We start from the raw sequence: 144,179 nt of genomic DNA, 5'->3' as shown, positions 1-144,179 counted from the left end.
GCCTTATCAATCGAAGCTCCTGCTCACTATTTCCAATCGGTTGTCAAAGCTGGTCAGACAGTATTAAGCTACTCTTTTCTAGCAGTGTTCCGATTGGGTGCCGAAAAGGCTCGTTCATACCGCCAAGAGAAAGGGTACTCATTAACAGTGTGTTCAATGGGGCTGGTTGGTTCATCTTTGGAATAAAAACAGGAACAGCTCAACATAGTACGAGCGAGTAAACAGGACCGAGCGCTGTACTGTTCACTCGCTCGTCCTGTATTGCGCTGTTCCTGTTTTTATTCTAAAGAGTACTCATGTTTATACATCGTTTGCACGCGTGTCACTTCCGGCGGCTTTCATAACGGCGTCCCCAATTACTGAGTGCCATAATATTCGGCAGTGACGTGAAGCCGTACGGACCACTGCGTTTGCATCGCATATAGTTCCATGCGCAGTAAGACTCAATGTATTGCTGCTGAGCAAAAATCAACGCTGTTAAGAGGCGCAACAACAAGAAAGCGGACGTAGGTATGTAGAGTATGCATTAAGTAATAACTCGAGAGTGTGAAAGAGCGCAGATTATCTCCAAAAAGCTCCAATGACCCTGGCTTCCCCGTATCAATAGGAAGAACTTTTGCAACGTCCGTGTCTGCGCTCGCAACTTCATCACACGTTAGGAAAAAGCAGATAGCGGAATATGCAAAAATATGCGTTACAACAGACGATATCGGCAAGCCATACCGTCGATTACGTCACATGCCCGAAGTCCTAGACTAATGTTTAAGTACACCGCTCACTTTTCCGCTCCTCTTACTGGCTCTACTAAAGCGAAGCTGTTTATGGCTAGGTTCTGGTGGATCTCGTCTCCGTGGGTCTAGGCCAACAATATTTCATAGTTGAGACCATCGAGAAGATAGTGCAATGCCGGGCCGACCCGCATCGGAGGTGAAGAAGGCTTTAAGCATTCTACATACGCAGGCCGATCCCGAATATAGTGAAATACCGGGCCGCCCACGGCGGAGCTGTAGTTCGCCATTAAGGGGCCCACATAAACAGCTTCGCTGGTCATCCTTCTACACAGAGTGGAAGGGCACTGAATTTTGTAGCTAAGTTACCTGTGTAACGCGACCGTGTGCATGAACAGGAAAGAAATCACATCTTCCAAAGTTGTGTTGGTTTGATGGCTTCATTGCGTGGCTTTATGTTGCTGCGTACAACGGCTGTGGCATTTAAGCGTACAATTATTTGTGCGAACTTGCAATATGAACAAAATGTCTTTTGCCTCAGATTTGTGTTTTTGGTGCATAGACGGCGTATCAATTAAGCGCTCTAGAGACTGGGTAGGTGCAAGGTTACACCACGTTTCATTTCTCTGTTCTAGAGCTCAGGAGGACAAAAAGTCATCTGCCAGCTGCATGAGTATTGGCGATTATTGCTCATTTTAGCTATATATATATATATATATATATATATATATATATATATATATATATATATATATATATATATATGTGTGTGTGTGTGTGTGTGTGTGTGTGTGTGTGTGTGTGTGTGTGTGTGTGTGTGTGTGTGCGTGCGTGCGTGCGTGCGTGCGTGTGCTTCCAATCTCAAAAAGACAAAATATATTCCATTTTTGCACAGTTGCTCATTCCCGCGTGTGGTGCACGTGGCCTCAGAGATTGGAGAGGAGGCCCGCGTGTTGCATGTCCTGTGATGTGTGCCCCTGTGGGGGATTGCTCGTCTTCGTTCGTCGAAACGTATACTATTTTTAAACACAAGGATCAGTATGCGAGTTCCGTAGTCAAAGCTGCTCACACCGAATGCAAATGTGCTGACTGCGTTGGGAATGCGATTACAATATCAACGAAGATAATGGCGTGCCTTCAATGTTTGCTATAGGAAAGGAGCTCACGGATAAGTGAGCATTTATTTATGGATCTGGTTTGCTGTTATGTGCTCATTCGTAATATCTTGCTTTCTATGCATAAAACTCAGTTGTGAGCCAGCTGTTGTCCCGTGGACTTCTTTGGGTTTGGATATTGTCCGTTCGCGCTGCCTCCTAGCCAGTGCTGTCCGCAACCCAAGGAAAGCTTTGCGCTCCCTCACACAGATATTGTCACATAAATAACTATTTATGATTGTGAAACTGCAAATGACCAATGAAAAATCGAATATTTATACACCCGGTATAGCCTAAAGTAAGACACAGAAGGAAGTGAAAAGCACAAGAAACTTCCACTTCGGTTTGTGTACAAGTTGCAGCAATGTCGCTTATCTTAAGCTGCAATCCGGAAAAAAATAAGGGAAGTACCGCGAGGAGGGCGAATCATTAAAGCGATATCAAGGTTTAGCGTTACGGGGAAGCTGTTGAAACGTCGGTTAAACAACACGTGGGGGCGACATGGTGACGTGACGTGCTTGACGTCATGGCGGTGCACCTCGATAATGAATGAGATGAGACGGAAGGAAAAAATTCACCGGCAATTACTATAATTCCTACTTCCAAATGTGAACGCAGCTCTGTACGTGATTTCATTTCGCGATATATTGGCTGACGCGGACAATCTGTCACAGCAGCCTCCGCAGACAGACCTCCGCTCATGCAGTGTATCGGTGGAGTCATCGGTGAACAGACGACAGCGCGCTACCCTGGCGCCATAATGTAACGGCCGTGTCCGGAGAGCCCGTCTTGCGCGGCACCCCGCTTATTTTTTCACGCACTTGCCATACCTTCCTCATCCGCTTTCCTCCTCGCGCGGTCTCCGACATCGCCGTCTTTCATCCCCCGCTGGGCTCCGTGTTCGCTGTTTCATCCTTGGCTGTGCTTGTTCACTAGGTCACGCCGAGGGACGCCGACGCTAACAGCAGGCGTCCGTTACATTGTGGCGCATGACGAACTGGCGAATGCGGCGCATCAGATGAGTGCTTGATTCCGAGATCGTGGGTTTCGGTGATATGTACGCAAATATGGCGTTGGTTCACCTGTGAGATAGAGAGCTCTCATTCCTTGGCGCGGTTGCGGAAAAAGGCGCGAGGTCGATTGCTTTGTCTTCAGCTTGGTAAGCGCGCGAATGAGCACTGTGTGTGCATGCTTTTGAACGAATTTAGTTCCAATAGAATGCACTCGATCTGATACCCCGCCCCCCTTATTTCAGCGACACATATGTGCGATGTGACGCCGAAAGCCTGCCAGAAGCCACTGCAGAAAGGATTTCCGAACATGCCATGTACCGCTTTCAATTGCCGGCGCACACGTCCGCTCTTCCTACAGGCAGTCGCCATACCGCCAAGATTCGAGAATTTTTTTACGAGATTTTACATGGCAAGGAAACGATCTCATTATGAGGTGTGCCGCCGTGAAGGACGCGGAAGTAAATTTGACAACCTGCCTTTTTCTTTTTTTTTTTTTTGTACACTTGCACCTAAATCTACGCACGCGGACGTTCTCGCACTTCGCCCCCAGCGAAATGCGGCCGCTACAGACGGGACCGAACCCAAGTCCTCGATCTCGGCAGAGAAATGCCATAGCCACTGGGCGACCACAGTAGATTCGCTGAAACTCTGCTTTGAAAGAAAAAAAAGAAAAAAAACAGCATTTTACAGTTCACCGATGTAGGCAAATGTCATTTTGTCTATGCTAGCAGACACATTCCTCAGCCGTAGCCTTCGCTTTGGCTGAGTTGGCTTTACGTCCCTATTTGGTGCGCAGGTGACTGTTGCAAATATGATGACAAGACACAAGAAGTTCGCATCCGATGTACAGGTGGGAATCTCTTTCCAGCTCGGCGCACTGGGCTACGAGCTATACCCGAGGCCAAGATTGATATATGTGACTTTTCAACGCGTGAACGAGAAGTGCAAACGCTCCTTTCTCACCACCATGAACGTTCTGGTAAGTTTCCGCTTTACTTTTCACATCGAAATTGTTGGTCGTGACACATTGAAAACGTCGCCGTACATCAGGCGGGATTTCATTACGCAATATCTACTGCGGGATGCAGGTGTAACTATTATACAGTCAGTCATAGGCGATGCAGATAATAATGATCGGGCGATAACCATTGCGTTACAGTACTCCAAATCACTAGGGTTTCGTGAATAAAAAAAAAAGATTTTGAATTGTTATGCACTGGTGTGGCGTTATCGGTAAAATGCCAGTAATTTCGGAAGTTCTATCAAGCAGATCAAAAGCTATTCCGCTGTCAAGCATGTCCCGCACATGTGTACTTTAGGCACCGACAGAGGTAATAATAATAATAATATTTGGGGTTTTACGTGCCAAAACCACTTTCTGATTATGAGGCACGCCGTAGTGGAGGACTCCGGAAATTTTGACCACCTGGGGTTCCTTAACGTGCACCTAAATCTAAGCACACGGGTGTTTTCGCATTTCGCCCCCATCGAAATGCGGCCGCCGTGGCCGGGATTCGATCCCGCGACCTCGTGCTCAGCAGCCCAACACCATAGCCACTGAGCAACCGCGGCGGGTACCGACAGAGGTAACAGGAAAGCTGCGCCACCTATCAAAATTTACTGCATACGTGGGACAATTGGAAAGAACAGCGTTGTGACATAGCACTTATGGCACACACTTCGCTTTTTTTTTTTTTCGCTAACATTTTGTGCTGTTTGGCGTTACGAAGATGAAACTATTGTGGCCCTATTGGCGTATTGATCGCGAAGCTGCACTTACGAATCGATGAACCCAGTGCGACTGACAAGCTGTTCTTTGTCTTCCCAGCCTTGCAAAATTAACAATGGCCCCTTGCGCAAAGAGATCTTTCCTGGCACCAACGTTGCATACTCCTTGACCGGAGGAACCGGTTATGTCTTTCTTTTTGAGGACAAAGAATCAGTTTCGTATAAGGTGAGCCCTACAACACCTTGTTGTGCAATTTTTCGCTGGTGTGACGACACAATGGAGCACCAGCGATCAGCAATACGATCAGCAATACGATCTGCAAACTAGACTCGAGCAGTTTGGTTGACCAGGCCACTCTCAGAGGAAAAGAAAAGAAAAAGGGCACTGGGACCTCGGCCTAATTATTCTTGCTTGCGCGGAGCCACAAAAAGGCATCTTGCGATTATTGAATGCGACTGTGCCAACTCTTGTGGCTGCGAGCGAACGTTCTTTGCAATTTTTCCTATATTTTCTTGTTCTGTTCTATCTTATCTGTGTGCGAGCGTGCGTTCGGATTGGGAATCTCCCGGCAACCTGCTCACAACCTCACAGCTACTATAGGAGCAGCTCCACGATGAGAAAGTTCTTGCGCGTTCTGGTCCACATGCGAGGGCGCCTCCATTCCAAGTTTGTTGTCCCAAATATGGAAAATTTTGTGCATTATTCGAACCTCTGAACATTCATTTTGCGACGTCAGTGATATTTGAAAGGTTGTAGAGTATGCTCGAGAACATAATAATAAAGTTCTTTCCATTTCGTCATATTTTACGTGGCCCCCTTCCTTACGGTAACTGTAGAATGTCCACGAAATAATATATATATATATATATATATATATATATATATATATATATATTATCACTGCACCCTCGGGCGGGCTGGTTGCAATGCTGTCCGTGGTGTTTAAAAAGAACTACGCCAGCGTGCTGATAGCAAAATAAGGCAGCAGCGATGGCGTCTAGTGTACGTCTCCACCGCCGAGTAAGTTACGCAGGAGAGAAAGAGGGGGAGGAAGAGAGGGAGAAAGAGGAAAGGACAGGAAGGTTAACCTGTGTTTTACCATCTGGCTACCCTGTTCTGGGGTAAGCGTGCAAAGGTAAGGTGCTATGGGATATTCGAAGGAAATTGTCGAGAGCTGCGACAAACGCAAAACTTAATGCGTATAAAGCACTGGTTAGTCCAATCTTGGAGTACGCGTCCTGCTTATGGGACCCTTACACTAAAACAAGCATAGACAAATTGTCCAGAGAACGGCCGTTCGCTTCATTTGCAACTGCTACGAAAGGACAGACAGCGTGACAGATATGATGAATAAGCTAGACCTTGAGACTCTCCAATCAAGACGCACAGGACACAGGCTTAAGTTCTTATATTTGTTATACAATGATAAAACCCAGGTTGACAAGACTCGCTATCTAACCTCTATATCGGGGGCAAACACTTGCTTTATCTCGGAAATCTTTTACAAGAATACCGGGTTCGTACCGATTCATTTAAATATTTTTTTTTATAATACTGTTTCCCATTGGAATAAGCTACCACAGAGTGTTGTTGATTCTAGGGATCTAGTGGATCCTTTGTTTCTGTGCTTTTGTATTGATTACGTTCCTGTGTCCACTCATGCTTGGACTCCAATCGGAGTCTGCAGTATTGTCAAATAAAATAATAGACAAGCGAGCAAAGCACAACGCGTACTTGCTGTCAGAGTGACACGAAGCTTCGTTCTTTTCATGTAGTCTAGCTACTAGTCATCCGCTACAGGGCCCTCATTACGCTACAGAACGGCCGCTCGCCAAGTGGCTGTTTGTTATCCAATTTTGTCCGCAAATGGCGCACTGAATCACTGCTACACTCTAAATAAAGCTTACACCCTTTGGGGTGTATATCTGCCATACAACGATAATCGTCATCTGCCTTGCTTGCGCTTCCTCTCTTGAAAACGCCGCGCCCGCTACTTTCTCGTCGGCAGTGCTATGTCACGCTGATAACGCGCATACGGTTCGTTGCTGGGAAGTACCGGGATTGCAGCGTTAAAGAAAGGAAATGCGGACAACACAGATGACGTTTATAGTTCTGTGGCAAGATACGACTCAAAGGGTGTAAACTTTTCTTAGGGTATATTACGGCGACGTGGTGCACGCGAACAGGGCAGAGCGGCCGACGCACATGCGCAGTCGAAAAATGTGGGGCTTTTAAGGGTGCAGAGCAAACGGTTGTGCTAAAGTCGGCGGCCCTGTGCATCGCCCGCTCCGTCGTCTCCGCAGTCATCGTGAAGAAATGCCCCACATTTCTACATAAGAAGCGATACAGGACGCCACCGAAGACGGTTCCACACACACTCGCTGGCGGACTTCGTTCCTTCGAAAGACGACTGAGAAAGCTGCAGTGCGGGCGCCGCAAGCACGCAGCGACGTCATTCATATTTCACCGGCTTTCTTCGTAGATCGGAAAAAAGAACCACGTAACGAAGTAACTTACTAGGTGTTTCTGAGCAACGTTTGTCGCTTTTCAAATGTGACTTAAGGTCTTAATGAAAGTTTGCATAATTAACCATATATAATTACCTAGCTAGTTACTTTTAAATATATAGCTTCATTCATTAATTCATTGATCAATTATTTATAAGATTGATTGATTTACTGAGTGAGTGAGAGAGAGCGATTGATTGATTTACTGAGTGAGTGAGAGAGCGATTGATTGAGTGAGTGAGTGAGTGAGTGAGTGAGTGAGTGAGTGAGTGAGTGAGTGAGTGAGTGAGTGAGTGAGTGAGTGAGTGAGTGAGTGAGTGAGTGAGTGAGTGAGTGAGTGAGTGAGCGAGTGAGTGAGTGAGTGAGCGAGCGAGCGTCAACAGAGTCCGTGAGCTACTGTCTGCCTTCATGAGTGACGGCATTGCTCAAAGTGTGCACAGCCGAAAATTAATAAATTTAGCTCCAAAAACACGACCAAAAAGAAACAAAGACAAAGACAGGGCAAGCGCTTAGTTGTATTTTTGCGGACAGTGAACTAGTAAAACGTATCTTTTTTTTTTTCTTTTCTCAACGCATCAGCACCATGCTTGTGCGCGCACTTCGCTCCACACCAACATAAATGTCTCCACACGATGCGTCTCTGAATAAAGCGATCGGAGAAGGAAACATGCGCTCAATGTCAAGAATCCGGACAGCATGCATTCAGACGTGTATGCGAATTCATGTGGACTTGAGCCGCGCTGTGCGTAGACGCGGATTCTAAGATGGAGCGCAAACAAGGCTGCCCTCGAAATTCTGGAAGCGGCTTTTCAGATTACAGAAGGGTAACAATACAAGTGAGCTTGTTTGATTAAGAAATGCGGAATCTGTAGAGTTATTTGGTTGCGTGAACTGACCTGCGGGCGCGTACGCGGTGCGCGCGCTTTAAGAAGAAACAAAAAAAAAAACAATAAAGAATACCTCCTATAATCTCGCTGTCTCCAAAAGTAAACAGTCGAAAGTAAACGTTCATCCTGTCGTCATGTCATTGCCTTTCTTACCTTTATTACCTTTTTTTTACCATTACCTTTTTTTTTCGCGTGATGAAACTGGTCGTACAAAGCGCGTCTCCTAACTTCCCGTGCAGGTAGGGGAGTTTCGGAACCGCACAAGAGAACTGCGCGCGGACATGGCAGTGCTCGTGCTCGATGTGAACCTTGACGACTACGCCGGCACCAACTGCACGGATGGCTACGGTCCGTTCGAGCTAGTCTACTCTATCGGAAATGCGTTCGGCTTCAAGTTACCGCGAGCCGGGTAACCCTTCGAACCGGTCGCTCAGCCTCGCCAGTGGTGGCCTCTGGCGTCGACCGACGGACACGGAGAGAAAAAGAACTAATTTCTCGCATAAATTATTCGAGCACACAATCATCGACGTAGTCTATACCACGGGCCCAAGACGTCGCCTGCAGAACTAATAGCAACTACAATGTAACCTCGGCTTTGCAGGGCACGCCGAAAACCGAAGACTGCCACGGGTGAACGGTAGCGCCTGACGAATTGTCCGCGGTTTTCACACCCACAATTGGAGTTCACTGAGTTACAGCATGGTACATCAGAATACATTTACGACATCACGTCTTTTCTTTTTGCGTTTTTGTAAACGGAGCTTGTTTAAAATACTTAAGTTGTCATCGACTATACAGCTTGAATTTGGACAAAGTCCTGAATAAGCCGCACCGATATCGCACAAGAAATAGCGCGTACCCAGCTAAAGTATATATAGGCAGTGCAATTTGTTATACATTACCACGGGCACAGCAATGCAAAAAAAAAAAAGCCCTACACGAACAGTAGGAGAACAAGCTCAAAGAGAAGTTAGCAAGGTGGCAGTTTGGTTTGTTGGTGAGCTATCAGAAAATGTGTGCTTGTAGCCGTTGCAAGGCTAATCTTAAACAGAGCCAGCGCTGTCCGTGTAATCTTTTTTGACAATGTCGAAGTTCAGCCGTTCAATGTAAGCATGCACTTCAGCTCAAAAGCGCCACGAACCTGACATACCTCTGGTGATGTCGACAAGCACATCTGTTTGTTGTGTTCTGTGCTTTGTGTGGTCATCATTTCGGTTAGTTCCCGCTCTCGACGAACACACGAATAGTATAGGTATTTCATGTTGCTGTTCTTAAGTTACGTTGCGAATGTTCATTTTCTTCAAAGAAATAAAAGCATTACCAGAAAAAAGGAAACGCTGCGTATTTCATTGTGTACGTATATATTATCCTAACCTGAAGTTTGCTGACAGGCACAGCAACATTCCTTCCCCTGGCAGAGAGCGGCGCCACTATATGAGGTCTCCGGCACCATGGGGTGCTCTCGATGCCCGCCGTTAGTGTTAATATTATCGATGAATAATTGATTAAATGTATCCCGTAAAACTATTAACCTTCATCGATGTCTCATCATAATCATCATCATCATCATCATCGTCATCATCAGCAGCAGCATCATCACTTTTATGTCCACTGCTGAACGAAGGCCTCTCCCTGCGATCTCCAATTACCCTTGTCCGGCGCCAACCGATTCCATCTAGCACCCGCGAATTTCCAGATTTCATCGCACCACTTTAGTCTTCTGCCGTGGTCTACTGCGCTTCGCTTATCTTAGTACCAATTCTGTAACGTTAACGATGTAACAGTTATCACCTGCGCATTACATGACCTGCGCAGTGCCACATTTTTCTGTTAATGTCAATTACAACATTGAAATGGCTGTACCCGTTTGCTCTCTGGTCCAATTTTATCAATCTTTGTGCGGTCCTTAACTTGCTCTCAAGCTTCGTTGTCAATCTCCAAGTCTGCCGCATGTGCCAGCACCGGTAAAATGCACTGATTATACACCTTCATTTTCAATGATAATGGTAAGCTTCCAGTCAGGAGCTGACAATGCCTGCCGTATGCGATCCAACCAATTTTTATGCTTCTGTGAACTTCCTTCTCATGATCAGGGTTTCCTTCACAGACTCAAGAGGCTGACTGGCGATCCTGAACTTTTGTTTCCTTGACCGGTTATTCATCATTATCTTTGTCTTTTGGATATTAATCTTCAACCCCACTCTTACACTCTTTCTGTTGAGGTCCTCAGTCATTTGTTGTAACTCGTCTGCATTGTTGCTGAATAGAACAATGTCATCGGCAACGAAAGTTACTGAGATATTCGCCGTCGATTCTTACTTCTAAGCCTTCCCAGTTTAATAGCTTGAATACTTTTTCCAAGCACGCAGTGAATAGCATTGGAGAGATTGTATCTCCCTGTCTGACCGCTTTCTCTATAGGTATCTTCCTGCTTTTCGTGTGTAGAATTAAGGTAGTTGTAGAACCTCTGTAGATATATTCCAAGGTTTTCACGTAAGCATTCTGTACTCCTTGATTACCTAATGCCTTTACGACTGCTGGTATCTCTACTGAGTCAAATGCCTTCTCGTAATCTATGAAAGCCATATATAGAGTCTTACTGTACTCTGAAGATTTCTCAATAACCTGATTATTGACATGAATGTGATCCACTGTAGAGTAGCTCTTCTTGAAGACAGTCTGTTCCCTTGGTTGACTAAAGTCCAGTGTTGCCTCTTATTCTATTCGAGATTATCTTGGTGTATATTTTATATAATACAAGGAGTAAACTAATGGGGCTATAAATTTTCAATTCTATAACGTCTCCCTTTTTGTGGATTAGTATAATGTTTGCATTCTTCCAGTTTTTGGGATCCTTGCACTTATAGACACTAGTTTGCCTAGCATTATGTCGCCTCTATCTATGATTAAATCATCTGTTATTCCATCTTCTTCTGCCGCTTTTCCCTGTTTCGTGTCTTGCAAAGTCCTTCTGACCTCATCGCTAGATATAGGAGGAGTTTTGTATCCTATTCATTACTGTTTCGAATGGAGTTCTCCTGAGTTTTCCGGGTATTGTCATCATCATCCGCCTGGTTACACCCACTGCAGGGCAAAGGCCTCTCCCATATTTCTCCAACAGCCCCGGTCTGCAGCGGTGGTGTAGAGGTAGAACACCCGCCTCGCGTGCAAGAGGTCCGTGGTTCGAATTCCGGTGCCGGCAATTTTCCACCGGATTAAAAAAAAAAAGTCCGCGTGTTGATAAAATTGCATACACAGGCCTGGAGTGTGGCCTAATCCCGGTGACCAGAACCGGTAACGCACTCCCTCACCAGAGCAGGATTGGCCACCCTGGTGCAGTACTTGGCCACAACCTCCTATATGAACAATACATGACCGGGTATTGTACAGGTTAGTATATAATTCGTCCGCTGTTTTTACTATACTTTGGAAATTGCTGGTGATATTACCCTGCTTATCGTTCAGTGCATACATCTTGGTTTGTCTGTTCCAGCTGTTCCAGTGTTTCCAGCTATTCCACAATCGCTAGGAATCCACTGCAGCACGATGTTATGCCCGGATTGAGGCGCCTCAGCAAGCTGAGACATGATATAATAAACCAGCAGACTATATGCAGTTCTGTGATTCGTATAATTGCTGATGAGTTACAGTGCTGGTTTTGAGTCACAGAACACTGTCCACTTCTGGAGGCTTTGATGCAGTACGCAGTGAATTGCTTCTCGAACTCCCGTCAACGCAGCTGCTGTAGACGACGTTCTGTGTGCTATCTTGAACCGTTGTGCTATGCCCATTCCAGGTACCGTGTAAGCCGCCGCGGAAGGGGTCTGTGTCACAGAACCATCTGCAAAAACATGTTCGGTATATCCACACATGTATGCAATGTAGGATAACGCGAAATGCTTGAGCCCCACAAGAGGCATTTTCGACTTCTTCGTAATTACGGGGATTGAGAGTCTCACCGCTGGCTTTGCCATCGTCCAGAGTGGAACTTCTGGTATGTCATGCGGTTCAAAATCCGACGGCAATAAGGCTTGCTGTGGCAACACGGCTTCTAAGTAGGCGGCGACAGCCCGTATGCTTGTGATGTTCGTCAGTGGATGATTCCTGTGTCTAGTCAGTAGCCTCAGATGCACTCGCAATGGCTCGTGTTGCCGATAAACTCGGTCTGGGGGCGCGCGTGTCTCTGGAATAGTGCCCCAAGTAGACGCACATCGTGGTTGCCCTAGGCAAGTTCTTAGTGCGCGAGCCTGAGCACACTCAAGTTTGCGCACAGCAGGTGTACTAACTCGAGAAAGTACAGGCGCACAGTAGCGGAGCTAGCCAACAAAAAGTTCCTGGTAGAGCTGCAGAACAGATTATTTGGATCGCCCCCACGACTTTCCTGACATGTGTCGACTGATTTAAGTAAAGCTGTCCAGCTTGTATTTTTTTTTATTTGATGCGGAGATGTGCTTCGACCAAGTAATTCACGGTCGATGATGACTGCGAGAAACTTGGGGTTACCGGAGGTATAATCTTTCCATCAATCATAACAGGGTAGCAGGCCATTCACATCAGTGTAAATGCCATGTTTACACTTTTTGTCGGCGAGAGCTGCAGTCCTCGACTGTTTAGGTATGTCGACGTTATTGACATCGCACGCTGCAGCTTCGTTAGTACTTGCAAGCGCGTTAAGCTCGTGGTCCATATACAGATGCATACTGCGTACACAGAGACCGAGACTGGGCCTGCGAGTTCTTTGACGAGTCCAACGAGAACGACATTAAATAAAAGCACTTCTTCTTGGGCTAGTTGAATATAAGGACGCCAAATATAAAGGTGCCCGGTCCCATTCTCTTCTCTTGTGTGTGTCCATTTACTTGGCGTCCTTATATTTCATAACGGACATTAAATAAAGTTGGGCTCAGTACACCATCAGTACACCACCTTGAGGCAAACCACGATAGACTGGATGCTTTCTTGTTTCACCGTCTAGAGTTGTCATGAATATCGTTCTCTATTGAAAATAGCTGACTGTTGAAATAGCTGACGCTGTCGTATGCCTTGGTGATATCAAGCGTAACCAATGCCGCATACTGGCCTTTGCGTCGTGTAAGTTGAAGACGACTGTCCAGGTATTTATGCGTCTGCCATACTGAGCAACCAGAACTGTATCCAATTTTATATGGGCTGAGAATCATTCTCACGTTAATAATATACATAATGCGAACATGCAAGACTCTTTCTATCGACTTTACAAAATTGGACGTTAGGGCAATTGGCCTGATGTTAATGGTGTCTAAGGTATAACCCTCTTTAGGTTTTTTTTAGGTAATGGTACAACCTTCGCAATTTTCCTTTCTGACAAGCCTCTCTCACAGAATATTTTATTGCGTTTAGCAGATCTTCTTGACACTGTTTACCTAAGATCGAAGTTACTCCATCAGGGCCCAGAACCGCACTCAGAATTTTTCGTAATACGTTTGACACTTCATCCTCAGATATATCCGTAAAATCATCATCAATAGGGAAAAATAAACGTAGGGGGAGAAAGATTAGAAGAAAAGCAATGATCCAGCTCTTTAGCAATAACCTCCAGCGATTCCATTTATGTTTTGTGGTGATAAAACTGCAGATAGTACGTTTTTGGGCAACGAATTATTTTCTGATATCTAAAAACGCCCAATAGCGCACGTCTGTTGTTGATTTGGAATGAACATCAAGACTCCTTTGTCATATTCATCTATTGCTTTCTGAACAGGGCGCTTAAATGTTCGTACAAAAAATTTACGTTTTCACTAATTCTTTTCGGGCATGGGTTATGTAATAATTTCTTCTAGTTGGCTTTTCGGCTAAAATCGCGCGAGCAGTCATCATTCCAGCAGCGTTAAGAGGACTTATTTTTAACTGCGTGAACCTCGAATTCAGCTTTTCTACGGAACTCCTTAAGAGAGAGCGAATGCTTAATGCTTTTCGCTTAGAATTCAATTTAGACCGGCCAGCCAGTGATGACAGCAAATTACTTTGAAGTTTACTTTAATGTACGTGTGTTCCCGTGTGAGACACTAAGTATGTCAACGGATACATCATCCCAAAAATCACCCGAATGTTGTTACTACTTGTGGCATAGTCAACAGGCGACCAACAGGATACGCAAAGACCTGAACCTGAGAATGTCATATCTAGAGAAGCAGCTAAACCTCTAACAAAAGTAGGATGTCCCGAACTTAGACATAAAAGATTATTGTCCCGTGACCAATGCCACAGTCGAGTACCGCATGAATCTGTTGTTAAAACCCACGCCAGATGATGAGAGTTCAACTCACCAGCCAATCTAACATAATTTCCGCTAATAGAGATTACACTACTCATAGGCCGTGTGCTGTGAACATCTGAAACATAGTATACATTCGCGATGAAAAATGAACGGCGTAAAGGTAGAGTTAAGGCTGGTAATATAATTTCCAATTCAGGGGACAGAAGTTTCAATGCTATCTTTGTTTTGTGGAAAATTCTGGTTTATATTAAAATAAGTAATATCGTAACCGAATAATGTAAGCGCGGCGAGATTACGATGAGTAATTACACTGGTTTGACGCCGGTAAACCCCCTCTTGTAGACCGTTCTAAACAAAAATAGCGAGCTTTTCTGAGATGAAAATTTTCTTTGCGGGGCTAGCCAAGTCTCTTGTCAAATGTTTATATCTGCAATTAATTGGGCATTCAGAGAAGATAAATCTGAGGAGGCAGGAAAAATTGAATTACATTTCCACTGCAGTACTTTTAAAGATCCTACGGTAGGGATAGGATGGCAACAGCAACAGCCTTTGCATTAGCAACAGTTAAACGTCAGTAGAGACTTGCAACGCCAACGTGTGATTTTTATCAGAACTTGCCGAAGATTCAGATATCACACGGTTGTCATAATTACTCCTTCTGGAAACCTAGAAGTTACAAGAGCACGAGCTGGCGTTATATTTACCAAGCTAGTAACATGAGTACTTATTAGCTGGCACAAGCATTCTGAGAGGCTGGCAACTAAAAAAGATCCATCGCTTTCGTCATTGCTTTTTCAAGTGCGGCTTCAACTTTCCGCGCAAAGGTCGCATCCGTGAAGGAAGTTGATGCGCGGTAACTCCAGCGTATGCGTGTGCCCCCTCCTTGACAATCATCGCAGCGTCTGCCCTAGAGTACCTCATATCAATAACTTCGAGCACTTGCACTTCTTGCATACCTACGGGAGAATTTACATAGTCTGCAATGTGTTCACCTTCGCAGAGGTACCTTCACCTCCTCATCTTGGGCACTGCAGTCAGTATTAGAGTGGCCCTCTCCACAGTACAACAGCGCGAGCCAGATTTGCACAAATCTGCACTATGACCGAATCTCCAGCAAGTACGGCATTGTAGGAGACGTGAAGCGCTTGACACATGACCCTATTCAGCAGTGGCATTATGGTGAGTCACTACACCGGTTCGATGCCGGTCGCATTAAAGGTAACCTGAAACGATTTTGACGATATTGTACAAACGTGTTGAGTCGTTAGAGTAGGTCCTTCTGATCATTAATTGACGCACCTAAGTGTTCCGCGTAAAGTGTGTAATTTATCATAAGGTTTTAAAAATGTACATCGCTGCCGATCGCAGAACACTTCTCGGAGGAATTTTAAGCAGCCCCTACCCATATGGCGTAAGTCACTCAATTGACGTCAGTAGGGCGAGCTATCCTATTGGCTGCCCAGGGCGCGTCATCGATAAATTTTCCACCTTAATGGTGAACAAATCATGTTCGTAATAGTTGGAATGTTAGTTAACTTGTTTTTATAAAGAGAAAGTAACAGAAAGAGAATGCGCAAGAACTATTTCTCACTACACTTAAGTACTTCCGGCACACAGCAAGCGTCCTCCGCTTGTGTCACAAAGTGCTCAATTTTGACAGAGAGCTCCGCGGTCAGAGTCGGTCACAGTTTTTCGCGAGCACTATGACTCGACTTTCTTCGTTGTGGACAGCAAACATAGCGACTGCCACGATGTCAATCTGTGACATCGTGTCCCTCTGCAAGGCAGACGAGTGGCCTGGCAGCAGCGCATCGGACTGCCGCTATCCGATCGGCGCCAGGATATGCGCGTTTGCGGCCGTCACTTTACACCGGAACATTACTAACGCAACAGCGTTTCGCGAGTCCGGTATCATGGTAAACGCAAGCGCAAGGGCACAGGGCCTGGCCGTTTAACCGGGTCATTTGACCGAATCATTTCAGGGGGCCATTTAACGTCAATATTCGTTGTGAAAAGCGTTTTGCGGGAGCTTTTAACACGGTCTTCCACGGCAGCATGAAGGCAAAAGATATCATGTTTGTGGAATTCTGGTTGAATTACACTGACTGCAGAGCATCTTTTCTCCAAAACCAACACCGTTTCTTTTTCCGCTACCACAGTCGGCCGTCGAACGAGCTACCTCGTGTTAGGCTGCAGATAACCGTAAGCACAAAGTCGTAGACAGAGAGCTGCGAAGGGCGGTTCACTTCGAATGTTACCACTTCATTATATTCTTTTTTCTTTAAACTTTATTTCAATTATCTTTAAGTAAATTTCTAAGCTTTTACAACTTCGTTTTCATACCGCCCACCGCGTCTCGGCACAATCCAACGTAGTGGGCAAGAGCTACAGCCCGTTAGCCCCGACCCTAGCAATCAACGATCTCATTGTGCATGAACTTTGTGGTACCACGTGACGCGAGACTACCGTTGCTGGCCCCGACCTCCAGTTCGTATATACTCGTCAGTCCGCGAAGAAGAGCGGCCTTCGGTCTTCGTCGTTGATTCAACCCGCGTATTCAGGCAGCACTAACCGTGTGGCTGCGTCTGTGACCTTCGCCACCCTTGACGCCATCTTTTCTCCTCGACCGGGCACCTGGAACCTTCCACCGCTCCGGCCGAATAAGGTTAGCTTCCGTTCAGTATACGAAGTCCTCCCAGCGACTGTCACCTCAGGTGGGAGCGAGATGTTGTGCCGCGATAGAACCGCAGGCAGCCGCCTACCGTAAGCCGTAACGTAGACTTCGAGAAAAGGAAAGCTACGGACGCGAAAAAAAGAATGGGCACTCCAATACGGGCACTCGAAAGCACGCGCTTCGTCCTTACTCCAATCTCATCGATAGTTAAATGTAACGGCAGCGCATTTACACGTCGTGCCAGACAGTAACGTCGCTCAGAATCGCTTAACACGTAACTTCCAGTTCCAACCACTTGAACTTTTAAACCTTTACTATGTTGGTAAGAATCGCGGCGATAAGAGAGAGATTACTGTCGTGAACGGTATGGTTTGATTGTCGGGTCGGCGCTGCCTTCTCACGAGCATGCGTAAATATAGGCTTTCTGTATTTCTTTCTTTGTTTTTACACCACAGAGTGACCTTTCAGTTGTTAGTGTACAGTACTTGGTTACGTGATACTCAGACTGCGTGGTTCCCAGCACTTTTTCTCAAAGCGTATCAAAGCATTAAACGAGTCAGCTATCGATAGAAGCAAAAAAAAAAAAGAAGCTTTTAGAGTGTTAGCGAAAAAAAAAACAAGGAAGAGGTTAATAGGAAAGAATCAGTGAGACATAAGCAACTGTATACGGGGTGGCTATACAGGCTTTAAGGGAAGAAAAATATTTAGGAGCGGTATTCAAAATGGTAGCCTCATAAATATCTATAGATCACTTCAGCAACTCAAGCAGGCTACGTGACTAATTGTCCCGGCCCCTCTTCGAAGGTGATCCCAGGAATGCATCATCATCATCATCATCATCATCATCATCATCATCATCATCATCATCATCATCATCATCACCATTATCATCACCATCATCATCATCATCATAACGCATATTTTGTGCTACACAAAAGCGAGAGTATTGATGCATTGTGGCTACATTCGGGCCCTTAGCAATCACCGGTGCCAGCCTTCCCAGGTGGCAAAAAATCCACCAGCAGCCCTTAGGCTCATGTAGCGCGTTTCCACCGCTGAACACTCTACGTTTATGTCGCCCTTCTCGTTTTTCCGGTGTCAGCGTTTGCAGCGCCCCCCCCCCCTTCGTTTTGCATAACACGAGGTGCGCACGACCGCAGTTCGCGGTTCACTGATAAAGCAAACACATTCTTGTAAAGTGCGCAATCTGACGTCAAGAACATTCTTATACAAGGTGCTAATTTCTCTGACGACTAACCCCCCCTCCCCCCTATTGTCTAATGATAGTCAATTAGTAGGCTTTTCTTCACTGCACCGAGTAAAGCAGTACGCGGCCCCTCGACTGAACTAGGCACTACATTTCTCACGAATTACCGTGAAGAGTTAAAAAAAAACGCCGTGCCCAGTTCTGTCGGTCGTTGGCGCTGCCATCCACTTTCTCGAGTCGAGGTGGATTGTTAAATCGGCGAACGTTCTACACGCGAAGGTAAGTAATTTGCATAAAATAGCCTCGCGAAGGTAGCACAAGTCTAGTCCTTCAGCCCGTCTGCTCGAAGAAACGTTCATTACTTGCATGAGATCGAAATGCACAATGGACTAATTAACAAAAATTCACGTATTTGCTTTTTTGTCTCATTACGCCACAGAAACTGTTGCAACAGACAAATTATAGCCGGTGAGCATTCAAGGAATATACTGACACGTGCACTTGTGTACCCTCACTTATTCTCTTTTTTTTTAGAACACTCTCTGAATGACATCTCTTAGATGTGAGGCATCAAACTCGCAGTAAAGATGCACTGTAATTAAACTTACTTGAACAAAAGACCATTCCAGGAATTAAAGCGAGAAAGTAACTGAACAGCCAGTGCATTTTGGTTCGCAAAGTTTGGGAACCAGTACCTCAAGATTAGTATCATTGTATGAAGTGTTCCAAGTGAACCTGCCTTGCGATTTTGCTGGCTACAATTTGTAAATTGTCCCGTAAGGTAGTTAGTTAGCACCTAATCAATTTTCGCTAATTGGTCGATTATACGTTTTGACGTCTCTCGCAAATAGGTCCACCTGTACGAGCAATAGAGCTCAAGAACTCAAATGGTCCTTTCTGATGCACGTGCTCTTTTCTTAAATTGCAGCAGAAGCCATCTGTGTAGATGACTCTCGGCGGTAATGCATTTAATAGTGAACCACTACAGCAACACAGCGTATTGCCACCGTCGAAGCGAGTTATGCGTGAAGCTTCTAGTGCGGCGGCATTCCTCTTATCGCTTCCCTAAGTACACTTAGCGCCATCTGGCGCCGCTGCCGCGAAGCCTGGGCGTGGCCTCAGAAATGCACGGCTTTCGGTGCGTGCGGACGCTGAGAAATCTCATGCGGCAAGAGAGCTCCCATCTCGCGCTCCTTTCTGCACCCGCTGCGACATCCAGTGGCAGTTCCAAGCGCGCTGGTGCCTGCGAAAGCTGATAATTGTTTCCTGGCTTGCCAAAATCTCAGTTGCACATCCTCGGCCAACGCAGAGGACTTGTAGTTTCTGGCGCAGGCGCCCGTCTGCGTCCCTGTACACGTGCAGTGCAGTGCATCAAAGTCGTTTGTTTTTTTCTCTTCGATCTTGCCATTCTGTTTTTACCTTCCTCCAGCGTAGGGCAGCCAAGCAGACGCTTTTCTGGTTAACATCCCTGCCTTCCCCGTTTCTTTCCCCCTCCTCCTAAACCCACCCAGTTAACAGAATGGAATCGCCAGTCTTAGTTCATTCAAGCCTTCCGTATACCTTGGCTAGAGCAGTGTAATAAAAAATGGCTATTGAAAGGACAGTCACAGGACACGAGTCGCCCGAGCGTGCGAACGTTTGATATTCAGAATTCTAAAGCGTACTGACGTGTGCCGCTACGAGGTGGCGCCACCAAATAAGTTATGCGCGTTCGAAATTCGACGTCCCGAACGCGCATGTGCAAGGACTTTCCTCGCTGTCTTCTTTGCAAAAGGCAGCCGATTTCACTGAGAGTCGTACAATAGAGCGCAGAAAATTGTTTGCTGCGTATAGCTGCAATCGGACAGAGGTATAATTTATTTAGTAAAAAAGAATAACCCAATAGAATCAAGAAAAGTTGTCAAAACAACCACAGTTAAGCCACAGTCGCCCATGTGACCATGGCTCGAGTCACCACTGTGGGAAAAAATCCACTACTTGGAAGAATCAAAACTAACGATCACTGCTCTCTACCGTAGGGGCCAAAACGCGATAACGCTGACAATGATTCTTGGCCGATCTTCCACAGTGGGTATGCGCCACAGTTTCCGATGCCGTCTTTTAACGGCTGCCACCGCGCGTGAATTTCACGCGACCGTTGCGTGCCCCCGACCGTTGGGTCTCATTCCTTCGGTGACGTGCGCAGCCGAGCGAACGTGTACGCTCTTCGGGAAGCGCCGACCTTTGACCGTGAGCGTCACCGCCTCTTAACGTAGCCTTTTTCTCCTTTGACGTCCACAATTTTCCAGCGCTTAGAAAGTAGGCCTCCGCTCTGCCCCGAGTGCTGCCCACGCCGGTCGTGGGAAACGAGACGTCGCGCTGCCATAGCATCGCGTGCTGTCGAAACCCGTAAGCTCTGCTGGTGAATTCGGCAAATGCGAACGGTGTTGCGCAAGGGGGAATATCACTCATGGAAAAACGTAGCCCGTTTACCTTAGGCAGTCCCGTTTGGCCGTTAGAGCGGTTGCAGAACTTCCAGACGACGTGCCGACCTTGCTCCTCTGATCTACCGGCAAGCAGTTTCTTGCAAGTGCACTCGGCAAACGATTTACTCCGCTTACCTCCGCTTACCCTCGTTTTAGCTCCCAGTGCCTAATGTCTTGATTGGTGACTGCCAATGCCATAACATAGAGAATTGTCGTGAATGACGACGCATGTGGGCTTTGTCTGCGTGTGCGTGCGTGTGTGCGTGCGCTGCTGGACACATAATTTAACAGCTTCTGTGCAGAAGGCTATAGGGGCATTGTCGCTCGAGCGTTTTGGTCTCGATTTTATACGTTTTGCTTTAACTGTTCGCAGAGTACGCCCTTCTGAACACTTTCTGTCTGTGTCCTGGACCGTTCTCCGACTTCAAGCGAATAATCCACTCCAGCCATGAGTAAGTCCCGGTAGCCACTACCAATTCCGGAATTAATTCGCCCGTAATGAGCTCGAACGTGCTTAACGCGCGATTCTCTTTTTTTCTGCAGCTGAGATGTCTGAGGCAGGCAGTAAGTTCGCTCGTCGAGCGCATGCCTCTTTTCAGAGTCACTTTGGTTTCGTCCTTGTTTTCGGCCCCGTGTGTTGGCGTGCCTACTGGCGCAGCGCAGCTCCGAATCGACTTACGGAACCAGTTTTCATTCACGTGCACGCTTTGACATTGAAAGCTTGCATGCATCTTTCAATAGCCATGCTGGGTGTCACAGTTTCATGATTTTTTTTGGAATGTCTGAATGTAACACGAACTGGCAGCAAACGTTCAATGATAATGTAATAGTATTTTGCAGTTCCTGTGTTAGGCGTCAATTTGCGGTGTTGTTCTAACTGGCCTCGATGTTGTAGTTTTCGCTGTTACATTTACTTGGATCAGCGCTGTTTCCACTACATGCTAACTATACTACCGACACTGACCAGTGGCGGCGATGCCATACCAGAGATGGTGAAGCGAAAACCGAGAAACTACATAAGAATAACAACAAATGAATTTCCCTTGATGCTTATATCTTTTATTTTTTATTTTATTTTTGTGGCGTAATTTTGCTTTATTTGCATTTCCAGGCGAGATGTCCGGGATTGAGTCGTCGGGTAAGAACTACTGCTGAAGGAGACGCCTTTCTTTTTTCTGCTTCTTTAAGTCGATCCCCAATGCGACACCGCGACTGATTAACATGCGTCTTATGCACGCATTAGGGATACTTCGAATCGCGGATATATGAAGGAATGCGTAGAAACTGGAGGCACAGCAGGGTAGTGGTCTACGTTCCAAGACACCTGCAACCTGCGTCCGTTTTTTTTTTTCGCCTGTACCACAGATAGTGTGTCCTATAGGTGCACCTAGTCCGGTGTTCTTTCTAATCTAATTCACCTCGATGAAGTACCCTACGCGACAGGTTCTTTCCCGCAGACGAGTGTGATACGGTGAAACCTCTCTCCCTCTCTTCGTGGTCAAAGTAAGCCTCATACACTGCAGCTGGCTTTTTGAGGCCCGATGTAGCAGCGTGGTCGAGAACTGCGCCAGCGCTAGCGGCAACGTTGCCATTCGCTTCTGTCTCACGTGACTTATGCGTCGCGGCGTCGTGAACCAATAACCTCATAGAAAGAAACAAAACTGGCTGTAAAACAAAGGTGATTATGTTAAATTAGTGAAGACTCCGATATGCTTGCCGGTTTAGAGATGTCAAACACATGTCAGAAATCAAACGTGTTAAATACATGTTAAACAAAACATGTTAAACAGAAATGGTTGCGCTGTAACTAAGCCCGCACAGCAGCCAGCGTTGCTAGCTCGCGCGCTTAGCGTGTAAACATGCGCGTGGTCTACGGTTGTTCCCGAAAACGAGGGCACTGATTTACCCAGTCGACATCTCGCGCGCCTTCGCCAAAAACGTTGCAGGAGCAAGGAAGGTGCACGTATGCAAAAACAAAAAAAAGCGTGTATTCACATCAGAAGGTTTTCGTCGTCGTTGATTCGTGTTAGCTTTCTCCTTGTCTTTGTCGCAAACAAAAAGTATCCCGAGTGCAATTAAGCGGACGCTATAGCCGCATTCGCGCCGTCGTCGCCGTCGCCGCCGTTGTCGTGTGTTCCTGCCCGACGGCTGCGTCAATCCAACACGTGTCACCTGCGTATTGTGATGGCGCCCGCGAGGAGATTAAGCCCAACGTAGGCCTTGCTATCGGTGTCGATGCTTGAAAACTTTTTGGGACCTTGGGAACTGGTAACGCTTTCTTTTTCAAAGTACTTATGTAAAATAATTTAAACGTTAAAAATGAATAAGGGTGTAAATGGGTCTATAACAAACACGCTTACACCGTTTGGGTGTGGGTTGTAAGTTAGATATTAATTTACATCTGCGCTCTTTTCTAAGGAAGGAAGGTATTTTACGGTGCAGGTTCGTTAGTTCATTGAGATAGCGTATCGTTCATTATTTTTTATTCATATGTTTTGTGTATTCACGTTCATATTTCTGCTAAATGCCGTTATTTTTTACTTCCTCGGTGATCAGATTCCGCTATGTCTGTAGCTGACAACGGTTTAACGCGAAGAATGAAGACAAATTGACAAACAGCGGGCGAACAAGGGAAGCCTCCGCTCGGAGTCAATGCTGCATATATTTCCCCTATTTATAATTTCATTGAAGAAAGTGTACGATAATTATGCTGCATCACTGTGTGTCTCGTGGTCTCGAGTACCTGTGTGCGTTTATATCTTAACCGCTGACTATCCAGTGGACCACCCGGGACGTTGAACTTTGTCAGGAGGCACCCAACGCTTGCCTAATTTTGCCACATCTCGTGGGCACGTTGTACACATGTATGAATAAAAATGTGATTCAAGAAATTTTAATTGCATATCAGGTGGCATGAGTCATACCAGTTTTTTTTATTACAGTGCACCATTATTTCTTTACTTTTGTGGTAGACAGCGCAATTCTAACCCCTGATATAGATTACTCGATGAGGCAGACATCATTTCTACGAGAAATAGGCTAGCCTTATTGAATATTTAACATTGATCCAATGGCTAACTGTTTAATTAATTACATTCTGGCAGATATTGCAATTAAAGAATTGTAGCCGGCGACCTTGCATTCGCTTGTAGCGAATTCTCGGGATGACATCAGTTTCGAGATAATTATTTTCCAGTTATGCCACGAAATGCAATGGCGTTCCAGCTATTTTTGTGCTGCAATGCGTCAAGCAGCGTTTTTCTTTTTTTTTTTTTACGTGACACTGCCGTACATTTGTACCACGAGTTCGAGTGTGCATATCTCGAAACCGGTGCCATCCTCAGAGCTAGAAGTGGCGGAGAAGTAATGTTCTGATGCCTTCTTCCTTGTGCTTCTTTCGTTTTGCAGCCGTGAGCGTCAGTGGACTATCCTGTGAGTTTCGCACAGTGGTTTTATCACATACTCTTTTCATAGAGGCACAAACCACAACGGTGTGACGAGAAGTAGGACGAAGAAGGGAAGCCTCGCCTCGGAGCCAACCTTTTGACAGGAAGACTTCGTTAGACTAGGCCAGCTTCTTTCCTACGGCAGGGTTTGTCAACACACATAACAACATAAGAAACATAAGTTGTCTGGCGAGAACAATGTGAGGGACGGGAAATGGCATAGGGTATGTTGAAAAGGAAACATTAGTGTTGATAGTTTAATAGAACAAAGAAGCTTGGTCAACGGTACATATAGTTTTACTAGTACACCAAGGCAAGCAATTCTTTCACCTTCTAAAATCTGTGAAGGCAGAAAATCGATATGGAGAGAATGAAAAATTAATAATAATAAGCAGTAAATACATGGTCTCGAATGTTTAGTCAAAACGCACGACGTGTACAAAATGGTATTTCCGTGGATGAAAAACGGATATTGGGAGTAGGGTGTGTCAATGGGCAACGAGAGAAATGAGAACAAGCACACATGTTGTCGAAATTAAGGAAGGAATACTGCCTAAATATATTTACAGAATAGACAAGTGAGCTTCTTTGTAAGAGGTCATCACAAAAAAAGATGCGATGTGAACAGTCGACAAAAAAAAGAAAACCTTCCAAGGACGGAGCGACCACTACCAACTGCCAGGTTTATTGCACTAAAGGCAATATGCTCAAGACCTACCGCGGTGGCGTAGTGGCTATGAAATCGCGCTGCTGAGTACGAGGTCATGGGATCGAATCCCGGCTTCGACGACCGCATTTCGATGGGGGCGAAATGCAAATACCATGTCTCGTGCATTCGAGGCTCGTTAAAAGGAAGCTTTAGCTCGGGCCCAACTCTAACGTGGCCTATTCAAATACATGTAAAACGGAAAAACGCTTTTCGGAGATAACTCCCGGACCGATTTTAATGAAATTTGTTGCATTTGAGAGAGAAGATGAAACTCCAGTGACTGTTGGAAGCGCAATTTCGAGTTAGGGCCTGAATTTTGTTACAATGATTTTCAACAATTCGTAAGTTTAATAAATATAGAAGCATGAAGTTTACTGCTTAGTAGCTGTGGATCAAGAACAGATGTCACGGCTCTGTAAACGGTATCTATTATAACATTCAGAGCAGACAAATTCGATATGTCAATTTGTATCTTACGTGAATTTATTACGTTTTGCACAAGGGTTCTGCAAAAGCTGTATTCCCATATTACAAAATTTTTTGATGTTCATGTGTAACATATCAATTTTGTCCGCTTTGACAGAATTATGGTATAATTTTTTATGGTGGAGTTGCAAAGTTAATAGTTTCTTTTTCTTAAAATTTCCGACTTTTGCCAATGTTTAATAAAAAATTTGACAGCCTAATTCAAAATTGCGAGACCAACAGTCACTAGATTTTCAGTTTTTTCTTTAATGTAACTAACCTTGTCAATTTTGGTGCAGTGGTTGCCGAGAAAAACGAATTCTCCTTTTCCATGTATTTAGATAGGACAAATTAATCACGAGTTCTCCACCACGACGTGCCTGCTAATCAAATTGTGGTTTATGCACGCAAAACCCAGTAATTTATCCAACAGGCAAGCCGCAAAATTGAACAAAAGCATGACTGCAAAAAAAGGAAAAGTACCGATAAAAGGCACATATTGCTAGCTATTTAAAGTCAATCTTTCGGGAAGAGGTTCAATGCTATCAAACATAACGGCAACTTTGTTTACTTTCTTGCTGTGGCACGCCTAATGTCATGCAGTGTTTATGTTTACGGGGAGTACAGGTCTGAAGATTAATCTCAAGGAATTGTACGCTCATTCACTATACCCCTTTCGCAAGCTATGCCGAAATGCAAACGTGAAATTGGGCAGATGCTCCCTGTTAGATGTTGACGCTGCGATGGCACGACGACGTAGGCGATGTATGATGCTTGTAGTTGTCGTGGCACAAAGCATATATATATATATATATATGTACACATAAGGGCTTTCTTCAAAGTTCAGCAAGCAATACCCGACGTAGAATATGCAGGAAAGCGAAGACGACACTTCCAGAAGTAAGGCGTGCTTACTTACCGTTTTCGGCTGGTAGACCAGTCTGCGTCAGAGTACAGTGACAGCATACACTACAATACAGTACAGAGTACAGCGCTGTAGTCTGACGAAGGCTGGCCCAACAGCCGAAAACGTTAACTAAATACGTCTATATATATATATATATATACATTGTTACGGGGTTAAAAACAGTCAGACGTATATTTACAGAACATTTACAATAATCGTAGCGGCTGACACGATGGTAGGCAGCGCACGAAGTCCGGAGCGTCGTCTTCTTCCGACCAAGTTGACAACATCTTCTTCGCCAGCGTGTCACATGACCCCCGGCGGCGGAAGCACCGGCTCGGTGCTGGTTAGGACGCGGGCGAGTGATACAACTTAAGACGCGCGACATGGACCACGTCGGAGCGATGCTGAGCAACGGTTGGCTCAAGAGGGGCGATTTCGTACGTGACGTCAGTTAATTTACGTTTACTTCTTATCGCGAAGATTCCGGCCCCCGACCCCAAGGCCTGTGTGCCGGGGACGGCGAGTAGGGGCCTCCTTATCCGGCGGTACAATAATGTTGCTATCATCATCATCATCAACACACGGTAAGGGCCAGAGTAGCGTGAAAGTAACTTATGCAAGAGCGGCGACCAAAGGAGAAGCAGGGTGCCCGGTGTGTCATGGACGTCACGATGGCGGGCGTCATACAAGCGCCGCTGATTGTCCTGCGACTCCACAAGTCGACGTCGCGCAATATGGCGTGCTTCTTGAGCTTTGAGCAAGGCTTCACGGGCGTACTCGGACGTGGAATTCAGGCTAGCAGGCAGGATGGTGTCGAAAGGTAGCGTGGGATCGCGGCGAAACAAGAGGAAGAATGGAGAGAAGCCAGCGGTATCATGGCGAGACGAATTATAGGCGAAAGTAACGAACGCCAGCGCAGCGTCCCAGTGGCGATGGACAGCGGAGACATACGTGGACAGCATGTCAGTAAGGGTGCGGTTAAGGCGCTCGGTTAGACCGTTCGTTTGTGGATGGTAAGGAGTAGCAAGTTTGTGTTTAGTCGCGCACGAGTGCAGAATGTTGTTGACAACTTTAGAGAGAAAGTAGCGGCCACGGTCGATGAGGAGCTGTCGAGGGGCGCCGTGGTGAAGGATGACGTTCTCTAGGAGGAAGTCGGCGACATCGGTTGCAGTTTGTCGGAAGAGCCCGTATGATTGCATATCGGGTGGCGTAGTCTGTTGCTACAGCAATCCACTTGTTTCCCGCATAAGACGTAGGAAAAGGGTCTACAAGATCAACACCTACACGGAAGAATAGTCCTGATCGCACGTCAAGTGGTCGAAGGCGACCAGCAGAGAGTGTGGTCGGCTTTTTGCGTCGTTGACAAAGGTCACACGCCGCGACATAACGGCAGACGTCACGGTATAGACCAGGCCATTAGCGCCGACGAATGCGGTCATAGGTCCGTGACACGCCAAGTTGACCGCCAGTTGGGACATCATGAAGCTGGGCGAGAATAGTCTGACGCAGATGCTCAGGCACAACGAAGAGTCAGGCAGGGCCATCCGGACGCATGCTAGAACGGTACAATATATCATCTTGCAGTTCAAACATGCCAAGGGAAGAATCGGGCGTCGTTGAAGTGAGCCGTTGAATAAGGTCTTGAAGGAGGCGTCCCGACGTTGTTCGGCTCCAATATCGCGAAAAGCAGCCAGAGAGAGAACGGTGACAGGTATGCCAGCCGCAGAAACGTCAGGAAGGTCGACAGGATGGCGCGACAAGCAGTCCGCATATTGATGTAACCGGCCGGTCTTGTATACAACTGAATAGTTGTGTTCTTGAATGCGCAGAGCCCAGCGGCCAAGGCGCCCTGAACGATCTTTGAGGGGCGAAAGCCAACACAGAGCGTGGTGATCGGTGATGATTGTGAATTGGCGGCTGTACAAATAGGGGCGGAATTTACCCACTGCCCAAACGAGAGCCAGACACTCACGTTCGGTGATCAAATAATTGCGCTCAGCAGAGGAAAGTAGGCGGCTGGCGTAGGCAATAACACGTTCTCGCCCTTGTTGTTTCTGTGCCAAGATAGCGCCAATACCGTGGCCACTGGCATCGGTAAGGACTTCTGTTGGAGCTGACGCATCAAAGTGAGAGAGAATGGGCGGTGACGTAAGCAGCCCGATCAGCTCGGTGAAACCACCAGCTTGCTCAGGGCCCCAAAAGAATGCGGCGTCTTTCTTGAGGAGCTGATTGAAAGGGCGCGCAACGTTCGCAAAATCTCGGACAAACCGACGGAAGTAGGAGCAAAGGCCCAAGAAGCGGTAGCCGTGGCTTCCCATCAAAATTCCGCGCTGTCTTGGCTGGATTGCTAATTAGTCCGGCGAACAGAGCTTGGTTCACAGCTCTGATCAGGAAACGAGGCTTCATCTGGCATGTCAGCCAGCCTGACGAAGCAGGGGGTAATCTCTTCAGTCAATGTAGCTACTTTTTCGCTGTTCAGCCGCTTTCGACTTTCTAGCAGAATTTATGCCATTTCTTTCCATATGTAGACGGCCCTCGTAAAGGTTTGAGGAAAGCTGCTGCGAATTAGGTCTCATGACGTTACGCATGAGTGACAGTTCTCGAATAATGTCCGAGTAGCGGCTTCCAAAAAGAAATAGGCGTGCCGTCGCTTGTTATTGCAGTTCCAGTTGTTGAACTTCGCGGCTCTTTCCTAAGTATCGAGCCAAATTTCTGAATTTTCAGTCGATGACCAGCGGAACGTCAATGATTCCCTTGGTTGCTATTACATGACTAGTGCAGACGATGGTGCGGCGATCATTGCTTGGTCATGAGCTTCCTAGTATCAGGTAGCACTCCGAACTTTAGCGGCAATTGTTGTACCTTTGGCTAGCTCGCCGCTGCTTGGTGATGTGGACGATGTCTTCACGACCTGGGCTTGCTGGGGGGTCCGTTACAGAACGAAGAAGCGCCTCTACCAGATGTCACGTTATAGTGATGGTGAAGAACCAAAGTGGCACTACGAACGTCACCAAACTATAGGGCCAACCTGAGCCCAGAAAAAGAAGTAACACTCGCCACATTGATAGCGGCAAGCCCATTGGAAAATCGATGAAAATGTGATCTAGGGGTGAAGCGCGTCGGCCTGTGGACGTGACTCGTCGAAAGTATCAGTTTACTCGTTAATGGACGCGTGCCTTTCAATAATTACTAAACAATTCCACTTGCTCACAGGATCTTATAACACAGGATTTCGGGACGACAGACAACGGATAGAACCAGCGATAAAATTTGACAAGCCTCGGATTCAAGAAAGCGCATCTTGCACTGAGCAATAATTTTTGCCATTTATTATCCGGGGAACCGCGTTCACCGGTAAAAGACAAATAAGTACTAGGGTCAATACAGTCTGTCTAGGTCCCTGCAATCTGTACCATCACCAGCTCGCCGGTGAACGGCTAAATCAGGATGCGTTGAATCACCTCCATGATGGCGCACCACGATAAAGCTCCAGATGACGCCTGCACTTCCACCGCAATATTGTGAACGAGCACATCTGGTTGGCTCGTACATTTACTAGAGCACTGCCATCAGGCACATCACTTTGTTATTACAAAGCTTATGGCTGTAGAAAAACATATTGCAGGACGGTTCAGAAAATGCTCAATGCCGTGGCGGCGCAACTTGAATCTTGATGCGAAATCTTCCACGTCAGCGACAGCAGAATCGGTGAGCCGTCTCAATCACCTCATCAGGAGTAAGCGCAACGCTCAGTCATGTAGGTCCCCAAGCTCTTATAAGGAGATGTACGACTGACACCGGAGATCCGCATCAGCCCCTATGGTTTGATATGACCGAGAGCGCATCCTACCTCCAGATAATCGGGAGTTCACCTTCGTTGCCTGGGTAGCCAAACCCCCGATGCCAGCGAAAGCTGAGCCGTACAGCTTCGTAGAAAGCGCATGAGTTCGATTCCATACACATAGCAGCTACATGCACCAACGCTGGTGCCTGTGTTTTTCTAAGTGACACTTGGAAACCAACTCGCGCATTGACTCCGACAAGCGGGGTGTTGCAAATGGGTCGCAAGACCCAAGGGTAGCGTTGGCCTGGCGGCCTGGGGCACAGCTGGAAGCATACGAAGGTTCTGGCAAAAGATGAGTCGACTGCTAATAGAACAACTTGTTTATTCTAGCATCGCAAAAGTGCGGCCGGTCAGGTAGACCGAAGTGGAGAAACGGGAGACCACGTTACTCGACTGAAGAAATCGAAGCTTCTCCCTTGGCGTCCGGGGGCAGCTGCTTTTATACTCACGGAGTCGAGGGCAAGAAGGAACGGCTCGGAAGAGGCGCACGTGAGGGCGGCGCACGGGCACGTTGTGACAAGTATCCGCGGGGCCGGCGCTGGTCAGACCTCCTCGCTTCACAGTTGGGGAGCTCCTCTCCCCGGCTGCCGCGCTTTGACAAGCGTGGATACCAACACACACACGCACACACACACACACACACACACACACACACACGCACGCACGCACGCACGCACGCACGCACACACACACACACACACACACGAAGACACGTGACACGTGTTGGGGCCGCGCTGAACTAGACAAAATGTCCGCCGCTGTGAACGAAGCCCCGGTGTCCCTTGCATCCGCGGCGGCTATACCGCACGTCGGAGGCTAAAAGTAACAAGGGGCAATCCGCCCGTTGCGAGGTAGTGAGCTCCGTCCAGCCCTGCATAATCCGTGACGCGAGCTGGCATGGCGCGGTCCGGATCTCGTCGAGCGAATGCGGCACAGCGAAGGCGCCACAACGTCTAACAAATTGTGCCTACACACGTACCCGCACTTGTTCTTTCCAAATGGGTGCTACGTGCTTGCCTCAAGAGTTGGTGACACACACACACACAGGCTCGCAGGCAAAAATCTACACATCTGCTTTAAGGTACTAATCCTGAGAAAGAGGTTTTATACAAAACACAAGGTTAAGTACTGACCGATTCTCAAATATATCGAAAGAAAAGCACACACACGCATTACTTATTTAGCAATATATGCATTATAATAACGGAGACCTAGGCTGCTTCACTAGCAAACAGTGGAGTGGTATCCATCTAATAAACATACCTTGTATGTTCATACAAAAGGTTTAGAATTACAAAACCTTCTAAACTACCACCCAACCAGCGTCCCTGCAGCTGGCAGCGGTAGCCCATTCCCACATGAAAGTTTGAAAACTGTGGAGGCCGCTTCTGATGCAGCACGTGAAGAACGTGTTGCGACTGGAGCCATGAGCCTACCTGGAGGCCCGGACAAGAGCTTGAGTTTCTTTGGGGCTATCAAGTGATATTTTTTCTCTCTCTAAATTACATAAAGTTGTGCGTGATTTCAGGGTGTGAGGGAGAGAGCACAGTTTTCTGAAGCACGGTTCGGGCGCTGAATGGTCGCAAAGGGGGAACAAGGAGCAGGCCTGATAAAGCTTACTTAGACAACAGCAGCGCTTAACAATTGGTGTTTTAATTTCAATCGCGCAACCTTCTGCATTCAGCATTCGAAGCAACGTAGTGCATAGCGCCTCCAGGATGAATCATGAGCGTTCTCATGGTGGAGCATAGTTCTCCTAATGCATTCAGGATTGTGACATTATTTAGTGCAAAGAATATTCGCAATACGTCAGTTAGGGGTAACATTGCAGTACCCGTCTTTGTGATCGCGTTATGTAATTGAGTTCTCTCCAAATAATATTTGCGCTTAAATACTCACTCAGTACGCATTCAGTACGCATGATTTCGGAACAATTCATGCAATATTAAACAAAACTTATATAATAATTACTTTGTGATTGCACTACTGTCTACTGTCTCGGCTAATGAGAATTTAAACTGGACTTAGTCACGGTTTTCATAATTGTTCTTTGCAGCTTCTGACAGGTAAGTCAACATATATAGCTTAGGACTTGTTGAGTCCAAACGTTTCCTTTTTCTATGAATGGAGCTGCAGAGCACCAAAAAGAGCATAGAGTGTTTCGAACGCTGTCGTACTACTCATAGTCTTACATAATGCCCATTGTAATGTAAACATAAACCCTCACCTGTACGTAACTTCTAATCTCACCACACATTGCTCGAACATCAAAATTTCCTTTAAAACCATCCCGTGAAAACATTTCGAATGCACTTGAGAGAATAAGCCGGCGCCAGCAGGTACTAAACATTAGCTACTATGCTGAGAAACAACTGCACTGCGAGAATAATTTCGGTTCTTACAATGCTGGCGTAATTTGTTCCTTTGGGACGGATTGCCTAGTTGAATACCGACAGCTTTATGCCGGTTGTATTAATAGAGCCGGGTGGTATGGCAGTTTTCATACAATAACACCTTATGTATAAGAATAGAATAAGATGTGCCTCCTAGCGCCCGTGCAGAATAATTCATTTGCACTTGAACGAATAAACTTACGATACTCATCTCAGGGTAATTTTGGTCTAATCAAAAATACATTGCTGGGCTGGTTAAATATCTCCTAGTTTAAGCCAATTTATGTCCTCTGCAGGATTAAGTCCTCCCCCAGAGAATACAATTACCCTTGTCTTGTCCCAGCGGACGCAACCTCATGTCTGCAAATCTCCTAATCTCATCATATCACGCCACTTCGTTCTCTGCCGTCTCCCACTAAGCTTCCCTTTCCATAAATTGTAGCAAAGCATCGCTTACCTTGCCCTACTCATGTCTTGCAAAATTATACGTGCCCCTAATGTCAAATCTAATATCAGCTACACCCCTTTCCCCTCTAATCCACACCGTTGCCCTTCCTGCCTCTTAGCATCAAACCTATTACGTTTTGCTGCACAGCAATTCGCGGAGTCTCATAACATCTCGTGTTTGTTTGTTAACCTCCCGCCTTATTCTCTCATGTTACCAATGGTAGAAAGCAAGGATTGCACAGATTTTTTTTCCAGCCCAATGTAAGATCGTGGTCATGACTGAGCAATACCTACCGCATCTGCTGCAACCCATTTTTATCCTTCTAGAACTTTCTTTCTCAAGATCAACTGCCATACTGGAGCAAAGATCATGTCCTCATAACCAGAGCCTGCTGGTTGAAGACAGCGATAAAAAGAAAACGATTTCGCTAGTACCACCCGCGATGACGCGCGCTCTAAGACAGGCAGATGAGCGCGCGCCTCCTCTCCAGCCCGGCCGTGGCTGCGCTAAGCTGGCCGCGCGGTGAACGAGCGCGTAAACCACCCGCACCCTATCTTGGAGGTCGTCTTCCGCGGGTGCAAAGCCTTGGCTAGCCGAGATCGCACTGACAGCATATAGCGCATTCTAGCACACGTAAAGTTAGAGATCGCGTTATCTCAAATTGCTCAGGCGTGTCGAGGCGAGACCGAGCACAAGCGTTCGCTCCCGCTCTGTATTCGCTTACCACGCCTGCACTGTGACAGCGAGTGTTCGTGCTCATCGAGCAAGCTCTGTTCGTTTGCTTGTGCGCACGTGACACTATGCTTGGTAATTGAATCTTTACTGCAATTTCTGCCGCGTGTAAGGAATAAAACTGCGAACCTCACCATGTGTGGTTGTCGAATACTGAGCTATTACAATCTACGCTGGGCCTTTCGAGCGAAAGCGCAACTTCTTTTTTTTTTTGGAGCTTCACAGGACTTTTCGAAATCGCCTAAACCATATAGCAGATATCTATTCATTGAGCTGGATTATGCACAGAGGTGGACATTATGTTGTAAACAAAATTCATACCAGACAAATAAACAAAATTTTCACTTATAAACGCTTTAAGTAACTGACAAATTGAAGCCAGTGATTTCAAGGCAGACTGACTTGGTTTCGAATTTTGAAACTAGCACCAGTCTTGAGATAAGCGCAATCAATTTCACTATCAAAATTCACTGCTTTTCTTTTTACTTTTTAAAAAAACGCCTTTATGCAAAAATTACTGGAACAAGAATGCATTTCATCCCACACATTTGGAACACACATATAGAAACTGATGTCATGCCCATAATTTGTCCTTAACATGTGTGACTTTTGAAGTCACCGGCTACAATTCGTCGTTTGCAGAATTTGCTGCGAAGTAATAATTTTAAATGTGAACGAGAAAAAAACAGGGTTATTTGATATTCATTTCGATTTCCTGTGAAGACATTGTCCTCCTCTAAGTGACCAACATGAAGAAGTGGAAGTGTGCTACACGCCAAGTTTGATTTCTAAAACTTCTTTTATTATTAAAAAAAATGAAAACAAAGCCAGCAACGGCGTAGCCTTCTAGATCTTTTTCCGTTTCACAGACGTAACAACAGCTGGAGCGCCAGTTTGGGCCCCACCTACCCTTTTTTGTGGTGATGCGGTTCACAGAAGTATCTTATTATTTACACTAATTATGGTTCACTTCTGATTTTTTTTATTTTTTAATGGGTATCGCAACAGTTCACTGACACAGTTCCTCTTTTACAGTTGTACTTTGATTCGAAGCCTTACACGGTTTATTCAATCAGTTTAGGAAGAAAATATTGAAGTATTTCCGCTCAATATACATGCGGCTAACTTATATTTAATCCAAAAGTTACGATAATAGCTCAAATTTATTAGCAAAATTTCTTTTTTTGTAACTATGTCAGGCCGCTGACTAATTTACTTGAAATTTACATACACAGAATTTTTTTTTTACTGGCATTCACCCGTGGGGCTATAACACGTAGGATAAAAAAAACTTGATGAGACATGGGCGATGAAAAAGCGGATGTTCTTATGAAAATTTCAGGCGATATTGAGGGAGCAGTTGACGTCTACGAGAATAAAAATTAATAACGAGGGAGAGTAGATAATCAAAGTGCAGGCGGGAGGAGAGTTCACATTCATGACAACAAACGGGGGCAGACGATAACGGTTCTTTCTGCTGAGCTAAAGGAGAACCAAAGAAACGCTGGCAAATCGTTCAATGTATAGAACAGATCAGATGTGTTTGAATAGAGAAACCGTAACGAAGGGAAGCGCTGCGGTGGATAGCAAAGAATTGCGCGGTGTGATAAGTTTGAAGGCACAAGACAGCATCCACTGGCACAAGACGCAGGTATAAGAAAGAGTAGTCACTCTTTCTTATACCTGTGTCATTGAAGGCCACTCACAGTTGTGAGTGGCCTTCATCCCACAGTGTGCACGAGGTATCGCTATGCGATCGCCCTTTCGACCACGGTTATGTTTATCGCCTGAAGCGTCTTAGTGGCATTGTTTTTCGCGAACTGCTGATTGTGAATGCGGAAACTACCATCCAAACTTCCAGCGACAATTCCGAACGAACGTCGATCATCTACGGTGTCATCGGTCTATGCTGCTTCGTCCTTCTTGCCGTCTTCTTCGGCTACCTGTTGCTGGGATCAGGGGATCGTAAGTGAAAAGCCAATTCCTATACACGCAATCGCAGTTGAATGGCAGGCACCCTAGGATGTCCTTCAGAATCGTTGCTGATTGCGAATGCCTCGAAAGATTGCCATTGCAAGGAATATATGTGTGAGCGGCTGCATGAGTGACATTATCAACGAAATATCTATGTTACCTAAATCAAGGCGTAGTACGTATACCGAAGAATGTGAGACTTGTTCTCTCAACAAAATCTTTCTCCCTGCCCGTCACTCTTACCTAGAGCACCATTTATGTGAGACGCCTCCTAGACCACTGGCGTAGCTAATCATCATGCCAACGTTCTGTGAGACGTTTCGTTTCGTAGCTGGCATGGCGCCGTTACTCCTATCCAGCAGCAGCTGAACGAAGTGCCGCGCCGGGCCGAGATGGCGCACCCGCGTATGAAATGAAAACCGTCCGGGCAGTCCAAGCACAGCGCTCAACTTTGTCATTATTGTGAAGCAATTACAGGGACACTCCTGGCGCATTTTCGTCGTCAACGTCGATGTCGCCGCGATGTTTCACCTATGCAGTCCAAGGGCGATAACACCGTCGCCGCGCGTCGTATGCTGTGTGTGCGAGTGAAAGCACGCGGGCGAAGCCGACCACCGCGGCTCAACCTGGCGCGCGCGAAGGAAGAAAGCGGAGAGACAACGCGCTGTATTCCGTCGCGCGGAAGGACGTCGGGGGGTGGGAGGCAGGGAGCGGGGGCGGCGTTGTGCACCGGAAGCAAATGACGATCGCGGTTCAATCTCGCGCGCGATATGGAGGAAAGTAGGGAGGCAGCGCGGGAGGCACGGGGGGGACGGGGGACGGTTTGACTTCAACGAGAAGTTCGTACTATGCAGGGACGCGTGCGCCGAATCTTGAAAGGGATCTGCAGGCGGCTCATACCTTTGAGCGCGCTAGCTCTTGCGTTGGAGTTATATATCGCAAGAAGGTAAGCGCACTCGCTACAGCTGCCACTTTTGCTCACCCCAGCGTTTTGATGGCGAGTGTCTGCGCCCATCGAGTGCGAGCTGTTCATGTTTGCTTGTGCGTGATAGCGCCATGCTTGTTAGATCAGTTAGTAAGCGAATGTTTCCTAGCTTACACGGTCAATAAAGCTACTATCCTTACTTCATATAGCTCCTACTAATTCGCTATCGCAAACGATTATTCGCCTTTAGGTTGAAACTGCGCCTTCTTTCTCTCCATGCTTCGCCCTCCACGCCAAACTGCCAGCTTCAAGTACATTAATTAATCAAATTGCCCGACGGTCGGATTTTAAAAGCAGACCTCCAGCACAGAAGCCCGATATTGATGTCATTACCCAACGGACACTCTTCTCCTACAACGGAGTGCATCATATTGCAGTCCCTGTTTTCTTATGCAGATCTCCGGAAATAATTTAAAATAATTGACACATCGTCATACGTTCAACTTAGGGCCCATCCCTAAGATACCGCAGCAAAAAAAAAAAAAACAAATATATAAACCGTCCAAAGCTCCTCCTACTCTCCTCAGTCTAGCGGTGACGTGACAGAGTGCCGTGAGCAGTGACTCCGCCCCTATTTCACCCGGAACTCCCTCAGGAAGGCAGTCTTTCATGAACTTCAGCTGGAGGTTGAATCGCCTCCCAACTTCTTGTTTAGGCTGTCGCTTGTTTAGGCAACATTATTGAAAATTTCTAAATTTAAGACAACTCAATTATGATGATTACAATTCCAACTCAGAGAGAAAAGAACTCGCATCACACTTGCGCAAATTCTGCCGAAGATTACATTTAGAACTTACAAATTTAATATATTATGCACCGCTCTGAACTGTGCCCATAATTCGTGATTAGGACTTTTGAAGAACCCTCGTTAACATTGTAACAATCTCACGTAAGCTGTATATTCAGTTATTTTCTTTCGGCTACATATAACAGGTACAGTCTACATAAACGCAGTACTTGTTCCTGGTCCAGAATTCCGCGCATCATGAGCAGCCATAATTTATCTGTCTCTCTCTAAATTGCATCAAATTTCATTAAAATCGATCTAGTAGTTGTCTAACAGAACAATTTATTAGCTTTTTTCCGGTGTGAGCGAAAAAAAAGGAAGAATTGGTGGTGGCTACGAGCTGAAGCTCCTTTTTAATGAACGAAGGACATGATGGCCACAAAATAGCGTAAATACGTGTATCGTCTGCAATCATATTTCAATCAGCACACATAGGCCGAAAGATGTGGAAAAAGAAAGCGTATACAGGACAAGCGATTATACCGCCTACGTGTGCCGTGTCTTTCGAGGACAAGCGATTGTCCCGTGTTGACTGGCCGTGTCTTTCGAGTAGAAGAAATTGTCCCGTGCACCTGTCCCGCGTCTTTTGAGGACAAGCAATTTACCCGTGTACTTGATGCGTGACTTACCAGGACAAGCAATTGTTCCTTATACTTTTTCCTGTGTCTTTAATACCGCGTGTGCTCTTTCAACTAACACCATTACACAACTCACCGAACCGTCCACTTTGCTACTACTCTTCCCATCTGCCTTAGACGAAGCGAAAATTGAAACGTCTTCGATTGAAACGTTTTAGTACAGGTCGTAGCGTTACATTTAACGCGGACTCGACAAAGATAGGGTTCAAAGATAGGGTTCCATACCGTTCGTTGACTTCCCATTCTCCCTCTGTGTGCAGCTGAAGAGCCGGAAGGAGGGGACGTTAGCGGTGGCGGCGGTGGAGGAGGTGGTGGTGGAGGTGGTGGTGGTGGTGGTGGTGGTGGTGGAGGTGGTGGTGGAGGTAGTAGTGGAGGTGGTGGAGATGGACGAGGTGAGTGTTCGTCGTCTTGCGCTTCAAATTTATTCTTCCTTTTTAGATGAAGGAAATAAAAACAAGCAAAAGTACTTACACGCATATCCATTGAATGGTAGGGGGTCTAAATACTTGTAACTTGCATTGGTAAAGGAAAAACAGTCACTGACAAAAGAAATTCGCGCAGAAATGAAACTGTCAGTTACAACGATTATTAGATATTTAGCATAGCTAGATTACAAAAGAAAGATCATTTTACCTGTAGATAAACAGCAGGAAGTACCCCTACCGCGAGCGAAATAATATACATGAAAAATATAAATGAGTTACGATACAAAGATGCTGAGAAGGACTTTCACATTCTTTGTGACAGCGCGATTAAGTATAAACTGGCACATGCGTTTCAGGAAGCAGTTGTCTAAAGAAACCGTAATCGCGTCAATGATGGTCAATTCAGATGTTTAACCTGAACATGAAAGAGTAGCTAAAAAGTCGTTAACACAAACAAGGCTAAGTAGTGCTCTCCCCAGTTAAAATAAGTGAGGCAGCTGAGAGCGCCGAGGTTTGATGGATTCCCATATACCGCAGGTAGTTAATCAGCCTGTCCTGAGGCACATAGAACCATGTTCTGAATAGTTTTTACCAATTATTAACCACCATACAACGGTAGCGTGAGCCCAGATGGATTCCCATCTACCGCAGGTAGTTCACCAGCATGTCCTGAGGCACATAGGGCCATGTTCTGAATAGTTCCTTTACCAATTATTAACCGCCATACAACGGTAGCGTGAGCCGAGACAAAAGCCTCTTGAATATGAACACGCATGCTTGTTTATCCGGTGACCGCATTTGTGCCCGTTTCCGCTTCTACAACTTCACGCTAATCTCGCATGGAGTTTATATCAGCAATATTGCATCTTTGGCGCTTCAAATGAATGCCGGCATTCATTCGGCTAACGCCCAGAAAGAAAATATTTACAAGCTGAATACACAAACCCTCTTATTCGTAGGCGGCCATTAGCACACGTTCACTCAAGGTATGTCGAGTATCAGGACTGGCTAGCCCTTTATCTCGTAAACCGCGTGTTGAAGAGAACGCGCGAAATATGAAAGTAAACCGCGTGACCACGCGCCAGCGCATAGCTACGACAGCGCTCTTTAGAGGGCTCGGTGAGAAAGGAAACATCTCGAATCTAGCGCGTCATCCTGAGCAGCGCGTAGCGTTAGATTAGCCGACTATTGCTTACACATACACGTTATACCCATTACCTTATCCTTATCCTTGTAATCCTTTAAATTTGCGGTGAAAGAAAGTAATATTGCGCAGATCCCAAGCACTATAGGAATGGATGTTATGACAAGAATTTTGCGGTTACATGGTTACATAGCATTGTTCTGTGTTTCGTAACGCGGTATCAGGTGGACAAACAAGGCCTCTGTAAACGGGATGGTTGGCGAGCATGCGTGTTTGTGACCAGAGCAGCGCGATGACGACCACACTGAAACCGGCCGTATGCCGGCAACACCACCATCTACGCAGTCCCTACGCGCGACCAGGGCATCATAATTGTCAACTTCTACATAGGTAGTTGACTATGGTAAAAGAGAGAAAAAGGGATTGCGACGTAATCAGCGAGTACGTGCTATAAAATTGTGCGCATCTATGGCTGTCTCACGTTGCGCATGTAAAGCGACGATGGTATTTGTACTCCGGCGAACAACTGTTAACTCATGAAAACTTGAGTGATCGTGAAGTCTGTACCATGCCGCACAATTTCTGCATAGCGTGCCACGAGGAGAGCACAGAGAAAAGGGGGCTAGTCACGTAGACAGCCTAGTCCAACTCGGCACTTAAGAACGCGTACTGGCACACGGAAACAAGGCGACAAATTGGCACGAGCCGCATGCGCCGAGCCTTTCATGAGAGCTGGCTGGCTTGCTTTCGAACGAGATACAGTGTACTTGCGATCGCGGCCTAATTATATACAGGGTGCGCCATAAATGTTGCCACAAGGCTTATGCCTAACATTTTGCTTGCAAATTAAAGAAGATCTCTGCAAACCTTCCGCAGTTCATTAACAAAGTATATTAGGAATGCAACACAGAACAATTTGTCCTATCCCTCCGCTCTTCGCCTTGATCATGTCGTTTAAACGTCCTTGGTACGCTTTCATCATGGTCCTCAAGGAATCCACAAGATAAATGTTTTCTTTTTTTTTTACGCTGGCTCTACGGATTCTTTCAGGACAACCATGTTGGTCTGCTGAAGAGCGCGATCCCCCTTTTTTTAAAGAATAGCCCACGCACCATTCACTCGGTTAAGTTGAGGGTTGCTTGCCGGCCACTTTTCAGCTGAAAAGAATTCGGGCGGGAGGGCACCGACACCAGTGTTGTGGTGTTGACTTACGCTTCGATTCTTGTACTGGGGCGCTATCCTGCTGCGATGTAAAAAAAAAATACTACTACCCAAAAGGGGGAGAGGGGGGAGAGGAGCCTCTAAGATATCTTTTAAATGCGTGTCAAGCTTTTCACCTTTCGCCACAAAGACAAGAAGAATGCGGCCAGTGGTTCATCTCAGCCGAAACCACGACAGACACCACATGCGAGTTTCTTAAGACTTGCCGCATCCGCAAGCTCTGACGTCGCAACAGGCACACGGGTGTTTTGAATGTCGTCACGGGCCTCCAACCTGAAAGTTTTCTCATTGGTGAAGACAGCTACCAAGTGTTCCCCGTGCCCGGCCCGTGCCAACAGCAGCCCATATTTTCCTCATGTACACTTTCTTTGCCATGTCAGTCCATGTCTTCGCTGGAGCTTGAAGTAGAAAACCTTGAGATCCCTTGGCAGCGCTTTTCTCATTGTTGCAACACACGCTGACCTCCAAGGCCCGAGTTTGATGATTCTCCGCTGTTGGTATTCGATACCCTTCATCACAATTCTATTGTAAGCAGCGGAGACAGGACGACCATTGCGGGTTATGTCGTTATGAGCGTCTCGTTTGAGAGCGCAATAAAGAACCTTGCGGTGAATTTTTAGAATCTTTTTTTCTACCTGGAAGGAGTGCCCGGCCTCGATCAGTGACGACATTGCGGGTGGGAGTGAAGGACGGCGTTCCATTCTCCGAAAAATAAATAAACCCATTCTGTGAGGGTGGCTGGCCAGCGAAGCTGCGCTATTACCTGATCCAATAGACATATGCGACGTAGCCTTGATGTTGGTCCTGCCGAGTCTGAGCACAACGCCGTTGTGCATGTTGACGTTGCTGTTGCTGTTGTCGCTCATCATTTTCGCGCTGGTCTTCGGGAGTCCTGTCCATGGCCTCCCCATAGCGCTATCACAACACGAATAAATCATTTACTAGGCGGGTTCCTTTAGAGATAGGAAAACGTGGTGGCGTCACTGCCTGCTTCGTGTGCTACAGTTTTAGCTTCTCAGCAAATGACGCTTATGCGACCGTAGATTTTACCAGGAAGCACTTGCGGAGAACGCTATATGCACGAAGGCGAGCGTTCCCCAGTTCTTTCCTTTTCTTTCCCTTGCACGGCCGGCGCCGCTGCTGTCGCGGTTGCATGGAGGCGAGAGCCATCTGGTGGTGCTGCAAGTAACCAAGCGGCACAAGGGAGCGCGCCTTCTGCTGCGATCGGTTTTCTCTCGACGAATTCGAAGAAATCCCGGGATGTTAGTCATATGCAGCTTCGATGTAAAGCACGATCGAAATATGGCAGATTTGAAAGATGGTTGACGAAACGATGTGGAGATATGCTTAAATATTAGAGGCAAAATTATCGATCAAGATGTCAGCCAGTAATTATGGGGCACCGTGTTTACAGTAGACACGCTACTAAGGAAATAACTAGCCGGTGTAACTTGTTTCATTAGGTGAAAGACATTAGCTTTTATTATGAATACAGGTACTGGCTCAATAATGCTGCAGAATTCGTCAACGTTGCCCGCTATATTCTGATGAATTAGGAATCGTTCTCCGTACTGCTTCTTATCTGGAAGTCCTCTATAGCAGACGACATGGCTACTACGAGTTCTTCAAACCTCACAAGTTTTTCTAACCTCACGAAGACCGATGATACTCCAAAAAATGTCTGATAGTTCCTCAAAGAGGCTTCCTAAACTAGCTTCAGTCGAAAAAGTTCGGGTTTTAGATGCTCCCAGGGCCAGTTTCCATTGGCAGCCTGTCCGAGTCTAGAGATCCTTAGCACCCTTCGCTGCGTTACAGGTCTGACCGCCGCCTCGGTAAGGTGCTCTACAGCGGCTGGGGACTTAGGGCCGTTTTTTGATCGACTGAATAATTTTGGAGCGAGTGGCCGAATAGCGCAACAAGGAGGCCACTTCCTGCTCTGGTGAGGGAGTAAAGACACTACCTTAACCAACTGTGCCGTCGCACAATTGAATCACCGTAATTACCGTCAAAGGAAATGGATTCGACTCTCACAAGGGCCTTAATGAATTCTATATTAATTAACCACGTTTTAATTAATTTCGCCTTATCACCAAAGATCGTGGGTTAGACTTCCGCATAAGCTCCAGGGTTCGGCTCTCACCGAAGGTCGTGGGTTCGAGTGCCTGAACTAACTCTATCTTAATAAACATTGCCTTTATTTTTTTTTTCACTTGATCAGCGGCATCGGAGCGAGCTGTAGAATAAAAGAACGACGAACACGCGAGCAGTAGCACGAACGCGTATCTGCGCAAGGCGACCTCACATGACTTTCTGTGCCACACGCCGCGTTTTTAAGATCATCGAGATATGAGCCTCCTAAGGCTTTCAGCTTAAAGAAAACTTCCGATAAGACCTTTTGATACACGTTTCTCGTCATGCACTGACGCAGGACATGACATGATAATGCTTTTGCGCATAAGCAGCGGGTGGGAGACGTTTATGTATGTTAATAATACCGGCGTAGATGAAAAGTCTACATAGTCAATACCTAATTCAGTCTTCCATGTATGCAGGACACCCTAAAACAAATGATTGCGTCGCCACAGTGATTTCAGGAACTTGTCAGTTTGGTGTTTCATGACCTCTATGAAGTTGTTGAGATTAGCAGTCTACCGAAACGATTTATTCAATTTTTCAGCACTGAGTTACCTGCTCTGTACGTATGTACGTATGTTTCTTAACAAGCTAAGAAAGAAAAAAAGCGATCGTCGCCTAATGATTAGTGCACCGGGTTGTGCTAGACGAACGAGCTTGTATTGCAGCGTCGGTCACCTATTCTTTTTTTGTTTATTACCAAGGTGAGGCAGGAACTGAACTAGCAACCACACCGCAAAGTGCCAAGAATGAGGCAAATAATGGTTTGCACTATGAAATCGCTCTAGCTAACTTGCTTGCTGCTTCACGCTTGTTATCACTATTCCGTGACAATGTTCGTGTATGCGTGAGTAATCGGCGCGCGCCACGTGCTTAAAATCAATCCCAAACGCGATCTGATGTGATAGTTGATGGGCTAAGAGTAGCATGTTGACTTCCGTACTCAGCTCATTAAAGAGCATTGTCGTCGATGCGCGCCGGCGCATTGTAGCGTGGTGCATTTTCATATTTCGCAAGCTTTCTTTAAAGCGCGGAAAGACGAGCCGCTCAATATAGAGCGCGTCGAAAGCAATTGAAACTGATCTGATTTGATTGGCGATCAGAAACCTAAACTATTGTCATGTTTGCCGTAAACTTAATAATAATAAAAAAGAACACAAAACATCTGCAGCTATTTACATCGTCATTAAAAGCTTTCCTTTCTTATTAAACTCGCTGCAAGATAGCGGAGACATACTGTATATACCACATGTCTTTCTTTTTCTAAATTACTAATTTATATCTTGCCGCCTGTCTTAAGCATTGCAACTCGGTCAGTTCAGGTAGATTATTTAAAGCAGCAGTTGTTGCTCGCGAGAAAAATCCCCATACCCCCAGGTTCCCCCCTAAAATTACTGATTACCTTTAACTAACTCGGTCTAAGGTCACACGTAGTAAATGTGAAATTTAACCCTAATGTACCTAAGTTCCTGTAATCCCTCTCTTCTTTGCTGACCGAAAGGTTTCAAATAAAATGTAATTTCTTCAGGAACAACGCCTGCTGATAAAACAACACCTGCGAAAACAAGTCGAGCCCCACCAGTTATTGGCCCACCTACAGTACTCAAGCCTTCGCCAGCTACTGTAGCCCCACCAGTTATTAGCCCACCTGAAGTACGCAGTCCTACTCCAACCCTAACTCCAACGCCTACTCCAAAACCTACGCCGGCTCCCATACCACCAATGACACCACATCCCATTCCGCCACCGACACCACATCCCATTCCGCCACCGACACCAACTCCCATTCTGCAACCGACACTGAAGCCCACTCCAAGGCCGGCAGCGAGGCCCGGTCCAGCGCTGACACCACAGCCCACTCCAAGGGCCACGCCGAAGCCGACGCCGAGGCCCACGCCGAGTCCCACTCCGAGGCCCACACCAATGCCCACACCAATGCCCACACCAATGCCCACACCAATGCCCACACCACTGCCCACTCCGAGGCCGACTCCGAGGCCGACTCCGAGGCCGACTCCGAGGCCTACTCCGAGGCCTACTCCGAGGCCTACTCCGAGGCCTACTCCGAGGCCTACTCCAAGGCCTACTCCACGGTCCACGACAGTTCCTACGACAACTACGAAAGCATGTAAGAGCTGGTATTGTAAACTTTAACAGCTTTTACGCAGTCCGGTACTCCAATAGACGCCAATCTAGAGAGTCTTCATACCTATACATGCTTAAATTCTTTTAACATGGCGTAAGCGTTCGTGAGAAGACTCTAATTTAAATGTATATTGCTACCGCACTACCATATGATGCTATGCTAATGTTAGCCAAGAACACTGCATAACGTTGAAAGCGGCTACACAGCTATGAAATGAAAAAAAAGCTAATTTACTAGGCAATTCAACATTCAGATGACGTAGATACAAAATGTCCTCCTTGGCGAGTTAGGGGCAAGGATGGGGCGGCGTCACTGTGCACGGCACTCTATCACGTTACGCATCGCTTGGAGGAGGTAGGAAGATCGTGTGTATGCTTAAACTTTTTCCACTACGACATCGTCGGGATCTTCCAACATCATTAAATTGCACGTAACCCGCGGGAAAGGAGCACACCTTTTAGATGATCTACCTTCGGGATCGGGGAGCTATTATGAGACAGTACATACCCACAGGAGCGGCCCACATAATTTGCACTGCACGGCCTTCGGGATCGGCCCACTTCTTTAGACTGTACTATTTCCAGATGGGATCCGGAAAGATGCTATAAAAGGCATACCTAATACGGAAAAGGTGAACGAAGATTTGACCAGCCGACAAGACAAATCGGCGCACAGTGACAGCAAACGTGCAGCGGATTTTGGCGACGAGCGTCTCGCGTAACCTGCACGTGAATGTCACCAGGCGCCATGCCGCTCCTTGCATAGCAGTGGTAATTTTTTTTCGGGGGCGTTATGATCGAGCTGACCCTACCCAGCGATACCCTGTTGTGTAGGCTCTACGCGTCGCTTTACAGAGCGGCCGCGTTGAACTTGGCGTCCAAAAGCGTTCATGGCACTGGGCGCAGATAGTGAGCTTAGCACCATGCCAGGAACGCTCGGGTTGGTAGAGTAACGTCACGTGCGGATGTTTCGCGTGGCGTGTTACTGTAACGGGAGACACTGAAAAGAAAATGAGCGCTGTCGTTTGACGTCTTTATGCATGGTTTCTAAGACGAGGGCACAAGAGCGGGAGAGTCGGAAAGCGGCATAAAAAGAAACAGAGAAGACAAGGAAAGAAAAAAGAAGACAAAAGGACAGAGGATAACAGCAGGGTGGGATGTAGTGGGAGCGAAAGGTTATGGAGCCTTCAGATGTGTTTCTGCCCCGTACGTGAGTACTAGTAAGACACAGCTGGGGGTTATACACCTTTCTCTTGAGGGATAGTGGCAACCTGCTGTTCATGATCTGAGAATGCCTGCCAAATGCACCCCAGCCCATTCTTATTCTTCTGATTATTTCAGTCTCATGATCCGTATCCGTGGTCACTACCTGTCCCCATTAGATGTATTCCTTTACCGCTTCCAGTGCCTCGCTACCTATCGTAAACTGATGTTCTCTTCCGAGACTGTTAAACATTACTTTAGTTTTCTGCAGATTAATTTTTAGACCCACCCTTCTGCTTTGCCTCTCCAGTTCAGTGAGCATGCAATGCAATGGGTCCTTTGAGTTACTAAGCAAGGCAACATCATCAGCGAATCGCAAGTAACTAAGGTATTCTCCATTAACTCTTGTCCCCAATTCTTTCCAATTGAGGTCTCCGAACACCTCCTGCAAACACGCTGTGAATAGCATTGGAGAGATCGTATCTCTCTGCCTGACGCCTTTCTTCATTGCGATATTGTTGCTTTCTTTATGGAGAGCTACGGTGGCTGTGGGGCCGCAATAGATATCTTTCAGTATATTTACATACGGCTCGTCTACACCCTGATTGCGCAATGCCCCCATGACTGCTGAGGTTTCGACTAAATCAAACGCTTTCTCGTAATCAATGAAAGCTATATATAAGGGTTGGTTCTATTACGCCCATTCCTCTATCACCGGATTCATAGTGTGAATATGGTCTATTGTTGAGTAGCCTTTACGAAATCCTACCTGGTCCTTTGGTTGCCAGAAGTCTAATGTGTTCCTGATAATATTTGCGATTACCTTAGTAAATACTTTGTAGGCAACGGACAGTAAGCTGATCGGTCTACAATTTTTCAAGTCTTTGGCGTCCCCTTTCTTAAGGATTAGGAATATGTTAGCGTTCTTCCAAGATTCCGGTATGTTGGAAGCCATGAGGCATGGCGTATACAGGGCGGCCAGTTTTTCTAGAACAATCTGTCCACCATCCTTCAACAAATCTGTTGTTACCTGATCCTCCCCAGCTGCATTCCCCCTTTGCATAGCTTCCAAGGCTTTCTTTAATTATTATTATCGTTCTTTCGCAGGCTACTGCAAGTATTAGTAAGTTAGCAAATTACAGAATACTATTGCAAGGCTCTATGCAAACAGCTTGCGTACCAGTAATATGTTACGAGCAATACGTAGATCACTGACGTTGGAGTACTTCGGTGGGCCGAGAATAGTACGCAATACTTGCTTCGATATTTTGTATGCGCGAGGGCGGCGACTTCCATACGTATTTGTTCTGGTCGAACAGTCGTGACTAATGAGGCTGCGTACGAATACAAAAAAAAAAACCATTAATACCAAGAACCCAAGCACTATGGCAATGGGCGCAGATGAAGCTTACTTACTTGAGTCAGCAAGACCAAATGGTGCTTTGAGACGAGTAACGCGTTGCCATAACTTCAATCTTCGTCGTCTCAGTTTTTATGAGTAAATTGTTGGTATGCGACGCTTCTAATGTTCCAAGCCTCTCAAAGCGCTTGATTGCGCGTCGGAAATTATAAGCGAGTTTTACTTATCTTCCTTAGGCATGCATCCGAGTCCCGATAGTTAGAACATCAGCCTTTTGTGCTGGAGGAACCGGGTTCGAAACCCATCATCGCGCATTTACTCTCTTTATGTCACGAGTTTCTGCGAACACTTCAAGTTTTGTTTAAAGATTGCCTGCCGCAGACAGTGGTCTACTCGAACAGGCGGACATTTCATGCACATTACATTACTAGGCAAACAGAATTGAAATGCATAATCGAATAATTAACAAAACACTAATTAGGCTTACAACTAATTAACTTGTGGCACATATTACAATTTACAAATTCAGGTCGTGCACGCCCTAAATTAGCGGAGAAAGGCATTGGCGTTCCAGTTGCTTTTCCGTTTGAATGCATAAAACGACGCTTTGTTAATAAATTAAGTGGCACGATAGTGCATTTTCACCGCAAGTTTAACGGCGCATATCTCCTAAGGTACAGCGGTGGCGTAGAGGTAGAGCATCTGCCTCACGTGCAAGAGGACCGTGGTTGGAATCCCAGTGCCCTGTAATTTTCCACCGGATTAAAAGAACATCCGTGTGTTGATAAAATTGCTGAACAGGCCTGGAGTGCGGCCTGATTCAGGTGACCGGAACCGGTAACGCACTCCCTGACCAGAGCAGGATTGGCCACCCTTGTGCAGTACTTGGCCACAACTTCCTATATGAATACAACAATCAAACCCCGGCCCTCAGTCCCCAGCAGCTGCGAAGCCAATGACCATGGCCGCCGTCAGAGTTGCAACGCAGCCGAGGGTGCTAAGAATCCCTGGTTCCGGACAGGCCGCCGTAGGAATCTGAACCTGGCAACGTTTAACGCTAGAACGTTATCTAGTCAGGAGAGTCTAGCAGTGCTATTAGAGGGCAGTAAATGGAATATAATAGGGCTCAGTGAAGTTAGGAGGATGAAAGAAGGATATACAGGGCTGAAAAGCGGGCACGTCCTGTGCTACCGAGGCTTAGCGGAGAGACGAGAACTAGGAGTCGGATTCCTGATTAATAAGGATAATTAAGGGATAAAAAAAGAGCAGATTGGGTTAGGGAACAAACGCCAGTTTATGATATCTTAGTTGAAAACAAGAAAAAGAAATGGGGGGGGGGGCATGGCCAGGACATGTAATGAGGAGCCCAGATAACCGATGGTCGTTAAGGGTTACGGACTGGGTTCCAAGGGAAGGGAAGCGTAGCAGGGGGCGGCAGAAAGTTAGGTAGAAGGATATAGCTGGTGACATACAGGAATTCTATAGCATTAATGAGAGGGTGCAAGGTGTTGTTGTGAAACTTAATAAGAGGCACAAATTGAAGGTCGTACAGGTCTACGCCCCTACATCCAGTCATGTTGACCAGGAAGTCGAAAGATTCTATAAAGAACTGGAATCGGCAATTAGTAAAGTCAAAACAAAGTACACTATACTGATGGGCGATTTTAATGCCAGGGTATGAGAGAAACAGGCTGGACACAAGTAAGTGGGGGAATATGGAATGGGCTCTAGGAATAGCAGGGGAGAGTTATTATTACAGTTTGCAGAACAGAATCATATGCGGATAATGAATACTTTTTTCCGCAAGCGGGTTGGCCGAAAGTAGACTTGGAGCAGCCTGTATGGCGAGACTAGAAATGAAATGGACCTTATACTCTGCGCTAATCCTGGCATCATACAAGATGTGGACGTGCTCGGAAAGGTGCGCTGCAGTGACCATAGGATGTTGAGAACTCGAATTAGGCTAGACTTCAGGAAGGAACGGAAGAAACTGGTACATAAGAAGCCGGTGAATTTGCAATAAGAGGGAAAATAGAGGAATTCCGGATCAAGCTACAGAACAGGTATTTGGCTTTAACCCAGGAAGAGGACCTTAGTGTTGAAGACATGAACGAAAATCTTATGGGCATCATTAAGAAATGTGCAGTAGAAGTGAATGGTAACTCCGTTAGACAGGATGAGAGTAAGCTATCGCAGCAGACGAAAGATGTGATCAAGAAACGCCAATGTATAACAGCCTCTAACCCTACAGCTAGAATAGAACTGGCAGAACTTTCGAAGTTAACCAGCAAGCGTAAGACAGCTGACATAAGGAAGTATAGTATAGATAGAATTGAACATGCTCTCAGGAACGGAGGAAGCCTAAAAGCAGTGAAGAAGAAACTAGGAATTGGCAAGAATCAGATCTATGCGTTAAGAGACAAAGCCGGCAATATCATTACTAATAGGGTTGAGATAGTTCAAGTGGCTGAGGAGTTCTATAGAGATTTATACAGTACCAGTGGCACCCACGACAATAATGGAAGAGAGAATAGTCTAGAGGAATTCGAAATCCCTGAGGTAACGCCGGAAGAAGTAAGGAAAGCCTTGGGAGCTATGCAAACGGGGAAGGCAGCTGGGGAGGATCAGGTAACAGCAGATTTGTTTAAGGAATCTTGGAAGAACGCTAACATAATCCTAATCCATAAGAAAGGGGACGCCAAAGACTTGAAAAATTATAGACCGATCAGCTTACTGTCAGTTGCCTAGAAACTATTTACCATGGTAATCGCAAATAGAATCAGGAACACCTTAGACTTCTGTCAAGCAAAGGACCAGGCAGGATTCCATAAAGGCTACTCAACAATAGACCATATTCACACTATCAATCAGGTGATAGAGAAATGTGCGGAATATAACAAACCCTCATATATCGCTTTCATTGATTACGAGAAAGCGTTTGATTCTGTCGATACCTCAGCAGTCATGGAGGCATTACGGAATCAGGGTGTAGACGAGCCGTATGTAAAAATACCGAAAGATATCTACAGCGGCTCCACGGCCACCATAGTCCTCCATAAAGAAAGCAACAAAATCCCAATAAAGAAAGGCGTCCAGCAGGGAGATACGATCTCTAGAATGCTATTCACAGCGTGTTTACAGGAGGTTCTTAGAGACCTGGATTGGGAAGAATTGGGGATAAAATTTAATGGAGAATACCTTAGTAACTTGCGATTCGCTGATGATATTGCCTTGCTTAGTAACTCAGGGGATCAATTGCAATGCATGCTCACTGACCTGGAGAGGCAAAGCAGAAGAGTGAGTCTAAATATTAATCTGCAGAAAACTAAAGTAATGTTTAACAGTCTCGGAAGAGAACAGCAATTACAATAGGTAGCGAGGCACTGGAAGTGGTAAGGGAATAAATTTACTTATGGCAGGTAGTGACGGCGGATCCGTATCATGAAACTGAAATAATCAGAAGAATAAGAATGGGCTGGGGTGCGTTTGGCAGGCATTCTCAGATCATGAACAGCAGGTTGCCATTATCCCTCAAGAGAAATTATATAATAGCTGTGTCTTACCAGTACTCACCTACAGGGCAGAAACATGGAGGCTTACGAAAAGGGTTCTGCTTAAATTGAGGACGACGCAACGAGCTATGGAAAGAAGAATGATGGGTGTAACGTTAAGGGATAAGAAAAGGGCAGATTGGGTGAGGGAACAAACGCGAGTTAATGGCATCTTAGTTGTAATCAAGAAAAAGAAATGTCGGCGTGGGCAGGACATGTAATGAGGAGGGAAGATAACCGATAGTCATTAAGGATTACAGACTGGATTCCAAGGGAAGGGAAGCGTAGCAGGGGGCGGCAGAAAGGTAGGTCGGCGGATGAGGTTATGAAGTTTGCAGGGACGACATGGCCACAATTAGTACATGACCGGGATTGTTGGAGAAGTATGGGAGAGGCCTTTGCCCTGCAGTGGGCGTAACTACACTGATGATGATGATGATGATGATGATGATGATGATGATGATTATGATGATGATGATGATGTACCTTTTATCGGCTATGGCTCATTTTTATTTTTCCAGTCCTTGCTCTGCGGCTTCAATTCGATGTCACATTCATAAATCCAAGTTTAGTTGCCCACGACGACCGTTTGCGAGAATTCATGCCTGCCGTCTAATGTTTTAGATTCACACAACATTATTCTCACAGCGCATTTTGCTTAGGTGTCAGCAGTTTCGGCACAAACCTCTCTCACTTCAAAAATTCTAGTCAGAATCCGACGAACGGACAACTTCGTCAAACCAAGTGTTTCGGCTATCCTTTTAACAGTCGCTGGGTGCCCACAGTTGTTTCGCCCTCCCTTCGAAAACAGACTAAATATGTGTTTCTCCGAAGGTGCACGCATAAGTTTCGGTCTTGCCACACATCGCCATTGATCGTACTAGACACAAACCGCGTCACTTGCAGTACAGAGCTTTAAAACTGAAAGATGCTGTTGATTATCACCGTTTCTGCAATTTATTACTTTTACGTATTATGAGCGGGAGGGCGAGTCGAATAATTATATTTTAAGTTTTATAGATCCACGATAACTACAAGAATATTATACGACTAATATAGCAATTGTTTTTTTCCCTGATTAATGTGGAACAAAAAAAGTGTCCTGTGTTGAATATCAGTGCTGTTGTATGGCAGTTTTTTTCTGTTTATATATTCTTTTATCTTTTCCTGTTTTTCCCATGCTCATGTGTATATTTTACAAACCACTTCCTGTTTGGGCCTGTGCAAAGGCCTCCAGTATTGTTAAATAGAAATAAAAATCAAATAATGTAAGGGGTGGGATATAATTAATACTTTATACACAAATAAGAGTGAATCACGTTTAGTATTGCAGAATTACTGGCAACAAAAAGGGTTACTTATACATATGTACCAAGTAGTTCCTAGTTGCTTTACACTTTTCCAAATGCTCCACGAAACGCTGCAAAAATAGACCTTAGGATTTGACGGCAATATTCTTGAATATCAAACGGACACCACGAAACGAGGAAGCAAATTTCGTTCGAAGTAACAATCTGCATTGAGGGGTTCACGCGGTGTCCTAGCATTTAAACTTCTTTTAACTTGATCTACATCGACCGAGAAATTCTGATGAAGCAGGTTAGGCACTTCTCTTTCCCGTCCGAACCCCTTCTTCTTCACGCCCTGTTTGCAGTCTCTGTAGACGAGCTCGTCTGCACGGTGGGGGGAAAGGCCATCTTTCCCGAAATGATCCCCACTGACGGGCTGTGCAACTACATCTACTACACCAGCGTTGCGGTGGTTCACGGCATCATGTACGGCATTGAAGCCGAAGAAAGCTGGGAAATGTTCAAGCAGGTAATGAAGAACCTCACAAAGACTTCCGGTGGCATCGGATTCGATATCCGGTTAGTAATGTTCAGTTATCTCATTATGCCAAACAAAGAAGCGCCACGGATAAGAACTGCTGAATTTTGTGAATTGGAAAACGGGAAACACCCGGCGCCGAGAAATATCCAATTTGAGGCGTGCGGTCCGCATTGGTAGTTTAGTGGCTTTAGCCTGCGTACAGGTTTAGACGAAACCTTTATCACTGCCAACTCATTGATAAGGCTTCTCTTTCTAGCCACTAGAGAAGCTACCGGTAAAGTTCAATCGTCTCCTAAGAGAAAATTTCTGAGGGGAAGAAAAACTTCATGCAAAAGCATCAAAATTAAAATAGCCGTTTTCATAAGAGAGAGCAAGAGGTGAAATGATGACGTCATGGTGGATGGCTTCGAATTCACCACTATGGCTTCTTCTCCGGGCGCCCGACCGGTCCGCAGGACATCGCCTACGTCCAGCGACCACGGCCATGGTCGCTGGACCAAGCCATAAACTATTAGGCCATGGTCCAGCGACCATGGCCGAAGAGTCGGACCGACTCTTAGCCGTGGATTCTATACTCGGCAAATTGAAAAAGACCCGACCACCAAGTTGTATACCTATATTTACTCCAGTATGTTCACCCACTCTTCACAACGCTGAACAAGGAAATGCAGACGGAAGGAGCGAGAATCCGCATGCTGAGTGACCGCATTTCTACTGTCCTTAAAAAATTGTTGAAGCATATCGCAACCCCGATACCTCCGTGACACGCTGCTCGATCGATTGCGTTACACAGACCGAACTAACTTCGTCCCACTCGAAGAAGTCTACTTTGGCGGCATGGTAACGTCAGAGTTATCTAAACCACTTGACGCAGACCCTACAGATGTGCAGAACTTCCGCCTGAAATGTTTGGAATGTTATACTGACGGCGAAGTCAAATAATCAAAAGATTTCCGCTAGTCAATTCATAGATGACGCGGCTGCAGGCAATCGATCGCCGCTTTGTGGTAGTTACGTGTTGCGTCGATTGCTCCTCTTGTTTCTTTGTTCCCCTGATTGTTTACGGAAGAGAACATCAACAAGCTCGATAACTAATTGAGGCATCCTCGAAAACACAGACCCAGGGTTACCTGCAGATGTGAGTGTGGAGCTTTTTCGGAAGTGCGTGCCACAAACCACTCAAGGTGACGTGTCCCTATGTTTCCAGCACTCAGTGACTTCTTGAGAAAACTCTTGTACCCCTCTCATTGCAGCGCTACCGTGCAGAGAGTTTGCTTTCAAATTAACCTTGTCAAGGCAAAGACAAAGAACAAACTGGAAGCAGCAACCTTGCAGGCGACCCTTAATGCCAAGCAAGATTTATTAGAAGCGCACTGTTACGATTTTTCTATGCGCCAACGGCACATGCATCTCCTGGAAAAAGACATGTACAACATGGATAAACGATCTATCGACCATTTAAAGATTCTTTTTGCAGCATATTACCCGACACACGGTAGGGAACGGTCGTATGTCTCCAAACGGGCCGAAGAGCCTTCAATAATTTTAGCATTTATTGCATTTTTCCTTGATGTATGCATGTGTTTTAACATTTGAATAATTTTGCTCCTCCGTTTGACAATGTCGAGGCTGTGCGCGAATAAATTGCCGTTGCCAGCATTGGAACTTACACTGGTTACATCATTTTAGCTTAAGCACATTGACTTGAATAAATCCTTTCAAACGAATACATAAATAAGTATGAAAACGAAAATCTGCAATGTATTTGCACAGCACGAACACAGCTTATCTTACAGAGAGCCGATTAAACAGCCATATTTTCCTTATATATGGAGAAATATAGGCAATTTTTTCTATCCGAATTAGGGGGAAATTTGTTTCGGAGGTAGGCAACTTTGAGTGTGAGCAATTCGGCAAGACAACAGCAGCAGCAACCAGCCAACAGACACAATGAAGAAAGTTCGGAGGGGCTCGAAAAAAGGCTGCGCCTACAGAACCTACTGAGGCGTCTAAATTGGACATAATTATAGTTACATTCCGCCGTGGAAACCACCGCTATGTTTTAGAATTTCTGTAAAACGCTCCACGAAAAGTGTATAACATTTCACTACGTTCATTCGTTCTCAGGTACTCAGCCCCGAGTAGCATGAACGCAACGACCGAACAGAACCTGCAATATCATTCGAGCTACAACAACATCAAGCACTACGGCGTGTTGAACGTGTTGCACACATCAGAAAAAGTGAAGGGTCTATACGACAAGGCGAAAGTGCTTCTTGCAGTAAGTGCATCGTTACTCCTGGTCCGCGTGTGACATCGCATTCTAATGCTTTTGGTCGGTGCGGTTGCTCTGTTACCTAAAATAAGCGTTTTGACAAACGTTGGTCGAGTGAGAATTTTGGTTTTCCAGCCGTACCGATTTATCAAGTCCGCTTCACGGACAGAATAAAAGACACATGCAGTGGATGGCCACATAGTACCTATACGTGTGAATGTTCCCGCAGGAACATCACCCTTCGGAGTATTTGGTACAACTAACACACTGGTCTTACGCACCCTCGTTTGTAACAAGCCCCCGGTTTCAACACACAAATTTAAAGAAAAAACTATATTCCACGATTGCAACACGTTTCTGAACTTTCGTACTTCGAGAAATCGTAAATTTTAGCCCTTTGCTGTTTCACTGACCAGTTTTCCACGGTATGAGCGCCAGTAAGTGCGATTTACGCGGAGAAACAAAAAGTTGACTGTGCGCTATCTCCAGTGGACCAGTATCACTAGCCGTCGCGTTATCCCGACACCACGGTGGCTTGAGGTGGGGAGTGCTTCGCTCGATCTAGGCGGCAGCAGCTCATGTCGGACCACGGTACCAGTGCATGTAACTGGTATCGCTGCCCCTGAAACGTGCGATGACGAGCGGCTACGAGCAAGGCTCGATGCGACGCTCCCTTGACACCGGCGGCACAATTCAGCCGCGAACGAGGGCCCGCTCTATTCGTTTGTGGAACAAAACCGTGAGAAGTAAAGCACAGTGCCGCGCAAGACGGGCTGTTCGGCGACGATGGCTACGATATGGCGCAAGAGTAGCGTGCTTCGCCAGTACGGAAGCAATGTCTGCTACTGGCAGCGTTTTCTTATTACAGTGAACTCTCACTTGAGTGAACTTCAAGGGACCGAAGGAAATAGTTCACTTAACTGAAAGTTCACTAAACTGAATATTCACTAGACCAACATAAGACGCGGCATACAGAGTCGAAAGTTTGAAGTGCAATTCATGGAGCAAAAGACATGGCATCCATAGTGTTAGAAATGTGTGAAAATAAATTTACGTATCAAAGAGTACAAGGTTCATAACAGTTATAATGCTGCCCTTCTCACTTAGAAAAAAAATCTGTAATCTTCTTCTGCACTTGTACATTTAAAGCACAAGAAGTAAGAGAACTGTCCAAGGAGTGAATGTTTTTCTACACTTCTGGCACAGCTTGCTGTTGAGACACAAAATCTCTCAACATTCCAATGTACCCTACAACCTCAGCTAGAGTTATAGGCCTTGAAACTGGCTCGGCGATGTTACTTTGTTCATGGCCTCCAAGATTACGTGCTTGCTCGTTTTGTGCGGGCAATCTCGGAGGCCATGCCTCGTTGCCGTTCCTTTTCCGCGCCGCCGCTTTGCCCCAGGGGCGCTGTAGCGCCAGCGACGTTACATTGCCGATCGTAAAAATAACGTAAAAATAAGCCTTGGTCCTCTGAGCGAGTTCGTTAAACTGAAATATTGACTATTCCGAAATTCGTTTAAGTGAAACATTTTTGCATCGAATCTATAAGAAAACTGCCGGGGATTTTTAAAAAGTTCGTTATTCTGAAATATTCGATAAACCAACGTTCGTACAACTGAGAGTTTACTGTATTAGAAACCGCGTACCTATATAATCATAATACAAATTATTGACACGAGAAATGAGAACACGTATAGAGCTTCGCTCAAGTTTCGCAATAGGGAGCATCGTAATTGTCGGTTGTTGCTGTTGTTGTTGTTGCTGTTGTTGTTGTTAACAGTGTGCGTAACGAAGCCGAGCGAGAGAAGTCAATCATCGAGAATGGAACACGGCATAGGTTACGTAAACAGACAACCAAGAAAATGAACGACACGTAGTGTAGCTGCCGGAATAAAGCAAGAGTGAAAATAAGCAAAAGCAGAAAACAGCAATCCCGATATTCACTTCCCATGCTATATGATCATGCGACTTAAACAGGTGGTAAATGCGTTCTGTGCTCCTTCAAGATACTTTTCGAAATGAAAGTTTAACCACCACCACCACCACACACACAAAAAGAAACAGAAGAGTGTTTATAATTGCGCGATATCAGGTTCGGGCACACTGAAAGCTGTGAATTTATGCATATACCTGAGGCTGCCGTTGAGAACTTGAAGAGACCGACAAATCTGTCCGTATCATCAAGGGTTCGTTTCAAGACATGATCTTTAAAGAGATCTAACCTTACTACTTATGGCATATCCAAATATTCGCAAACCAGAACACAAACAATACAGCAACCCTGAAACCAAAAGGCGAATGTAGAATTTTCGACACTCGTTAGCCATTTAGTAACTGTTGTTTGTAGACATCGTGCAAGGTTGCGTGCTGTCAGGAAATCTGACATTTCAACTAGCTTCCTGAAGAAAGCTAGGTGTAGTTAAAGAAGAAGGAACGAAAGATCACCAATCCGCACGAAAGCGAAGCATTGATGACTATAGAAATGTGTTAGGCAACTATGCAAATAATAGGTTGCTTTTTCGACCGCATATACTGGGGCAAATATTTAAATACATTTATTTAAATATTTTACCGCTTAATATTTAAATTCACAAACATGGTTTCACGCCGACACAGGCGAACTCACTCGATGACCGCGAACGTGTCGACACTGGCGGGATGAGCGCAAACAGAAAGAAGCAAACGCTTCCGCTGCCTCTCGCTTCAGCACGTCTCCGAAACGTGAGATTACGCGACCAGCAGCCCTAGGAGCATGGGTTCACAACGCACACGCAGCAATCAGACATCTCGGCTCGTTCAACGTTTGCACCCGCCACAGATTACGCTTACGGGCAGCATAAGCGCACAACTACGTCTGCACGCATGCACAGCCGCGGCCGGGCTAGAGGAGATGCATGTTCGCCTGCCCTCCTCCCCGCCCCTAAACACGCGCTCGAACATGGCACCTCGTGATCAAATGCCACTGATTTCTTTGTGTCAACCAAAAACGCAAACAAAAGAAATAAACACGCCTAAAAAAGAAACCATCATTACCAATTGTATGTGTACCTTGCCATTTTCGCTCTTTAGATTTACCACTGACCCCCGCAATCATTTCGCCTTTTCTTTCAATGTTATTTTGATTTTTCAGACATTGAAGACTCTACAAGTGTCAACAAAAGTCGCCAACTCGAAAACATTAATTGCTCTCGGCATATTCAATTATCGCGGCGCTAACGCTATGGGTGTCCTCAGGGATATGTTCAACGATGCTGTCACGTAAGTATAGAATGTCTGAACATACCATTTCCCGTCGTGTATTACAGCAAAGTTTTTAATGAAACTAGAAGCACTTCAAAACTTTATATCCATGTTTTTTGACAAGATTCTAAGAAAAAAAATCAAATCACTCACGAAGTTTATACTGTGAGAAAATGTGGGGACACCGAAGGGCAGTGCACAGGATAATTGTGTCAGTTAATTAGAGGGTAAATAAAAATTGCTAAGCCCTCACTTTCGGCGTCTTTAGAGGCATCATATGAAACGCTTACTGAGTTTCCCCGCTTCTTCGGCAGGACCGAAAATGGTAGAAATTTCATACTAGCAGGAAATGAGGACCACTCTCTTCCTAATGGCTATCGAAAGCTTGAAATCCTTATGCTAATAATGCGCTCTAAAATAATCTAAAAGCATTCAGACGCAGACGCTCTATCCCGGTCCCCCCTGCCCTCCGGTCCTCTCCACTCCTCTATTTCCACCTGCGGTGCTTTCGCCCTCAACATTTCCGACATGCCATCAAAGCAGCGCAAAGACCCATGGATCTCTTCGCTTATTTACTTCTTGTCTAGCCAGTCCCAGCACCAATCTCTCGGACGCTTCACCGCCAAGCAGAGCCCTTCATCATTCGTGATGACCTGCTGTACCGCCGCAACTACAATTCGAGCGGCCGCAAGTGGCTGCTTGTTATACCCCGACACCTCCGCTCCGACATCTGCGCCACGTTCCACGATGACCCACAATACGGCCACGCTGGTGTATTAAAGACATACTCTCACCTCCAGCTTCGGTTACTACTGGCGCGGTATGTACCGTTTCGTTCGCCAGTATGTCCGGTCATGCCACATATGCCAACGACGTAAGACGCCACCTCAACATTTCACGGGTCCCTTGCAACCTTTACCATGCCCCGCACGCGCTTTCGACCGCGTCGGCATTGACCTATACGGTCCGCTTCCCAAGACTCCAAGCGGCAACCGCTGGGTTATTGCAGCTATTGCCCACCTCACGCGGTACACTGAAACTTCAGCCCTAGCATCTGCCACAGCAAAAGACGTCGCCAGTTTTATCCTACAAAACCTGATTTTATGCCACGGAGCACCTCGAGAATTACTGAGCGACCGCGGTCGCGCTTTCCTCTCTGACGTCCTTTCAGCATTGGTAAAGGATTGTCGAATAATTCACCGCACTACTACAGCATATCGTCATCAAACTAATGGGATGACAGAACGTTTCAACCGCACCCTTCGTGACATGTTGGCCATATATGCTTCATCTGACCACTCTAATTGGGATCGCATTCTACCTTTCGTCACCAACGCTTACAATACCGCCACGCAAAGCACCACTGGGTTCTCTCCTTTCTTTCTCCTTTACGGGCGCGAACCTTCATCCACTACAGACACGATTCTGCCTTACTGGCCAGATACTTTGGAGTGGACGACTGTTTCTTGAGCGGCTGCTTACGCCGAAGAATGTCGCCAGCTCGCTCGTTCGTTCACATCCCAGGACCAGTGTCGCCAAAAGCTTCGCCACGATTCATCGACCACCGCTACGTGCTTTGCGCCTGGCTCGCTGGTCTGGTTGTGGGTGCCCTCTACTCCTCCAGGCCTTTCTTCCAAGCTGCTTTCCAAGTACCACGGTCCTTATCGGGTACTGAAACAAACATTCGCGGTCAACTACCTCATCGAGCCAATCGAAACGCCTACCGACCAGCGTTGTCGGGACCAGGAAATTGTCCACGTCTCCAGGCTCAAGCAGTGCCATGACCCCCCTGTGTTCTCCTGTCCTTAGGTCGCCAGGATGGCTACTCTTTCGGTGGGGAGTGATTGTACTGTAGGCACTGGGCAGTGGGCATGGTGCTCGTGTGCTGGTGCAAGAGAAGAAGACGACGAGGAGTGCTTGCTTACTGTTACGATCTAGCGACGACCTGTTTAGGCCTAGCGCTACAACCTATAACTAGTGCTGCTAGGCGAACACCCCCGCTGCAATATATATATATATATATATATATATATATATATATATATATATATATATATATATATATATATATATATGTGTGTGTGTGTGTGTGTGTGTGTGTGTGTGTGTGTGTGTGTGTGTGTGTGTGTGTGTGTGTGTGTGTGTGTGTGCAGGAGCTGCTTGCTAGCGAACAAAGCTTGTATGCCTGTGTTTGCTGAACGAGGGGCATCGTGCATCACTCGCTGCAGCAACCACGTTGCGGACACAGTGATCGTCTACTCCTCTGTGGGCTGGATCCAGCGAGCGAGCGAGTGCTACAGCCACCCGCCATCTGTATTTCAAAGAAGCGACCTGAAAGGGGCGGCTCACTCAAATGCTGACCGGGCACCTGATATAGTGAGTAAACCTGCGTGGTTCAAAACATGGAGGGCAGAAATGCTCTTGCATTAACTCTTCGGCACATGAAATATATATATATATATATATATATATATATATATATATATATATATATATATATATATATATATATATATATATATAAATGGCACATACCGACCTGGCAATGTATATATTGTCAGGTCGGTGTCCTGTACTCCTTACTGTAGTACTTGCTTACTGATTTTTATTTTCTTTCTGCATTCTGCGCGCAGAAAAGTATTACAACGCTCATGACGAGAGACAAGCAATTCCCCTCCAACACCAAGGTGGGTCTATCGTTCGAGCTGGGCACCCTCGTCTACATCGTAAACGCCGCAAAAAAAGGTGTCCACACAGATTTGGTCAACATTCCGTGCAAGAGCCTCTACGTCACCAACTTCGACGTCGTGGTAAGCTTTTCCTATTCTTTTTCGGACCACAAGCTCATTTGACGAACACGCTACTTGGCAATCCGAAAGCTATTTGCAATTGCCGCAGGCGGGGCTTAGGTTGCACCGGCGCAACAGGTAGCCAATACATGTAGGCAACACTAGTCGTGTAATTGTGCGATCTAAATTGCTTTTTACGTCTTGAGAGGGGAAAGAAAGATGTGAAGGACCGTCACAATGTCGTCGAATTCGCGTGCTTCCAAGCGCGAAATTCTTAGACCGAGTAGTACTACTGCACGGTAAAACTGTGTACAAGCTTAAATGTGAATAAGGGCGTATATTGGTTTCGAAATCGCACCTTCGCACCAAAAAAGGGTGTTCTTGCTCCGATGCTGGAGCCAGTGAGACCAAACGAGGCGACGTGAATAAATAAAGAAGCGAGTAATAGTACAGTTTTACACAGCCCTTCTATTTTAATGGCGTAAATAATTTTAGAGTATGTGCCCGCGACGTGGCGTGTCATACGAGGTGCTTTGTTGCATGATATTTCAAAACTTTAGCATGTGAAGGCACACGACTTACAGTTCACTGTAATTTGGAATTTACAGTTACAAATTACAGTTGTATTCTTTGGCTCCGGAGTTGAAGTGCGCTACGCATGACGCCGGAAAGATTAGTAGGTCCGCCTAGCACTACATAAATAAATACATACAATTCATAAATGCGGCATGCAACAGCTAAAATGTTTACCGTTCAGAGGAGAGAACTGATCCCTCGATCGGTTCTACGTATGAGGGTATGAAGGATCTACGTATGCAGCAACAAATCCTAACAGCCAACAAGTGCCCCTGTGCCGGGCCGCGTCTATTTCCTGCAGTGATACGCTTTAACCGCTCGCTTCCTACAACTCTGTGTAGGGGCACGAAGAACGAGCGCTCGTTCTTCGTGCGGTCTCGGAAGATCGTTTTTTTTTTGCGCTACTTCTTCTTACAAAGATATGCTATTCCGCTCTTCTTATTTTCTAGCCTTGCCTAGGAAACATACAGTTCAACCGAGCCATAATATTTGAAGGCGTCGAGGTGGCCCAATCACAGGCCGATATAAGGCAGGTCATACTTTTCGAGAGCAACAATACCATCTTCTACAAGGTGAGTTCCCTGCACACCTAAAGCGCGCACCCCGAATATATTTCTGCACGCGTGCGCCCCGTGTGGCGCGCCTCAATTCAAACGCCGCTCGATGTTATTGCACTGCAGAACACGTGTTGTCGAGTGCGAAAGGTGCTAGCAGATCACGTGACGTGTGTGCGACGTTCAAATGCCGACGGACACGTGCAATTTGTGAGGCACAGCGAAGTGTGAGCCGCACACACATAGCGCGTCTCAGATGATGAGGCATTTGCAGGACAAGGCCTGCTGTGGATTGGCCAGGCCCGATATTTCACCGTACTGTTGTCCCCTCCCGAAAGCAGCAGTCGATGAAATTGACTGGGACAATTCGTCGTGCCTCTTGTTTGCTTGATACGCCATGTTCATTTCACGATGTCAAGGAAGCCGGCAATATGGGTCATGAGGCAGTCGGGCAAATATACTTTCTCCGATATTTGACGTGGTTGCAAAGTTTACCAAGAAAATCGCCACTACAGCTTCTTGGGGAACTAAAAGACGATTGACAGCTTTATTAGACAGCTATACCAATGCTGTGTAGATAACTTTACATCCTAATAAAACGTGTTGCATTGTTTCCCTACCTTTAGCGCAGCAGGCACGTGGCTAGGCTAAAAGGCAATAAGATTGCACGCAGCAGAGTGTGCTAACAATCTTTGGATCCGGACAGGCCACCAATGAAAACTGACCCTGTCAACTTTTAACACCTGAACTCTGTCCAGTAAGCATAGCTTAGCAGGACTCTTTGAGGAACATTGCTTTGGATATAATCGGCTTTAGTGATATTAGAAGAACAGGTGAGGCTTATACATTGCTGAATAATGGCCACGTCCTCTGCTATAGAGGTCTCCCAGATAAGAAGCAATACAAGGTAGGATTCTTATTCCATAAGGACATAGCGGGCAACATTGACGAATTCTACAACCTTAGTGATAGTGTAGCAGTAGTCGCAGTCAGACTTAATAAGAAGTATAGATTAAAGGTGCTACAAGCTTACCTACGCCCCAGCATCCACTCTCCATGATGATGAAGTAGATCAGTTTTATGGAGATGATGAATTAGCGAAGAGAGAAGTGCAAACTCAGTATACTGCAGTAATGGGCCACTTCAATGCAAAAGTTGTGAAAAAGCAGGCTGGTGAACAAGCAATTAGCAACAACGGCGTCGATTCTAGGAACCCTGGAACAGAGATGCTGGTAGAGTTCGCAGAAAGGAATAAGCTGCGAACGATGGACACCTTCTTCATTAAGCGAAGCAACACGAAGCCTACTTGGAAAAGCCCTTATGGTGAAACAAGACATGAAATTTATTTCGTACTTTCTGCCCATACCAGCATAGGGCACGATGTAGAAGTGATAGGTAGGGTAAATTTCAGTGATCATAAGTTAGCGAGGGCTAGGATTCAGCTCAATTTGAACAGAGAGAGTAAAATTAGTGAAGAAGAAACAGGTCAACTTAGAGGCAGTAAGAGTAAAAGCAGACAAATTTAGGCTGGCACTTGCAAACAAATGTGCAAACTTAGAACAGAGAGATGATGATGACGTAGAGGTAATGAATGAAACCGTAACGAGGCTGGCTTCAGAGGCAATAATGGAAGTAGGAGGCTAGGCACCAAGGCAACCAGTAGGCAAGCTCTGCCAAGTAACAAAGGACGTAATATACAAACGACAAAGCACGAAAGTGTCCAACTCAAGGGATAACACAGAAATGTCAAAACTGATCAACAACACCAAAATAAGTGATATTAGAAACTATAACGTGATGAAGAGTGAAGAAGCCGTAACAAATAATAATAATAATATCTGGGGTTTTACGTGCCAAAACCACTTTCTGATTATGAGGCACGCCGTAGTGGAGGACTCCGGAAATTTTGACCACCTGGGGTTCTTTAACGTGCACCTAAATCTAAGCACACGGGTGTTTTCGCATTTCGCCCCCATCGAAATGCGGCCGCCGTGGCCGGGATTCGATCCCGCGACCTCGTGCTAAGCAGCCCAACACCATAGCCACTGAGCAACCACGGCCGTAACAAATGGACACAGCCTGAAATTAGTCAGAAGGAAACTTCGCACAGGACAAACCAAGAGGTGTGAACTGAAAGATAAGCAGGGTAATATCATGAGTAATGTCGAAGGTATAGTAAAAGCAGCGGAAGAATTCTATACTGGCCTGTGCAGCACCCAGAGGAGCCACGTTACCTCCATTCGAAGCAGTAATGAACAGGTTGCAGAATCTCCTCCAATAACTAACGATGAGGTCAGAAGGGCCTTGCAAAACGTGAAACGGGGAAAGGCGGCAGAATAACATGTAATAACCGTTGATTTTATCAAAGATGGGGGAAACATAATGATTTAAAAACTGGTGGCTCTCTACACGAAGTGTCTATCGTCATCAAGGGTAATAGAAAACTGGAAGAATGCAAACATAATACTGATCCAGACAAAGGGAGACATATATAATTGAAACATTATAGGCCCATTAGCTTACTCCGACTATTATATAAAATATTCAGCAAGATAATTTGCAATAGAATAAGGGCAACACTCGACTTAGTCAACCGACGGAAGACGCTGGCTTCAGGAAGGGATACTCTGCAATCAATCACATCCATGTCATCAGGTCATCGAGAAATCCGCAGAGTACAATCAGCTTCTCTAAATGGCTTTCATAGATTACGAAAAGGCATCTGATTCCGTAGAGATAGCAGCAGTCAGAGGCATTACGCAACTAATCGTACAGGCCGAACGCATAAATATCCTGGCAAATATTTACAGAGTTTCCACAGCTGCCTTAATTGAACACAACAAAAGTAGGAAGATGCCTATAAAGAAAGGGGTAAGGCAAAGAGACACTCTCTCCAGTGCTATTCACTGCGTGTTTGGAAGAAGTATTCAAGCAAACAAACTGAGAAGGCTTAGGAGCAAGGATCGACGGCGAATATCCTGAAGCCTTCGGTTTAAAGATGACTTTGTTCTGTTCAGTAAAACCAGAGACGTGTTACAACAAATGATTGAGGACCTTAACAGAGTGAGTGTAAAAGCAGGGTTGAAGATTAATATGCAGAAGACAAAGATAATCATGAATAGCCGGGCAAGGGAACAAGAGTTCAAGATCGCCAGTTAGCCTCTAGAGTCTCTGAAGGAGTACGCTTACCTAGGTCTATCAATCACGTGAAACCCGTACCATGAGAAGGAAATTCACAGAAGAATAAAATGGGTTGCATCGCACACGGCAGACATTGTCAGCTCTTGACTGGAACCTAGCCGTTAACATTGAAAAGGAAAGTGTACAATCAGTGCCTTTCAGCGGTGCTGACATACAGGGCAGAAACTTGGAGACTGACAAAGAAACTCGAGAACAAGTTAAAGCCCACGCAAACTGCGATAGAACGAAGAATGCTAGGCATAACGGTAACAGACAGAAAGAAAGCGGTTCGAAACAGAGAGCAAACGGGTATAATCGATATTCTAACTGACATTAAAGAGAAAAAAATGGAGATGTGTAGGTCATGTAATGCGCAGATTAAGTAACCGGTGGAGGATTAGGGTTACAGAATGGGTGACAACGGAAGGAAAGCGCCGTCGAGGACCGCAAAATACTAGGCGAGGTGATAGAATTCAGAAATTCCCGGGCGCTAGTTGGAATCGGTTCGCGCAGGACAGGGTTAATTGGAGATCGCAGAGAGAGGCCTTCGTCCTGCTGTGGACGTAAAATATGATAATGATGATGATTGCGATGTCAATGTACCTTGTTATGCAATATACCTGGTAGCGAAGTTTCATAGAAGTCCCCCCGTTCAGAACATGGCGGTTCATTGGCGGATGGAATGGTCGATGGATGGATGCTATGAGCACCCCTTCCAAACGGGCTAGTAGGTTGCGCCACCAAGCTCTTGTTCTTATTTGGCCTAACCTCCTACCAATCTTTTTCAAACACACACAGACACAAAGAATTCCCAGCATCAAACTTTCTGAACCACTGCTAGGAATATTGTGTTTGTACACCTCCTTTATTTTACGTCTCTCTGCTTTTTGGCCAACCAACATCCAAGCGCTTCTTACTAATCTCTTTTGCGGAAATCTTTACCCCTGCTATCTCGGAACCCAAAGGCTTCAAGGAGGCCACAGGAGCCTAAACCGACAGCCGGGTAGATAATTTCACATTTGAATAAAATATGCTGCATTGTTTCCATAGCTTAACCGCAGCAAGCACATGGCTATGCAGAAGGGCGCTACTGAAATAGTATTTATTAACATGTTGGGTGACTCTACAGCTTCGCCTTCGCGAATGGAACCCGCTCAGGCCGGCTGAGTCTCTCTCGCGCTCGTTGCTGATCCTCGGATTGGCGTCTCAGTCGCTTGGCTTGGGCCTCCTTTGCTCGATACTCCGAATTCCCGGCCCGCTTATTCCGCATTGCCTCCGCCTCTCTCGCCCTATATTCCGAATCCTATAGGAAACTATTCTGGCGAATCCCGGCAGCGTGCCCAGCCTTCATCTCCGGCTTCAGCGCTTCAGTCTGACGTGGCCGACCTCGCCGCCGAGCAGGATTAGGCGTTCCATCAGAACTCGTAGAAGAAGACGAGTCAAAAGAGCACCAAGCACTGGTAGACGTCACCGCACCCATCGCACACGTGTTTTCTCTCGGCGGCCTATAGCGGGCCCAGCCTGCACTTAATCGGCATACCCATTCCCCAGAGACGAACAGTAATTTCAGGATGGCAACGCCGCTCGGCAGACTCCTGGGCCAACGAATGGAAAGTTTCCATGGGTCCACTACTCCGGACAGACGAGTCCTATAGTGTCAAATTATCGCGTCACCACGCGGAGACCAACTCCGCGGCCCCTTGGCTGGTTTATACTGCTCCCTGTTCTACTACTGCTCCCCCGTTACACAGGTGGTCATGCATTCGCGTAAACATCGCCTGTCGCGTTCCCTAGAACGAGACCACGTGACTCGCACACACGACCCTATCGATCAATCAGGATTTTCATTTCACAATGCCACCAACGCCGGCATTTCCGCGACACGAGCTCCTTAAGGCTGTCCGGTTGAAGAATCGAAGATTGGATCGATCTTCCCATCGGGTGACAAACTTAAATAATGTCGGAAGCACTATTGTGGTGCACGTGCCAGCGATGTAATGCAGCTTCCATTGTAGCCTTCAGGTCCCGACGCGGCAGTTTTATATTAATTAGGCATCTAGTGACGCGCCTGCGAGGCACATACACGACCGAGTACAGGAACTGCTGGATCCACGGATCGACCTGTACATCGGTAAAATACCTGCACGAATCCACAATTCGCCATGAGTGCGAAGGTCTCTGTCCCTCTGTCGGCGTCCCCTGTCGTGGTTTTGTATAATTTAGGTGCATCTGCGCCACTATCATTCGACATCGTCTTTTATGAGCGCATCAACTTTATTTCTTATTTTGCTGCCTCTCGTTTCACGCCTAACACGAGACCTTTACTCAGGATAGCAAGTTCTATTTTGGTATTGTAAGTGTTGGAAACGATTTGCACAACCTCTTATGTCAAGTGCGGCTCCGAGACCAACGTCGGAGGCGAAAGTAGTCGTTTCCCCGACTGTATGCCAGATGGCGCCGTATACGGGTTCACCAACTCTCACCTGAATTATCGACGAGCCAGACGACGAAGTTTGATGACACCGTTTGCAAGGCAGACCTGAAGCTGCGCGTGAAATTAAGTATACCTGCTGCACCAGGAGTCTTAATTTATTTTTTCTGCTTGGAACATAAGATCGTTGACAGTGCAATATGGAAAAGCACAGTTTCCATTCCAGCACTAAGAATGCTAGCGCTTAAACTCAACCTGCATTTATGTAGGCGGGAGTGTACTTCAGCTTATTAGCAGAAAGGACAGAAGGTTAAAATCTGCTCCTGATGTTTGTGACGAAATAACGGCTGCATAGACGTCGCGAAGTCTCGTTTCTCTTGCCGCTGCACCGTTCTCAGTCTATTGAATGCAGCAATTGTTTATATTTATTTGCATTACATCGGCACCAGCTACTTTGCAACCTTTATTGGATGACGAATTTTCCGAGCGCTTTTTCCAGGCGTCACGTCACGCACGAAAGGCGGGAGTCTGTACACACGAGAGGAAAACTTGAGCTTTGTTAACCCTGCCTAATCACTTCTGCATTATTATGGGAGCGAATTTCATAATATGGGACACCTGTATTCGACCCGAGTATAACGCGAAGTAACAAAGCACATGCGAGTTGGTGTCACAATGAAAAAAAAAAATGATCGCACGCTTTATTTCTGAGGAACTCAGGGCAGTGTCTTAATTGTGGGTTCGGGCTACATTTAGGGTACCGAATAATTCACCATAATAAATGTTTGTTGCGCACAAGCTGAATGACGAAGGCCAGGGATTTCATGAACACAAGCGCAACTGTTCCCTTGTGTTCGTCAACATCCCTGCCCTTCGTCATTCAGTTTGTGCGCAGCAAGTATTTATTGTGGACTGCTACCTGCTCGCCCAAACAATTGCACTTCTTAAGAAATTGACCGTCGCTCTGCAATCAGCTGGCGTGCTGCGTAGATAGAACTCAAAGCAACCTACACGGAAAGGCCTTGTTCGCGGGTTCCATCCCCTTACCAGGACTAGTTCTTCTTCCGCAGAAATAATTCTTTTTTCTGAAAAATACGAGGTACTTCGCGGCGCTTTGCCGACCTGTGCTCAATTAGTTTCCTTTTCTTTCTTTTTTTTTTTGTGTAGAAACGTTGCAGGAAGCGTCTTCTCCGTATACACTGTGAAAATCTGGCCGAGGCATCTTCCAAATTGACTGAGACGCGCGCAAGCTGTGCTCCACAAGTGAGCTCGATAAGTAAAACAAAAACAAAAAACGCCTTTCTGCTTGCACGTGCAGATCAAAAAGCTGGCCGAGAATTCCACCTTCCTGCGGCCGGACATGTCGCTCCTGCTGCTCAACGCCCACCTCGGGGACTTCAGGAGCCCCGCGAACAACCCGTGTGCCCCGTACAACGAAAGAGACCGAAACGACCCGTTCTACCGAATCAGAGTAATCAGGCAATGGCTCGGGGTGCCCTAAAGCCGAACCGAGGCAGCTTGGGGAAGAGTAGTCGTCGGACTGTGGAGTGGTGCGTGTGGCGCTAGTGACAAGCTTGTGCCTTGGCCTTCACCTCGTGTTGTGCTGTCATAAAGTGTGACACCCGACAGGATGACTGCGTTTCCTCAGTAGTCGTCCCTTTGCGTAGTTCAACAATATTAGCGTACCTCTTACTAGTCCTGTGTTTTGCGTTGTTCTAAGCGAGAGCTGCACACCGGCTGTTTGATTACGAGCAGCCGCAGTTATATAAAGGAAGTTAGCCTAATGAACCGGCGAAGAAAAAGCCGCCGAGCGGCACGAACCCGCCGTGGTTGCTCAGTGGCTATGGTGTTCGGCTGCTGAGCACGAGGTCGCGGAATCGAATGCCGTCCACGGCGGCCGCATTTCGATGGAGGCGAAAACAGCCGTGTACTCAGATTTAGGCGCACGTTAAGGAACCCCAGGTGCTCAAAATTTCCGCAGTCCTCCACTACGGCGTGCCTCATAATCAGAAATTGGTTTTGGCAGGTGAAGCCCCACCATTTCATTTAAATCTAACTACAGGGCATCTCGGCTAACTTTAGCAAGAGTTTTAAAAGTATGCGAATGCCGCCTGGCTGAACAGAAGCGACTCAGTATTGTTTTCTGTCACTCGGAGATACTCTGATTATTCTTGATCTTTTTTTCATTCCGTCTCATTACTTAGTCTTCATTAATTATTCATCTACTCAAACATTAAAATTAAATGAAAGTGTGAGAAAACTCTAGACCAACGTGGAAAACTCCCGATACACCTCAATGAGATTGTTACATGCTGCGTGAGATTGTTTTTCCGAGTGTGAAAGAAGCTTGGGAACAAAGCGCCTCGAGCGCCCTGTCGCGCGGCAATTTTTCGAGTTCAGTAGCTCCTTAAGAATTATGTAGTGGTTACTTCACGGAGTGTCACGATATTTCTATCATTAAACTTAAGCAATACGTCGCAATACACTTTTCCTCCAATTGTAATAATTCAGAAGTTGGTTAGTTAATTAAGACAACGCGGAATGCAAGAATAATCTGAGTACCCCCAAGCGACGGCAAAAATTACCTTGGTTCTGTCAAGCTACGTAGCATTTGCAGATTTCTAAAGTATGGCTCAAGTTGAGTGAAACACCCTGTAATTGCCTAACATCTTTGTACTTATTATACAATGCACATTAACGTACATGGTATATGAGGATACATTGACAATCACAGTGTAAATTGGAAGATGAAAGATGCTGCAGGGTAAACAACGTTTCCAAAGGTCTGCTATCTCTTAAAAGAAAAAGAAGTGGAGCTCATAACAACAACCTGCAATTGGAGACGCGTCACGAATAGAATGGACATATCACTTTCAGAATCCTTTGTGAATTTAAGAATTCCATTACGGTTTTGGTGTTTAAGGTGATGCGTTCCTGTCGCACATACGGTGGCACATACTCATTCTGTACGATTGGTGAGACAAACGGCACAGTGGCTTGATGGACAGGGAGAAACGCGGGAGAACTGCACATGCTGGAAATTCTCATGTGATTATGCTGCTTTCTTTGTGGAAGGCTCATTTAGGCAGAATTTTCTTCACTCGCAGAGGACACACACATCGTAACCGGCCGAAGAAAGTATCGAACCATATGGGTGTGCCTTGACAAGCGAATCCGGTATTTCATTCCAATATGGTGCGCAATGACTAAGTACCCAAATTTAGGGGGCTATGTGAGACGAAGTTCGTCAATTCGTGCATGACTACATGGAGGCCGACACGTTAACGGTGTTTTTTTATTTGTGACCTGGATTTCCCTCTACGATAACGCGTACCTCTCGCGAGGGATTGGCAATGATTTGGGTGGCATTAGGAAGATCCTGTTAATACCAAACGTGGCAAAATTGCCCGGAAGATATTAATAAACTAACGTTTGAAGAATTTAGGAGAATCACAATGAAAGAGCTGTTACTTCCTCTACGAGTGAGCAAATGTTCCTGTGGTATGGTTTCCAAGAAAGGAGGCTCGTAGAGAAAGAATATTCAGAATGGAAAAGTTTAAGCCAAGTTGCCTGAACGTGTATTCTAAACTGTAAATTTTCCTTGAATAAGAAAAACTTCGGCAGAATAAGAAAAAAAAATGACCTGTAGTCTCATCCAGTCGTTGTTGGAGTGGTCGTCGTTGCCGCTTTCAACTTATGGCACGTGCCCACAAGGAGGTATAGGTTATGGTTCACAATCAAACTTGCTTCACGTTAACTTATTGGTCAGTAAATTCTGTATTTAAATAATGCTGATAAAAGCTTTCTTCTCTTTTCATTCTTGAAAGAAATAGAAATGCAAATTTTTGACCAAGCTTCCAGATTATGAAAAAAAAGATCGAATGTTAATCAATGTGTTTGGGCATGACTGCGTCATTGCTACAAGCAGATCCTAATGTTAATGTGACATGCTTCCTCTCGGGCCCGACGAGGGATGCTTGCACCAAAACTTAAAATAATAATCACCGAGAGAAGGCCCGGCGCACCATATACATAATAGGGGCTCCTTTATAACCGCGTATTTCACTGCATTTCTTTTTCTCTGGCGGCTTCATCAGAAATTGGTATGTTAATATTTCAACTATTATTGCTACAATTTTTGTTACATATTGATAGTACTCGTACTTGGCTTCAAGTAAGCGAAAAGCAAGTCATTGCAAATTGTTTCCAGTCGGCGTACGTCGCCGCGTACGCCGACTGGAAGAGGAGCAAAACCGAGACGCTGAACGTGGTGATCCTCAGGGCGTTCAAGACCGTGCTGGGAGTACCCCAGCACACGCCGACCCATAGGCTCCTCGAGTTGGGCGTACACAACACGCTCGAGGAGATCGCCGAGGCGCAGAGCATCGCGCAGCTGGAAAGACTGTCGAGGAAGACGAATCCTAGACTTGGTCGGGATTCGATATCACGAGGCGCGTGGACTGAAGGAATCACTGCTACCGTAAGTCAGGGAGAGAATCAGGGAGTCTGCACCGCCTGTGGCCCACGCTGCACTCACCACCCGGCTGCCCGTGGTGCGAGCACGAACGGGCCGATATGGCCCATGTGCTTTGGGAATGCCAACGCCATGAGGAAGAAGGACAAGGAGGAAGGGGGAAGACAACAGCAGGACCCTCTGAATCGGGGCGCCACGCTGAGAGATGGTTAGCCTCCCTCCTCAGCGAGGCACCCGAAGACCAGGAGTGGGCTGTCCAGCGGGCCAGGGCCGTTGCCGAGGATCTCGAAAGATTTTCCTCGGAAGATGGACCCATGGCAGCCTAGCCCCGGGCACCAACATCAATAACCGCTGGACAAATAAAGTTTATACCTATCCTATCCGCTGTGAACTCTGGTCAGTCCCATCTCGTGCGATCATATTTGAAAATCAGTAATCTTCCCCCCTTCCGCCTTGAACATGTTGTTTCACCTTTAAACACCATTGCTAAAAAGTAAATGCGGAAAATGTATTTCGGATTATACCTTAAGGTAATCAGTCTTTCCTGGCCAATCTCTGATGTCGGGTACGAGTCACATTTTCGCTTCACAAGCACAAGAACGCCAAAGACAACAACCGATCACAAACATATTTCTAAGTTTCAGCACCCAAATTATTAATTGCTGCTGTTCATATCCGCTTCATTTTCCCACTGCACTCATGGCAAATTCCCCACAGTGGGTACGCGCCACGAACGCTCTGGTCGACAACGACAACGACCCCTTCTCATTCCGGTGAATGAATTAACATCAACATCCTTCGCCGGCCTCAACTAAGCGGCAAGTACAACAGCAGATCCCTTCAGCGACTTGCGTATCAGGTGAGACCGAACTGTTCTGCTGCTCTATAGCACCGATAGCGGCCTGCGCCTTTAAGCTGTAAGCAGGGGCGTAGCCAGGGGTTGGAGGGGGGGGGGCTTATGAAGCTTTACATGCCCCCCACTGAAATTTCTTCATACTGTCCATGCACCGCCGACCAAAGCAACCCCGGCGCAGGAAATCAGTCTGAATTTTGTCCAGAACGTCTTTTTCACGCTTGAAAAGCCATTTCACCGCTAAAATTGCGAACTGGGGCTGGATTTCGAGGCAACTACCATGTACCGGGAGTCACATAACGCAAGGAACCCCATCCGAGCACAAAGTTTCAAGGGCGTTTTGTTGGCGAACGGGCTCGCCGCGGAAATGGGCGGAGGCCGCGAAATCTACGAAGCGCATCGATGCCAATGCCGAAACTTTATGGGTATAAGTTTCTCACAAACTTTTGATGTCAGAGGTGCATTGGCATGTCCAAACGTGTGCTTTAGATTTTCAAATGCAGAACTCTAAGTTTAATGATCCCATGAATATTTGACGACAAATCTGCATTAACTTTTCCAAAGTCGTACATCGGGTCATACAACGGGACAAGGCAAATCAACACACTATCAGACAAGTTGAGAAAGCCCGCAGCAAGGCCCGATGAGGCGAAGCGATGTGGTGGTTCATTCGTGCCGTCATGTAACATAAAAAATATCAACATTTTTTTTTTCACCTGCGCCAAAGCATTCAGTGAAGACTGTACGATGCGGTGTGCTGACAGACGCTAGCCGCGTCTACACAAGTGACTCGGAGCCCCTTGACCGAACGAATGCTCCCCCCTTTATTCCACAAACACATATATAGAACGCATGGCGTTCACTCCGGTTTTCACTCCGAGCTGGCTCGTTGAGCTGGCTCATTGTTGTGTCTGAATAGGGCACTAGATGTATGCGATTACGCACAAGCACCGCGTTTGGTGTTTCGACGACGTACGAGCGCGGCTTGGAGGCTGGGCTGAGAACAGACGCCGTATCCTTGATGTCTCGAACCCACACCGTATCACCCGGTTGCAGCGGAGGAAGTACGGTCGCAGCATGACGGCGATCGAAGTCTTTCTTCTGCCACCCTCTCACCTCTTCGTCTTGGCACTTCACACTGTCTGGCGCAGGCTACTTCGGTGCCAGACGGTCTACTGTCTTGGGAAGCCTGGTTCGCAAGCTGCGACCCAACAGTAGCTGCGCTGGGCTGAACCCTGTGACGCCTGCAGTGTCTCTGTATGACAGAAGAGCCAAAAAAGGATCGTCTGCTTTCGCAAACGACTCTTTGATCGTACGCACCATCCTTTCCACTTCCCCATTCGACTGCGGGTAGTTTGGACTTGAGGTGATGTGTTGGAAGCCATAGTACTTCGCAAAAGCTGCAAAGGCTCGTGAAGCAAATTGCGGTCCATTGTCACTTCGTACTACGGCGGGAATGCCAAAACGAGCAAAGATGCTTTTGACTGCATTGATGACCGCCTCAGAGTTCGTGCTTCGCATGTAGATGACTTCAGGGTATCGAGAACGATAATCAACTACTAGTAGATAGTTGTGTCCTTTGTAACTAAACAAGTCCATTCCTACTTCTCGCCACGGTTGTTCTGGAGTCTTCGTTACGACTAAATGCTCTCTTCTTTGCGCTCTTGTGACTGCACACTGTCTGCAGCGAGTGACTCTATCACGTATTTGCTGCGAAAGTCCATACCACCACGCGGAATCCTTCGCCCTTAGTCGGCATCGGTTAATTCCCTGGTGGCCTTCATGGATAAGTTCGAGCGTATCCTTTTGCAGCAAAGCTGGGATGACAAAGCGATTACCTTTTAGCAGGATGCCGTTGCACACACACCTTTTAGCAGGATGCCGTTGCACACACAGAGGTCACCTCGATGACTCCAGTACTTCTTCAGGTGCTCCGGAAGCCTGTCCCGACGAGGCCAGCCTTGAGTGCAGTATTTGACGAGCTGGTTGCATTCCCAGTCCAGTTCTTGGTGCCTGCGAACCTCATCTACGGTAACCAGCTTCGTGTCTGTGACAGCAGCAACTTGAAATTCAACAAACTCCTCTACCACATCCACCGCACTGATCGATGGCTTCTCATCCGGAGCCCTTGAAAGAGTATCCGCAGTGGCTAGCTGTTTGCCAGGAACGTAGACGACGCTAAACTGGTAGCGCATAAGTTTGATGCGAAACCGTTGAATACGTGGGGGCATCGTGTCCAAGTCAGCGTTTCCAAGTAGTGTTACCAGCGGCTGGTGATCGGTTTCTACCGTAAAGTTTAGGCCACGCACATATTGGTCAAAACGGTACACTGCCCACGCTACTGCCAGCGCTTCTTTCTCTGTTTGGCTGTAGCGCTTTTCCGCTTCAGTAAGCGACCTGGATGCGAACGCTACCGCGAGTCGCTCGCCTGATGGTTGTTCCTGCAGAAGAACCGTGCCCAATCCAAATGAGCTCGCGGCGCATGAGACAATGGTATTACGACCGGGATGATACTTAGCGACGCACAGGTGCGAGGTGAGCATCGCTTTTACCTGATTAAAAGCGGTCTCTTGAAGCGGTGCCCATTGCCATGCATTTTTCTCACCTAGCAAGGCGCGAATAGGGGCGGTTGCTTGCGAAAGGTTGGGCAGGAAGCGACCAATATGATTAGCCATGCCGAGGAATCGCCTAACCCTGGCGACGTCCTTAGGTGGCTCCAAGTTGCGTAGTGCCTCGAGTTTGCTGGGACCTGGCGAGATACCGTTGGCGTCGATCACCACACCCAGAAACTCTACTTTGTCTTGACCGAAGCAACATTTTGACTTGTTGAGTTTAACTCCAGCTGTCTTTAAACGTTCAAAAACCTCCACAAGTCGCTTGTCGTGCTCTTCTCGATCTTTCCCAAAAACGAGAATGTCATCTATCATGTTGACGACGTTCGGTTGCCCCTCCAGAATTTGAGCCATTTCTCTCTGAAAATATTCCGGTGCTGAAGTCAGGCCAAAAGGCAGACGACAGTAGCAGTAGCGTCCAAATGGTGTGATGAATGTGGTATACTCTTGGCATTCTCGGGACAATCGTACTTGATGAAATCCTGCTGTCGCGTCGAGCTTTGAGAACACTTTGGCGTCGCCCAATTGCCCGAGTACCCATTCGACCGTTGGAAGCACATGCTTTTCACGGAGAACTTCCTTGTTGAGCTTCGTTAAGTCCACACATATACGGATTCCGCCTGATGCCTTCGGTACTGCGACCAGACCGGCACATCAGGGCGTCGGCTCGGTAATGCGCCTGATGACACCTTGTTTTTCCATCTGGTCCAGCTCCTCCTTTACCTGGTTGAACAGAGGAATGGTAATTCTGCGAGGTACACTGAGAGCAAATGGCCTGGCATTTGGCTTGAGTCGAATAGTGTACTCCTCCCCTACAGTACCAAGCCCTTCGAAGATGTCCTGGCCAGAGGTTGCGTCGCTTGCAGAGCTAGCTTGCTTTTCAGGTCGCTGTGCGGCGTCGATGAACTTCACGACTCCCAATGCGAGGATAGCAGGGTAGCCTAGTAGAGGTGTAGACTGCGAAGGCATGACGTACACTGACTGTACACCAGGTGCGGCTCTTCCACTCCAACGTAGCTGTGAATTGGCCTGTTACTTTCAAAGGGCAATTTCCTGGACCGGTGAGAAGACCCTCCGGTTTTTCGAGTGGCGACGGTACTCCTGAAAAAGTTCTTGGAATGACGGTAACTTCTGCTCCTGAGTCGACTAATAAAGAAATGACAAAGAACGAAAGTGACCAACTCAAGAGATCAGATAGAAGAACATAAGGGATATTCGAAATTATAACGTAAGAGAGCCTGAGGAAGGAGTAAAAAATGGACACAGCCTGAAATAGGCGAGAAGAAACTTGGCATCGGACAAGCCAAGACGTATGCACTGAAAGAAAAGAATGGGGTAACGTCATCAGCAATTTCGAAGATATAGTAAAACCAGCGGAAGAATTCTATACTGACCTGTGCAGTACCCTGAGCAGCTACGATACTTAATTCGAAGCAAAAATGAACTGGTTACAGAGGCTCCTGCTATAACTAGCGGTAAAGTTAGTAGGGCCTTAAGACATGAAATGGGGAAAGCGGCGGGAGAAGATAGAATAACAGTCGATTTAATCAAAGATGGAGGAAACATCATGCTTGAAAAGCTGGCGGCCCTTTATACGAACTGTTTCACGGCTTCAAGGATTCCAGAGAAGTGGAAGAATGTCAACACTATACTAATCCACAGAAAGGGAGACGTTAAAGAATTCAAAAATTCTAGGCCCATTAGCTTACTTCCAGTACTGTATAAAATATAAACCAAGGTAATTTCCAACAGAATAAAGGCAACACTGGACTTCAGTCAACCAAGACGATAGGCTGGCTTTAGGAAGGGGTACTTTAGGATAGATCACATCTGTACTGGAGCGCAATATCATGCCTGGAAGTCAACCAGTGCGCATGTGCAACACGCCCACTACTTATCGCAGTGCTCCTTATATACTCGGCTGCGTTTCAGAATAAAGTGCTTTTATTACCTGCTACTTTTTCAGAAATAAGTCTCTGCTGCAGTTTTTTGTCTCTTATTCTAAGGATTATTCTATTGTGTAGAAGTCTATCTTCAATCTCGCCAAATTCACACACCGCAGCTAGACTTTTCAGTTCTGTGAGCCATTCGTTAAATGACTCGCCCTCGCACTGGTTCCTGGAACCAAACCGAAACTCGTTATAGGTGATATTTGTAACTGGTCTGCAATGTTCTTCGAACTTCTGCATTAAAACTTTCCGATCATTCTTCTGCTCCTCGTTTTTATACTTGAAGGTGCGGTAAACACGCCTTGCATCTTCACCCATAATCATTAAAAATGTAGCGGTCTGAACATCCTGGGGCTGTACACTCAGCCTTGTCGCTGTTGCAAAAAGTTCGAACTCACTTTTCCAGATGTTCCAGTTGTGGAAAATGTCGCCAGTAACGTCGAGCGGCTTGGGCGGTGGTAGCGGAGTCGAGGTCATCGTCGTGGCTCGTCGTTGTCGTTTCGGATGAACCATTGTCTCCTACGTGGGAATTAATACTGCTGTATTGCTGCTGTTAAGCTGTAATTTTATGGAAAAACTTGCCGCACGGGCAGGAACTAGCTGCCGTGCGCACTTCTGACACCATGTAAGCCAGGCGAGTAGCAGACAGCAAAAAGCACTTTATTCCGCCTCATGCCTCACGTTTCAAAGCTTCCCTATCAGCGTGATATACAAACCGGGAAAGGAACTGTTTTTGGCGACGCACTTTCGTGCTTTCCTTGCAAAACAGAGCTGGTGGCCGAAACAGACCAATTTCAAGTAAATGTTGTTGCTTCGTTACCTGTTTCAGATCAACAGCTGCTCAGTATGAGGACGGAAACTGATAAGGACACCCTCATGACCAAACTCTGCCGTTACGCGAGTACAAAGTGGCCCGAAAGCAAGCTGCAGCTCCCGGATGCCTTAAAGCCATACTGGAGCTACCGTGATGAGCTACACGTCGAGGATGGCCTGCCTCTCAGGAGCAACAAACTTGTAATACCTCCATCAAAACGCAAGGAAGTTCTCGGACTACTCCAAGCTGCACATTGTGGCGAAGACAAAATGAAGGCGAGTGCAAGACACGTAATGTACTGGCCGAACATGAACGCCAACATTTCTGATGTAGCGATGACATGCGCTCTTTGTGACAAGTACAAAAAACGAAATGCAAGGCTGCCCATGCTGAGCCACGAACTACCCAGTTTGTCATGGCAGGTTGTCGGGGTCGATCTTTTTCACCACGAAGGCAATGCTTACCTCATAGTGGTAGATTCTTACTCGTTTTTCTTCTAGGTTCGCAAGCTTAATCCGACTACCGCTGTTGCTGTAATCAACGCAAGTGCAGAAATCTTCGCGACATATGGCATTCCCGCTAAACTGTGCAGCGATAACGGCGCTCCTTTCAACAGTGCAACTTTCCAAGCATTCACAAGTCAATTTAATATCAGACACACCACATCCAGCCCGTACCACACGCGCACGAACGGCTTGGCAGAGCGTGCCGTTCAGGAAGCTAAACATCTGCTAAACAAATGCCCGTTTTCCATCCTTGAATTTTACAGTGCGTTGATGAAGTGGCGGAATACTCTGAGGGACGCACAGTTGCAGTCGCCAGCTCAAAGGCTCATGGGGCGTCGCACCAGAATCCAACTCCCGGTTCTCAACTGTGACAAGGAACCCAAGACGATACCCATGGAAGCGGTTAGTCAGTAACTACAAGAAATACGACATAAACAGCGTTCCTACTACAACAGAACGACACGGGCTTTGCCAGACCTTCATAGCGGAAACAGAGTGTCCGTATACGACACACACAGCAGAACGTGGGCCCCGGCCATGGTAATTGGTGCTGCAGGGCCACCGCGATCCTACGTAGTAGCTACAGACAGTGGACAGCAGTTACGCCGTACGAGAGAGCATCTCAGGGCCACAGATGCTGCTCCGTCTGCTAAGTCACATGTAGAAAAACGAAGGCAGGCTGAGCCAAGTACCCCAGCAGACGCAATTCAAGCCCCACTTCGAAGAAGTGAACGGGTACGCCAAGAGCCGCAACGTTATCCACTTCCAGAACGTAAATAGCTAAGCAGTCCTTGTTTGCAAATGAAAATGTTCTTCAATGTTTCTTCTTTTTTTTTCTCTCAAAGAAGGGAACGTGTACTGGAGCGGAATATCATGCCTGGAAGTCAACCAGTGCGCATGTGCAACACGCCCACTACTTATCCCAGTGCTACTCATATACTCGGCTACGTTTCGGAACAAAGTGCTTTTTGTTACCTGCTACTCGTCTGGCTTACAACATCCACGTCATCAATCAGGCAATAGCGAAATCGACAGACAACAATCGGCATCTTTATATGGCTTTCATAGACTACGAAAAGGTATTTGATTCAGTAGCAATACCAGCCGTCAAACAGACATTACGTAATCAAGAACCACAAGAAGCTTACGTAAATATCTTGAAAATTATCTACAGATATTCCACAGGTACCCTAATTCTCCACAAGAAAGGTATGAAGATACCCATAAAGCAAGGGGCCAGACAAGGAGGCACAATCTCTCCAATGCTAATCGCTGCATGCTTGGAAGGAGTATTCAAGCTGTTAAACTGGGAAGGCTTAAGAGTAAAGATCAATGCCGAATTTGATGACATTGTCCTCTTCAGACGCTGGGGACGACTTGCAACAAATCATTGAGGACGTTAACAGAGAGAGTGCAGAATTGTGGTCAAATATTATTATGCAGAAGACAAAGATAATGATCGATAGCCTGGCAAGGCAACAAGTGTTCAAAATCGCCAGTCAGCCTCTAGAGTCTGTGAAGGAGTGCGTTTACCTAGGTCAATTACTCACAGGGAACCATCAGATCGCATGAAGGAAATCTACTGAAGAATAAAAATGAGTTCGAGCGAATAAAGCAGATATTGTCAGATCCTGGCTGGAAGCTTACCATTATGATTGAAATTCAAATTACAAGTCAAATTACAATATGATGCTATTGTGCGTAGGTTGTAAGTTGTACTTAAAAATTTTGCTACGTATTTTAGCTTCGGAAATTCAATTAGTTCAGAACCTTCCTTTCGCCACAAGGACAGCCTGGTCATGGGTGGTCCGAAAATCTTTTTAATGAAACGACGTCCGCCGCTGGTCGCCAACGCGGGACGCCGGACTCTCTGCGACGCGGGGCCCTTAACGCTCTCGCGTTAAACCGAAGCAGCCGATTGTGGAGGTCAGTTGCAACACTTGGAAACCGAGACGTCTTTAATGCGCACGTTCAACGTCCAGTTTATTCGCTCGCGTTACCAGCATCGAAGGTTGTCACGTGATGCCCTAAACGGGTATTATCGCACTGTGGGAGATGTGTGCAGTTCCGCGGCCAATCGCCAATTTTCTGTGAGTCTGTCAGTGGGCTCGTAATTACAAGAGGCGTTCTGACGTGGTATTTAAAAGAACGTGGCTCCGACGCATGCAGCATTCTACCAGGCGACGTCGCTGCCACACGATATCGGGAGCTTGTGCTACGTCGGACACAGCGTATCCGACCACTGCATCGAATTATGGAGTTCTACGTGCCGAAACTGCGATCTGATTATGAGGCACGCCGTAGTGCGGGACTCCGGAGATTTGAACCACCCGGGACTCTTTAACGTGCACCTAAATCTAAGTACACGGGCGTCTTCGCGCGTCAGCCCCACCGAAATACGGCCGCCGTGGCCGGGATTCGATCCCGCGACCTCGTGCTTAGCAGCCCAACACCATAGCCATTAAGCAACCACCGCGAGGGAAGAAGGCTTTGTGCGGGTGAAGTGCGAAGACATGGATATCGCGTACGCCGCCCTTTAACATCAGCGCGTCGGCAGCGAAAACTTCCTACTCCTCCTCGTCTTCGTCTTCATGCGTTGCGGAGCCGTAGCAGCGATCCCCGGCTGTGACAAGAGCCACGACAAGACAACGTCGATCGAGGAAAGCCGGGAAACCGGTGGTTATAAACCTCGAAGTATGACGTCTTCGGTGCACGTCTCGTCGGGTCAGTTGTCGCCACACCCACGTCGACAACTGGTCGCGCGACTGACCACACTGGAGGTGTCGACGCGGTGAACGTTCCTCGTCGCACCACGTGTTCGTCGACGCACCCGTCGCGTCTCATCATTGCGCCAAGTTTGCATGGACACCCAGAACAAGCAGAACGGACTCGGCAAGATGCATAGAACGAATTTAATTGGTGCGTCGCCTCCATTCGCCAAATGACGTCCGCGCACAACCGATTGAAATAGTTCTAGTCGAAGTAACTTGCACTGATGATTACGAAATTTTCAATGTCTGAAATTTCATATCATAAGGAAATTGTCTGGGGAATGGCGGCAGTCGTACATAAAGAAAAAGGCCGCGAGACACGTGCTTTTTAATCAGTAAGTAACAAGTAATCATAAAATAAAAGCTTCGCAGTACGTTCAGTTCTATCAGGACATCGAACGTTGTTGGCAAAACTTCGAACGTGGTCGGCAAAGTACGCTTCTAACGCTTTGGAGCGCTGGTACAAAAAGTGCATTGACTCTACCCAGTCTGACCTACGAGCGTTGAGGTCCTTCGTATGTAGCAATTACAGTAGCGGTTTAGGGAACTTATTCTCCATTGGCCAACGCCTATACGTTTTTCTGATCTTCTCGTAACTCCTTGGCTGGCCCTAGAACTCTGTCTCGAATCACTGAGCATTTTTACCCGTGCGTTCCTGCCATGCGTGCATCTTGTATTTGCTGCTACTACTTAGACACCTTTTCTTCCAGGGCTACTGCTATTCTGCAATTATTGATCATTTAATTAAATGAATGTCTAAATCACCACAATCGTTTCCAGCGATAGGTCTACTACGCGCGTTAAAGCACTTATAATTCCAAAATACTGGCCAATAAAAGCAGATTTCGAAATTTCGGCTTCCGATTAGTTTTCATTGCACTCCATGGAGTAACCCGTCAAGAAACAAAAAGTGCCTCCACAGGCTTGTCACATTTCTCGCTGGCCTGTGTGAACGCCTTCCACTTAGTGGTTTCGTTGGAGTGCGTGCGAGAATTCGCCGCCGTCTCTCCTTCCCCTCTCCGTCTTCGATCTTGTCATTCTGTTTTTACCTCCCTCCAGCGCAGGACAGCACTAGACGCTCTTCTGGTTAACATCCCTGCCTTCCCCGTTTATTTCCTCCACCTCCTCAAGCCACCCACTTAACAGAATGGAATCGCCAGTCTTCGTTCATTCAAGCCTTCCGTCTACTTCGGCTAGAGCAGTGCAATCAAAAATGGCTGTTGAAAGGACAGTCACAGGATACGAGTCGCCCGAGCGTGCGAGCGTTTGATATTCATAATTCTAAAGCGTACTGACGTGTGCCGCTAAGAGGTGGCGCCACCGAATAAGTTATGCGCGTTCAAAATTAGACGTCCCGAACGCGCATGCGCAAGGACTTTCCTCGCTGTCTTCTTTGCAAAAGGCAGCCGATTTCACTGAGAGTAGTATAATAGAGCGCAGAAAATTGTTTGCTGTATATGGCTGCAATGGGACAGAGGTATAATTTATTTGGTAAAAAAGGACAACCCAATAGCATCATGAAAAGTTGCCATAACAACCCTAGCTCCTCGAATTTCACGCTCACTCCGCCGTTAAGACACAGTCGCCGATGTGACCATGGCTCGGGTCACGACTGTGGGAAAAAATCCACTACTTGGAAGAACCAAAACTAACGATCGCTGCTCTCTGCCGTAGGCGGCAAAACGCGATAACGCTGACAATGATTCTTGGCCTATCTCCCACAGTGGGTATGCGCCACAGTGTTCGATGCCGTCTTTTAACGGCTGCGACCGCGCGTGAATTTCACGCGACCGTTGCGTGCCCCCGACCGTTGGGTCTCATTCCTTCGGTGACGTGCGCAGCCGAGCGAACGTGTACGCTCTTCGGGAAGCGCCGACCTTTGACCGTGAGCGTCACCGCCTCTTAACGTCGCCTTTTTCTCCTTTGACGACCAGAATTTTCCAGCGCTAAGAAAGTAGGCCTCCGCTCTGCCCCGAGTGCTGCCCACGCCGGTCGTGGGAAACGAGACGTCGCGCTGCCATAGCATCGCGTGCTGTCGAAACCCGTAAGCTCTGCTGGTGAATTCGGCAAATGCGAACGGTGTTGCGCAAGGGGGAATATCACTCATGGAAAAACGTAGCCCGTTTACCTTAGGCAGTCCCGTTTGGCCGTTAGAGCGGTTGCAGAACTTCCAGACGACGTGCCGAGCTTGCTCCCCTTATCTGCCGGCAAGCAGTTTCTTGCAAATGCACTCGGCAAACGATTTACTCCGCTTACCTCCGCTTACCCTCGTTTTAGCTCCCCGTGCCTAATGTCTTGATTGATGACGGCCAACGCCATAATATAGAGAGAATTCTCGTGAATGACGACGCATGTGGGCTTGTCTGCGTTTGTGTGCGGGTGTGCGTGCGCTGCTGGGCATATAATTTAACAACTTCCATGCAGAAGGCTATAGGAGCGTTGTTGCTCGTGCGTTTTGGTCTCGATCGTATACGCTTTGCTTTAACTCTTCGCAGTGCACCACTTCCGAAGACATTCTTTCTGTGTTCCTGGACCGTTCTCCGACATCAAGCGAATAATCCACTCCAGCCATGAGTAAGTCCCGGTAGCCACAACCAGTTCCGGAATTAATTCGCCCGTAACGAGCTCGAACGTCCGATTCCCTTTTTTTTTCTACAGCTGAGATGTCTCACATGTCAACTGCAGGCGGTAAGTTCACTCGTCGAGTGCATGCCTCTTTTCAGAGTCACTCTGGTTTCGTCCTTGTTTTCGGCCCCGTGTGTTGGCGTGCCTACTGGCGCAGCGCAGCTATGAATCGACTTAACGGAACCAGTTTTCATTTACGTGCACGCTTTGACATTGAAAGCTGGCATGCGTTTTTGAATAGTCATGCTGGGTCTCAGTTTCATGATTTTGTTTTGTAATGTCTGAATGTAACACGAACTGGCAGCAAACGTTCAATGATAATGCTATAGTATTTTGCAGTTCCTGGGTTAGGCGTCAATTTGCGGCGTTTTTCAAACTGGCCTCGACGTTGTAGGTTTCGCTGTTACATTTACTTGGATCAGTGCTGTTTCCATCACATACTGACTATACTACCGACACTGACCAGTGGCGGCGATGCCACGCCAGAGAGGGTGAAGCGAAAACCGAGAAATTACATAAGAATAACAACAAATGAATTTCCCCTAATGCTGATATCTTTCATTTTTTTATTTTTGCTGGCGTAATTTTGCTTTATTCGCATTTCCAGACGGTGTCTCCGGGATTGAGTCGTCGGGTAAGAACTACTGTTAAAGGCGACGCCTTTCTTTTTTCTGCTTCTTTAAGTCGATCACCAATGCGACACCGCGACTGATAAACATGCGTGATATGCGCGCATTAGGGATTCTTCGAATCGCGGATATATGAAGGAACGCGTAGAAACTGGAGGCACAGCGGGGTAGTGGTCTACGTTCCAAGACATGTGTAAGCTGCGTCCGTTTTTTTTTCCGCCTGTACCACAGATATTGTGTCCTATAGGTGCACCTAGTCCGGTGTTCTCCCTAAACTAATTCACCTCGATGAAGTACCCTACGCGACAGGTTCTTTCTCGCAGACGAGTGTGATACGGTGAAACCTCTCTCCCTCTCTTCGTGGTCAAAGTAAGCCTCATACACTGCAGCTGGCTTTTTGAGGCCCGATGTAGCAGCGTGGCCGAGAACTGCGCCAGCGGTAGCGGCAACGTCGCCATTCGCTGCTGTCTCACGTGACTTATGCTTCGCGGCGTCGTCAACCAATAACCACATAGAAAGAAACAAAACTGGCTGTAAGACAAAGGCGATTATGTTAAATTAGTGAAGACTCCGATATGCTTGCCGGTTTAGAGATGTAAAAAACGTGTCAGAAATCAAACGTGTTAAAAACACGTTAAACAAAACATGTTAAACAGAAATGGTTGCGCTGTAACTAAGCCCACACAGCAGCCAGCGTTGCTAGCTCGCGCGCTTAGCGTGTAAACATTTGCGTGGTCTACGGTTGTTCCCGAAAACGAGGGCACTGATTTATCTAGTCGACATGTCGCGCGCCTTCGCCAAAAACGTTGCAGGAGCAAGGAAGGTGCACGTATGCAAAAAGAAAAAAAAAGGCGTATGTTCACATCAGAAGGCTTCCGTCGTCGTTGGTTCGTGTTCGCTTTCTCCTTGTCTTTGTCGCAAACAAGAAGTATCCCGAGTGCAATTAAGCGGACGCTATAGCCGCATTCGCGCCGTCATCGCCGTCGCCGCCGTTGTCGTGCGTTCCTGCACGACGGCTGCGTCAATCCAACTCGTGTCACCTGCGTATTGTGATCGCGCCCGCGTAGAGATTAAGCCCAACGTAGGCCTTGCTATCGCTGTCGATGCTTGAAAACTTTTTGGGAACTTGGAAACTGGTAACGCTTTCTTTTTCAAAGTACTTATGTAAAATAATTTAAACGTTAAAAATGAATAAGGCTGTAAATAGGCATATAACAAACACGCTTACACCGTTTGGGTGTGGGTTGTAAGTTAGGTATTGATTTACACCTGAGCTCATTTCTAACGATGGAAGATATTTTACGGTGCAGGTTCGTTAGTTCATTGAGATAGCGTATCGTTCATTATTTTCCATTCATATGTTTTGTGTATTCACGTTCATATTTCTGCTAAATGCCGTTATTTTTTACTTCCTCGGAGGTCAGATTCCGCTATGTCTGTTGCTGACAACGGGTTAACGCGAAGAAGGAAGACAAATTGATAAACGATGGGCGAACAAGGGAAGCCTCCGTTCGGAGTCAATGCTGCATATATTTCACCTATTTATAATTTCATTGAAAAAAGTGTACGATAATTATGCTGCATCACTGTGTGTCTCGTGGTCTCGAATACCTGTGTGCGTTTATCTCTTAACCGCTGACTATCCAGTGGACCACCCGGGACGTTGAACTTTGTCAGGAGGCACCCAACGCTTGCCTAATTTTGCCACATCTCGTGGGCACGTTCTACACATGTATGAATAAAAATGTGATTTAAAAAATTTCAATTGCATATCAGGTGGCATGAGTCATACCAGCTATTTTAGTACAGTACACCATTCTTTTTTTACTTTTGCGGTAGACAGCGCAATTCTGACCCTTGATATAAATTACTCGATGAGGCACACATCATTTCTACGAAAAATAGGCTAGCCTTATTGAATATTTAACATAGTTACACTGGCTAACTGTTTAATTATTTACATTCTGGCAGATATTGCAATTAAACAATTGCAGCCACCGAGCTTGCATTCACTTGTAGCGAATTCTCGGGACGACACCAGTTTCGAGATAATTATTTTCCAGTTATGCCACGAAATGCAATGGCGTTCCAGCTATTTTTGTGCTGCAATGCGTCAAGCAGCGTTTATTTTTTTTTTTGTTGTTGTTGTTTACGTGACACAGCAGTGCATTTGTACCACGAGTTCGAGTGTGCATATCTCGAAACCGGTGCCATCCTCAGAGGTAGAAGTGGCGAAGAAGCAATGTTCTGATGCCTTCTTTCTTGTGCTTCTTTCCTTTTGCAGCCATGAGCGCCAGTGGAATATCCTGTGAGTATCGCACAGTGGTTTTATCACATACTCTTTTCATAGAGGCACAAACCACAACGGTGTGACGAGAAGTAGGACGAACAAGGGAAGCCTCGGCTCGGGGCCAACGTTTTGACAGGAAGACTTCGTTAGACTAGGCCAGCTTCTTTCCTACGGTAGGGTTTGTTAACACACATAACAACATAACAAACATAAGTTGTCAGGCGAGAACAATGTGAGGGACGGGAAATCGCATAGGGTATGTTGAAAAGGAAACATTAGTGTTGACAGTTTAATAGAACAAGGAAGCTTGGTCAACGGTACATATTGTTTTACTAGTACACCTAGGCAGGCAATTCTTTCACCTTCTAAAATCTGTGAAGGCAGAAAATCGATATGGAGAGAATGAAAAATTAATAATAATAAGCAGTAAATACATGGTCTCGAACGTTTACTCAAAACGCACGACGTGTACAAAATGGTATTTCCGTGGATGAAAAACGGATATTGGGAGTAGGGTGTGTCAATGGGCAACGAGAGAAATGAGAACAAGCACACATGTTGTCGAAATTAAGGAAGGAATACTGCCTAAATATATTTACAGAATAGACAAGTGAGCTTCTTTGTAAGCGGTCATCATACACAAAAAAAAAACATGCAATGTGAATAGTCAACAAAAAAAAGAAAACCTTCCAAGGACGGAGCGACCACAACCAACGGCCAGGTTTATTGCACTAAAGGCAATATGCTCAAGACCTACCGCGGTGGCGTAGTCGCTATAAAATCGCGCTGCTGAGTACGAGGTCATGGGATCGAATCCCGGCTTCGACGACCGCATTTCGATGGGGGCGAAATGCAAATACCATGCCTCCTGCATTCGAGGCTCGTTAAAAGGAAGCTTTAGCTCGGGCCCAACTCCAACGCGGCCTATTCAAATACATGTAAAACGCAAAGACGCTTTTCTGAGATAACTCCCGGACCGATTTTAATGAAATTTGTTGCATTTGAGAGAGAAGATTAAACTCTAGTGACTGTTGGAAGCGCAATTTCGAGTTAGGGCCTGAATTTTGCTACAATGATTTTCCACAATTCGTAAGTTTAAAAAATGTAGAAGCACGAAGTTTACTGCTTAGTAGCTCTGGATCAAGAACAGATTTCGCGGTTCTGTAAACGTTATCTATTACAACATTCAGAGCGGACAAATTCGATATGTCAATTTGTATCTTACGTGAATTTATTACATTTTGTACGAGGGTTCTGGAAAAGGCGTATTCCCATATTACAAAATTTTTTGATGTTCATGTGTAACATATCAATTTTGTCCGCTTTGACAGAATTACGGTATTACTTTTTATGGTGGAGTTACAGAGTTGCAAAGTTAATAGTTTCTTTTTCTTAAAATTTCCGACTTTTGCCAATTTTTAAAAAAATTGACAGGCTAATTCAAAATTTCGAGACCAACAGTCACTAGATTTTAGGTTTTTTTTTTTTAATCTAACAAACCTTGTCAATTTTGGTGCAGTGGTTGCCGAGAAAAACGAATTCTCCTTTTCCATGTATTTAGATAGGACAAATTAATCACGAGTTCTCCACCACGACGTGCCTGCTAATCAAATTGTGGTTTATGCACGCAAAACCCAGGAATTTATTTCAGTTCGATATATCCAACACGCAAGCCGCAAAATTGAACAAAAGCATGACTGCAAGAAAAAAGAAAGGAAAGGTACCGATAAAAGGCACATATTGCTAGCTATTTAAAGTCAATCTTTCGGGAAGGGGTTCAATGCTATCAAAAATAACGGCAACTTGGTTTACTTTCATGCTGTGGCCCGCCTAATGTCATGCAGTTTTTATGTCTACGGGGATTACAGGTCTGAAGATTAATCTCATGCAATTGTACGCTCATTCACTATACCCCTTTCGCAAGCTATGCCTAAATACAAATGTGAAATTGGGCAGATGCTCCCTGTTAGATGTTGACGCTGCGATGTTACGACGACGTAAACGATGTGTGATGATTGTAGAAAGAAAGAAAAACATTGAGAAGTGTATACAGATAGAAGTATATGTATATGTATATATGAATATACACTTCTCATCACGGTTTTTTTTTCTCTCTGCAAGAATCTTACGTACATCGTCTACGTTCTTGTGACATCGCAGCTTCAAAGTCGTCAGTGTTCATAATATGGTCAGGCATACACATCACATAAGCGATGCAGTACCACATATTATTCAACGCCTGTTGTCGTGGCACAAGGCATATATATATACATATGGGGTTTCTTCAAAGTTCAGCAAGCAATACCCGACGTAGAATATGCAGAAAAGCGAAGACGAAACTTCTAGAAGTAAGGCGTGTTTACTTACCATTTTCGGCTGGTGGACCAGTCTTCGAGTACAGTGACAGCATACAGTACAATACAGTACAGAGTACAGCGCTGTAGTCTGATGAAGGCTGGTGCGAAATCTTCGACGTCAGCGGCAGCAGAATCGGTGAGCCGTCTCTATAACCTCGTCAGGAGTAAGCGCAACGCTCAGTCATGTAGATCCCAAGCTCTTATAAGTAGATGCACGACTGACACCGGAGACCAGCATCAGCTCCTACGGTTTCATATGACCGAGAGCGCATCGGAGCTCTAGATTCTCGGGAGTTCATCTTCGTTGCCTGGATAGCCAAACCCCCGATTCCAGCGAAAGCCGAGCCGTACAGCTTCGTAGAATACGCATGAGTTCGATTCCATACACATAGCAGCTACATGCACTAGCGATGGTGCCTGTGTATTCCTAAGTGACACTTGGAAAGCAACACACGCATTGAGTCCGTCAAGCAGCGGCAATCCGCCCGTTCCGAAGTAGTGAGCTCCGTCCAGCCCTGCATAATCCGTGACGCGAGCTGGCATGGCGCTGTCCGGAAATCTTCGAGCGAATGCGGCACAGCGAAGGCCCCACAACGTCTAACAAATTGGGCCTACACACGTACCCACACTTGTTCTTTCCAAATAGCTGCTACGTGCTTGCCTCAAGAGTTGGTGACATACACACACATGCTCGCAGGCAAAAGTCTACACATCTGCTTTAAGGTACTAATCCTGAGAAAGAGGTTTTATGCAAAGCAGAAGGTTAAGTACTGACTGATTCTCAAATATATCAAAAGAAAACACACACACGCATTACTCATTTAGCAATATATGCATTATATTAACGGAGACCTAGGCTGCTTCACTAGCAAACAGTGGAGTGGTATCCATCCAATGAACATACCTTGTATGTTCATACAAAAGCTTTAGAATTACAAAACCTTCTAAACTACCACCCAACCAGCGTCCCTGCAGCTGGCAGCAGTAGCCCATTCCCACATGAAAGTTTCAAAACTGTGGAGGCCGCTTCTGATGCAGCACGTGAAGAACGTGTTGCGACCGGAGGCAAGAGCCTACCAGGAGGCCCGGACAAGAGCTTGAGTTTCGTTGGGGCTATCAAGTGATATTTTTTCTCTCTCTAAATTACATAAAGTTGCGCGTGATTTCAGGGTGTGAGGGAGAGAGCTCAGTTTTCTGAAGCACGGTTCGGGCGCTGAATGGTCGCAAAGGGGGAACAAGGAGCAGGCCAGATAAAGCTTACTTAGACAATAGCAGCGCTTAACAATTGGTGTTTTAAATTCAATCGCGCATCCTTCTGCATTCAACATTCGAAGCAACGAAGCGAATAGCGCCTTCAGGATGAATCATGAGCGTTCTCACGGTGCAGCCTTGTTCTCCTAATGCATTCAGGATTGTCACATTATTTAGTGTAAGGAATATTCGCAATACGTCAGTTAGGGGTAACATTGCAGTACCCGTCCTTGTGATCGCGTTATGTAATTGAGTTCTCTCCAAATAATATTTGCGCTTAAATACTCACTCAGTACGCATTCAGTACGCATGATTTCAGAACAATTCATGCAATATTAAACAAAACTTATATAATAATTACTTCGTGATTGCACTACTGTCTACTATCTCTGCTAATCAGAATTTAAGATGTACTTCATTAGTCACGGTTTTCATAATTGTTCTTTGCAGCTTCTGGCACGTAAGTCAACATATATAGCTTAGGACTTGTTGAGTCCAAACGTTTCCTTTTTCTATGAATGGAGCTGCAGAGCACCAAAACAAGCATGCAGTGTTTCGAACGCTGTCGTACAACTCATAGTCTGACATAATGCCCATTGTAAGGTAAACATAAACCCTCATTTGTACGTAAGTCCTAATCTCACCACACATTGCTCGAACATCAAAATTTCCTTTAAAACCATCCCGTGAAAACATTTTGAATGCACTTGAGAGAATAAGCCGGCGCCAGCAGGTACTAAACATTAGCTACTATGCTGAGAAACAACTGCACTGCGAGAATAATTTCGGTTCTTACCATGCTGGCGTAATTTGTTCCTTTGGGACGGATTGTCTACTTGAATACGGACAGTTTTATGCCGGTTGTATTAATAGAGCAGGGTGGTATGGCAGTTATCATACAAGAACACCTTATGTATAAGAATAGAATAAGATGTGCCTCCTACTGCCCATGCCTGAATAATTTATTTGCACTTGAACGAACAAAATTACGATACCCATCTCAGGGTAATTTTGGTCTAATCAAAAATACATTGCTGGGCTTGGTAAATATCTCCTAGTTTAAGCCAATTTATGTCCTCTGCAGGATTAAGTCCTCCCCCAGAGAATACAATTACCCTTGTCTTGTCCCAGCGGACGCAACCTCATGTCTGCAAATCTCCTAATTTCATCATATCACGCCACTTCGTTCTCTGCCGTCTCCCACTAAGCTTCCCTTTCCATAAATTGTAGCAAAGCATCGCTTACCTTGCCCTACTCATGTCTTGCAAAATTATACGTGCCCCTAATGTCAAATCTAATATCAGCTACCCCTCTTTCCCCCCTAATCCACACCATTGCCTTCCCGCCACTTAGCATCAAACCTATTACGTTTTGCTCCACAGCAATTCGCGGAGTCTCATAACTTCTCGTGTTTCTTTGTTAAGCTCCCGCATTATTCTCTCATGTTGCCAATGGTAGAAAGCAAGGATTACACAGATTTCTTTTCAAACACAATGCAAGATTGTGGTCATGACGGAGCAATACCTACCGCATGTGCTGCAAACCATTTTTATCCTTCTAGAAGTTGCTTTCTCAAGATCAGCTGTCATGCTCGAGCAATGATGATGTCCTCATAACCAGAGCCTGCTGGTTCATGACAGCGAGAAAAAGAAAACGATTTGGCTAGTAGCACCCGCGATGACGCGCGCTCTAAGACAGGCAGGTGAGCGCGCGCCTCCTCTCTAGCCCGGCCGTGGCTGCGCTAAGCTGGCCTCGCGGTGAACGAGCGCGTAAACCACCCGCGCCCTATCTTGGAGGTCCTCTTCGGCGGGTGCAAAGCCTTGGCTAGCCGAGATCGCAGTGACAGCACATGCGCATTCTAGCACACGTAAAGTTAGAGATCGCGTTATCTCAAATTGCTCAGGCGTGTCCAGGCGAGACAGAGCACAAGCGTTCGGTCCCGCTCTGTATTTGCTTATCACGCCTGCACTGTGACAGCGAGTGTTCGTGCTCATCGAGCAAGCTCTGTTCATGTTTGCCTGTGCGCACGTGACAGCATGCTTGGTAATTGAATCTTTACTGCAATTTCTGCCGCGTGTAACGAATAAAACTGCGAACCTCACCATATTGTGGATGTTGAATACTGAGCTATTACAATCTACGCTGGGCCTTTCGAGCGAAAGCGCAACTTTTTTTTTTTTGGAGCTTCACAGGACTTTTCGAAATCGCCTATACCATATAGCAGATATCTATTCATTGAGCTGGATTATGCAGAGGTGGACATTATACTGAAAACAAAATTCATACCTGACAAATAAGCAAGAATTTCACTTATCATCTCTTTAAGTAACTGACAAATTGAAGCCAGTGATTTCAAGACAGACTGGCTTGGTTTCGAATTTTGAAACTAGCACCATTCTTGAGATAAGCGCAGTCAATTTCACTATCAAAATTGACTGCTTTTCTTTTTACCTTAAAAAAAACGCCTTTACGCAAAAATTACTGGAACAAGAATGCATTTCATCCCACACTTTTGGAACACACATATAGAAACTGATGTGATGCCCATAATTTTTCCTTAGCATATATGACTTTTGAAGCCACCGGCTACAATTCGTTTGCAGTATTTGCTGCGAAGTAATAATTTTAAATGTGAACGAGCAAAACAGGGTTAGTAGATATTCATTTCGGTTTCCTGGGAAGACATTGTGCTCCTCTATGTGACCAACATAAAGAAGTGGAATTGTGCTACATGCCAAGTTTGATTTCTAAAACTTATTTTATAATTAAAAAAATGAAAACAAAGCCAGCAACCGCGGAGCCTTCTAGATCTTTTTCCGTTTCACAGATGTAACCACAGCTGGAGCGCCAGTTTGGGCCCCACCTACCCTTTCTTGTGGTGATCCGGTTCACAGAAGTACCTTATTAATTACTATAATTATGGTTCACTTCTGATTTTTTAATTTTAATGGGTATCGCAACAGTTCACTGACACAGTTCCTCTTTGACAGTTGTACTTTGATTCGAAGCCTTACACGGTTTATTCAATCAGTTTAGGAAGAAAATATTGAAGTATTTCCGCTCAATATACCTGCGGCTAAGTTATATGTAATCCAAAAGTTACGATAATAACTCAAATTTGTTAGCAAAATTTCTATTTTTGTAACTATGTCAGGCAGCTGACTAATACACTTGAAATGTACATACACAGAATTTTTTTTACTGGCATTGACCCGTGGGGCTATAACACGTAGGATAAAAAAACTTGGTGAGACATGGGCGATGATAAAGCGGATGTTCTTATGAAAATTTCAGACGATATTGAGGGAGCAGTTGACGTCTAGGAGAATAAAAATTAATAACGAGGGAGAGTGGATAATCAAAGGGCAGGCGGGAGGATAGTTCACATTCAGGACAACAAACGGCGGTAGACCATAACGGTTCTTTCTGCTGAGCTAAAGGAGAACCAAAGAAACGCTGCGCAAATTTTTCAATGCATAGAACAGACCAGATGTGTTTGAATAGAGAAAAGGAGAACCAAAGAAACGCTGCGCAAATCGTTCAATGTATAGAACAGATCAGATGTGTTTGAAGAGAGAAACCGTAACGAAGGGAAGCGCTGCGGTTGATAGCAGAGAATTGCGCGGTGTGATAAGTTTGAAGGCACAAGACAGCGTCCACTGGCACAAGACGCAGGTATAAGAAAGAGTAGTCACTCTTTCTTACACCTGCGTCATTGAAGGCGACTAACAGTTGTGAGTGGCCTTCATCCCACAGTGTGCACGAGGTATCGCTATGCGATCGCCCTTTCGACCACGGTTATGTTTATCGCCTGAAGCGTCTTAGTGGCACTGTTTTTCGCGCACTGCTGATTGTGAATGCGGAAACTACCATCCAAACTTCCAGCGACAATTCCCAACGATCGCCGTTCCTCTTCGGTGCCATCGGTCTATGCTGCTTCGTCCTTCTTGCCGTCTTCATTGGCTACCTGATGCAGGGATCAAAGGATCGTAAGTGAAAAGCAAATTCGTATACAAGCAATCGCAGTTGAATGTCAGGCACCCATGGATGTCCTTCAGAATCGCTGCTGATTGCGAATGCCTCGAAAGATTGCCATTGCAAGGAATACATGTGTGAGCGGCTGCTTGAGAGACATTATCAACGAAATATCTATGTTACCTAAATCAAGGCGTAGTACGTATACCGAAGAATGTGAGACTTGTTCTCTCAACAAAATCTTTCTCCCTGCCCGTCACTCTTACCTAGAGCACCATTTATGTGAGACGCCTCCCACACCACTGGCTTAGCTAATCATCATGCCAACGTTCTGTGAGACGTTTCGTTTCGTAGCTGGCTTGGCGCCGTTACTCCTGTCCAGCAGCAGCTGAACGAAGTGCCGCGCCGGGCCGAGATGGCGCACCCGCGTATGAAATGAAAACCGTCCGCGCAGTCCAAGCGCAGCGCTCAACTTTGTCATTATTGCGAAGCAATTACAGGGACACTCCTGGCGCATTTTCACCGTCAACGTCGATGTCGCCGCGATGTTTCACCTATGCAGTCCAAGGGCGATAACACCGTCGCCGCGCGTCGTATGCTGTGTGTGCCAGTGAAAGCACGCGGGAGAAGCCGACTACCGCGGCTCAACCTGGCGCGCGCGAAGGAAGAAAGCGGAGACACAACGCGCTGTCTTCCGTCGCGCGGAAGGACGTCGGGGGGTTCCCGGGAGGCAGGGAGCGGGTGCGGCGTTGTCCTTTTTTTTTTTTTTAGTACAGGTCGTAGCGTTACACTTGACGCGGACTCGACAAAGATAGGGTTCAACTATAGGGTTCCATACCGTTCGTTGACTTCCGGTTCTCCCTATGTGTGCAGCTGAAGAGCCGGAAGAAGCGGACGTTACTGCTGGCGGCGGTGGTGGCGGCGGTGGTGGAGATGGAGGAAGTTATAGTGGCGGAAAGAAGCCTTTGACACCACGTACACCTCGGACGGCCGGTGAGTGTTCGTCATCTTCCGCTTCAAGTTTATTCTTCCTTTTTAGATGAAGGAAACAAAAACAAAGAAAAGTACTTAGACGCATATCCAATGAATGGTAGGAGGTCTAAACACTTGTAACTTGCAGCAGAAAAGGGGAAAACAGTCACTGAAAAAACAACTTCGCGCAGAAATGAAACTGTCAGGTACAGTGATTATTAGATATTTAGCATAGCTAAATATCTAATATTTAGCAAAGCATTAGCAATCTTTAGCAAATTTAGCAATATTTTTCAAAGCAGTTGTCTAAAGAAACCGTAAAAAGAAGGCAGCATAACTGCTCGCGTCAACGATGGTCAATGCAGATGTTTAACCTGAACATGAAAGAGTATTTAAAAAGTCATTAAACAAACAAGGCTAAGTAGCGTTGTCCCTAGTTAAAACAACTGAGGCAGCTGAGAGCACCGAGGTTTAATGGATTCCCATCTACCGCAGGTAGTGCACCAGCCGGTCCTGAGGCAGGTAGAAGAATGTTCTGAATAGTTCGTTTACCAGTTATCAAACACCATACAACGGTATAGGGAGTCGAGACAAAAGCATCTTGAATATGTACACGGCTGCTTGTTTACACGGTGACCTCATTTGTGTCCGTTTCCGCTTCAACTTCACGCTCATCTGGTATGGAGTTTATATCACCAATACTTCATTTTTGGCGTTTCAAATGAATGCCGGCATTCATTCGGCTAACTGCCAGAAAGAAAATATTGACAAGCTGAATACACAAACCAAATCATTCGTAGGCGGCCATTAGCACACGTTCACTCAACGTATGTCCAGTATCAGGACTGGCTCGCATTTTATCTCGTAAACCGCGTGTTAAAGAGAATGCGCGAAATATAAAAGTAAACCACGTGACTACGCGCCATCGCACAGCTACGACAGCGCTCTTTAGAGTGCTCGGTGAGAAAGGAAACATCTCGCCTCTAGCGCGTCACCCTGCGCAGCGCATCGCGTTTGATTAGCTCAGGCTTGCTCACACATAGACGTTATATCGATTAGCTCATCCTTATGCTTGTAATTCTATCAATTTGTACCGAAAGAAAAAAAAATATTTTGCAGATCCCAAGCACTGTGGGAATCAATGTTATGACAAGAATTTTGCGGTTACATGGTTACACAGCATTGTTAGCTTCATGTTCCGTAATGCGGTATCAGGTGGAAACAAAGCCTCTTCAAACAGAGTATGGATGGTTGGCGAGCATGCATGTCCGTGACGACAGCAGCGAGATGACGACCACGTTGAAAACGATCGTACGCCAGCAACACCATTATTTACTCAGGCCCTACGCGAGCTCAGGGCATAATTGTCCACTTCTACATAGGCAGTGGACTATGGTAAACGAGAGAAAAGCAGAATACGACGTCATCAGCGAGTACGTGCTATGAAATCTTTCGTATCTATGGCTTTATCACGTTGCATATGTAAAACGACGATGGATTTGTATTCCGGCGAACTACTGTTAACTAATGATCAACTTGGGTGATAATGATGCCTGTACCACGCCGCACAATTTCTGCATAGCGTGCCACGAGGAGATCACAGAGAAAAGTGGGCTAGTCACGTAGACAGCCTAGTCCAACTCGGCACCACATAACGTGTACTGGCACACGGAAAGAAGGCGACAAAGGGGCACGAGCTGAAAGCGCCCAGCCTTTCATTAGAGCTGGCTGGCTTGCTTTCAAACGAGAGCATTCTACGGGCTATCGCAGCCTACAAACATAGAGGGTGCGCCATAAATACTGCCACAAGGCTTATGGCTAAATTTTGCTAGCAAATTAAAGAACATTATTAGGAAACTGTCTGTAGCTCATTAACCAAGTAAATTAGGTATGCAACAACGAAGAATTTATCCAATTCTTCCGCTCCTCGACTTGATGAGGGCCTCTAAACGCCCTGGGTATGCTTCCATCACGACCCGCAAGAATCCACAAGATATTTTTTTTTTCTATGCTGGCTCTACTGATTCTTTCAGGGCAACCATGCTGGTGTACTGAAGGGCACGGTCCCCTTTTTTTAAGTATAGCCCACGCACACTTCACTCGGCTTAGTTGAGGGTTGCTTGCCGGCCACTTTCAGCTGAAAAGAAGTCTGGAGGGAGGGCATCGACACCAGTACTGTGGTGTGACTTACGCTTAGATTCTTGTACTGGGGAGGTGTCCTGGTGCGATGTAAAAAAAGTGCTACTGCTCAAAGGGGGGACAAGGATGAGGGCCAGCGAAGCAGTCTCTAAAATCTTTAAAGTGTCTGTGAGCGCCAATCATTGCACCTTTCGCCACAAGGACAAGAGGAATGCTACCAGCTGTTCAGCTCAACTCAAACCACGACAGTCACCGCATGCGAGCTCCTTAAAACTGTTCATCTGACTGCATCTGCGAGCTCTGACGTCGGAACAAGCACATGCGGAGCGCGCCTTCTGCTGTGATTGGTTGAGTTTTCTCTCGACAAATTCGATGAAATGCCGGGATGCTAGTCATATGCAGCTTCGATATAAAACACTATCGAAATATGATAGATTTAAAAAATGGTTGACGAAACGATGTGCAGATGTTTAAAATTAAATGCAAAATTAGCGATCAAGATGTGTGCCAGTAATTATGGGGCACCCTGTATACCGTAGAAACACTACAAAGGAAAGAACTAGCCGGTGCAGCTTGTTTCATTCGATGAAGAACATAAGGTTTTATTACGTCTACTGATAGTCGCTCATGATTGCTGTAGAATTCGTCAATGTTGCCCGCTATATCCTGATGGATTAGGAATCGTACGCCGTACTACTTCTCACCTGGAAGTCCTCTATAGAAGAGGACGTGGCTATTACCAGTTCTTCAAACCTCACGAGTTCTTCGAACCTCACGAAGGCCGATGAAATCCCCAACAATGCCCGATAGCTCCTCAAAGAGACCTCGTAAGTTAGCTTCACTCTAGAAAGTTCGGGTGTACGACGCTGCCAAGGTCAGTTTCCATTGGCGGCCTGTCCGAGTCGAGAGATCCTTAGCACCTTTGGTTGTGTTACAGGTTTCACCGCCGCCTTGGTGAGGTGCTCTACAGCCGCTGGGCACTGAGGGCCATTGGTTGATCGAATGAGTAATTTGGGAGGGAGTGGCCGAATACTGCACCAGTGAGGCCAATTCCTGTACTAGTGAGGGAGTAAAGACACTACCTTAATGAACTCTCCCTTGGTCAACTTCGCTCTAGTTAATGTCAAAGGAAGTGGATTCGACTCTCACCAAAGGTCAAGGATGCGACTCTCAGCAAAGGCCGCGGGTTCCAGTGCCATAATGAAGTCTATATTAATGTCTTAATTATATTGGCCTTACCACCAAAGGTCGCGGGTTCGACTTCCACATAAGCTCCAGGGTTCGACTACCACCGAAGGTCGTGGGTTTGAGTGCCTGAACTAACTCTCTCCTAATAAACTGTGCCTTTATTTTCCACGTGATGAGCGGCATCGGAGCCAGCTGTGGAAGAAGACTACGACGAACGCACAAGCAGTAGCACGAGAGCGTATCTGCGCAAGGCGACCTCACATGACTTTCTGTACCACACGCCGCGTTTTCAAGACCATCGGGATATCAGCCTCTTAAGGCTTTCAACTTAAAAAAAATAACTTCCGATAAGACCTTTCGATGCAAGTTTCTCGTCATGCACTGACGCATGACATAACATGATAATGCTTTTGTGTATAAACACCGCGTGGAAAACGTCTATGGATGGTATTAATACCGGCGTAGACAAAACGTCTACAAAGTCAATGCCTAATTCAAAGTCTTGCGTGTATGCAGGATACACTAAAACAAATGACTGCTTCGCCCCAGTGGTTTCAGCAGCTTGTCAGTTTGGTGCCTCATGACCTCTATGAAGGTGTTAAGATTAGTAGTCTAGCGAAACGATTTATTAGAATTTTCAGTACTGAGTTACGTGCTTTGTACGTATGTACGTAGTTTTCCGAACAAGGTAAGAAAGAAAAAAGCGATCGTCGCCCAATGGTTAGGGCACCGGGTTCTGCTAGAGGTTGGATTCCAACATTTGTCACATATTCTTTTTTTACTACCAAGGCGAGGGAAGAACCTAACTAGCAACCACATACCTGCCACAAAGTGCCAAGAATTAGGCAAGGAATGGTACGCAGTATAATATCGCTCTAGCTAACTTGTTTGCTCCTTCACGCTTGTTATCACTTTGCCGTGGAAATGTTCGTGCGTGCGCGTTATTTTCCGACTACGGGTAATCGGCGCCCGCCACGTAATTAAAAACAATCCCAAACGCGGTGCGATGTGATAGGTGATGCTCTAGAGGCAGCATGTTTATTCTCGTACTCAGCTCATTAAAAAGCATTGTCGTCGCTTCGCGCCGGCGTTTTGTAACGTAATACATACTATTATTTTGTAGGCTTTTCTTAAAGCGTGGAAAGAAGAGCCGCTCAATATAGAGCGCGTCGAAAGCAATTGAAATCGGTCTTTTCGAAGGCGATCAAACACCTAAACTATTGTCATGTTTGCCGTAAATGTAATAATAATAACGAAGAACACAAACTCTGCAGTTATTTCCATCGTCATCAAAAGCGTTCCTTTTTTATTAAACTCGGTACAAGATAGCGGAGACATACTGTATATATCACATGTCTTTTTTTTTATAAATTACTAATTTATATCTTGCCGCCTGTGTTAAGTACTGCAACTCGGTCAGTTCAGGTAGATTATTTAAAGCAGCAGTTGTTGCTCGCGAGAAATATCCCCATTCCCCCAGGTTCCTCCCTAAAATTACTGAACACCTTTAACTAACTCTGTCTATGGTCACACGTAGCAAATGTGAAATTTAACCCTAATGTACCTAAGTCCGTGTAATGCCTCTCTTCTTTGCTGACCGAAAGGTTTCAAATAAAAGGTAATTTCTTCAGGAACAACGCCTACTAATGAAACAACATCTGCGGAAACAAGTGGAGCCCCACCAGTTACTGGCCCACCTGGAAAACTCAGCCCTACTCCAACCCCAACTCCAACGCCAGCTCCACGACCCGGGCCAGTTCCTACGACAAATACGAAAGCATGTAAGAGCTGGTATCGTAAACTTTAACCGCTTTTTACGCAGTCCGGTGCGCCATTCGGCACCAATCTAGGGAGTATTCATACCTACACGTGCTTAAATGCTTTTAACATGGCATAAGCGTTCGTGAGAATACTCCCGTTTAAATATATATTGCTACGGCACTACTATTCGATGCTATGCTCATGTTAGCCAAAAGCACGGCTTAACGCTGAAAGCGGCTACACAGCTACGAAATGAAAAAAGTAAGTTTACCAGGCAAAAAACACTGCCTAGGCACTCTGCCTTCGTGCTGTCTGTCGCATCAACGCGACCGATGCGCCGAGAACACAGCGCTCACGGAGCTCTCAGCACAGGCCGCACTCGACCCGTTTCGCAGGTCGCTTTCAAGATACGGGCCCGTGCGTCTCTCTTCAACGCTATGTAAGCGCTGAGAACACGGTGCGCCAAGCTATCAGCATTCGGCACTCTCTCTTGGCATCGCACATCGCTTTCAAGATACTGCCCGCGCCAGCGAGCCAGAAGGAGCCGCGGCCGGAGCACGGTTGATGGCGGTTCATAACGGTTCGACGAGGATGGATAAGGCGCTAAAGTGGGATAATGACTTATAATGATCGCAAAGTCATCAGTCCGCCTGGCGACGCCACCTGCTGTACTTTGCTGGCGCCATACGTTCACGTTGCGCGAACCTTGCGCAGCACTTCGTGTCACCGCAGCGCTGTCGCATTTACCGTCATGGCGCCAAAACGACCACGGCCGCTTACTGAAGAATAACCGAAACGCAAAATCGCAGGGTATCGGTGTCAATACAGATTACGCCAGAAACAACTCGAAAAACACTGCGCACAGCGGGGTAACTACAGCCACACGCAACAAGAGTGAACACTGCTTCCACTCGCCTCTTCTATAAGTCGCCTCGTGCACGTCTTCATCAGTTCGGTGTTGAAACCGCGCTTCTCCGTTTCACGGTTGTTTCGTGGTAGTTCTCGCAATTATACTAAGCAGAACATGTTACGAGCACGAAACATCGCGTCTTTAATGTATTGGAAATGCTTACGCATCGTTTAGCTAACTCTCAGAAGAAATTCTGAGCGGATTTTTTTTTCTGTGTTCTTCCACAATATTTTGTTTCTGTTTTCAACCTTGGCTCCTTTTTTTTTTCAGTTCTTGCTCTGCGGATTCAACTCGACGTCACAATCGTAAATCCAAGTTTAGTTGCCGACGGCGACCGTTTGCAAGGATTCATCCCTGCCGTCTGATGTTTTCAAATTAGCACAATATTATTTTCGTCGCGCATTGCGCTCAGCTGTCAGCTGTTTCGGCACAAACCTGTCTCCCTTCCAGTCGAAATCCGGCGAACGGACGACTTCGCCAAACGAAGCGTTTCTGCTCTCCTTCTAACAGTCGCTGAGTGGCCACAGTCGGTTCGTCCTTTTCAGTCTAAAAATGTGTTGCTCCAAAGGCACACACATAAGCTTCGACCTTGCCACACAGCGGCGTGGATCGTACTAGACACAAACCGGGTCACTTGCAGTACAGAGCTTTAAGACTGAAAGGTGCTCTCGGTTATCGCCGTTTCTGCAATAAAATTTATTACTTTTACGTACTCTGGGCAGGAGGGGGGGAGGTCGTATAATGTAAGGGGTGGGATATAATTAATACTTTATACACAAATAACAGTGAATCATATTTAGTATTGCAAAAATACTGGCAACAAAAAGGGTTACTTACTCATAATATGTACGAAGTAGTTCCTACTTGCCTTACATTTTTCAATATGCTCCACAAAACGCTATAGAGCTTAGGATGTGACGGAACTTGAGCGTAGGAAATAGAGCTTAGGATTTGACGGCAATATTCTTGAACATCGAAGGGACACCGCGAAGCGAGGAAGCAAATTTCGTTCGAAGTAACAATCTGCATTGAGGGGTTCAAGCGTTGTCCCAGCATTGAAACTTCTTTTTAACTTGATGTACATCGACCGAGAAATTCTGATGAAGCAGGCCAGGCACTTCTCTTTCCCGTCCGAACCCCTTCTTCTTCACGCCCTGTTTGCAGTCTCTGTAGACGAGCTCGTCTGCACGGTGGGGGGAAAGGCCATCTTTCCCGAAATGATCCCCACTGACGGGCTGTGCGACTACATCTACTACACCAGCGTTGCGGTGGTTCACGGCATCATGTACGGCATTGAAACCGAAGAAAGCTGGGAAATGTTCAAGCTGGTAATGAAGAACCTCACAAAGACTTCCGGTGGCATCGGATTCGATATCCGGTTAGTAATTTTTAGTCATCTCATTATGCCAAACAAAGAAGCGCCACGGATAAGAACTGCTGAATTTTGTGAATTGGAAAACGGAAAACACCTGGCGCCGAGAAATATCCATTTTGAGGCGTGCGGTACACATCGGTAGTTTAGTGGCTTTAGCCTGCGTACAGGTTTAGACGAAGCCTTTATCACTGCCAACTCATTGATAGGGCTTCTCTTTCTAGCCACTACAGAAGCTACCAGAAAAGTTCAATCGCCTCCTAAGAGAAAATTTCTGAAGGGAACAAAACTTCACGCAAAAGCATTAAAATGTAAAATAGGCGTTTTCCTAAGACAGCAAGAGGTGAAATGACGACGCCATGGTGGATGGCTTCGGATTCACCACATGGGCTTCTTCACCGGGCGACCGACCGGTCCGCAGCACATCGCCTTGGTCCAGCGACCATAGCCATGTTCGCTGGGCCAAGCCATGGACTCTTAGGTCATGGTCCTGCGACCATGGCCTAAGAGTCGGACCGCACGACCGAGTCTTGCGGACCCACTCTTAGCCGTGGATTCTATACTCGGAAAATTGAAAGACCTGACGAACAAGTTGTATACCTGTATTTACTCCAGTATGTTCACCCACTCTTCACAACGCTGAACAAGGAAATGCAGAAGGAAGGAGCGAGAATCCGCATGCTGAGTGACCGCATTTCTATTGTCTTTAAAAAATTGTTGAAGCATATCGCAACCCCGATACCTCCGTGACACGCTGCTCGATCGATTGCGTTATAAAGACCGAACTAACTTCATCCCACTCGAAGAAGTCTACTTTGGCGGCATGGTAACGTCAGAGTTATCTAAACCACTTGACGCAGACCCTACAGATGTGCAGAACTTCCGCCTGAAATGTTTGGAATTTTATATTGACGGCGAAGTCAAATAATCAAAAGATTTCCGCTAGTCGATTCATAGATGACGCGGCTGCAGGCAATCGATCGCCGCATTGTGGTAGATACGTGTTGCGTCGATTGCTCCTCTTGTTTCTTCGTTCTCTTGATTGTTTACGGAAGAGAACATCAACAAGCTCGACAACTAATAGAGGCATCTTCGAAAACACAGACCCAGGTTTACCTGCAGATGTGAGTGTGGGACATATTCGGATGTGCGCGCGACAAACCACTCAAGGTGACGTGTCCCTATGTTTCCAACACTCAGTGACTTCTTGAGAAAACTCTTCTGGCCCCCTCATTGCAGCACTACCGTGTAGAGAGTTTCCTTTCAAATTAACCTTGTCAAGACAAAGAACAAACTGGAAGCAGCAACCTTGCAGGCGACCCTTGATGCCAAGCAAGATTTGTTAGCAGCGCACGGTTTCGATTTTTCAATGCGCCAACGGCACATGAATCTCATGCGAAAAGAGTGTACAACTTGGGATGAACGATCTATCGACCATTGAAACATTTTTTTTTGCAATATCTTACGCGACACACGGGTGGGAACGGTCGTACGCCTCCAGCCGGGCCGTAGAGCCTTCATTAATTTTAGCATTTATTGCAGTTTTCCTTGATGTGTGCATGTGTTTTAACATTTGAATGATTTTTCTCCTACGTTTGACAATGTCGAAGCTGTGCACAAATAAATTGCCGTTGCCACCACTGCAACTTGCACTGGTCACATCATTTTAGCTTAAGCCCAGTGACTTGAATAAATCCTTTCAAACGAATACATAAATAAGTATTAAAACTAAAATCTACAATGCATTTGCACAGCACGAACGCAGCTTATCTTACAGAGAACACACTAAACAGCCGCATTTTCCCTATATCTAGAGAAATATATGGAATTTTTTTCTATCCGAATTAGGGGGAAACTTGCTTTGGAGGTTGGCGACATTGAGTGTGAGGGATTCGGCAAGACAGCAGCAGCAGCACCCAGGCAACAGACACGGTGAAGAAAGTTCGGAAGGGCTCGTAAAAAAGGCTGCGCTTACCGAACCTACTCAGGCGTCTAAAGTGGACATCATTATTGTTACATTCCGCCGTGGGAACCGCCGCTATGTTTTAAGATCTCTGCAAAACGTTCCACGAAAAGTTTATAACATTTCACTATGTTCATTCATTCTCAGGTACTCAGCCCCGAGTAGCATGAACGGAACGACCGAACAGAACCTGCAACGTCATAGGAGCTACAACAACATCAAGCACTACGGCGTGTTGAACGTGTTGCACACATCAGCAAAAGTGAAGGGTCTATACGACAAGGCGAAAGTGCTTCTTGCAGTAAGTGCATCGTTACCCCTGGTCCACGTGTGACATCGCATTCTAATGCTTTTTGTCGGTGCGGTTGCTCTGTTCCCTAAAATAAGCGTTTTGACAGGCGTTGGTCGGATGAGAATATTGGTTTACCAGCCATACCGATTTATCAAGTCCGCTTCTAGGAGAGAATGAAAGACAGGTGGGCCGCATGATCAATAGGGTCTCCCAAAAGATATACGGAATGAAAGAAGAAGACACTCTCAAGCTAGTCAACAGCCTAATTGTCACGTACTCCTTGCCGTACCACGTGAAGACCAAGGCAGAAAGAGAGCAAGCAGACACCATCCTCAGGAAGGCGTACAAGACGGCTCTGCATCTAACCAGAAACACGTCGAACGAGAAGTTGCTCCAGCTGGGCATCAGCAACACCTTCAGTGAGCTCGACGAGGCTCTGCTGGGTACGCAAACCGCGAGACTCAGAGGCACCGCTACGGGACGAGCGCTCCTCCGGAGGTTGGGTCGGGATACGAGCGGACTGACAGACAGATACGCGGACGTACCGGACCACCTCAGGAAAACCATTAATGTGGGACCACTGCCAAAAAATATGGATCCCAACCTACACGAAAACAGGCTAAAAGCTAGGGCCGAATACGTTGAGAGAACGCTAGCCCAGCTAGACAATACAGTATACACGGACGCCGCCGTATATCCACACGGAAGAGAACGCGTGGCCGGGACGGTAGTGGTTTAACAAGGAAGGAAACCCGATCACGTATGCCACGGCAAAGGTCGCTGGCACAGCGGAGGCCGAGGAGATTGCCGTAGCGCTGGCGGCAGCGGAAGGTTATAGACCGTTTTTTCGTAGGCGCCGCCATTTTGTGAACGCAGTGGCGCCGCCTATGAGCAGCGCCATACTGGCTTGGGTGAAAGCGATGTTTTGCATGGCAGGTATACGCTCGGCGGTAGGTTCTGGCGTTTGTTTTCGCGGTCGTGCGGCCTGTTTTGTATAACGCGCGTTTTCTACGTGGTAAACGGTTCTGTGAGACGTACTGAAGTGGTTTAAGGCGTCATGGCCGGAACTTCTGCTGGCGTTGAAGTGGACGGAACACGCAGCGCGACGTGTGCGCGCATAGTTGAGCCTACAATCGGCCTCGGAGCTCAGTTGTGTATTTCTAATGTTCCAATTACTAATGTGATCTTATTGCAGTATTATCCTCTATTTCTAAGCTGCGGTTTAGGAGCCATGAAACGTAAGCGACGATCGTAACAGCGTGGGTACCGTTCTGCTACGATAGGAGTTGTGCTGTTATACTTTGGCAAGCGTTCAAACTGTTCGCTGCCGGTTACATTGCGCGACCATACTTGGTTCGATGGATGAGGTTTCCACCCCTGAATAAAATAGTTTTGGCAAGTAATAGCAGCATACCGTACAGTCTGAATTAAGATTGTCCAGCAAAGGGATTGTTTACGAACTGCGCGAGCGTCCTAAGCAGTCCTATGTGCTGGATTACATATATCTTTGTTCTATATACCGCATGGTCCAATCATACGGCATCAGCGGTTATATATTTATAAGCGTTGAGCGGCGTGACTATGCGAGGTCCTACTGCGGCGTTAGCCCGTTTTATCTTGCTTTTTCGAGAAAGAGGATGACAACCAAATTTTTTTTTTCGGTTGCGTTCGTTCCGTTCTCTACGACGCACTCACACGTATTACGGAAATTTTGTCCTCAAAAATAGGCATCGCATTCTTTTTATGCGATCCCTCTCATATATTATGGCTGTATGCAGGCCAAAAAGACAATGCCGAAGCGCACAGCTTACATATGTGTCGTGCTGGTTCACCGAATGCAGTAATCGCTGTGTTGAGCAGCGCCATGCATCGGCCTCAGGCAGGAAGGCTAGCGTATACATATGGTAATTTGAAGCCTACTAGTCATGAAATGCGCGAGAACGATGCCCGTGCATCAGAAATATTTGATAGCGCCTGCAGCTTAGATGTTTCTTAGTTGCGTTAGGTTGGGGGGGGGGGGGGGGGCGTTCACGAACGTGCGCTCTTATGCAGATAGTGAGCAGGTTTACCATTTCATGCTGCTAATACAGAGACACCGGTTTTCTTTGTTGAATTAAAACCGATATGAGCAAGATAGTTCACAACACATACACACCGCGACTGATAATGTGCGTACACCGCGGCTGATAAAGCGCGTCACATTTTTGCGCCCCCAAGAGATATTTCCGCCTACTGTAGTTAATATGAACGGACATGGCGTAAATTTCACAAAGTACGATCTAAAACATCTCGAAATCGTTCCGCAGCACGCGACAGCAATACTTTCAAGCAGCGCCGCGCCGGATCGCCCAAGCCAGAGAGGAGGAAAGGCGCTCCGCGCTCCCTATCCTCCTCGCCCGATGAAACGGTCTATAGAACAGGCTGATCTCTCAACATACTGACGGACTTAAAAGAGCTGTGCGGGAACTACACGAGGGGCAGAATCAGCAAAACTGCCCTCAGAATACTCAGCGGAGCCACCTCCACCGAAAAGGAAAAGCCCAGGCACAACCTAATCTGGATCCCGGGTCACGTAGGCATAGTGGGGTACAGCCTAGCTCGAGGCAAAGCGTTCCGGGCAGGGCGGTCGAATGCCCCGGAGACCCACCTACAGGCTTGCGAGAGGGGATAAGCAGAGACCCTGAACTTACATAGACGAACTAGAATTAAATAAGCGCCACCACACAAAGCCCTCACAAAGGAGGAAGCGACCAGCTCTCGCAGACTACAAACTCCTCCCCCAACTTACACGTGCTCAATAACATGTTTCCGACACAATACAGGGCCACCTGCCCTTGGTGCGGTGCCACACCTACACTCTACCACATCACCTGGGAGTGCGAACGCAACAAAGCATTCCACAAACACGAACACCCGAGTGCGGAGCAAGGGGTGAGTCGGCTCATCAGCAGCGAGCTCACGGCCCAAAGAGCCCTAGTGCAGCACGCGAGCGATGCAGTACGACTCAGTGGAGCCTTGGAATAGGGGCTCACCCTTGCCGAAGAGAAGTCTCAAGTCGCCAGCGCCAAGAAGATGAAGACGACGGAGACCTCGTAACCGCAAAACTCTTGAAAGACTCAATAAAAGTTTTCACTCACTTACTCCCGCAGGAACATCACCCTTTGGAGTACTAGGTACAACTAACACTCTGGTCTTACGTATGTAACGAGCACCCGGTTTCAACACACAAATTTAAAGAAAAAACTATATTCCACGATTGTAACACGTTTCTGAAATTTCTTACTTCGAGAAATCCTAAATTTTAGCCCTTTGCTGTTTCACTGTTCAGTTTTCCACGGTATGAGCGCGAGTAAGTGCGATTGCGTGTCAGGTGAACAAACAAAAAAAGTTTACTGTGCGCTATCTCCAGTGGACGAGTATCACTAGCCGTCGCGTTATCACGTCACCACGGTGTCTTGAGATGTGGAGTTCTAGGCTGGCCCGATGCGTCAGCTGCTCATGTCAGTCCACGGTACCAGTGCACGTGACTGGTATCGCTGCCCCTGAAACGTGCGATGGCGAGCGGCTACGAGCAAGGCTGGATGCGACGCTCCCTTGGGTGTTGTCGTCGCTGACACCGGCGGCACGATTCCGCCGCGACCGAGGGCCCGCTCTCTTTGTTTGTGGAACGAAACCGTGAGAAGGAAAGCACAGTGCTGCGCAAGACGGGCTGTTCGGCGACGATGGCTACGATATGGCGCCAGAGTAGCGTGCTACGTCAGTATGGAACAATGCGTGCTACTCGCAGCGTTTCCTTATTACTATAAACCGGGTACCTATATAATTATAATACGAGGTATTGACACGAGAAATGAGAACACGTATAGAGCTTCGCTCAAGTTTCGCAATAGGGAGTATCGTAATTGTCGGTGTTTGTTGTTGTTGTTGTTGTTGTTGTTGTTGTTGTTGTTAACAGTGTGCGTAACGAAGCCGAGCGAGAGAAGTCAATGATCGGGAATGAAGCACGGCATAGGTTACGTAAACAGACAACCAAGAAAATGAACGACACGTAGTGTAGCTGCCGGAATAAAGCAACAGCGAAAATAAGCAAAAGCAGAAAACAGCAATCCCGATATTCACATCCCATGCTATATGATCATGCGACTTAAACAGGTGGTAAATGCGTTCAGCGTTCCTTCATGATACCTTTCTAAATGAAAGTTTAACCACCACCACCACCACACACACGCAAAAAAAAAGCAGAAGAGTGTTTATAATTGCGCGATATCAGGTTCGGGCACACTGAAAGCTGTGAATTTATGCTTATACCTGAGGCTGCCGTTGAGAACTTGAAGAGACAGACAAATCTGTCCGTATCATCAAGGGTTCGTTTTAAGACCAGATCGTTAAAGAGCTCTAACCTTACTACTTATGACATATCCAAATATTCGCAAACCAGAACACAAACAGTACAGCAACCCTGAAACCAAAAGGCGAATGTAGAATTTTCGACTCTCGTTAGCCATTTAGTAGCTGTTGTTTGTAGATATCGTGCAAGGTTGCGTGCTGTCAGAAAATCTGACATTTCAACTAGCTTCCTGAAGAAAGCTAGGTGTAGTTAAAAAAGAAGGAACGAAAGATCACCAATCCGCACGAAAGCGAAGCATTGATGACTATAGAAATGTGTTAGGCAACTATGCAAAGAATAGGTTGCTTTTTCGACCACATATACTGGAGCAAACGCTTCGCTTAATATTTAAATTAACAAACATGGTTTCACGCCGGCACAGGCGAACTCACTCGATGACCGCGAACGTGTCGACACTGGCGGGATGAGCGCAAACAGAAAGAAGCAAACGCTTCCGCTGCCTCTCGCTTCAGCACGTCTCCGAAACGTGAGATTACGCGACCAGCAGCCCTAGGAGCATGGGTTTACAACGCACATGCAGCAATCAGCCATCTCGGCTCGTTCAACGTTTGCACCCGCCACAGATTACGCTTACGGGCAGCATAAGCGCACAACTACGTCTGCACGCATGCACAGCCGCGGCCGGGCTAGAGGAGATGCATGTTCACCTGCCCTCGTCTCCGGCCCTAAACACACGCTCGAACATGGCACCTCGTGATCAAATGCCACTGATTTCTTTGTGTCAACCAAAAACGCAAACAGAAGAGATAAACACGCCCAAAAAACAAACGATCATTACCAATTGTATGTTTACCTTGCCATTTTCGCTCTTTAGATTTGCCACTGACCCCCGCAATCATTTCGCCTTTTCTTTCAATGCTATTTTGATTTTTCAGAAATTGAAGGCTATACAAGTGTCATCAAACGTCGCCAACTCGAAAACATTAATTGCTCTCGGCATATTCAATTATCGCGGCAATAACGCGTTGGGCGTCCTCAGCGATATGTTCAACGATGCTGTCACGTAAGTGTAGAATGTCTGAACATATCATTTCCCATCGTGTATTACAGCAAAGCTTTCAATGAAACTAGAAGCACTTCAAAGCTTTATATCCATGTTTTTTGACAATATTCTAAGAAAAAAATCAAATCACTCACGAAGTTTATACTGTGAGAATATGTGGGGAAGCTGAAGGGCAGTGCACAGGAAAATTGTGTCAGTTAATTAGAGGGTAAATAAAAATTGCTAAGCCCTCATGTTGGGCGTCTTTAGAGGCGTTATATGAAACGCTTACTGAGTTTCCCCGCTCTGTCGGGAGGACCAAAAATGGTAGAAACTTCATATCAGCAGGAAATGAAGACCGCTCTCTTCCTAATGGCTATCGAAAGCTTGAAATGCTTATGCTAATGATGCGCTCTAAAATAATCAGTCCAGCTCTCTCAATTTCTTATGTCGTATAAAAAAAAACTTACCTTTTCGCGGTCTTCTCAGTGAATTACGCGAGGAACCTCATTTTATTTCTTTATGGCAGCAAATATGTTGTGATCAACTAACAATAAATTATGCAGTGAAAGTGTAAGCTAATGACAAATTTTTGCAGAAGATGCAAGTTTTACAGAGCGTCACACTGCGGTTATCCACAACGTTTCTCGCAGCCATAAAATGACTGTGAAAGACACAACTTCTGATTCAGAGAAAATAAATGGAACGTTATGAGCTATGTGTGGCGAAACCATCACAATCATGGCCTAAATAAGAGCGTTGCGAATAATTTGTAAAACACCGCCTTTCCCCAATGTCATGCCTCAAACCTGGTTCGCAGTTGCTCTTTGCGCCATGCTAGCTGAACTAAACAAGGACCCTTGTTTTTACTTAGCGAAATTAGCGCCATGGGGCGTTCCGTTCGCAGTTGCGGACTTCATGGTACTTAACCAAAACAGTGGCACAGATGACAAAATTTATACCTAAAATGTCTCTCGTACCTCGTGAGCCACTTCACATTGGATTACCGCTGCAAATTTCAATATTATGTGCTAGCTGTTTTAGTAAAACGAGTGGGAAAACAGACGACTGAATATTTGCTCTTAGCGTCCTTATGCCGTCATGTAGTATCGCGCTGAGTACGAGCTGCAGCTACCTGCAAGCGCGCGACAAAGCGGTCGGACGTTCTCGCTCATACTGAGCACGATATTACCTAGTTGTCTTCGTTCGTTATTCTTTCACAATATCTTACGTTAGGGATCATTTTCATGTGGTTGGATGAATGCTTTGGGGATGCAGTGAAGAAAAGATACTTGATGCTGCCATGTTTTACTTGCCCGTTGAGATAGATATCTCGAATATAGTCTGCATTTTGTAAATCTGACAGAGCGTACTGAAGATACAAAAAATGTTATTGAGTTCTGAAACTAAGTTTTTGTGTTTTTTGGAGATAAAGAAATCTGAAGTTTCACCTGCCAAAACCCCGATTTGGTTATGAGGTGCGCCGTAGTGGGGGACTCCGGAATAATTTCGACCACCTGGGCTTCTTTAACGTGCACATACACGGGTGTTTTCGTATTTCGCCCCGTATCGAAACGGGGCCGCAGTGACCGAGATTCAATCCCACGATCTCGTGCTTGGCAGCTCAACGTAAATTTGAAGATGGATTGAATCTCGTGCAATTAAATTTTCGACGAGCCAAATTAGCGCCTAGAGGTGTAAGCTGAACGCTATAGGTAATGTGTAGGCAAACTTCAATGTGTATGGGTGAGTTGTGCTTTCTGCATTAAATCATTAAATGTAGAAAATGCAGTAAATACCTCTTCTAATCTTATCTCCCTGCCCTGCCATATAACTACAAACACCACGGAGTCAAACTTAAATAACATGAAAAGAACAATATGGAAGGTACGTGCATGAGCTCGAATGCATGAGCATAAAATGTGACTTTTCTAAAATATTCACTAGGGAGATTTAGAACAGTGTTTCTCGCCTTACGTACGTTAAACGCAAACACATTTGAGGGAGATTATGGTGCGCGCCCTTTCAAGACATTTAGTTTGCCGTACGGGAAACGCAAACGCACGGAAGATGTTCTAAAACAGCGCGCCATATGCTGCCTACTTCCAAACGTATCCAAGCCAAGACACTCCATTAGCAACCACACGGTTGCTGCTATGCGCACGCGTCGCGTCTATGCGCAACGCGTCTACGGGCGCAGTAAGCGCAAGTCGATCTCAGAAATTGGATATCGTTATGCACTCATAACTAACGTTTCAGGTTAGTTTAGAGAAAGCGAAAGCTCTTTTCAATAGTTGTTGACGATCAACGGGAGTCAAAGTGCAGCCATCACGAGAGAATTCCCTCTGATGTGCCGCCTTGTTCGACAAAGCTACTTCACAGCATCCGTAAGCTCCGTAATAGCATCCGTAACCGTAGCATCCGTAATAAAGTACGCTATCATAGCGCACGCAAACCGCAGAAACCCAACAGCGTTCGGAGAATGCGCAGTCAGGATGACGCTACCACTTTAAGTACGTAATCCGTTTACGTTTGGTTGCAAACGCTATTCCGTGATTCTCTGTTGTTGCCCCATCTCGTTATACTTCCCGCTGTTCCGAGGGAACTCCTCGTGTATATATTGAGAAAATAAGGGGAAGGCTACGAGTTGTGCATAGGCGAAGTAGCGGTTTTCGCCATAAATTACGTGTATAAGTGCTCCGAATCTTCATAGGACAGTTTCTAGCGATCGCAAGCGGCGCAATATTTAGCCTGCTGCTGTGGCATAACTACAAATGCCACCAACTTTATATTCGGTGACCACGAGAGGAATGCCTTAGAAATTGTGTGTGCAAACTTAGATGTATGTGAAACAAATGCAGCCTTTGTAAACCATTGCTTTCAAAAGGTCTTAAAGCGACCTGGGGCCATCTCTAGTTGTTTCCCAGTGTATCTAGGGAACTCTTCATTTCAGAAAGCTTATACTTGGCGGAAACAAACGCGACCTTATGGGCTATGTTTATGGAAAGTTCAAAATGTTTCTGTTTAACAGTGCCTGCCTAATAAATTACGAATCGAAGCACCTCAAAGCGTGAATGACTAAATTTTACGAGTGGCAGGAGATGTATCCAAATGCTCAGGCAGAAGTACAAATGCCATCAACATCAAACTTACCCAACAGGTTCGGAGGAGCATTGAGTAGGGGGGGTCACAGAAAAATCACAAGTATTTAACGCAAAGAAGGGAACTACATAGTAAGAAAAACAAATAGGTTTGTACAATGGAAAAAATACATACAAATTCAAGGAAATACAATGGAAAACAAAGTCCAAAAACAATACAAAGGCGAATAGAATACAAAGTTGTACAACAATGTCAAGCGAAGATGTGATGTTCCAAATGTTCACGAAATTTGGCAGGATCTTTTCTTGAGACAATATTATTTGGAAGTCTATTCTATAGTGGGATGGCGCGCAGTAATGCAGAATTAATGAATGACTGTGTGCGGCCAAAAATGCGCCTGAAACTGAGATGATTATGCAGTCGAGTAGATGTGCGAGAAGGACTTTCCAGCGACAAGCGGCTGCACCATGAATTATAGTAGTATATATGAAAGAGGCATAGAAGAGCAACAGAGCAACATAGGGGAATCGCATCGCAAATGTGTGTGCGAACTTCAGTTTACGTGGATCAAATACAGCTTTTCAGAAACGTTCCTTTCTGAAGATCTCCAAAGCGCTGTGGGATCATCGCAAGGTCGGTTTCACGACGCACGCGATCGAGCTCCTTGCTGGACACAAATTATATTTGGCGAAAACAAGGGGCAATGTTATGAATCGTGTGTAGTCAGAACTTGAGTTTAATAAGACCTGCGCAATCACTTACGCATTAAAGTATTGCAATTTTTGCTCGCGGCGGGAAGCATGCCACTTCGCGCTGACAAATGCCAGCAGGACCACATTTGGCGAATTAAAAATGTCGGACCACTATGATAAATCTGTGGGCGAAATTTCAATGCTCTTTGACGAAATTCAGCTTTGGTAGAGCATTTCAAAAGCGAGTGTCACACGTCCGTTATCAGCTATGTTTCGCTTTCCCGAGGATTCCCTGGGCCACAGCAAGTTCATACGTAACAGCAATAGGCAGAATTTTAAGCCTTTTGTATCGCGCAGTTTTAACGCCTCTTCCGTAATTAGCCGCGTTACAAACCATTATAATACTCTTTCGTCGGTACCTCCATGCGTTGTACAAGGTTTACCTGGTGACTTCAGTGAACTAATTGAGGCGGCTTGTTCATGTTTGGTGAATGTAAGAGCTAGATCATAGGTGACGTTTAGGCAGAGGTGATCGCAGGTGGGTTTCTCACGTCATGTCCAATAAATTATGCTTGCGAGCTTTTCGGAGATTTAAGGGCGTCTTAAAAACGGTTTAATTTTACCCTATTTCTCTGCCAGGACTCTAAATCCTACCGATATCAAATTTATCCAAAATGGCGCGAAAGCTAGGTCACACCTGTGAGCAAAGGTACTTGCACGTTAATCAAGTATAGCCTTTCGGAACAGTTTCTTGGCCAAGTACGCGATGGCGTTGCATATGGCCCGTCTACGCTCATTTACCAGCGTGTCACAAAATTTGTATTAGTCGAGAATAATGTGCAGGGTATGGGTTACGTGTAGGCAATATTTAAAAGCGTTCTCGTTAATTAGGAGCTGCGCATTAAGTTGCATAATCATGCACTTTAACGCGTGAATGACTGAATTTCAAGAGCGCCAAAAAAATTTATGAGAACTATAGTCATATACAGATAACTTTTTTAAAATTCCGCAATATAGTAATTACTCAACAGAAGTTCTCACAAAAGCTCGAAGGAAATTGCTGCGCTCGAGATTGTGCAGTGATTCTGCGAGGTCGAACAAGTCGCCTGCCATATTTTGGAGCATTCGAAAAAAAAAGACAAAATTAGTGTTTAGTTGTATCTTTTTAGTTGTTTGAGAATGTCAGTTTTGTATAATACAATTTAGAACAAGGGAACGACTATACAGAGGGTTACAATGAAGCCGATCTCATACTTGCAGTATAAGGTGACCTCTACATGTGCCTGACCAATCTCACAGCCCTGTTGGCTGCTCTGACATTTTGACACTGACCCGTGCAATAACGGAAGAGGCTGTATACATTGCATAGGATACGCCTTAAATTCTGTCACAAGGTTTACGCCAAGTAGTTAGCCTTAGAATAAAAGAAATATCAGGAAATGCTGTGTGGGAAATTCACCCGACATATAAGCAATGCAACGCAAAACATTTGATTGAAACTATCCGCTCTGAGCCTTTATCCTAGCCTTTAAGCGTACTGGGTGCGCTTCCATCACGGCCCGCAAGGCATCCCCAGAAGAATTTTGTTCCATGATCGTGTCAGCGATGCTTTCAGGGCCGGCATGCTAATCTGATGCCTCGCTTTCAAGAATGGCGAACACACAGAAGTCCATTGGATTTAATTAAGTGCAGTCCTCCGACCACTCTTCAGCTGGAATGAAGTCGGTCGCGAGAGCGCGACATGGTGCAGAATCGTTCATGGATTGTTTTGCTGGGGCGCTGTCCTACTGCGAACCCCAAGACTATTCCCAAAAGTGAGAAAGGGATCGGGGCAGCAAAAGAAGCTCCAGAACATCTTTAAGGTATACGTGCGAGTGTCGATGTTTGCGCATTTTGTCACAAAACGAGGAGGAATGTAGGGCAAGGGTGGTAACCCAAGCTCCAACCGTGACCGAGATCGCACGGGAGTTTCGAAAAGCTCTACGATAGGCTCCATCAGCATGCCCTGACGAATTTTGTGATGGGCCACTAACGTGAAAATACTATCATCGGCGAAGACAGTTGCCCACTGCTTCCCTTTCGCTACCCGTGCCATGTGCAGAAGGCAATTTCCTTATCATTTGGTCTGCGCTTCCGTGAGGTCACGTCTGCTCTGGAACTGGTAGTGGAACAGCTTGAGATCCTGTGCCTGACGAAGCAGTTGCTGCCCTAATGAAGCACTGTTGCGTTTGTCGAGATTCCAGCTTAGTACGGGACGTCTCCTGAACTTTGTTCGTTCGATATATATATATATATATATATATATATATATATATATATATATATATGTGTGTGTGTGTGTGTGCGTGTGTGCGTGTGTGTGTGTGTGTGTGTGTGTGTGTGTGTGTGTGTGTGTGTGTGTGTGTGTGTGTGCACGAGCTACTTTTCTAGCGAACAAAGCTTGTATGCCTGTGTTTGCTGAACGAGGGGCATCGTGCATCACTCGCTGCAGCAACCACGTTGCGGACACGGTCATCGTCTACTCCTCTGTGGGCTGGATCGAGCGAGCGAGCGAGTGCTACAGCCACCCGCCATCTGTATTCAAAAGAAGCGACCTGAAAGGGGCGGCTCACTCAAATGCCGACCGGGCGCCTGATATCGTGAGTAAACCTTGCGTGGTTCAAAACATGGAGGGCAGAAACGCTCTTGCATTAACACTTGGGCACATGGCGCTGCACTACGGATATGCCTTGAGACGCACACTTCACTAAAATAACAATAAAATAAAGAAACTAAGGTTTAGAACTCCTACATTTCCATGAAAACAACGCGAGAGGGTCGTGTCAAAAAACATGAGGATACCTAAACACTCCTTACGAGTTGTGAATACGAAAGCATTAATGTCCAATTCAACACCGCTGAGCTGTCCTTGGGGTGATGAACTTATCGCAGGCAAGCGACCGCATTGAAACGCTTGGGACGTTTTAATTTGGCCTTACCGAGGCGCAGTTAGAATACAGGCGTGAACTAGCGCTGGGGGGGGGGGGCGAAAAACGCACTGATAACACAAGCTTGCAAGTAATTGGGCGTCGCGGCAATGTCCTCTCCCCTCACACAACACCTGGTGTGCTACTGCGGCAGCAAGTGTCCGCTTTCCCACGTTCCGCTCCATCGACGCGCGTTCGTGCCATGGCGTCTCAGCTAATGGAAACTCCATCGAGTCGTGCTCGTCACGTGACGTGGCAGCCAACGGGATTTTAGCTGCCGTTTCGCTGCTACAGACGCCGGACGTCGGATTTTTCGCTTAATGAGGCATTTGATGCGAACCAGCCGTTTCCAACAGCTCGATTTCACGCCCCTTATCAGATCAACGACGTTTCACAGCACGGTCCTTGTACTTGCCATGTTCTGATACCACTTCCGATGCCGGCGCGAAGGAGCGCTTGTGTCTTACTGGATCCGCGCAAATGGCATCGCTTGCTGATCCGACGCGTCTGAGTTTACATGCGCGTAGCAAATGGGTCGGGTTCGGTGAACCTATACCGTGCAATTGGGCTGACTCAGCCTGACTCGACGCTATGGTGACGCAACCCGATGGGGTTTACATGAGATTGACCACCCGATTCCAACCTGACCAGTAGACTCGATGTGCTTCTGACGGGTTCACATTGTTACGGGAAGCACGAGTCACTAAGACGAACAACGGCATGTGTATACTGCATTGCTGCGATGGCGAGACAGATATTATGAGAGTATGAAGAGTCCGTAGGACAGAACGAAACGCGAGAACTGTTCAAAAGAGAAAAAGAGGAACTCCATGATGGCTGCAATGTTATTGTTCAGTGCAAGGCACGCCTAGTGTACATGAAGATGGTTTTAGACTAAGGCCTCAGTACCTTAAGACCACGTGACCTTTGCACGGTGATAAGGAATCGGTCGGGATAGTGTACACAAAGTAGGTCACAACCGGCGACATTATTAGAAAGCGTGCCATCGAAAGCCCGGTTGAAGTGTTTTGCAAGACTTTTGGTCTGCGGGTGATGTGCCGGAGTGGTACGGCGGACAGTGAGCCGTTCGTTGACAAGCGCGGTAAGAACTTCCGGAAGCAAGACAGTTTCACCGTCTGGTTCACACTGGCGAATCCAGCTTCTAGGCGAAGGGATTCTCCTGCAGCCAAAATTCGCGTCGTTCGCAGTGCTTGCACACCGAGTCGCCCGAACGCGATATAGGCGACATCTGCCGATTGAAGCGCTAATTGCTAGTAGGTAAGGCGGGGCGTGGCACTTTTGACGGAGATCGACGTTTCTGCGCAGGTGCGCGTAAGAACTGGCACGAGAGAGAAAATCTGGGGGCATTTGCTCCTTGAATGTATGACTCGGCCTAGGCACTACGGAGGAGGTTTCTTAGCGCGCGCTGTATTCGTTTGTCCCCTAGACATGCCGACATTGCGGAATGCGGTCGAGCTGGTTTATACGCTCCGCCGCTGGCTGCCCGTGCGGTGAGGCAGTGGGCGCGGATGTGAACGCTGTGTCTGAAGAGACAATGTTCTGACTGGTGTCGTATAAGTCGCGGGTCGCTTTTTTCGTCGCGGCGATAGACCGGGTTTTTTACAAGCACTGCTCCAGGAGGGCAGAGGTAACCGGCAAACGGAGGCCTCAGGGGAGCACCTGAGGTTATATCAAAACAGGTGGCGCAGGATCTCCGCGGCACCCAAGCGGTAGCGGGGGGCATCAAAGCTGGAAGCAGGGCGGCCCGTGGGTTGGGGCCGCAGAGGCCGAAGCGTGCCAGGGGGTGTTCGCACAAAAAATTGGCTGTCCGCGATACCGGACAGCCGATCTTATACTCCCCTGGCACTCGCAGGCCTCTGCGAGCCCCAACCCACGGACCAGTCCGGCTTCTGGCTTTGATGTCCCCGTTTCCGCTTTGGTGTCCAGGAGGCGCCGCCAATAATGCGAAATAATGACACGTTCTTTTCGTTAGTCGAATAAATGATCGAATAAATATAATTGCCTCGAGCCGCCAACTTGCGGTGGTAAGTTCAGCACTATCGCGCCCCGCGACTTCTGCCGGCACGCCTAGGGACAAGCGCATACAGCGCGCGCCAAGAAACTCCTCCGTAGTACCTAGGCAGAGTCGTACTTTCAAGGAGCAAAACTCCCCACATTGCTTCTCTCGCACGAGCTCTTACTCGCGCATGCGCGCAAACCTCCGTCGTCTCCGCAAGTGCCGCGCCCCGCTGTACCTACAAGCAGTTGAAAATACGCGGCCGGTTGATGAGACGTTAATTTGAGGGATCGCCAGCCATTTCTGCGCAGGCGCAAGTAGGAGCAGGCGCGAGAGAGGAAATTTCGGGGCTTTTGCTCCTTGAATGGATGACTCTGCCTAGGCCACGGTGTAAGAAGTATATGTTCGTACACCTTGGCCTAGGCACTACGGAGGAGGTTTCTTGACGAGCACATAATAATTGGATATCTCCGCTCATTCTGCGCATGCGCGAGGAGCATTCTGACAGTTGCAGGGGGGTGCGTTTGGACGTGAGGAGTTTTCTCGGATGACTTCAATGGCAAAGCATTACGTCGTGCCGATGCATTGTTCATTAGTGTCGTTGAGCATACCACACATTTCGCGCGAATCGGAGGAAAGGAAACAGTTTTTGTATTCAACTGCCGTGCCGATGCATTAGTTAATGCAGCTGAGCATACAACACACTTGGAAATTCGTGGGAATTGAACATATTGTACTCTGCCTCGCCAAGCAAATTGCGCCGTGTATCCTTGTGAGAGCTGTACAGCCACACTGGCAAAACACTACGCCCTGCGGATGAATACTGAACAAATGTGTGCTAAAGAAAAATGGTCGTCATGCAATTTCATAGCAGTAGACCCTCGTGAAAGCTGTACAGTAACACTGATATTGGTTAAGTGGTGCATATTCGTAGCGATTCTGAGGTGCTTGTGCGCAAGGGTAATTAATGAAGGAGCGCGTATTACTAATCCCGGCTGTTACGATTTCTAGCTCATATACGGCGCGCTCTATGTGGGCAATACAAGGGCTCAGATCGCTGCTACCGCGTGCGAAATAGCTCTGAGGGCCTGCCAGTACACTTGTTCGGCGTCTCCGTGCTTTTACTGCGACAGGAGACGTGACGGCAGGTGCGGACGTATATCACATTATATCATCTGACAGTGGCCGCTAACCACTTTTGGTACACTACGCCGCAATACACTACGTTTGCTTCATTGCGCGACAGTTGTGCCTTCCGGCGAAGCAGACTTTAGGCAAACGGCATTATGCAACGCTCGAGCCGTCTTGTCTGTCACTGCGGATAGAACACGCATGCACGTTCAAGCTACTTGAGCTGCATCATTTTGTCGATGTTTACCCCTCTATACTAAATGAAGAGGATGACGTACGTCTGTGTGGGTGACTTAAAAGATTGATAAAAAGCCTGGCAACCTATATGCACTCAGTCAAAAAAGACTATTTATGCAGGTGGCCACACTCCTGTAAAAAAAAAAATGCAATTCAGTGATGACCCTCTGGAGGTGGATCTGCACCTATGTAAGCACAGCCAGCTCAGCAGTCTCAAAGTAGGAGCTGAAGAGAACTTTTTAATGCTCATTATACAACATTGATAGCGATTAATTTGTGGTCAGCCAGTGACAAACGCATTGCACTAAACAGCGAGGCTTCGTCTTAATCCGCAATGCTTATGTAGCGAACAGGAGAGCAAAAGGTGAACACAATGTTTTCATACAAGGCAAGTCATCCATGTAGTGGAATTGAGTTTATCGTTGGTGTAATGTTGACGCACTTACTTTCTGAAGTCCAACTTTTACAGCAACTTAGTTGACGTTATTGCCGGTGCTTCTACTGGAAACATCCAAACTATGATTTATCAAATCAGGTTGCCTTCTTGTACTTTTAGAAATTTTCCTCTGGTCTTAAGTCTTTTCAGAATCTGGAAGAGCTGGCTGATTGCACAAACCACGCAGCCAATATCAGTGTTACTGAACAGCTTCTACAAGGATCCACTGCTATGAAATTCCATGACAACCATTTTTCCTTAGCATACATTTGTTCCATATTCATCCGCAGGGCGTAGTGTTTTTCCAGTGTGGCTGTACAGCTCTCACAAAGATCTACGGCTCAGATTGCATGGCGACGCAACTTTTAGTACTTTCACATACAGAGCACAAAATCTTCCACTCCAACGAATGCCCAAGTGTGTTGTATGCTCAGTTACATTAAGAACTAATGCATCGGCACGGCACTTGAATTCATAAACTGTTTCCGTTCCCTTGATTTCCCTGAAGTGTGTGGTATGCTCGACACTAGTGAACAATGCATCGGCACGACGTAATTATTTGCCATTAAAGACATCCGAGAAAAGGCCTCACGTTCAAGCGTATCCCCCTGCGACTACAAAAATTTAATATGCTACCTCGCAACAAAATAGCAACAAACTCAGCTTGGACGCGGCTTCTTCGCCTTGCCGGCCACGCCACAGAACGCCTGCCATGCATTCTGTCGATTATGCTGCGAGCTCGGTTATGGACGAGTAGAGCTAACAACTTTCTTCCCCGTAGTACTTAGGCGAAGAGAAATCCCAAGGACCGAAAGTCCCCGCATTTTTCTCTCGCAACCACTGCTCCTCGCGCATGCGCAGAAAGAGCGGAGAAATCCAATTATGATGTGCTGAAGTTTTCTTGTAGCCGTTTGTCCCTAGGCGTGCAGGCATTGCGGAGTGGGGTCCAGTTTGAGAGAGCTCGGACGCTGGCTGCCGGCGCGGTACAATACGTGAAGGCAGTGGGCATTGACGCCCGATTTTGCGACCACTGGACCTATACCACGGCCCCTACTGTCCCCCCGGAAAAATCAGCGGTTTTTTTTTTAAGGTAGAGCGCCGTAAGAAGCAAGAAAGGTTTAATCCTTCATTACTGACTCACCACCAGGACCGATGCCGTGAGAAAGTCTTTCCGACGTACTTTCAGAGGCAAAGTTCTGACTGGTGTTGCAGAAGTCGCGGGGCGCGGTAGTGGTGAACTTAGCGTTGGTTGGTGGCTGGACGTAACAATATTTATTCAACTGTGTTTTTTACTTATTGCAACAACGTGTCATTATTTCGCATTATTGGCGGCGCCTCGAGGACAAAAAAGCGGCAACGGGGACAGCAAAGCTAGAACCGCGCGTGCCACGGATGTATAATATCGGCTGTGTACTGTCGCAAACCACCAATTTCTTTTATGCGAACACCCCCTGGCGCGCTTCGGCCTCCGCGGCCGCACCCCAAGGGCCGCCCTGCTTCCAGCTTTGATCACCCCCCCCCCCCCCCCGCCATCTCTTGGGTGCCTTGGAGATCCTGCGCCGCCTTGCTTTCCTGAGGCCTCCGTTTGCCGGTTACATGTGCCCTCGTGGAGCACGGTCGTAAGAAATCCACTCTATCGTCACGACGAAAAAGGCGACCCGCGACTTATACAACAGCAGTCAGAACCTTGCCGCTTCAGACACGGCGATCACCAAATGCGGCGTCCATGCCCACTGTCTCGCCGCGCGGGCAGCCAGCGTCGGAGCGTAAACAAACTCGACCGCACTCAGCAATACCGGCATGAATGGGAACAAACGAATACAACGCGCGCAAAGCCGCCTGCTCCGTAGTGCCTAGGCAATGCCATATATTCAAGGAACAAAAGCCCTCAGATTATCTCTCTCGCGCCTGCTCTTACTCGCGCCTGCGCACAAACAGCTGGCGATCCCTCAAATGAACGCCTCGTGGCCGGCTGTGCATCACGCTTGTTCCCGCGGCTCGAAACTGCGCAGTTATCGCAGCTCGTGTAGCGTTCGCGTGTTTTCACTTTGCGTCTCATCATCACTATTCGCAACGACGATAATAAATCCTGAGCAAGAAGAGGTACTACTGCTAGAGCCTGCTGGCGAGCACCTTCCTGAAGATGCATGACGCGCCGAAGAAGCGTTTTATTTATTTATTTGTTTATTATTTACGTTACTCCTAGGGGCCCTCACACGATGGTATTACATGGGGGGGGGGGGGGGCACAACCATGAAATGTAGACAAGAAATAAAACTACATCAAATAAACATGCGGACAAGGAACATAAAAAATATATATGAATGAGGGGTATATGCACTTAGTCATAAAAACACAAGAACATTTTACATACCATGTTAATATGTGCAGATAACCATAAGTAATATCTAATCTGCTACCACTAACCGCTTTCTTGCAACAAGGTTTGGAAAGGTGGTAAGTTAACTTCAGTAGCTATGCGTGATGGTAGGTTATTCCATTCTATTATTGTGCGAGGAATAAATGATTTTGCGTACAGCGATGAGCGGCACATTATGCGTTTTACATTGTTAGCTTGGCCACGGCGCCGGAAAACTGCAGGGGGTGGTGAAAAGAAGTCATCGTGAAGCGTGGAATGGTGATAAAGTTTATGAAATAAGGTTAGGCGACCAAACTGGCGTCGACGCGATAGTGATTCCAACTCGGAACGTTGTTTTAACGATGTGACGCTGGTGAATCGTGAATAAACGAAAAAGATGAAGCGAACAGCACGGAAAGCGGCGTGTTCACGACCGACCTTATTCCAGGCCCTTTTTACCACGTTGTCCTTGTACTTTACGTGGCGCTCGTCGAAAAGAACGAGGTGTTTATGCACCAGTTAGATTAGCATTTCCGATGTCACAGCTCACTTTAGGGACTGCGACAGAACTAGCGCATCGGACTTGGGGGCCATCTTTGAAATTCTTTACTCGCGCCTGATTGGTACGCGGTGAGGGAATCTGGCGCCAACTAAATACCGGTCCGGGACCGATCGGCGCGGAAAGGGATATGCCTGCGGATATCGCCGTCGCCGAAATTGGTTCCACGCCGCTGCAGACGGCTAATGTCGCAGTGTGAACACGGCTTCGCTCAGTTTTCGAGGCGCAGCGCGTCAAAAAAAAGATTATTAGTTATAAAATAAAGGAAGCAACAAAGATCACTGACTGCGACGGCTGACAAGGCGGTGGATTTCGCATAGCGTGAGCGGTGGTTGACGGCCGCAGTAAACGAGCTCTTGCCGGAAGCAGCCCCGCAACCAAATTAAATCCCCGTGGTGTTCGCTGCAGACAGAAAATTTCGTAGGCATGGCTCAAAGAGGCGTCCATATTTGAGTTAGGCATTGTAAATGTTTCAGAGAAAAAAAAAAGTACCCGTTTACAATTAAAAAAAGACCGTTTTACGAATTTTGCTATGACGGCGGCTGTCCTCACGTTAACTTTCTTGGGCGTTAACGCATGTGTATCGCTGGGTGCGCTAGCCAGCGGCACTCATGGCCATGGTGACATCTCGTGGCCATCGTGACGTCACATGGCCATCGTGACGTCACATGGCCATCGTGACGCATGCAGAACATCGCTCGGCGATGTTTGCTGATCCTGCGCTTCACGTATCGTGTCGCATCATGGGCCAATACGTCAGACATGTGACGTCAGCAGACAGTTAAATCTAGGAAAGCGTAGAGTAAATTAACTACTGATCGCAGGCCTAGATTTAGAACACGCGTAATAGTGAACAAGAGTGGATGCGAAGACGGCGCTGCTGTAGCTCACTTACGCACGCGAAATCCGGAGATCGTGGTTCCGGCTCCCACCGCCGACGAGTTACCTTCTCACCCACTTTCATTTCCCTTTCCTTATGTTCTACATTTCAGTTACAACCACGGTTATTTTCCCCGATGCTTTCGTTGGCTTCATTGTCTCTTCGCATTATATGGACATACATGACAAAATCGAGCCTCTCGATTTCCGATCTCTGGCTCATATATATATAGACCTGGCAATGTATATATTGCCAGGTCGGTGTGCGCCATTCAAAGAACCGCCTCCTGTACTACTTGCTTACTGCTTTTTATTTTCTTTCTGCATTCTGCGCGCAGAAAAGTATTACAGCGCTCATGACGAGAGACAAGCAATTCCCCTCCAACACCAAGGTGGGTCTATCGTTCGAGCTGGGCACCCTCGTCTACACCGTAAACGGCGCAAAAAAAGGTGTCCAAACAGATTTGGTCAACATTCCGTGCAAGAGCCTCTACGTCACCAACTTCGACGTCGTGGTAAGCTTTTCCTATTCTTTTTCGGACCACAAGCTCATTTGACGATTGCGCTACTTGGCAATCCGAAAGCTATTTGCATACAGCTATATGCCTCAGGTGGGGCATTGGTAGCACCGGCGCAATAGGCAGGCAATACATGTAGGCAACACTAGTCGTGTAATTGTGCGATCTAAATTGGTTTTTACGTCTCGAGAGGGGAAAGAAAGATGTGGAGGACCCCCACATTGTCGCCGGAATCGCGTGCTTACAAGCGCGAAATTCTTAAACCGAGTAGTACTACTGCACGGTAAAACTGTGTACAAGCTTAAATGTGAATAAGGGCGTATATTGGTTTCGAAATCGCACCTTCGCACCAAAAAAGGGTGTTCTTGCTCCGATGCTGGAGCCCGTGAGACCAAATCAGGCGACGTGAATAAATAAAGAAGCGAGTAATAGAACAGTTTCACACAGCCCTTCATTTTTAATGGCGTAAATAATTTTAGAGTATGTGTCCGTGATGACACGTGTCATACGAGGTGCTTTGTTGCATGATATTTCAAAACTTTAGCATGTGAAGGTAGACGACTGACAGTTTACTGTAATTTGGAATTTACAGTTGTATTCTTTGGCTCCAGAGTTGAAGTGCGCTACGCATGACGCCGGAAAGATTAGTAGGTCCGCCTAGAACTACATAAATAACTACATAAATTCACAAATGCGGCATGCAACAGCTAAAAGGTTTACCGTTCAGAGGAGAGAACTGATCCCCCGATCGGTTCTACGTATGAGGGTATGAAGGATCTACATATGCAGCAACAAATCCAAACAGCCAACAAGTGCCCCTGTGCCGGGCCGCGTCTATTTCCTGCAGTGATACGCTTTAACCGCTCGCTTCCTACAACTCTGTGTAGGGGCACGAAGAACGAGCGCTCGTTCTTCGTGCGGTCTCAGAAGATCGTTCTTTTTTTTTTTTTTTGCGCTACCTCTTGTTACAAAGATATGCTATTCCGCTCGTCTTATTTTCTAGCCTTGCCTAGGAAACATACAGCTCAACCGAGCCATGATATTTGAAGGCGTCGAGGTGGCCCAATCACAGGCCGATATAAGGCAGGTCATACTTTTCGAGAGCAACAATACCATCTTCTACAAGGTGAGTTCCCTGCACACCTAAACCGCGCACCCCGAATATATTTCTGCACGCGTGCGCCCCGTGTGGCGCGCCTCAATTCAAACGCCGCGCGATGTTATTGCACTGCGGAACACGTGTTGTCGAGTGCGAGAGGTGCAGGCAGATCACGTGACGTGTGTGCGACGTTCAAATGCCGACGGACACGTGCAATTTGTGAGGCACAGCGAAGTGTGAGCCGCAGACACATAGCGCGTCTCAGACGATGAGGCATTTGCAGGACAAGGCCTGCTGTGGATTGGCCAGGCCCGATATTTCACCGTACTGTTGTCCCCTCCCCCAAACAGCAGTCGATGAAATTGACTGGGACAATTCGTCGTGCCTCTTGTTTGCTTGATGCGCCATGTTCATTTCACGATGTCAAGGAAGCCAGCAATATGGGTCAGGAGGCAGTCGGGCAAATATACTTTCTCCGATATTTGACGTGGTTGCAAAGTTTACCAAGAAAATCGCCACTACAGCTTCTTGGGGAACTAAAAGACGATTCGCAGCTTTATTAGACAGCTATACCAATGCTGGGTAGATAACTTCACATCCTAATAAAATGTGTTGCATTGTTTCCCTACCTTTAGCGCAGCAGGCACGTGGCTAGGCTGAAAGGCAATAAGATTGCACGCAACAGAGTGTGCTAAGAATCTTTGGATCCGGACAGGCCACCAATGAAAACTGACCCTGTCAACTTTTAACACCTGAAATCTGCCGAGTAAGCATAGCTTAGCAGGACTCTTTGAGGAACTATCAGACATTGTTTTGGATATCATCGGCTTTAGTGATCTGAGAAGAACAGGTGAGGCTTATACATGGCTGAATAATGGCCACGTCCTCTACCATAGAGGTCTCCCACATAAGAAGCAATACAAGGTAGGATTCTTATTCCATAAGGACATAGCGGGCAACATTGACGAATTCTACAGCATTAGTGAGAGTGCAGCAGTAGTCGCAGTCAGACTTAATAAGAGGTATAGATTAAAGGTGCTACAAGCTTACCTACGCTCCAGCATCCACTCTCGATGATGAAGTAGATCAGTTTGATGGAGATGATGAATTAGCGATGAGAGAAGTGAAAACTCAGTATACTGCAGTAATGGCCTATTTCAATGCAAAAGTGGTGAAAAAGCAGGCTGGTGAACAAGCAATTAGCAACAACGGCGTCGATTCTAGGAACTCTAGAACAGAGATGCTGCTAGAGTTCGCAGAAAGGAATAAGCTGCGAACGATGGACACCTTCTTCATTAAGCGAAGCAACACAAAGCCTACTTGGAAAAGACCCTAATGGTGAAACAAGACATAAAATTTATTTCGTACTTTCTGCCCATCCCAGTATAGGGCACGGTATAGAAGTGATAGGAAGGGTAAATTTCAGTGATCATAAGTTAGCGATGGCTAGGATTCACCTCAATTTGAACAGAGAAAGAGTAAAATTAGTGAAGAGGAAACAGGTCAACTTAGAGGCAGTAAGGGTAAAAGCAGACAAATTTAGGCTGGCACTTGCAAACAAATATGCAGACACATAGAACAGAGAGATTATGATGACATAGAGGTAATGAATGAAACCGTAACGAGGCTGGCTTCAGAGGCAATAATGGAAGTGGGAGGCTAGGCACCAAGGCAACAAGTAGGCAAGCTCTGCCAAGTAACAAAGGACGTAATATAGGAACGAAAAAGCACGAAAGTGTCCAACTCAAGGGATAAGACAGAACTGTCAAAACTGATCAACAACGCCAAAATAAGTGATATTCGAAACTATAACGTGATGAAGACTGAAGAAGCCGTAACAAATGGACACAGTCTGAAATTAGAAGGAAACTTCGCACAGTACAAACCAAGAGGCGTGAACTGAAAGATAAGCATGGTAATATGAGTAATATCAAAGGTATAGTAAAAGCAGCGGAAGAATTCTATACTGACCTTTGCAGTACCCAGAGGAGCCATGTTACCTCCCTTCGAAGCAGTAATGAACAGGTTGCAGACTCTCCTACAATAACTAACGATGAGGTCAGAAGGGCCTTGAAAAACATGAAACGGGGAAAAGCGGCAGGAGAAGATGTATTAACAGTTGATTTAATCAAAGATGGGGGAAACATAATGATTGAAAAACTGGTGGCTCTCTACACGAAGTGTCTATCGTCATCAAGGATAATAGAAAACTGGAAGAATGCAAACATAATACTGATCCAGACAAAGGGAGACATATATAATTGAAACATTAGAGGCCCATTAGCTTACTCCGACTGTTATATAAAATATTCGGCAAAATAATTTGCAATAGAATAAGGGCAACACTCGACTTAGTCAACCAATGGAAAACGCTGGCTTCAGGAAGGGATACTCTGCAATCGATCACATCCATGTCATCAGGTCATCGAGAAATCCGCAGAGTACAATCAGCTTCTCTATATGGCTTTCATAGATTACGAAAAGGCATTTGATTCAGTAGAGATAGCAGCAGTCAGAGGCATTACGCAACTAATGGTACAGGCCGAATGCATAAATATCCTGGAAAATATTTAGAGAGTTTCCACAGCTGCCTTAATTCAACACAACACAAATAGGAAGATGCCAATAAAGAAAGGGGTAAGGCAAAGATACACTCTCTCCAGTGCTATTCACTGCGTGTTTGGAAGAAGTATTCAAGCAAACAAACTGAGAAGGCTTAGGAGCAAGGATCGACGGCGAATAACCTGAAGCCTTCGGTTTCAAGACATTGTTCTGTTCAGTAACACCAGAGACGAGTTACAACAAATGATTGAGGACCTGAGCAGAGTGAGTGTAAAAGTGTGGGTTGAAGATTAATATGCAGAAGAGAAAGATAATGATGAATAGCCGGGCAAGAATAGAGGCAAGATCGCCAGTCAGCCTCTAGAGTATCTGAAGGAGTACGTTTACCTAGGTCTATCAATCACGTGAAACCCGTACCATGAGAAGGAAATTCACAGAAGAATAAAATGGGTTGCATCGCACACGGCAGACATTGTCAACTCCTGACTGGAAGCTAGCCATTAACATTGAAAAGGAAAGTGTACAATCAGTGCCTTTCAGCGGTGCTGACATACAGGGCAGAAACTTGGAGACTGAGAAAGAAACTCGAGAACAAGGTAAAGCCCACATAAAACTGCGATAGAACGAAGAATGCTAGGTATAACGGTAACAGACAGAAAGCGAGCGGTTCGAAACAGAGAGAAAACGGGTATAATCAATATTCTAACTGACATTAAGAGAAAAATATGGAGATGTGCAGGTCATGTAATGCGCAGATTAGGTAACCGGTGGAGGATTAGGGTTACAGAATGGGTGCCAACGGAAGGAAAGCGCCGTCGAGGACGGCAAAATACTAGGCGAGGTGATGAAATTCAGAAATTCCCGGGCGCTAGGTGGAATCGGTTCGCGCAGGACAGGGTTAATTGGAGATCGCAGGGAGAGGCCTTCGTCCTGCAGTGGACGTAAAATATGATAATGATGATGACGGCGATGTCAATGTACCTTTGTATGCAATATACCTTGTAGCGAAGTTTCATAGAAGTCCCCCCGTTCAGAACATGGCGGTTCATTGGCGGATGGAATGGTCGATGGATGGATGCTATGAGCACCCCTTCCAAACGGGGTAGCAGGTTGCGCCACCAAGCTCTTGTTCTTTTTTGGCCTAATCTCCTACCAATCTTTTTCAAACACACACAGACACAAAGAATTCCCAGCATCAAGCTTTCTGAACCACTGCTAGGAATTTTGTGTTTGTACACCTCCTTTATTTTACGTCTCTCTGCTTTTTGGCTACCCAACATCCAAGCGCTTCTTAGTAATCTCTTTTGCGGAAATGTTTACCCCTGCTATCTCGGAACCCAAAGGCTTCAAGGAGGCCACAGGAGCCTAAACCGATAGCTGGGTAGATAATTTCACATTTGAATAAAATGTGTTGCATTGTTTCCCTAGCTTAACCGCAGCAAGCACATGGCTATGCTGAAGGGCACTACTGAAATAGTATTTATTAACATCTTGGGTGACTCTTCAGCTTCGCCTTCGCAAATGGAAACCACTCAGGCCGGCTGAGTCTCTCTCGCGCTCGTTGCTGTTCCTCGGATTGCCGTCTCAGTCGCTTGGCTTGGGCCTCCTTTGCTCGATACTCAGAATTCCCGGCCCGCTTATTCCGCACTGCCTCCGCCTCTCTCGCCCTATATTCCGAATCCTATAGGAAACTATTCTGGCGAATCGCGGCAGCGTGCCCAGCCTTCATCTCCGCCTTCCCCGCTTCAGTCTGACGTGGCCGACCTCGGCGCCGAGCAGGAGTAGGCGTTCCATCAGAACTCGTAGAAGAAGACGAGTCAAAAGAGCACCAAGCACTGGTAGACGTCACCGCACCCATCGCACACGTGTTTTCTCTCGGCGGCCTATAGCGGGCCCAGCCTGCACTTAATCGGCATACCCATTCCCCACAGACGAACAGTAATTTCAGGATGGCAACGCCGCTCGGCAGACTCCTGGGCCGACGAATGGAAAGTTTCCATGGGTCCACTACTCCGGACAGACGAGTCCTATAATGTCAAATTATCGCGTCACCACGCGGAGAACAACTCGGCGGCCCCTTGGCTGGTTTATACTGCTCCCTGTTCTACTACTGCTCCCCCCTTACACAGGTGGTCATGCATTCGCGTAAACATCACCTGTCGCGTTCCCTAGAACGAGGCCACGTGACTCGCACACACGACCCTATCGATCAATCAGGATTTTCATGTCACAACGCCACCAACGCCGGCATTTACGCGACACGAGCTCCTTAAGGCTGTCCGGTTGAAGAATCGAAGATTCGATCGATCTTCCCATCGGGTGACAAACTTAAATTATGTCGGAAGCACTATTGTGATGCAAGTGCCAGCGATGTAATGCAGCTTCCATTGTAGCCTTCACGTCCCGACGCGGCAGTCTTATATTAATTAGGCATCTAGTGACGCGCCTGCGAGGCACATACACGACCGAGTACAGGAACAGCTGGATCCACGGATCGACCTGTACATCGGTAAAATTCCTGCACGAATCCACAATTCGCCATCAGTGCGAAGGTCTCTGTCCCTCTGTCGGCGTCCCCTGACGTGGTTTTGTATAATTTAGGTGTATCTGCGCCACTATCATTCGACATCGTCTTTTATGAGCGCATCAACTTTATTTCTTATTTTCCTGCCTCTCGTTTCACGCTTAACACGAGACCTTTACTCAGGATAGCAAGTTCTATTTTGGTATTGTAAGTGTTGGAAACGATTTGCGCAACCTCTTGTGTCACGTGCGCCTCCGAGACCAACGTCGGAGGCGAAAGTAGTCGCTTCCCCGACTGTCTGCCAGATGGCGCCGCATGCGGGTTCACCCACTCTCACCTGAATTATCGACGAGCAAGACGACGAAATTTGATGACACCGTTTGCAAGGCAGACCCGAAGATGTGCGTGAAATTACATATACCTGCTGCACCATAAGATCGTTGACAGTGCAATATGGAAAAGCACAGTTTCCATTCCAGCACTAAGAATGCTAGCGTTTAAACTCAACCTGCATTTACGTAGGCGGGAGTATACTTCAGCTTATTAGCAGAAAGGCCAGAAGGTTAAAATCTGTTCCTGATGTTTGTGACGAAATAACGGCTGCATAGACGTCGCGAAGTCTTGTTTCTCTTGCCCCTGCACCGTTCTCAGTCTATTGAATGCAGCAATTCTTTATATTTATTTGCATTACATCGGGCCCAGCTACTTTATTGGAGGACGAATTTTCCGAGCGCTTTTTCCAGGCGTCACGTCACGCACGAAAGGCCGGAGTCTCTACACACGAGAGGAAAACTTGAGCTTTTTTAACCCTGCCTAATCACTTCTGCATTATTATTCGATTTATTCGACCCGAGTATAACGCGTTGTAACAAAGCACATGCGAGTTGGTGTCAAAATGAAAAAAAAAATGATCGCACGCTTTATTTCTGAGGAACTCAGGGCCGTGTCTCATTTGTGGGTTCGGGCTACATTTAGGGTACCGAATAATTCACCATAATAAATGTTTGTTGCGCACAAGCTGAATGACGAAGGCCAGGGATTTCATGAACACAAGCGCAACTGTTCGCTTGTGTTCGTCAAAATCCCTGCCCTTCGTCATTCAGTTTGTGCGCAGCAAGTATTTATTGTGGACTGCTACCTGCTCGCCCAAACAATTGCACTTCTTAAGAAATTGACCGTCGCTCTGCAATCAGCTGGCGTGCTGCGTAGATATAACTCAAAGCAACCTACACGGAAAGGCCTTGTTCGCGGGTTCCATCCCCTTACCAGGACTAGTTCTTCTTCCGCAGAAATAATTCTTTTTTCTGAAAAATACGAGGTACTTCGCGGCGCTTTGCCGACCTGTGCTCAATTAGTTTCCTTTTCTTTCTTTTTTTTGTGTAGAAACGTTGCAGGAAGCGTCTTCTCCGTACACTGTGAAAATCTGGCCGAGGCATCTTCCAAATTGACTGAGACGCGCGCAAGCCGTGCTCCAGAAGTGAGCTCGATCCGTAAAACAAAAACAAAAAACGCCTTTCTGCTTGCACGCGCAGATCAAAAAGCTGGCCGAGAATTCCACCTTTCTGCGGCCGGACATGTCGCTCCTGCTGCTCAACGCCCACCTCGGGGACTTCAGGAGCCCCGGGAAGAGCCCATGTGCCCAGTACAACGAAAGAGACCGAGACGACCCGTTCTACCGAATCAGAGTAATCAGGCAATGGCTCGGGGTGCCCTAAAGCCAACCGAGGCAGCTTGGGGAAGAGTAGTCGTCGGACTGTGGAGTGGTGTGTGTGGCGCTAGTGACAAGCTTGTGCCTTGGCCTTCACCTCGTGTTGCGCTGTCATAAAGTGTGACACCCGACAGGATGACTGCGTTTCCTCAGTAGTCGTCCCTTTGCGTAGTTCCACAATATTAGCGTACCTCTTACTCGTGTGTTTTGCGTTGTTCTAAGCGAGAGCTGCAGACCGACTGTTCGATTACGAGCAGCCGCGGTTATCTAAAGGAAGTTAGCCTAATGAGCCGGCGAAGAAAAAACCGCCGAGCGGCACGAACTTTCTCATACTCGATTCATTACGAGTGAACTACAGGACATCCGCCGTGGTTGCTCAGCGGCCATGGTGTTGGGGTGCTGAGCACGAGGTCGCGGGATCGAATGCCGTCCACGGCGGCCGCATTTCGATGGAGGCGAAAACAGCCGTGCACACAGATTTAGGCGCACGTTAAGGGACCCCAGGTGCTCAAAATTTCCGGAGTCCTCCACTACGGCTTGCCTCATAATCAGAAATTGGTTTTGGCAGGTGAAGCCCCACAGGGCATCTCGGCTAACTTCAGCCAGAGTTTTAAAAGTATGCGAATGCCACCTGGCTTCACAGAAGGGAGTCAGTATTGTTTTCCGTCGCTCGGAGATACTCAGATTATTCTTGTTCTTTTTTCATGCCGTCTCATTACTTAATTAGTCTTCATTAATTATTCATCTACTCAAACATTAAATTAAATGAAAGTGTGAGAAAACGCTAGAGCAACGTGGAAAACTCCCGATACAGCTCAATGAGATTGTTACATGCTGCGTGAGATTGTTTTTCCGAGTGTGAAAGAAGCTTGGGAACAAAGCGCCTCGAGCGCCCTGTCGCGCGGCAATTTTTCGAGTTCAGTAGCTCCTTAAGAATTATGTACTGGTTACTACACGGAGTGTCACAATATTTCTATCATTAAACTTAAGCAATACGTCGCAATACACTTTTCCTCCAATTGTAATAATTCAGAAGTTGGTTAATTAAGACAACGCAGAATGCAAGAAATAATCTGAGTACCCCCAAGCGACGGCAAAAATTACCTTGGTTCTGTCAAGCTACGTAGCATTTGCAGATTTCTAAAGTATAGCTCAACTTGAGTGAAACACCCTGTAATTGCCTAACATCTTTGTACTTATTATACAATGCACATTAATGTACATGGTATATGAGGATACATTGACAATCACAGTGTAAATTGGAAGATGAAAGATGCTGCAGGGCAAACAACGTTTCCAAAGGTCTGCTATCTCTTAAAAGAAAAAGAAGTGGAGCTCATAACAACAACCTGCAATTGGAGACGCGTCACGAATAGCATGGACATATCACTTTCAGAATCCTTTGTGAATTTAAGAATTCCATTACGGTTTTGGCAGTTAAGGTGATGCGTTCCTGTCGCACATACGGTGGCACATACTCATTCCGTACGATTGGTGAGACAAACGGCACAGTGGCTTGATGGACAGGGAGAAACGCGGGAGAACTGCACGTGCTGGAAATCTCATGTGATTATGCTGCTTTCTTTGTGGAAGGCTCATTTAGGCAGAATTTTCTTCACTCGCAGAGGACACACTTATCGTAACCGGCCAAAGAAACTATCGAACCATATGGGTGTGCCTTGACAAGCGAATCCGGCATTTCATTCCAATATGGTGCGCATTGACTCGGTACCCAAATTAAGGGGGCTATGTGAGACGAAGTTCGTCAATTCGTGCATGACTACATGGAGGCTGACACGTTACTGTTTTTTTTTCTTCTGGCCCGGAATTCCCTCTACGATAGCGCATACCTATGGCGGGGTATGCGCCCGCCATAGATTTGGGTGGCATTAGGAAGATCCTGTTAATACCAAACGTGGCAAAATTGCTCGGAAGAAGTTAATAAGAATACCGTTTGAGGAATTTGGGAGAATCGCCCTTAAGCAACTGTTAATTCCTCTACGAGTGAGCAAATATTCCTGTGGCATAGTTTCCAAGAGAGGAGGCTCGTAGAGAAAGAATATTCAGAATTGAAAAGTTTAAGCCAAGTGTCCTGAACGTGTATTCTAAACTGTAAATTTTTCTTGAATAAGAAAGCGGCTGCAGAATAAGAAAAAAATTACCTGTATTCTCATCAAGTCTTTGTTGGTGTGGTCGTCGTTGCCGCTTTCAACTTATGGCATGTGCCCACAAGGGGGTATAGGTCATGGTTCGCAATCAAAACTTGCTTCACGCTAACTTATTGGTCAGTAAATTCTGTATTTAAATAATGCTTATAAAAGCTTTCTTCTCTTTTCATTCTTTAAAGAAATAGAGATGCAAATTTTTGACCAAGGTTCCAGATTATGAAAAAAAAGATCGAATGTTAATGAATGTGTTTGCCCATGACTACGTCATTCCTACAAGCAGATCCTAATGTTAATGTGACACGCTTCCTCTCGGGCCCGACGAGGGATGCTTGCACCAAAACTTAAAATAATAATCACCGAGAGAGGAAGGCGCGGCGCACCATTTACATAATAGGGCCTCCTTTATAACTGCGTATTTCACTGCATTTCTGTTTCTCTGGCGGCTTCATCAGAAATTGGTACGTTAATATTTCAACTATTATTGCTACAATTTTTTTAAGTAAAGATAGTACTAGTACTTGGCTTCAAGTAAGCGAAGAGCAAGTCATTGCAAATTGTTTCCAGTCGGCGTACGTCGCTGCGTACGCCGACTGGAAGAGGAGCGAAACCGAGAAGCTGAACGTGGCGATCCGTAGGGCGTTCAAGACCGCCCTGGGAGTAGCCCAGTTCACGCCGACCCACAGGCACCTCGAGTTGGGCGTACACAACACGCTCGAGGAGATCGCCGACGCTCAGATGGAGAGGTTGTCGAGCACCGTAACGGGATCACGAATCCTAGACTTGCTCGGGATTCGATATCACGAGGCGCGTGGACTGAAGGAATCACTGCTACCGGAAGTCAGGGACGCCACACAGACGGAAAACATGCCGAAGAATATGCACCCGGTGCATGACGTGCAAAGACGTATACACAGGGCGGTAGCAATCCTTGAGAAGCATGGAAGACGAGAAGGCGTCCTCTTCGTCGATGCAGCCAGGTACCCGCGGCCAGTCGGTGACTCTGATGGCGACGAGTGACGTCGACCACCACCGCCGCTACAAGGGAATGTGCGAGACGAACCGCAGTTACCAGCACCAGCATCACTACCACTACTACGACAAAAACGGCAGCAGCAACAGCGGCAACATCGACACGGCCGGCCGGCGGTGGCGGCGCCCGTCTTCTCCATGGCATTCGTAGATACAAAGGGAACGATCCGAGTGACGGCATCAGCGAGGCTGCCGTTGGCCGAAGCAGCGGAAGAGATGACCGTAGCCCTCGCGGTACTCCACGAAGGTGCGGAGGATAATCTGATCATCAGCGACTCCAAATCAGCGATTCGGAACTACACCAAAGGTTGGGTGTCCGCGGATGTGGCGCGCATTCTCTACGCCCGGGCCGGGGACTTCGGATCTGGCACGATTACAAGCAAGTCCCTCAAGTGGTTCCCCGCGCACGTCGGGGAGTTTGGCGGTAACAACAACAGCCGCGACAATAATGACAACAACAAAGCTAACGGCCGAAGGCGCACCGACACTCCACCCAACCACAACGAGCGCGCCCACCTCGTCGCGAGGCAGCTTACCCGCCGCGGCGCGGTCACCCAGAGGGCAGCCGCTGCCGTTGTTGTGCGGGACCCCAGCGGAGGAGTGACGGCGACGGCGGCGGCCTACGCGTCCGGCGCCGCCGCTGTCGTTGCCAAGACAACACAGATCGCGGCGGACGGAGGTGGGGATCACGCGGACGCCGACTGCGATGTCAAGGAGTTTCCGGCAACGTACAGAGAGGTCATAGTACCTTGCTGGTGAAGCAGCGCACAAACACGGACACAGTGGAGACAAGTAGGAATAGACGACACTCGCTAGTGTCGTCTATTCCTACTTGTCTCCACTGTGTCCGTGTTTGTGCGCTGCTTCACCAGCAAGGTACTATGATCACTCACCAACTAGCCCAACTTTCCACGTTACTGTACAGAGAGGTGCTTGGCCACTGTAGGAAAGAACGAAGAAAATATCCACAACCCCACGGGCGCCTAGACAGGTCCCAAGCGGTCGACCTGAGACGGTTGCAGACGGGCACTTTCACCAACCCCTACCACCTGCACCGCCTGTGGCCCGCGCTTCACCCGTCGCCGGGTGCCCGTGGTGCGAGCACGAACGGGCCGATATGGCCCGTGTGCTTTGGTAATGCCCACGCCATGAGGAAGAAGGACAAGGAGGAAGGGGGAAGACAACAGCAGGACCCTCTGAATCGGGGCGCCACGCTGAGAGATGGTTAGCCTCCCTCCTCAGCGAGGCACCCGAAGACCAGGAGTGGGCCGTCCAGCAGGCCAGGACCGTTACCGAGGATCTCGAAAGATTTTCCTCGAGCGATGGACCCCTGGCAGCCTAGCCCCGGGCACCAACATCGATAACCGCTGGACAAATAAAGTTTATTCCTATCCTATCCGCTGTGAACTCTGGTCAGTCCCCTCTCGTGCGATCATATTTGAAAATCAGTAATCCTCCCCACTTCCGCCGTGAACATGTTGTTTCACCTTTAAACAGCATTGCTAAAAAGTAAATGCGGAAAGTGCATTTCGGATTATACCTTAATATAATCAGTCCTTTCCTGGCCAATTTCTGATGTCGGGTACGGGCCACATTTCGCTTCACAAGCACAAGAACGCCAAAGACAGCCACCAATCACAAACATATCAATTTCTAAGTTTCAGCACCCAAATTATTTATTGCTGTTGTTCATATCCGCTTAATTTAACCACCACATTCGTGGCAAATTTCCCACTGTGGGTACGCGCCACGACCGCTCAGGTCGACAGCGACAACGACCGCTTCTTCTCATTCCGGTGAATGAATGAAAATGCCAATCCCCCATCGTGGGTAGGAGCCACACGCATCACAGGCTACAACAACAACAACAAAATCAACGTCAACATCCGTCGCCGGCCTCGACTCAGCGGCAAGTACAACAGCAAGTCCCTTCAGCGACTTGCGTATAAGGCGAGACCGAGATATCCTGCTGCTCTATAGCACCGATAGCGGCCTGCGCCTTTAAGCTGTAAGGACTACAGGAAAACGAGAAGCGGCTGCCTAAAAGGATGCACTGACGTGCTGTTCATAGCCTCCTTCATACTTCATCCGAATCCGGCATCGGCGACCTTTCGCTTCCGCTGCGGTGGGCGATGGAAATTTCCGACTGAGGTGTCTTGAATGTGCTATAGTACGATGCGTCTTCCTTCAAAAGCAACGGATGTTCGCTCTTGACAGCCCGCATCAGTTCAAGCGCTGCAGAGATTTGTTCTTATGGTTCGTGTTTGGTACGACAGCGTCTTGTACCATGATTCGTCAACTCATTCGCGGATACTTACTTTTCAGATCAAACAAAGGGGATATCAAATACACCGTAACGGCGGCGCCACTGGACTTCCTTTCACAACCTGGTGTGTTTTTAAGCACCACTTGGCACCACTTTTAGCATCATTTAGCACCATTTTTAGCATCATGATGCTTTCTTTCAGCATTCGTTACAGCGACGATTGTTTTTTGCATAACTTGTTGCAGTGACGTTGCACCATTATCGGACCACATCAGCCATATGGAGGCAAGCGTGCGGTTCACAATAAAATGTCGAGAAAACAAAAAAGGTGGCTGCCTCGTTTCTGGGAATTCTTGTTGCATGTACCGTGAAAGACCTCACCAAATGCATTTTTCGTAAGGCTGCTGAACATCCCGCGAAGTGCCTTGACTTCCAATCGGCGTACTCCGCCTGACACACGCGCTCAATATAGACTCAGCTTTTTTTCGACCCGGACATCCGAATACGCTCTATTCCCACGAGACTACACCCAGTGCTGTACATTACAACGACTTCAGCACCAATGGTTAACCTCGCCACACCGCTAACTCAAGGGCACCCCGTGCCACAGCGCCTATCCGTAATGTGGTTCCTAAGATCAAGCGCGTTCGTATCACACATGCGCGTAATGTTAGCCAGGCTCTAGAACGTATTTTTTTTGTAGCTACTGTGATTTATAGATGGTGCAACATTCGGGTTCACACTGGTATAACAGCTACCAAATAGCGCCACCTACTGTGGCTGTGTGTGCGTGTGTGTGTGTTGTGTGCGTTCGAGATGCCGCACATCTTGAATGCGCGACGCACAAGGTCCTATGGTATGCAGACGCATCCGTCCACAATCCACTCGCATAGCGCGACTGGCGAAACCCGCTTCAGCTGCCAGCTCGGCGTCACTGCAGGCTCACCTGAGCGCGTCCAATCTGCGTAACACTGCTTGACCGCGTCCTTGAACGGTTTGTTCACGCAAACACCTAAAGGATGCAGCTGAGACGTCATCGCACCCGGGATAACAACAATATTATTGCCTGATTCACGCAACAACCTCTTCACTGAGTCAGCCAAAAGGCAATGAAATACGTAAAGCACGAGGACGAACGGGAACGACAGCAGCGCGCCGGTCCGCCTACACCGAACGGACTTTACCCAGTCGAGCACAAGATTCTCGTTCATCCAGCCTTTCTCATGGCATCTCATGACCACATTATTTTGGCGGCAGCTCACCTTTAGGCACTGTCTTGAGCTTGAAGACAACATAGGGCGGGAGCTTGAGTCCGTCTGCCGTGTCCGACAACATGACGGTGACTCGCGTTTTCTCGTTGCCAGTGGACCGGACATAAACATGTTTAGAGCCCTTTTCGAGCACGATGTCAGGCGATGGCATGTCCAGATAAACCGGCGGTTGGTCAGCAGTGCCGATTTGCCCTACCTGGAAGTTCTTGGACTGGGGCAGCGAGATAACGTAGCCCTGGAAAGCCACACGCAGGTCTTCGAACGATTGGGGCACCTTTTGCGAAATCAAAGTCCGGCGGCGTAAGGAAACTCCAGCACGGCACATGTAGCGAAAAATCCACTGCTTGCTCGATCTGAAGGCGGAGCTCGGTAGCCCTTTTTCTCTTGTAAGCTCCTTAGCTTTTGCCTGCATAAGCTCCACGCTCACACCTTAACTCAAAATATTCCACATTAATTACCCATATTTGCTCGTAATTTACGTTCTATTTACTACTTTTTGGTATCACTACTGACGTCATTCAAGATGGTGATGACGTGACATTTTATTCATTTATTTATTATACATATTTTCAAGGCCTAGTAGGCACAACAGAAAGACGTGGTGAAAATATACAATATTTGCAGTGCAAGGAACGAATAGAAAATCAACCTGTAAGACACTTTGCACGGCGATCTTGAATTAATGGTGTCACAAATTGAGATTGTGGAGGCGGAAAGGCGGTTCCATTCAGAGGCTGCTCTTGGCAATACGGAAGGCTGGCACGTCAATTTTGTGTTGATGGTCGACGCGAGACGAGAATTTGGTGTGGTGAAAAGATTTTCAAGAGAAGGCTTAAAGTAGCATAATCTGTGTAAAAGACAGAGACGAAAGTACTTGCGACGCAAGCGAAGGTCAGGTAGACCTAGTGTTCTTTTCATAGACGTGACGCTAGAATGACGTGAATAATTTGAGAGAATAAAACGGGCGGCGCGGTTCTGAGTGCTTTCTGAAAGCTTATAAGCGAAATGGCAAGATTGGCATGAGCAGGGTCCCATATGCATTGTTGTTGCGGAGAACGCCAGCGTTTCTACCTGAAAGGACATAAAATGCTTTCGCATTTAAAATGCAATACATGAACACGTTGCTCAATGCACGGACGTGTACACGTTACACAGATTTATGCATCAATGCTTTCAACACCCTTCAGTCTTCGATTTAACACCCTTCTTTGAGCAAAGTCACACCTTATGTGTGGTGCACACCCTTATGTTAGGGTGTTTTGGCCGAAAACGGTACTGAAAGGATGTAGACATGAGTGTAAATGCAGAAAACACCTTTTTTAATACCCGTAAGGGTATTAAAATATCTGGTGGGCAAGTAACAAACGACCTAATAAAAAACGACAAATTATGAAAGTGTCCAACCTAAGATATCAGATAGAATAGAATAAGGTAAGGGATGTTCGAAATTACAACGTGAGAAAGACACAGGAAGCAGTGAAAGATGGACACAGCCTGAAATCAGTGAGAAGAAAAGTTGGCGCCGGACAAGCCAAGATGTATGCACTCAAAGATAAGCAGGGTAAAGGCACAAAGCAGGGTACATCAACGCTTACATAGATGGTTCGTGTCATAAATATTCCTTGACTTCAGCATTCGTCATTCCACATTTAGCGCTAGAGCAACCATTTAAATTATTTCAAGAGACATCTTCCGCCGTGGCAGAACTGTTTGCAAGCCTGTGTGCTTTGCGTTTCATAACATCAGAAAAACATTCGCAAAAATTGGTTATCCTTAGCGATTCGCAAGCCGCTCTCACATTGCTACAGAGCAATAAGAAAAATTATTTGAACACTTTGCCATTGTAAGAGACACTCAAGGAACTTACAAAAGCAAGCGCAATGAACCACGTAATTCCATTTCAGTGGATACCTGGGCACTGCAATATTCCTGGTAATACAGCAACGGATGCAGCTGCGAATCAGGCGCACAATAACGAAGAGACAACCAATCATCCCCTATTGCGTAGTGAAGTCCGTCTGCTCCTGATACAGATTTCTTGTCGCCTCAGCAAAACTACCTGGTTTTATCAGCAAACTAAAAACTCGGAGTTATACTTCAAAGACCCATGTATAAACTTATCAATGCCGGAAAATCAAAGAGACAACAGAAAACTTCAAACATTGGTACACCGCCTGCGTCTTGGTACTGCATTTAAGAAACACTTCTTGTACAGGATAAAGCGTGTCTCTAGTCCGTAGTGTTCTTGTGGCCATCCAGCTGAAGATGTGCATCATCTTCTCCTCGAGTGCACGAAATACGATCCACAAAGAAGGGTAATGCAAGCAAATTGGTTGATATTAGACAGAAGACCATTCACTCTAAAAAAGATACTTGGCCCATGGTCAACTGCAGGCCTTCAAAAGAGCGCTTCTTGCTGTGAAAAAGTTTTTAGGAGACACCAACATTTCCAGAAAATATTAAGTATCAGATGATCCGCATACGCTATATGAGTAACACAAACGTTGTTCGTGCTTCATAATTGGTTTTTGTGGTGATCGCCACTTTTATGCAATATGTATAATTCTGTTCTGTACTGGCAGTGTATTAAATGTGGTGTATGTTTTGGATGTTCAGAATATCTGACTTTATATGTGCGTACGTGGACTGAACTAATGCACAGAACTTTGCGACTATGTACTGTTGAACTCTATATTTTTTATTCATCAAGTGTTCTAGTGAGTGCCATATATTGTGTCGCTATTCTCCCTTTTTACGCAAATTTCTTTCCTTTGCCAAATGACAGGGAGTAGCCGGTGCCACTATAAAGGCGCCAAACTCTCCCAATATTCATTTCTATAAAAAAAAGCAGGGTAACACCATCAGCAATTTCAAAGATAGAGTTAAATCAGCAGAATACTACCCTGACTACCCAGTACCCTGAGCAGCCACGATACTTAATTCAAAGTAAAAATGAACTGTTTATAGAGGCTCCTGTAAATAGCGATGATGTTAGTACGGCCTTAAAACATGAAATGGGAAAAAGCGGCAGTAGAAGATGGAGTAACCGTCGACTTAATCAAAGATAGAGGAAACATAATGCTTGAAAAGCTGGCGGCCCTTTATACGAACAGTTTCACGACTTCAAGGAACCCAGAGAACTGGAAGAATGTCAACACTATACTTATCCACAAAAAAGGGAGACGTTAAAGAATTCAAAAATTATAGGCGCATTAGCTTAATTCCAGTACTGTGTAAAATATTCACCAAGGTAATTTCCAACAGAATAAAGGTAACACTGGACTTCGGTCAACCAAGACAATAGGCTGTCTTCAGGCAGGGATACTCTACAATGGATCACATCCGTCATCAATCAGGCAACAGAGAAATTAGCAGACTACAGCCAGTGTCTCTATATGGGTTTCATAGACTACGAAAAGGGATTTGATTCAGTAGACAAGCCAGCAGTGAAACAGACATTACGTAATCGAGGAGTACAAGAGGCTTACGTAAATACATTGAAAATATCTACAGAGACTCCGCAGCAACCTTAATTCGCATAAGTGGGATGCTAC

At 46.5% G+C, this 144,179-nt stretch overlaps 2 protein-coding genes across 2 annotated transcripts; both read left to right on the top strand.

The window, feature by feature from the left end:
• The first annotated feature begins 52,803 nt into the window (after positions 1 to 52,803).
• On the top strand, positions 52,804 to 69,631 carry LOC142559561 (uncharacterized). The gene is made up of 7 exons (XM_075671141.1): positions 52,804 to 53,001; positions 55,091 to 55,244; positions 58,370 to 58,497; positions 60,708 to 60,855; positions 61,113 to 61,289; positions 62,294 to 62,416; positions 69,328 to 69,631. The coding sequence occupies exons 1-7, from the start codon at positions 52,841 to 52,843 to the stop codon at positions 69,508 to 69,510; spliced, it is 1,074 nt and encodes a 357-aa protein (XP_075527256.1). The 5' UTR covers positions 52,804 to 52,840; the 3' UTR covers positions 69,511 to 69,631.
• A 23,186-nt stretch (positions 69,632 to 92,817) lies between these two features.
• LOC142559261 (uncharacterized) lies at positions 92,818 to 133,996 on the top strand. The gene is made up of 10 exons (XM_075670885.1): positions 92,818 to 92,842; positions 95,989 to 96,108; positions 101,046 to 101,195; positions 103,250 to 103,463; positions 105,568 to 105,721; positions 110,996 to 111,123; positions 117,388 to 117,535; positions 125,819 to 125,995; positions 127,002 to 127,124; positions 133,716 to 133,996. The coding sequence occupies exons 1-10, from the start codon at positions 92,818 to 92,820 to the stop codon at positions 133,896 to 133,898; spliced, it is 1,422 nt and encodes a 473-aa protein (XP_075527000.1). The 3' UTR covers positions 133,899 to 133,996.
• The last annotated feature ends 10,183 nt before the right edge of the window (positions 133,997 to 144,179 follow it).

The sequence above is a fragment of the Dermacentor variabilis genome, chromosome 10 (assembly GCF_050947875.1).
Source record: "Dermacentor variabilis isolate Ectoservices chromosome 10, ASM5094787v1, whole genome shotgun sequence".
NCBI classification, from domain to species: domain Eukaryota; kingdom Metazoa; phylum Arthropoda; class Arachnida; order Ixodida; family Ixodidae; genus Dermacentor; species Dermacentor variabilis.
The sequence above is the reverse complement of the archived record's forward strand: the minus strand, read 5'-3'. Positions and strand labels throughout refer to the sequence as shown.

Coding starts and splice junctions, on each gene's coding strand:
- LOC142559261 (XM_075670885.1), top strand. CDS start 92,818: ATGACGCGCGCTCTAAGACAGGCAG. Junction 105,722..110,995: donor AGGCGAAAGTGCTTCTTGCA/GTAAGTGCATCG, acceptor TTGATTTTTCAG/AAATTGAAGGCTATACAAGT. Junction 125,996..127,001: donor TCACCAACTTCGACGTCGTG/GTAAGCTTTTCC, acceptor CTTATTTTCTAG/CCTTGCCTAGGAAACATACA.
- LOC142559561 (XM_075671141.1), top strand. CDS start 52,841: ATGATCCCCACTGACGGGCTGTGCAACTACATCTACTACACCAGCGTT. Junction 58,498..60,707: donor ATGTTCAACGATGCTGTCAC/GTAAGTATAGAA, acceptor CACTCGCTGCAG/CAACCACGTTGCGGACACAG. Junction 60,856..61,112: donor CTGACCGGGCACCTGATATA/GTGAGTAAACCT, acceptor TTCTGCGCGCAG/AAAAGTATTACAACGCTCAT.